Genomic DNA, 128,155 nt, shown 5'->3' with positions numbered 1-128,155 from the left:
GGGATGCTTTATTGGCCCTCGAAGAGGATGAGCAGACCCATTACCCCACCATGAAACTGGCGCTCATCAGAAAGTTTGGACTAACACCTGAAAAGTACAGACAGAAGTTCAGGGGTAGTCACAAGCTGGGCACACAGAATTGGGTGGACTTCCTGGACTATGCAAAGAAGGCACTGGAAGGTTGGATTCAGGGCAGTGAAGTAAGGAACTACGAGGAGCTGTTTGACCTAGTACTGAAGGAACACCTACTCGAGAAATGTTTCCCTGAACTGCGGCAACACCTGGTGGATAGCAAGCTGACCAGCCCCCGGAAGCTTGCTGAGGAGGCGGACATTTGGGCTAGTACCCGGGTGTCCACAAGGGGGACTGGAGGGGATACTCAAAAGGCCGGACAGGGCGCCCCCCAGAAGAAAGAAGGAGGGGAAAAGAAAAAGGAGTTCTCCAAAGGCCCCCAAAATAACTTCCAAGGGAAGGGAACAGGATTCACCTCTAAGGCTAACCCACCCAGAAACCCTAATCCTGGCCAGAGTCAGCAGCCAAGGGTTGTCCATTGCTACGAGTGCGGTGGCGTTGGACACTATAAAGGAGATCCGAAGTGTCAGAAACGATCACCCCCTCCCACTGGAGGAAAGCCCCCCGGAGTAGCTAGTGTAGTGCTCGGGGAGGAGATGCCCTTAACTAAGGGAAGGGAGTGGGCGGGTGTCACTTTAGTGTCCCTGGGAGAACGGGAGATGGTTCCTAAGATCCAGGTGCCCGCAAATACCGCAAAGTATGGGCAGTGGATCACCATCAACGGCCAAAGAGGGGAGGCTCTGAGAGACACAGGAGCCAGTATGACTATGGTGCGTAGTCAGCTGGTGTCTCCAGAGCAGGTAATTCCCGATGTACTCCACCCAGCCGCGATGGCTGACGGCAGAACCGGTCACTATCCAGTGGCCGAGGTTCCCTTTGAATGGGGGGGGGTTGCAGGGTCACTTCGAGTTGCCGTAAGCCCTGCCGTGCCAGTCGATTGTCTGCTGGGCAATGACATGGAGCACAACGCTTGGAAGGAGGTGGAATACCGGACTCACACCGAGATGCTGGGTACACCTGACTGGGCCTGTGTTAGCACAAGGTCCGAGACTACCCGAAGAGGGAGTTCATTCCGGCTGGAGCCTGGAACAAAGGCCCAGCCAGCTGCCAGTCAAGGGAAGAACCGAGGACAGGAGGAGCCTGCCTCGGCGTCTCCACCCCGTAGGACGGATAGGCCACCGGAGGTGGTGGGCCAGGAGTCTGCGGAGGGGGACGTTACCAACCTGGAGGACTTACCCATCCCGGCCGAGTGGCACGTGGAGGGAGGCCCGTCCAGGGAGGAATTCTGCCAGGGCCAGAGGGAGTGCCCTACCCTTGAGGGGCTGAGGCGACAGGCCGAAGCCCAGGCAGCAGGGAACGTTGAAGGGAACTACAGTGTTTACTGGGAGGATGGCCTCCTCTACAGTGAACCCAAGGCACCCCTACATGGATCGTCACGAGCCTTGGTAGTTCCTCAACGTTATCGAGCCTTCCTTTTGGAGTTGGCTCACGAGATACCATTGGCAGGACACCTGGGGCAAGACAAGACCTTCGCCCGTCTTGTCCCACACTTTTATTGGCCTCAGATGAAAGTGTCGTCCGATACCTACTGCCGGACATGTGTGTCTTGCCAAGCCAGTGGGAAAACAGGGGTGAAGCTGAAAGCTCCCCTGGAACCACTTCCTGTCGTTAGCACCCCCTTTGAAAGGGTGGGCATCGACATTGTGGGTCCATTAGATCCGCCGACTACAGCTGGTCACAGGTTTATCCTGGTTCTGGTGGATCATGCCACACGGTACCCAGAGGCAATACCTCTGAGGACCATAACAGCACCTGTTGTGGCTAGGGCCCTGATGGGAATCTTTACCCGAGTGGGTTTTCTCAAGGAAGTTGTGTCCGACAGGGGGACCAACTTCATGTCAGCATATATGCGGGCAATGTGGAAGGAGTGTGGAGTGACCTACCGGTTCACAACTCCTTACCACCCCCAGACCAATGGTCTAGTGGAAAGGTTTAACAAAACCTTAAAAGGCATGATCAGAAGTCTGCCTGAAAGCCTGCGGAGGAAATGGGACGTCCTCCTACCCTGTTTACTTTTTTCCTACAGGGAAGTGCCACAGAAGGGAGTGGGCTTCAGCCCCTTCGAGCTTCTGTATGGGCACCCTGTACGTGGACCTCTTAACCTGGTGAGAGACGGATGGGAAAGAACTCCCAGAAAGCTCCCCCAGGATGTGGTGAGCTACATGCTGGCCTTCCGGAGCCAAATGGCTAAGTTGTGGAAGCAAGCTTCTGACAACCTGGAAGCCAGCCAAGCAGTGATGAAGGCGTGGTATGACCACAACGCTCACCCGGTGGAGTTGGAGCCTGGCCAGAAGGTGTGGGTGATCGAACCCGGAGAGCTTAGTGCCCTCCAGGATCGCTGGTCAGGACCCTTTGAGGTGTTGGAGAAGAAGGGTAAGGCTACCTACTTGGTGGACCTGAAGACCCCTCGTCAGCCCCTGCGGGTGCTGCATGCCAACCGCCTCAAACCCCACCACGAGAGGCCCGAAGTCATCTTGATGATGGTGACTGACGGAGGAGAGGACGTGGAAAGCGAACCTCTCCCTGATCTGTTTGCGTCTCAAGAAAAGGATGGGTCGGTGGAGGGAGTGATTCTCTCCCCATCTCTAACTCCTGAACAGCAGGAGGACTGTCGCCAGGTCCTGGGGCAGTACTCTTCGTTGTTCTCCCTTGTCCCGGGTAGGACTCACCTGTGCGTCCATGACGTGGACACAGGGGACAGCCCACCTGTGAAGTCCAAGATCTACCGGATGTCAGACAAGGTGAAGGCCAGCATTCATAGTGAAGTCACTAAGATGCTGGAGCTAGGAGTGATTGAACCTTCTAGCAGCCCCTGGTCTAGTCCGGTGGTGTTAGTACCGAAAGCTGCACCACCGGGTGCCCAACCAGAACTGAGGTTCTGTGTGGACTACCGGGGACTGAATTCAGTGACAAAGACTGATGCACATCCGATCCCCAGGGCGGATGAATTGATTGACCGGCTGGGAGCTGCCCAATATCTAAGTACCTTTGACCTTACTTCAGGGTACTGGCAGATCTCGTTGACTGATGGAGCAAGGGAAAGGTCAGCCTTCTCCACGCCCAATGGCCACTACCAGTTCTGTGTGATGCCCTTTGGGCTCAAGAACGCACCTGCCACGTTTCAGCGCCTGGTAAACCAGATCCTCACCGGAATGGAGAGTTTCTCTGCTGCTTATCTGGATGACATAGCCGTCTTCAGTAACAGCTGGGAGGATCACTTGCGTCACCTGCAAGCTGTTCTCCAGGCCCTGAGACAAGCTGGATTGACGATCAAGGCCAGCAAGTGCCAGATCGGGCAGGGGTCGGTAGTGTACCTTGGACACTTGGTGGGTAGGGGAACAGTGCAACCCCTCCAGGCGAAGATCGAGGCCATCATGGCCTGGGAACCCCCCAAGACACAGACTGAGGTCCGAGCATTTTTGGGCCTCACGGGATACTATCGCCGCTTCGTGAAGGGGTACGGTACCATCGTAGCCCCTCTCACGGAGCTCACGTCCAAGAAACAACCTCGACGGGTAGTCTGGACGGAGGCTTGTCAGCAAGCCTTTGAGAGATTGAAGAAAGCCATGTGCGAGGCCCCGGTCTTAAGGGCCCCAGACTTTTCCAAGGAGTTCATTGTCCAGACAGATGCATCAGAACATGGCATTGGGGCAGTGTTACCGCAACTCAACGAAGAGGGTCTGGATCAACCCGTGGTCTTCCTATCCAGGAGACTACTTCCCAGGGAACAGAAGTGGAGTGCAATAGAGCGTGAAGCCTTTGCAGTGGTATGGGCTCTGAAGAAGTTGCGGCCATACCTGTTTGGCTCGCACTTCCTTGTTCAGACCGACCACAGACCCCTTCGTTGGCTGATGCAAATGAAGGGGGAGAATCCCAAGTTGTTGAGGTGGTCTATTTCCCTACAGGGGATGGACTTCCAGGTGGAACATCGGCCTGGAGTGGACCACGCCAATGCAGACGGTCTCTCAAGGTATTTCCGCCTTAGTGATGAGAACTCCCAAGGGGTTGGGTAGCTCTCCCCACTTTCAGCTGGGGGGGACGCGTGTTATACCTGTCAGCCCTTTGGGTGGTCCCTCCTCATCATTATTTATTTTGTCCCACTTTTGCCTCAAACCCTGTTTGAATTTTTTCCTTTTTGGGAACCACCAGACTTTTTAGTGTTGCTGCAGATTCAGGGAGCCATTTTAGCTACCCCTGAAACTTCTGTCTGAGGGCCTGGAGCACAAAATGGTGGCCACCTGTGACATCACCAGCATCCACTGGAACCTACCAGCACCTTCCAGAACATTCCAGGAGATTCCAGAACCCTGTGACCGTTGGAGGCGGTTTAGAATGTTGGGAGGATAAGAGAGTGAGTTGGCAGTTGGAGCTGGCAGTTGGCACCTGACTGGTGAAGAGAGAGGAGCACAACAGTGAAGGAGGAAGGAGTGAAGCAGCAGGGGTGGAAACTTGTGCCTGGAGTGGGGTCCATAAACCCACCCTTGATACTTGTCCCTACTGATGGATCCCAGCCTATAGCCCTGTGTGGGAAGAAGACAGAAGAAACTTATCCTAAGGACCTGGACAGCAGGAACAGGCCTTAGAACCAAGAAAACAGCAAGATTCTGACCTGAGAACTGGTTTCCCTGGAGTCCGGCGTCGAGTAGCCTGAAGACCTGGAGCCCGAGGTGGAGAAGCGGCGCTGACTGAAGTAGCAGACGTCGTACCCGGAGCCGCCTGAGGTCGTGAGAGGGCGCCGACAGAGGTCGTGAGGAATACCAGAGGTCGAGGAGGAAGTGAACCGAGGTCGAGCGAGCGGCGTCATCGGAGGAGTGAAGTCCGCCCTCCGGAGTCGTCGGAGACCGAGGTAGAGGAGCACCGGAGGTCGGGAGTGAGGATCGCACTCCGGAGTCGCCCGGAGCCTGTGAGGAGGAGCACCGGAGGTCGGGGGTGAGGATCGCACCCCGGAGTCGCCGGAAGTCGACATCGAGGCCAGGCCGGCCGACGTCATCGGAGCCGAGGGCGCCATCGGACCGGAGCCGCCCGAAGTCGACATCGTGAAGAGACTGCCCGACGCCGTCGAATCGGAGGTCGAGATCGAACCGAGGCCACCGACATCGGGCCGGAACCGCCTGCCGGCGTCGTCAAAGAACTGACATTGTGCCGAGGCCGCCGAGACCGAACCGGAACCGCCTCACGGCGTCGACACGACTCCAGCGGCGTCGGAACATCAGAAAAAGGGCAGTAAGTGGAGTAGAGGGCGCCGAAGGCCCTGTGGAGACCTGAGAGACTGCTCTAAGGGGCTAGGGAGGTGCTGAAACCCATCTGACTGTGCCTGGGGTGAACTGGGACTAACCTAGAGAGGTTGTGTGGAGAAGGAAAGCCAGGGCATTGGTATTTCCCCCCTTTGATCTACCTCAGTTTAGGCCTCAGCCTTGTCCCAGCCAGGGAGTAGCCTCCCCCCTCAAGCCTTCCACAACCCTACAAGCTGTGCCTGGGCCAAATCAGCCCTTAAGAAGTGAAGTGTCATCTGATTATATGAGGGGTGCTGTATACTTTTAATTATTTATTGGGGATACTGTATTTATTGAATTTTTATCTATTTATTGCTGCACTATATTTATAGGTCCACAGGACTTGTTGGTGTACAATATTTATTGGTACAGTATTTATTGCCTCAAAGTATTTAATTGTCTGTATATATTGCACTTGTATTTATGCCCTGTTATTTATGATCACCCCTATTTATTTCATCAAACAGCCAATATTTATTTGACCTGCACTAATTGAAATTTGTATATTGTGATTGACCTATTTATTTTTCCAATCAGCAACTAAGAGAAAAAGATAAAGAAAGAATATTTTCATAATTTTTACGGTGTAGAGTCGTTTTTGGAACGGATGCACGCATGGTTATTGTATGGGTATATTGTATGCTTAGCACTGTGCCTGTTTCCTGACCACTCGAGCCAAGCTACCACAGTGTGTTCGAGGAGTCCACCACCACCCTGCGGAGTGGGAGTGGGCTGTTTCCAACAATGTGTGTGTGTTTATATTGAATAACGTGTCAACCCTGCTTTTTTTCACACTTCCTCTCACATAACCTTGCCACGCTCACTTTCTCCATTCTCACCCTCTTCTTACCTATTCTCTCACAAACTTCCTTGCACGGCCTCTGCCTTCTTTCCTCGCCCTTCCATTCTCCACATGACCATATCAACATTCCATACACTTCATAAAATGGTACACAGGCAATGCCCACCCGGAAGCAATGCAGCGTCTGCAAGCGCGTTTCCGGGTCAGTGGTGCTAGCGCAGTAGCTAAATTAAACAATACGTGTATCTTTCCATAGAATGCCGCGCGGCTCCGTGAACACAAGGTGCCTGCCTGCCTGCCTCTAGAGCCCGTCCTCTGGCGCCCATAAATCTTCACCTGGGACCCTGATTGTGTCTGACCCGGGCAGGTCTGCGGTGTCACAGTGAGTATCAGCAATGGCCCGGGGCCTTCTCAGAGAAAGGCTGACACCTTTCGACCTCCGCGAGCTGCTCCGTTTTCCACTATTTAGCCCCCCCCCCCCCCCCCCCCACCCACAAAATCATCAACCAACCCTAGTAAAAACCCTCCCGCCTCACTTAATGTTCAGTGAAGGCAAAGGCCCAGGGTTTGAGTGAAAAATGAAAATAAACTCATAAATAACTTTGAAAATTGGCCCCAAATCATCTAAAATGGCAATATATGTTGAGAATATTTGGAGAAAAGTCATAAATAGTACATATAGGATGGATTGCGAAGTATTTGTCCTTTTACTAACAGGGAGTTGGACATTTCCGGTTAGACTAAGAAAAGTATTTGTGAGTACATTAATTAGTACCCCTGAAGGAGTACTACACATATTGATAAATTAATGTGTAAATCAGCCCCATAATGGCTAGAGCCTGTGGATTGTTTTGTTTCTACCCCAGCCACAAAAAATGCATAGAAGTTAAAAAATATATAGGATGCTCAGTCCTAAAATATTGACAGCGTGTAGGGTGGTGGCCAACTAAAGAAAGTCACATTTTCAGTAGTGTTAATATGCACAGGTAGACACTAGGGATACAGGAAAACAAATTGTGTTTTACATATTTTTCATTAACTTTGAATATTAATTTGCTTTGGTCTTCCCCACTGAAGAAACAAAGAGTGTTGACACGAATCCTCACCATTGCCCCTAGATAATTTGAATAGTTTTACTCTCGCTTACTGTCAACCTTAGGCTTTCCATATACATATTTTGCCTTTCTCAGCACTAGTGGGTCTTTTTGGCTTCAAGGCATGTGCAGCTGGGAACTATCGTGGCCTTTTTTTCCCCATCAAATACCCTGATATATTTTATGAATTTAGCTGAATCAGTTTCCGTGGGTGCTCACAAACTTACAACCCCATGTCCTGTTGAAGACTTTAGTACTTACCAACCGGGTTGAAACATCAATTCAAAATTAATCACTCACTTACTGAACTGGACTCCGATATCTGTCTGAACATTTTCCTAACTAATGATTGTTTAGTTGCTCATTTTACATACGAGGTGCCAACAGGCATTAGAAATATTTTTTTAAACTGTATATGTGAGTTCATCTTAAAGAGTGCTGGGCCATTAATATAATTTATTCGAAATATACAGCTATGAGAAAATATAAAAAATTTCACCACGCACCGTTTGCGAGGTCTGTCTGCTGCAAGTTACTTTAGATTATAAAGTGATATTAAGAGTAGACCACTTGATTTGCACTACACATTAATTACACCTATAGTTTTTTTCGATTTCGACACAATTGTATAGTACTAGGTATCTGACATTCACGTGCCCCTATCTCTGTATACTGTATTCAACATCCAGTGTGCCAATTTCTCAGCTCCCCTGCAATTCCTCTGCTCTTTCTCATCATCATCATCCTCATACCATTGCATACTGCCCTCAGGAGTGAAACAGCTGGCCATATATTGAGGGACCAGATTGTTTGTAGCCCTCACCCACCCCTGTTTGCGCGGGGTACATTCTAGAGTGCACAGAAGGGATATTTAACCTGCTGGCTTGGCTTTCCTGGTTGGTGCCATCCGCTGAGAACAGAGGCCTATATCTAGTTTGCTGCATACTAGAGAATGCTCCTCTCTCACGCAGAGCCTGAATTCCTTCTCAACTCAGCCAGGCCATCTTCTAGAAACCAACGTCAATTCTTATGACGTCTCAGTATTTAAAAAGATCACACTACAATATGGAGCATGTTCACCATAATTGCTGTTTGAATTAGAGGTATCAGGTCCCACCTTTCTATTGGCCACTTGGCCAATTCTTTCTCTCTTCATCTTTTAAGAACCCCTTGAATCTCAAGTTCCTTTCCACCACTTTTATGACCTACTGTGTTCAGCACATTTTTGTAATCCGATGCAACCCTCAGGGACTTTGTTAGGATGTGTGAGGTGCAGTATTGTCACATACATTTCCATTCCCCCCCCCCCTTTTCCCTCTGAGGTGCCAGCCTCCCTCCTCTGATGCCAGATCAGGTACTGCATGGTCTTCACCTTTTATGGTCTCATCGGCCAAGGGCCTCATAGGTTACCTGACTGCCATAACCCACCCTGACCCTTCTTCCATATCTAGTTAGCCACAGTCTTGCTTGAATGCCCTTCACGCCTATGAGTCTGTCTTCTTCTCGGTCACTCCTTTCCTGATCCCACACAGCCTAATTTCTTGAGCCAAGGGTGCTTCCTTGTTCTCAGATACTTCCTATATCTCCCCTTGCTTTTCACTCCCCTGCTCTTCCAGGCTCCCCCCTATATCTTATTACTGCAGCAATTGACCACTCCTTCTGGACCTTACAACCTCCTTAACAATATGATCACCAAGCTTGCAGTGCTGAGCAGCACAGTGTTCTCCCATCTTCTTCCTCTATCTGGAGCACTATGCCCCCCAGACTGTATCCTGTGCTGGGCGTCTGGCATGCCCAGCCACTGTTTTCCTGTGCTGGGTGTGTGGCAGTGCCATGCACAGACACTGTTGTGGCTGGGAAGCTCCTTTCTACACATGGAGTATTGTTTGCTTACTTTGTTTTCCCCTTGAGTGCTCTTATCCCTTTGCCCTGCTCATCTGGTCCTCCATGCACTATCAATTCTTATCCCAAATGAGCTGCTTTCTGGGGCTCCCACTTTTCATGCCCCTACCACTTGCTGCTTCCGCACACTCCGGCTCATTTTTCACATTTCCCTACTCGCCGAAGCCCTCTAGGAGTGCATTTCCTATCTATCACCGCACATTACTTGCTCCCCACATCCATGGTGACGAGTACCAAGATGGCAGCACTTTGATAGCACTCTTTGGGTTAAGACCTCTAGACCTGGGGCTCTGATTAGGATCAACACCGCCATCGCTGATTTTTTTCGCAAAATGTTTGCTAGCCGTTACGAGGGACAAAACAGAGAATGACTCTTAGGGCCTGATTACGAGTTTGGTGGACAGGTTACTCTATCACAAACATGAGTTATATCCCGTTTGCCGTATTACGAGTTCCATTATATGACATTGGAAATGGTGGAACTTGTAATATGGCATACGGCATATTCGTCACGTTTGTGATGGAGTAACCCATCCGCCAAACTCGTAATCAGGCCCTTAGTGGATCCCAAATCTATTGGATCAGGCCCTTGAATTCTGCAACCTTTGGGTAACAATCTCCAACTCAGGCCAAAGGAAATGCAATGCAAAAATTTAATGGTTCCTGTCATTGAAATAGATAGGCCACCTCTTTCCGTGTCATCACGGACACCGATTCCAGTCCTGGGCTTTTAACCTACAACTCATTGCTAGCAGATGTGTAAATCAGATTAGGTAAATGGAAACACACCAAAACTACAACACCCAATCGGCACTTGGCTGTCATCTAAAAGCAAAGACTGGTAATATTAACTATACTGGCATGGGCTGGAGCGGTCACAATGCGTGTAAATGAGGCATAGAGATCAGCAGGAATGATGCGCACATTAAGAAGCTTTATAAAAAAACAAAATGAAAATTGATCGGATCAAATGAAAATGATCACTTTCTTGCAATGGGGGAATGCCGCCTTAGCCATTTGCATTTAGAAATGGAAATAACTTCCAGAACTTCATATAGCAGAACACTGCTATTGGGCGAGATGATTTTCTATGTAGCCAAAGCACAGGTAAAAAGATGTTAAATCCAGCCACATTGACTGATACCGTGATGAGGTCAAGAACTAACGACTCCTCATCTTTTCTTTTGTATCTCGTGTGAGGGAGCAGGCTGAAAGAGACTGGACATCTGATGAAGGCTGTGAACAACCAGAAGGGAATACAAAAGAACAACACTGAGCAGTTACCAGAAGAGAGACAAAGAATAATAGGCTTATTGAAAGACACATAGAAGTTGAAATCTAAAACACTGTCAGAATTAGCAGACTGTGTCTTGCGAATTAAGACCATTACCATGCCAAATAACTGATGGCGTCATAAACGATGGACCATTGATTTAGCCTGAGTAATACCTAGTGACAGATTAATTCAAGCATTCCTTCCAGTACTTCTTTGGACTCTTCATTGAGACACCCAAAGTGTGACGGGTATCCCCAGACTTGGGTCCGGAGCTCACTGTGCCTCTGGAACCACGCTGCACCTGAGTGAAGAGGCCCAATTTGGCCAACACCGGCCTTGGCTTGCCTGTATTCTAGTTCAGAGTGGTCCTGGCTTGGAGTTTGAGCTGGACTGTTCCTATTGGAGCAGGACCGAGGCTGATTTGCATATTGCTGGGTCTAATCTAAGGAGGCATGGAGGGCAAAGCAATGATGGACTGGATGCGGCCCGAATAATTACCAGTGACTGACATTAATGCAAGCGTTCCATCCATCACTTTTGTGTATTCTTTAAATAACTGATGGCAAGAGCAATGCTTAGCTCGCTTGGTCATTTCTAGCATTTATAAAACGTCTATAAACTGGTTCTTTCCTTGCCCATTTTCAAAGGCACAATCTCATCTGCCTTGACTTACAGTTCACTTAACATTCTCATATTTAGCCAAAATGCCTATGTTTTAAAAAAAATGTTTGTTTTATCCATATTGTTCTTATCTGCACTTTTTTTTGTCTTTCTTTCTGCAAAATCCAACTCAAATTTGATCTCTACGATTCAAAATTTGATTCAACTATAATACATTGGCTAGTAGGCGGAATTTCCAATTTCCTCATACTAAGCAGCACCTATATAAAGTCATCCTGCTATTGGCCTCCCTGACATATACCTGTATTTGGTGTCCCATGTAGGTGCAGTAGGAGGATTCCTTCTTTTTATTCAGTTGATATCCTGCAACAGACCTCCAAATAGGAAAGGATGAATGCGGAGGGCGGGGCCCCATGCCTTATACTTACGATACACCCGTCCCAAGGGACACCCCTGGTGGGTGCAGGAGGGGGCTCCTAAAAGGTTTGTGGTGCTTTTTTAGGGCAGGCATGGCGAGCCAGATGAGAACCACTTCTAGTGGGAAGGTCTTTTTAGGTCTCAGTGGGCTTTGGCCCAGCCTTTTACATAAAATGTGGCTGTTTATCTTGTAATTCTCATTGCTTGCTTTTAATGGCTTTCCTTCCACTACATGTGTTTATCTCTCCCCTCGAGCATAACTTCTTCATCATCCTTTGGCTAGATGACTGGTATCCTTGCACTGCTCACATTCAGGGAACTACTTTGCACTCTATGAGTATTCCTGCCTTTCATTGGTACCTTTGTCTTGTGCTGCTGTCCCCCTCCAATATCACCCCAGCCCGCGTGCTTCATATTGCCTCCTCCTCCCCTCAACCCCATCTCATCCATTGTTTTCCCGTAAATGTTTTGTACACTCTCTACCTCAGGCTCCTATATAGCTCCCCATTCCTGCATTGCTCCTCGTGCAACATTGGAATTTTTTTTAGGGAAGTCGATAGGTAGCATAGGCATATCGGCTTGGCCAGCGTTTAATATTTCAGTGTGGACACGCTTCTCGAAGGATCAAAGCAAGACATAGGTTGGTCTGATTGTTGCCCTGAGCTGCCCCTCAATTTTTTTGCCATGAGGCAATGCAACTTTGAACATTGAGCACGTCACAATTCCCCACCCAAGTAGTTTTGTTGAGGCAAATCTTTTTATCAGTAGCTGAGTCACCCTTTGCACTTCTTCAGAAATCTCCCCAATGTTCAATTCTGAAGTTTTTTAGAGCTCCAGGAAGATAAAGACATTTCTGATATTAAACCTTTTGTAATTTAAAGCTTGCATAAAGTATTTCTCAGAATCAAAGATTAAGATCGTTTCTGTGAAATTGACAAGATATATTTCTTTGCCAACAATCCATTAACAATGTTGATCTTTTTTTGGTAACATACATTGATGTAAAAATAAATGCATGTGTTGCTATATTTATAGAATCTGAGTTGGTGGGTGGAATGCAGATTTTCTTTGGGGAAATATATGTATTGTGCTGAGCCAGCAAATAGTGGTAACTCTGTCATCTAATAGTCAACTAAACGTTTTTATGGCTGCTGCACTTATTCAAAACATTACAGCTCGGAAAGGGATTTTGTACATGTCAACACTCACTTTGATACAGTACAGGGTTCTGTCAGTGAAATAACGTGAAGGGAAATAAAAGATGTTTAAGGGATTTGTAAGCAAAGGGAAAAGAAAAATGAAACATTATGGCCATTAAAGCAGGATCATTGTGGCTGAAGAAATTGGTGAGGTGATGCATAATGGAGCAACATTTAGCTGTTTCTGGCAGAAGCAGTGGGGGATAGTTGCTTATAGCTACTTCTTGCATAGTAAGAAATCACCTGTATTTCAGAATAATAAACATTTGAATAAAAACTTAACTCAAATAGTTTGTTTATGGCATACAGCTTCTATTCTAGGATATACATTTCTTAGTAAAACAAAGGCAATTAGCTAGAGTGTGAATGGCTTAAACAATGAGTGAAAACTATTCTGAAATAGCAAAATAATCAAGAGCCTTTGTTTTTCAAGAAATACATGTAAAGGATACACAAGCAAGGTAGCTGGAAAGGGGATCCTGTTGTTGGTAGGTAGATGTACCACCAAGAGATTTGTGATCATACTTTCCAAAGATGTCATGGCAACTGTTCCAATATAGTAAAATAGAATGAGGTGATCTTTGGATTTTGCGGGAGTTTGTCTGGGCATACCCGGCACACTTAGGGCGAGAAAGCAAAAGACACACAGATGATGGACAGAATGCAGAGTAAATCAAACATTCACCCCAGGCACTAGATCTGGGTTAAATTCATCGTTCTTTTGCTCACCATGCTAACCCAGTTTAGACCCATCCATATGCAAATCAGTCTTGACCCTGGTAATGATGCGTCGGGTATTCTCAGAGGTGGGTCCCGGGCTCGCTGTGCGACTGGATTCAAACAAGCCTGCCTGATGAGGGGTGATGCCCTGAAACGGATCCCAGTATGCTTGTTTCCGGTCCAGGGATGACCTGGGCTGGACTGTTCCCATGAGGACAGGGTCAAGACTGATTTGCATATGGCTGGGTCCAACCCGTGGTGGCGAAGTGAGCTAAAGAACTATGATGGATTCAGCCCAGATCTGTGATTGGGGTGAGGGTCTGAAAAGTTTCAGCACTCCGTCCATCATCCACTTGTGTTTGCTATGTTCGCCCTAAGTTGGCAGGGTGTGCCCAGACGTGGGTCCCTTGCTCACTTTGCCACTGGATTCAAGCTAGCCTGGCTGATGAGGGGTGTTACCCCAAAACCAGTCCAAGGATGCTTGTTTACGGTCCAGGGAGGACCTGGCCTGGGAGTTCGGGCTGGACTGTTTCCATGAGGGACAGGGTCAAGACTGATTTGCATATGGCTGGGTCCAAGCTGGGGTGGTAAAGTGAGCTAAAGAACAATGATGGATTCAACCCAGATCTGTGACTGGGGGTGAGTGTCTCAAAAGTTTCAGCACTCCTTCCATCATCTCCTTGTGCATGCTTTCAGAGCATACATTCATTGGGTTAGTGACACCTAAAATACAGATGGGTAAAAAAAGCAGTGAGACACTTGCACAGACCAAATTGTCTGACACATAATATATATAATGCTGTAAGTAATGTGGATTTTTGACGTGAGTAATGGAAACACTTGAAATTTAAAACTGCATTGGGGCACTTCAAAAACCCTACCTAGTTTCAATTTCATTTTTCAAAGTAAAATAAAAATAAATGAATAATGTGCATTTAGAATTAAAAAGAGATTTTTATTGTAGATGAATACAAGTATTTCATAAATATTGCAGATGTGGTACACATTTCTGAGGCTTAGCCTTGACACACTTTTACTAATCAAGATATATATTTCTGGCTTAAGTCACCACAAGAAATGGGGTGGGCCACACTGGAAGGATCTGCGATATTAGAGAATAAAGCATAGCGAAGATGCACCAGGAAATGTAGAAGGCCTCAAATGACTTCTAGCCTATAAGTTCTATGAGTATACCTAGAAAAAAACTATTAGCATACTCCATATCTGGCACTAACTTGTAAAATTAATTTCAAATGTATTGTTTGATTACTAAAAACCATAACAAAATGTTAAAACCATGTAGCTCATGTGTACACATACAAAAGTTTAAAAAGAAAGAAAAAGAGGACCCAGGTTAGTGCAAAAACAGTGCAGTAATCTTGCGATAAAAATGGGTTAAAATTAAAAGTTGTCTGAATATTTGTTTGCCTATGTAGTTCAAGGTCTTTGGATGACATAACAGTCACGGGGTAGTTTTAAGAAAGTCTAAAAAAGGGACAAATAAATGTGACAGTTAGTATTAAAAAACTGAAGACAATGTTCAGGTAGGCCATGCTTAAGGGGCCGGCGGCCGCTAACATTTTATTACAAAGAGGTGGCGAGGCCAACCGACGGAAGATTTGCTGCCTTCTCTTTCCCCAGCATTTTAGGAGTTCTGATGACAAATTTGGTGAACCGAAAGTTCAGCTTTATATAGTCTGGGTTCATAGCCCCTATTAAGTCCTGACGACATGTGCGGGCACCTAGTTTGTTCCACTCCTCTCGCAATAAAGTCCTTCTGTCGTTGAGCAGAGCTGGGCATGTGCAGGCTATATGCTCCATGCTTTCGGAGTGGTAGCTGCATTCCCTGCATTCGATATTGAGACTGGGGCGTCACCATTGTGGCACATGCTTTAAAAAAAGCCACGCGCCCTGTCTTAGGGCCATGAACTTCACCTTCCAAATGAGTGAGTATGTGCTTGATAGGTAGAATGACTCAACCCCCGGTTTGAAATCAGAGACAACAGCCCAGGCATGTTTCCTTCTGGATAGTTTTGCCCTGTCAGAGTGAAAAGACCAGAGCCCGACACTTCGCTTGATTACGATCTTCAATGCCAGTTGTGATGGATTTGTTCCCCAGTATTCCGTGACTCCGAGTAGCTGTAGGGAGTGGGCCAAGTGGTGCCGATATTTTTGTCTAGATGTGTTGGTCGATATTTCATTCCAAAGTTTGGCCTCAAGACTCCCATCCCGGAAGTTGCTCAGTCTGTTGCAGAACTTAATAAACGCGCCAGCCTCGATGCCGTTATGATCTAGCAGGCCAAGTTCTAGTCTGACTTGAGCTGGGGATTTAAAGATTCTGGTGGTTGATTTGTTTAATAGAATGTTTGTTGTGCCCATCATAATCTCGTGTCTGTATGATAAGGAGTTGGTGATCTTGGCCTTCATCACCTTGAGCCGTGGAGTTAGGCTTGGCCCTAGTAGATGTTTTGAGAGTTTTTTCCGACGCTACCTCAAGCGACAGTGCTTTAGCCTTGACGGCATCTTTTTGTTTGGTGAAGGAACCTCTGGAGTCAAGGAAGATTCCCAGGTATTTATAGTGTGGCACTGTGTTGATGCTTTTATTGTTGAAAAACCACCTACTTTTCCTCTGCTTTTGTTTGCTGAAATGAATTATTTTTGTTTTTGACAGATTCAGTTCAAATGCATTATCAAGTGTGTAGGGAAGAAGTTCGTCGAGTAGCCACTGCAGGCCTACCTTTGTGTAGCTCAGTAACACAAGGTCGTCCGCGTATAACAGGTTGCTGATGCGGGTTCCGTCCAGTTGAGGCTGGTGGGAGTTAACTTTATCAAGTGTGGAGGATAGGTCCGAGATGAACAGATTAAAAAGAAGAGGCGCCAACACGCAGCCTTGTTTAACACCGCTTCCTGTTTGGACCTTTTTTGAGACATGGGACCCATCTCACAACTTTATTCTTATCCAGGTTTGTGTGTGAAGTTGGATTATGGCTTGTAAGAGGGTGGGGGGATACCCCAGCGCTCTAATTTTTGCCATAGGTGGCAGCGTGGCACCCGGTCAAAAGCCGCCTTGAAGTCGACGGAGCAGCAGTATAGTTGGATATGACGAACGTCTGCCTTCTCCATCAAAACAGTTAATGTCAGTAGGTTGCTGGTTGTGCCTGAATTAGCTACGTAGCTGGTCTGATTAAAGGGGAGGTGCTGTGTTGATTCAGTCCAGGATGACACTTCTTCCAGTAAAATCCTGGCATAGTATTTGGATTCGATATCAAGAAGGGCAATCATTCTGTAATTTTTCGGGTAATTTCTTTTACCACTCTTGTAGATGGTATGAATGATTGCACCTCACCAAGAGTCCGGGATGTGGTTGTTGAGCCTGCAATGTAAAAACAAGGGTGCAAGGAGACCTGACCACGACGTTTCATCTGATTTGAACAAGCCCTGAGGTAGTCTATTGGGGCCAGCAGCTCCGTCTGACCTGCCTTTTCTAATTATCCTGGGCGATGGTGTTTCTTAAAACTCCTGGTGTCGTCAGCGTCTCTGGAGTTGAATAATTTTGTAGCTCCTTTCTCTATTATTGTTGCATCTGGGGCGCCTTCGACTGTGGTAGTGGACCCGGTGTTGCCTGTGCAGCGGCCTTCAGTGAGTGGTGGCCAAGATTTGGACGTCGAAAGGGGGCTGGGGTGCTCTGTCCTGCTTAAATGTTCACTGAAGTGGTTGAATATAAAGTCGGTCCAGTCGTCCGCACTTATGTTTGTGCTGCTGTGTCCTCTGCCTCCTAATGGGCCTCTATTCACGAGGGACCAGAATAACTTTGTGTTGGACTTTTTGCTGGCGTAGACTAACTTCAACCAATACTGGTCTGACACTAATTGTTTGTCTCTGTGCACGGATGCCTTGAAAGCTTTTTGAGCTTGCTGAAAGAGGTTAAATAGGATTGCGTTTTCCGGGATTTTTCTGGCCCGGCGTAGGGCAGAGTCTCTTTGAGATTTTAGCATTATTGTTGCAGGTGATATGCAAAGTTGTGGTGTGTCTTGCCAGGAGTAAGATTTGGATGGAAATTCGTTTAATAAACTGTTTACAAGGGCTTCCCAGCCATCGATGATAGGCGCATCTTTTTCGCATTGTAAACGTAGAAAAGCACCGCATTTCCCAGTGACAGTGGGGACAGCGCTGGACGTCCATTTCATCCGCTTTGGGTTCTCTGAATGACTGTCTGATATCGTGTGAGCGAGTGCTTGATGGTGAGGCGTGTTGAGAGATAATGTTATTATTTGGGGTCGACGGTCACTCTCCCCCTGTGCTGCGATGTAGTGTTACTCGATTAAGGTGAGCATTTCACTGTTTCCTAATGTAAAGTCCAGAAATGGGTTCGGCAGTTGGTTCTTGCCCAGGCCGGGGGGGTATCTGTGGATGAGCGACCGTTTATTACTATATAACCTATTCTGCTGAATTGGAGGACTGCGTATTCGCCCAATTTAGACGGTCTGAGTCCTGATGGTAATGTTTGTGTGGCGGGATGTGAGGGGACCGCTGGAAGGATGATCCCTAGGTTCTCAAACTGGTTGTGGAAGAGGTTGGTATTAAAATCTCCAGAGATTAAACAGGGTGTACTGCCATATATGCTTAAGATGTTGCATAATATTTTGGTCAGGCAGTCCAGTTTGGATTTTTTCTCACTGGTGCAAGGAGAAATGTAGACATGTATCAGTAGCAGCTTGCTCTCTGATGTGAAATTTTCAACCACAATGCCAGCGACCCAGTCAACTTCAAATTTTAGCTGTTTGATGTGTGCAGACATTCTAGTTGATGCATAGATTGAAAGTCCACCGCACAGTCTGCCGAACTTGCTCTGTCTTGTGGGGGGCGATGTGAAATCCAGGTACCCTTCAATTGGGTTGCTGGTTGATAGCCAGGTTTCCTGGAGAAGAGTAATGTAGTGTTTTTTTAAGAGTCCGAGTGTGTCTAGAGATTGCAATTTCGACAAAAGACCATTGATATTCCAGGAGAAAATTATTAAACCATGTTCCAAGTTATTTCAATTGATCCTACTTTGGGATAGGTCTGCTAGCACCCATGACCAGTCTGCACTTCTGGTGGCTTGCTGTACTTCACTGCACTGGCCATTGCTGACTGGAGAGCGGCTTCTGGCTGACTTTAAAATGGAAAAAGGGACGGGGCTTATACTTGAAGCTGGGGCCTGGCTGGGTACAAGTATCGAGGGAAACTCGGGGCATTGCTATGATTATTCCCCAGTTTTTTAATTGGTCAGCTTTAGATTGAACCAGTTCCCTTGTGACTTTAGATGCTAATGTAATTAGGACGATTCTCCTGCTTGGGAGCCGTTACTGGGTTTGAATTCGATGGCGAGTATGTCTTTTGATATCAGCTTACACAGGTCCGGGTTCGATTTAAAAAGCCGGATTATGTTAACAGTAATTTGGTCTCATTGGTATCTGTGGCTGGGTTGTGAATTTCAGTGGGTAAGGACTTAGTTGGCTTAAGATTTAATTCTGATGTTCGTTGAGGGATTGATATACTGTACAAGAAGGGGGCTTGCTCACTGACTTGGTTGGTTGATGCAGAGGTAAAAACTGTTTTGCACATACATGCCACAGGAAGTTGGCTGGATGGGGTTGCCAAATACTGATGGTCCAGTCCTTTGCTGGGATTAGCTGAGCAATGTAAGCCTGGACTGTTGCTCGTCAGTTGAGGTGGGGAAAAGGGTTCAGTGGTTGGTGAATGCTTTTGTGGGGACGTTATTGTGGCTGACATGTTGACAATTATTAGCTCTTCTTTGGTTTGTAATTGCCTGTTTCCAGTTTTTCGAATTTCATCCTGAGATATTAGATGTGGGGAAATGCCTTGAAGCTTGAGGTCACTCCGTTTTTGTTGAACTTTTTACTTTTAAGGGTCCTTTTGGGACGTTGGGGACTGGGCTGCTTGCAACTGACTGGTGGGGAAGGTAAGCACTGTGTTCGAAGCTTGTGCTGTCGCAGTGAGGATAGAGAGTCAACGATGGGAGAGCAGCAACATACTGATTGAACTAGTTGCACTTGAGATTGAGCTTTATTATCAGTGAATTGAGAGCCTCCAGTTTTTGATCAATTCCAACGGTGTACGCAGCAAGAGTGTTTAATAGATCCACCTGTTGATCCATTTTGTCTGAGTGGTAGTTCAATGCTGACACTGTAGATTGAAGGGTTTAGAGGAGCTGTGACCAGAGCTCGTTTAGGTAAGAAGATGAAGGGCTGACGGTCGATCTGTTGGATTCTTTGGTACAAAAGGATAAGTCGAACTGGGTATTGGGCATGGTGTTATGGCCCCAGCCTGTATTGATCTTTTGTTGACAACTGTTGGCAGTTGATGATGAAAGGGTTGGAGATGACGTTGTGGGGTTGCTTAGATGTTCGTTTGCCAGGGTTGCAACTTGCAGGGTGAAAACTTTAGTAGTCACTATTGAATGAGCCTTGAGGGCTTGGGACTTGTTTGCTAAGGCAGAAAACTGACTAGGAATCCAAACAGAATGATGGTTTGGCGAGGTCATCTTGTATCCAATGAAGGGTGAAGGGGAAACAGAAGCCAATACGTGAGAGTTGTCATCTTGTGAGTCAAAGGAGGACTGGTCGAGAGCCTGGACGAGAACCCGAAGTGATGAAGGTGCCTAGGAAGCTTCTTTTATTTGGGGATCGGCACTTGTTGGAAGGCCTGGGCGCGATGAACTGAGGCCTTTGTCGCCGGCATACACATGGATCATGGGCTGGACCAGTTTTTGGTGCAAGGCTGGGGCTAGGGCTGGGGGTGAGGCAGTTGAAGCAGGAGTCAAGGGTATGTCAAGTGAGCTTGATCTGGACTTCGAAGCGGTTGCAGAAGTCCCTCAAAGACATTTTTTTCGATGAAGAAACTGCGATAGCTGAAGGTCTCGAGTGCGTGTCTTTCCAGTTTTGATTTTCCTTGAGCACACCGACTCCACCAGCTCTGCTTGTTATTTGTTGGACGAGGGGAGGCTGAACTTGAGGTGAAGGCTGATAAGGTTGTAACTCGGTGCTGTATCCGAGGCAATACCCGGTTATAACTGTGGGTTCGACGATTTTGCCAGGTTTACAAGTGGGGATTGGTCCGCTGCTGCATCGTCAGAAACCCTCTTCTTGATGCCTTTTTTTGAAGGATTGGGTGGGGCTTTCCTGGTTTTCCCAGATCTTATCGCTGGAAGACATAGGGGGTAGAGGGTAGAGGGTGGCCCCTCACACACCCCCACTGACCGAGCTGCTTAGGCTGCTCAGAGTGTTCAAACGCCCAGAAAGCTCACCCGGGGGACCGTGGCTCAACGATGCCGTGCAGGCTGTAAACAATTGGTTGATTTCCTCCCTTGATGCAGGTGAAGCAGTGGCTGCGGTGGCAACAATGGCTACAATGGCTGCGGTAGCGGTGGCTTGTAGTGATTGCTAAGTGGCTGGGGTGGCTGGAGGCTGGGGTGACTGGAGGGAGCGGCGGGCCACTGAGGTGGCAGCACCTCGGGTTCCTTGGTCGCCGTGTTATCGGCAATGATAGCGGCAGCGATGGTAACTATGGCGGTAGCCATGGCTAGGGAGACGGCAGTGGCTGGGAGTGAAGAGAAGTGAGGAGCAGCTGGTGATGGTGGCGGGAGCAGGCGAACCAGGAGCGTGCAGGAAGCAGATAGCGGGCAGTAGGCAAACAGATGACGGGGAAGGGCAAGTGGGGCACGCTAGGCATGCTAGGCAGAATCGCAGGCTATACCCGATCTAATCGTGCCGCCTCCGCGATCTGCCAAGGGCACGCACTCACTGCGGCCGCCGGGTAATGGTGGCAACGCTTACCGCAGGAGCTCTGGCTCTAACCCCGGCTCTGGCTCCGGTTCCGGACGATCTGCCGATAATCTGCCGCACTCTCCGCGACCCGGGGGGTCTCCAAGGTACCGTAAGGAGTCGCTAACGCTGGACGCTCTGCCGCTGCACGGCCTCTCCGCTCCACAGGACACAGACACAGGTCAGACACGCCCCTTCCATCGGAGCCGCAAACTCAGGGATGTTCTTGTGAAAAATGATAATTGGGTAAAATAGTCCTTAAGTATAAACAAAATGTATCATGAATGATTGAGTAATAAGGGTACCCAGTGCCTGAAAAGTAGTGAAATAGCCCTTACAAATAGAATCCATATAGGGTTTTCTAGGATTTCTGGCTAACAACTTTGATGTTAACTAAATAATTAAAGCAATTAAGTGAAATAGGAATATTCGTAAAAAATGAAAAGTTCAAAAGGAGTAGGCCTCTGACTGCCATTTAGCTTTACAAAACCTTGATTATAAAATGGGGTTGATTACTTACCATGGTCAGTACAGATGCAGAGGCACTGTTTAGATAGTGGAGTAGGGCTTGCTTTGGTGGTGCTGAGGAGGACAGTATAAGATGGGGAAAATTGATACGTTGGCATTATATGAAAGCACCAGAGCCAAAAAATAGTAAATTGTATGTTAAATTTCTAGGTTGCAAAAGCATGGAACAACAAAAAAAGGGTCCAGTCTCTCTTTTTTGCTTAATTCTTGGCACTGGTAACCCGAAAGTAAAAAAAAAAAGAAATACTTTAAAATGTAAGCAGATAACATATCATTTCAATGTGTAACTCACTTTATACCTACATCATACAATTCACTTCTTAAGAGATCATAGTTGATGGTGGTTACAAATTCCCATAACTCCCTTGGCATGACCTGAATGTAGATGACAAGCAAAGAGCCAAGCATGGAGTGAGAAGCACTGCCAGATCACATTCATTGCATGCCAGTCTCTTAGCCGAACGCTAGGCTCAGGTTGTAGTTGGAGGAAAATAAATAAATTTTGCGGGAGAGGAGGGCATCATTAGATCTCACCTAAGGCAGCATGCATGTGCTGTCACTTGCAAGAGATATTGAATGCTAGAAGGGCTTGGAGCCTACCCATTCCTTAACATTTGTTGACTTTATTGTCACTCTTTTTTTGCTGCCTCATAATTGGCCAGTGTGTGCAGGCTTCACTTCCTATTCTTTCGTGTGGAGCATGGACCAAGTATTGATTTTTCATCTTGATTAGGGACTTTCACTGATTGCACTGTGATTGAGGTACTATTTTTATTTCTTATTCCCCTGTCTTCCATGTTCACATTACTTCTTCCCCCTCCAACCCTCTGTTGTCCATGTTGCTTCTTCCCTTCCCACAGTCCCTTATTTATGTTGCTATTTCCCCCTCCCTTGTCCTTATTGCTTCTTCCGTCCCCACCCTCCCGCTTGCCAGGTTGCTTCTTCCCTCTCACCCCACCCTCCTGTTGTCTTTGTTGCCCCCTACCCACCATGAGAAAAATAATTTGCATGACATGGCCAGCACTGGACATGTCATATCGCTTTGTTTACCGTCCCGTTGCCTTTTTCCTACCACTTTCCCTCCCTTTGTCCGTTTTGCCCACATCCACCTGCCATAAGAAAAAAAAGCACTATGACACGGCCAATGCTGGCCGCGTCATAGCATTTGTTTTCTAACTTTTATCCATTCCACACAGCAGTACCCTGCTCTACAACATGGCTAAAAGACATTGGAAAATCCGATAGCTCTTGCACAGGCGAGACCTATTGGCTTTGCTAATGCTGGGTTTTCCTTGTGTCGCTAAGTTTCTTTCATTCACGAAAAGTAACATGCTTAATTGAATTTGAAGTTCTTCGTTTATACAGTGCATCAACACAGTACCTGTAGAGCAAGACCATGCACCGGTCCAAAGAAAGAAAATAATAAAAAAACAAATGTAAATAAATCACAAGGAAACTACATCAACATAGGCAAAAAAAAAAATGCTTGTAAATATAACAAACAGTCGAACCCAAAAAAAAAAAAATACATACGAGCCCCCCCTTAAGAATAAATGTGGGCAGCTACTTTTGCCAGTACTGTGATACCAGAGGTATTGTATATTTGGGTTTTTTCGGAGTCACAGTTGAAAAATGTTGATAACAGCTGCTTACGCCCATCTATCAACAATAACAATGGCGTATTTTTCGGTCCTCTCCTTTGCTATTTACAGTACACAGGTCGTCGAGTTCTTTGAGAGGGAGAGAACAAGACAAAAAAACAGGCACGCGACTTGGTTCCCATTTGACTTGTTTTAGGAAGTTTGATGAATATAAAAGGTTCAAAAGCGAGCGCAAAAATTACAGGACCGAGGCTGTCGCAGGTTTAGAACATTTTGTTTCAGCTGTAAGCGTTGGGGCCCTGATCCTGTCCAGAGACGAGCAAGGACTTTTAATTGCAGCGTTTAGCAAAGGTAACTTTACTCATCTTGTCGAACTGGTAAAGTGACATGGCTCGGAGTTAAATGTCCAGAAAACCCTTCATGACAGTTTTTACACTAGGGCCATCATTATGTGTGGCTCGGATTTAGGGACCGATAATGCCGCACCTGTCATTACTGATAGAGAGGCACAGGGCAGGACTGGGAACCCAAAGCAGCCCTGGCAATTTTGAGGGATCAGCCCCCCTGCTGCTTTTGTTACTGGGGGCCGATATGGCAACAGCGATGTAAAACTGGCCCTGGTAACAAAAACGTCCCCCACTGCTGCAAAATTGGGCCCACCCTTCCAGACCCCGGGAAACGCTCAATGCCCAGTACGCCAGTCCGGCCCTGGAGGTATTTCCTGGGAAATCCAGTGGAGCTCCTATGCCTCTTTATGGAATGAGGAATACCACACGGAATTGTTTTTGCACCCACCCCTACAAGTAAACCACAACTCATTGCATTTTACTGAGGGAGAAGTCTTCCAGGTATGACCTGTGGGATTTGTGTGCTGCACAAATGCGGTGTTACTGCACCCGGTAGTATCAGGTGTTGTAAACTCTCACCTCTTGAATTGCCGATGTGGCTGGCAACCCATATTGCATACTCCATGGGGAATACGGTGCTTCTTATAATGTGGGCCTAAGTGTTGAGACTTGTTGGTTGTTGCAGTGCCTCAGAAGATCCTTCATTTGGGAACAAAGTCTTTTTCCACCCAGCTCTATTTAACTGGAAATATGTATATTGGTGGCTGGTATCTTGTAAAGGTATAAAAGTAGAGATTTTTTTTTTTAATGCAATTTTACTAAATATGTAACAAGCTTGGAGATGGAGAATTTGGTATACAAAAGATTTGAAAAATGAAATTCAGGGCCTCCACAGTTGTGGTGGGGGTCCCGCAGTCATGGGGGAGTCTCCACACTCAATGACTGTGGAGCCCCCGCCATGAGTGCGAAGGGCCTTTGTGAATCACACCCTCGGTCCGCCTTTCCTCAGGGAAGGCAGCCATTTAGTTTTTTTGTTTGGATAACTGGCACTCCAATTTACTAGCCCTATTTTCTCCGTATGTGGCTGGATTCTTAGTTCAATCAATCACAATACTTTATTCGATATAATAAAATACCATAAAAGTACAAATAAAATACATCATAGTATAAAAACAAAACAGTTCAACAGCTTAAAATAATACATATTCAGTTCATCCGTGATTAAGAACCCCTCCCCTCGTCAAATTCATTCATACTTGAGGCCATTAAAAAACTGACGTCACGGGCCACATTTGTTCACCCAATGCCCCTTGTTGTTCTAAGCCTGACCGCTGCCCTTAGAAAATTTACAGTGCAAAAAAGAGTTAATGCGTCCAGGGGCAATTTTAAAAATAACAGGGCCAACCTTGCATGTTTGAATCTAGCTTTCTTTAAAATACATTTTAAAAAGAAGCTCCTAGGTTGTGAGTAAAAAGGACATAATAAGACGAAGAGTATCCTGTGGAGACCGATGGTCGCAGCCACACGGACCCTTCAACTCTATAGACGGAGTATATCCTGCCGGGTCAGCTAGTATATGGTGCAAAAGATTAAGCCTAAACCGTGTCATTATAAATCTATCTTGGGCATTATGAAAGTAAGATAAGTAAGGCTCAATACCCACGCAAGTTTTGGTCAACAGATGTTCTCTCACTGTCGGCTTAATCAGGTCCCTATCTTCCCTAAGTGTTGTGACATGCTTGAGAAACCGGTCCTTGACCATGGCCTTATCCTGCATAGATATTTTTGCAGGATTGATAAAGAGATCTGCACATCCTATTCCTTCTAAGGTCTCCTTCACGTACTTGAGCCATGGGATATTCAGCCCCCGGTCGCGGGCGAGGTAGTCTGCTAAGACCTGCCTACTGAATGTGGCCTCCGTGTTTGCCCAGATTTTAGCCCAGCAGACTAAGGGTTTGACTCCCAACCTATCCCTGATGTACCGGACGGCAAGTTCTTTGTGGACGATGTAGGAAGGTATACTCTGAGGCACTTTCAGTAAGTGCCGAAGGTACTTATTTTCATCTATTTGTAAATGCTGCGTATCAATGAATCTCCATACCTCGCTTCCATAGAGGACTTTGGCACAACACATGGCGCTGTATAATTTCAAAATTTGCTCCGGTGACCAACGGCCTAGCCTTTGTGCAAAATTCATGATCGACCCAGAGCAACTAGCTAAAATGCGACATTTCTCCTCCAATAGATTTTTTTTAATTTAGACGCCCATCAAATAAAATCCCCAGGTACGAGAAAGAGTGGACCTTTCCCAGGCGATGGGATCTAATCATATAAACGTACTTTATGCTTGGTTTTTTTCCCGCTTCCATTGTGTATGACTTGGATAGGTTAGGGGACATATCTAGGTTCTCCATAAAGGAAACAAAGCCATCTATCAGAGCCTGCAGCCCTTTGGGCGTGTGGGCAAGGAGGACCGCGTCATCCACATAAAGCAGGACAGGAATCCCTCTTGAACCAATCCTCGGTGTATCAACTTTTAAGGTGCTAAGTGCCTGATCCAAACTATTGATGTACAATGTAAACAGAAATGGGGCCAGGATGCAGCCCTGTCTGACCCCACATAAGCATGGGAAAGGGTCGGTAATGCTTCCCTCCTGATTATATCTGACTGAGGCGGAGGTGTTCTGATGCAGAGATTTTAAAATGTTAATGAGTCCGGGATCCACGCCCAGTCCACCCATGATTGCCCATAATTATCTTCGGTTAACATGGTCAAAAGCCGCCGTCAAGTCCATGAATGCCAGGTACACAGTTTCTTGGCTGGCAATAGTGTACTTGGCTACAAGTAGATATAAATTAAGGCATTGATCGGTGGTTGACTTTCCTGTCCTAAAGCCATATTGGGTGTCAGTTATGATATGCTGATCCTCAGCCCAGTCTATTAGCCGGCTGAGGATAACCCATCCTAAAACTTTTGCTGACACGTCAATTAGGGAAATTGGTCGGTAACAAAGTGGACTATCCTTGTTACCTTTTTTGAAAATGGGAACAATCGTGGCTGTGGACCAGGATGGCGGCATGACTGTATCTACTGCTGCATTAATAACTCTTGTTAAGATGGGTGCCCAAAGATCTACTTCACTCAAAAAAAGGTCAGGTGGGATCCCGTCAGGACCCGGGGCCTTGTTTCGGGTCAGGCCTTCAATCCCTACCTTGATCTCATCCAGAGAGAAAATTGTCGGGGTGATATTCTGTTCCACCCATCATCCTCCGACTGAGCCTCAACCAAGCAGTGATTATAGAGCCCATAAAAGTGCTCATGCCATTGCCCCGGCAGGATGTTATTAGCTACCCTGGGTTTATCCTCTGCCTTTGAATGTGGGGTGTACCATTTTGTCCTTCCCAACTTCAACCAGATCCATGGTTTGTGTAAGGGCATGAATGTTTCGTAACTTACATAGTGCCCTTCCCTTCTTTGTATGTTCCATATGCGGGCCCTCTTCCATGGTACACGATGACCAGTCCCCACCATTAATTCAAGTTCGAACACAGGTAGTAATTGAAGTCACCAGCTAAGACCAAATGAGGCATCAACGCCCCTTGCTCCTGTGTGTGGGTGAGCCTACTGTCCAGCTCATCCACTCTTGCAGTACTCTGACCCGGTAAGGTCGCATTATAAAAATTAATAAAAATTAGCTTGTGACCCTTATTATAGAACCTAAGCCCCTGCATGGAGTCAGAATTCCAATCCAAATCGGTCCAACTGCCCTGTATCCTGAGATCGACATATATAATCAATCCTTCCCTTGCTCTCCCTGACACTGCCTTGCGTAGGTTTTATAACCCTCATGGTGGAAGGTACTACTCTCTACTTCCCATGTTTCCTGTAAACAGATAATTTGGAATTTCCTAATATAAATTAGCCAGTCTCCATTTTTGAATTTGGCAGACAAACCAGCTATGTTCCAGGAAACTATTTTAAAATCTCTCTGATAATGTCTATCTAGACTGTCTAATGTATGGTGGGATTGAGCTCCATGGAGTTCCATGTTTGGGTGATTAAGCTCTTGCATACAGGGTGCCAAGTGCTCTAAGTGGGTTGGATTTACATCTTCCTCATTTAAACTCGCCATAACTGTCCCTCCCAAGTCTGTGGTAATAACATTATTTCCATGTCTATGAGCACCCTTAACTGCCCCCGGCAAGCCCAGTCAGTCGATGTCATTTAGATCCGTTTCATTGCTGAGGGGGGCATACCGATTATATACTGGGACTGTGAGGCCTCCCCCATACGTTCCGACCACATGGCCCCCTTTGTTCATGATGGTTTTTCGGGTTCATCATGTGTCTATAAAAGAACCCCAAAGAGAGCATTTTAATACGTGGGCCACCCTCATCTTGATAAAACCCCTTACTCTGGGCGAGCAGCTTGTGTACGAGCTCAGAGTGCCTTAGGTTCACAATCACGCAGTCCCCTGGGAAAACTTTCCTGGAAATGCCAATCCAGGACACCCTTCTAGCCATCAGAATGTGCCTGTGATTGGTGATGTTAAATCCTACATTCCTACACATCCAGTGCGCTGCCTTGTTAATCAACATTAGGGGTGATTCTTCTCCATTGCTCATGCAGGTCGGGACGCCTGTCAGGACCTCTGTGTATGGACATGATGTGGGTGGTAGGTCTAGAACCGGCAGGTCTGGGGTACCCAGGGTACTGCGAACTGATATCTCCACAGAGTGTTGGTTTGTGGTGGTTCTACCTCCTATATTAGTGGGGGCAAGTTGTTGGACTGTGATATTACCTGCGGTCCCTGCCCTCAAGTCCCTGTGACCCCTGAGGGTAATACTTATGTTATTTAAGTTTCCTTCCAGAGGAGCTGGGGGTGGCACTCTGCTTTTCCCATCCTGTATGCCCAAGGACTGTTCATTAACGTTGTTTTCCCCTCCTTCCCCTCTGCTCTGATGGGTAAGACTGGTGAATTGGGACCCTCCTGTGCCCCACAGCGGCTAGATACACACTGGCTAGCCTCATTACCTGGAGCATTATTCTGCACCAAAAATAGCGACAATTTTTCCTCTATTGACCGTAGTTTGGCTAGTAAGGGCCCCAAAAGAGCAGTTAGCATCGTTTCCGCCCTTTTCCAATGCTCGGTGAAGTAGTTACATTACTTGAGGTCGGTGTAGTCAGTGCAATAGCCCCACCCCCCTGCCCCAGCAATGAACCAGAATCAGTATCCCTTGCAATATTCTGTAAGAGGCCACTGTCAACAGACTGAATCTCTATAGGATCTTGCAACAGGGGAGATGACAGCAGAGGCAGAACAATAGAGGTGGCTCTTTCTACGTTATTACTACCTTCCGGCATGGCTAGACACAAATGATCCCCGTCATTGGGGGATTTAGTCATAGCTAAACTGCCCATGGATGAGCGTTTTTGAGCCACAATAGTGTCCAGGGAAAGGTTTTTCTCCGTGAGCTGGATTTGATGAACCAGTAGTGATTCTGCTCTAGTTAAAAAGGCATCTAAAGTCCCTGTGACCCCACCACCCGCCAAGGAGCCCATGGCCTTATGCTTACTCATTCTGCAAGCAGAGTACACTTGAACACGAGATGCCAAAGACAGTACCTTTTTGTCCTTGCTTGACTGCCCTTGGATCCACTCTGCGGTTATATAGTGTATCTTAGTACCTGGATGTCAGGGGGGTGGCCCAGCCCTGCCTCGTCCTGTCACGGACGGCGCAAACGGGCCCGCCCTTGGTCCTGGCTGCTTCCCGCGCCGCCGGATGGGGAGAGGCTGCGCTATAGGCGCGTTGGCTATGCCTCCCCCTCACTCGCGGCAGCTGCGGGATGGAGCGATGCACTCTGGGGGTTGTGGTCCTCCCCAGAGTGTGTAAAGCAATGGGGGTAACGCTGGATTGGCGGCATAGCCCCTGGGACCCTCGTCCCACCAGGGGGTCTGTAAAGGGCAGTTGCGGCGTTGCAGGCAGCTAGTGGACACAGCGAACAGGTAGCAAGATCTCTTAGTTTCCAAACATGAATGCGCCCGGACATCGTTCCTGTATACTATGTTATTTTCACCATAGCAGCCATAGTGGCAAATGTCTCCCCACAAGCGATGGATTGCTCTCAGCTAGTCACTAGCCTTTTCCTTTTGCCTCCTTTACATTGTCTAATAACATAGCTCTCTCAGCCTACTCGAAGTCTGGAACATGTTTATTAACAAAAACAAAGAAGTTGGTAATCTTGAAATGAACCTGGGGGCTCCTCCATTTGAGTGGGTGCCCTGTTCTTCACACTCACTGTTCTTCTTCCTTAATTAGAGATGAGCATTCAGCTTCCTTTTGATGGTGAAGCCTCAACCAGCTCTTCTATTGGCCACTCCCAGCTGGTGGCACATCTGCCAGAGCCCCACAAGCACCAAAGCAGAAAAATAAAATGCTAATAAAGTTTATTACCATTTTATTTTTCAATAATCTGTGACCCGGCCCGAACTTAGTGTCAGAACGGGGCCAGTGCTGCTGAGTGGCAGCAGCAGGGAGCTGTGTGCTTTAAAATGGCGAACACCCATTACAACGATGTACTCACTTCGCGGTGCCATGACAACGCAATTTTCACATTGCGGGAAACTTTACATCGTACGGCTGAACAACGCAAGTTCTTGCATCGCAGTGTCCTTCACATAGCATGCTATTACTACTCAAGTTTGGGTAAGTAATAGTTTCTTTGTTTTACATTAATAGCGTACTACGCAAGTCTGTCCAAATAAATAATATTACATACAATAATAATATTAATATACAAAGATTGTTATACAAATATATATATATAGCTATAAAAAAAATATACAGAAAATTATAGTATTATTATTAGTACTTATCTTTTTCCCACGCGTTATCATTGGGTGCAATGGGTGACATTGTCCTTTTTTTATTCTCACACACAACGATTACTACCAAAGGTTTCAAGTTCCCTATGCAAGTATGGGTAAGTAATAGAGTAACAAAATATTGATTAATTAATAACATTAATATAGGAAGATTGTTATAAAAATATATATATAGAGAGGAAAGTATTATTAGTGGTACTTATCTTCTGGCCAATTAAATAAGATTATTATTAAACAATATTGATATAAATATATATATATGCATTAATTACTAATATTTATATAGAAAGATTCTTATGAAAATATATATATAGCTATAAAAAAATATATATAAAGAAAATTAAAGTATTATTAGTAGTGCTTATCTTTTTCCCACACGTTAACATTGGTTGCAATGGGTGACATTGTCCTTTTTTTAGTTTCACACACAGCGGTGAGGTTTGGTGACGTGACGTATTGTGACGTCAGCGTACATGCGTACATTGCGTCATTCCTTCGGTCGTCGCGAGCCTGAGAAGCTGGCTGGGAGAGGTCCGTTAAGGTAGGACACTTTTTACATCCAATTGAAGACATATATTTTGAACAAGGTACATCTTAACTGAAGAGGGGGAGGTAATTATAAAGATTTATGGTTGGTTAATAACAAAAAAGCAGGCCCGGAGAGGTACATTGTGTTAATAATGCTAATGGTGTTAATAGTGGCACTAATGCTATATATTGATATATAAAGATATAGAATGGTATTATTTGGGCCTGATATAGAGCACATGACATTGAATGCTTTTTTTACTTTTTACAGTTGGGGTTGACACTGACACGCATATGGACCTGACGCCAGTCCGGGACTCTTCGCAAAAAAACAACAGCAGGTGGAACGGAGAGCTACGACAAGGTAAAGGACTACAACTTAATTCATATTATTTAATGTGCACGGGAATGGTAATATGCCACGTCTTGCTCTCTTTATTCTACGCCAATAATAATGACAAGCTTGATTTACAAGGAATTGTACTTTCTTACAAGTATTTATTATGAATGCTTTATTTACATGTTGATTAGACTACACAGTTTTAACATCGGTGTGATGCAAAAAAAAAACCTTGACATCCAGTGCAATCGCAAATTTACATTTAGCATTTTCAACATATCGAGTCCAATACCGGAGTACTTTTAGCCATAATTGTAAATGCAAATTGTAATGTAAATGTACCGCTATTACAAGACAACCCCACCACACAAAAAGCCCTGGTTTAGCTGCAGCCTAATTCCAGGGAGTTTACGAGCCAAAAAGCGAAAACATTACGCGTTGTAATGGCGTGCGATATTTCTGTATGCGTCCTAATGGATTGTGCTATAGGGTAAACGGTTCAGTGACTGAATATCGAGGGACATAATATAGAATGCCCAAAATATCGACGCCAAAATATAGAAGGACAGAATATAGACTCCCTATCTACAAACAGGTAAGTAATAAAATATCGATTCCAAAATATAGAATGTCAAAATATAGTTAGCTAAAATATCGAATTTTTTAAATGTTTTAAAAATAATATAAAGGTAATTAAATATTAAAAAATAATTAAATAAAACATACATAATATAATATTAAAAAGTTTAAAATGTAAAAATAATAAAAGTAATGTAAAAAAAGTTGAGATTTTGTTGGATAGTGAGAGCGTAAAAATTACTATTCCCACTCCAGTGAGTGCAACAGTAGGGAAAACGTAGGATAGCGTAGGGGTAAAAATTACTATTCCCACTCCAGTGAGTGCAACAGTAGGGAAAATGTTGGATAGCGTAGGGGTAAAAATTACTATTCCCACTCCAAAGAGTGCAACAGTAGGGAAAGCATTGGATAGCAGGAGAGTAAATATTACTATTCCCACTCCAGAGAGTGTGCAACAGTAGGGAAAGCGTTGGATAGCGGGAAGGGAAACATTACTTTTCCCACTCCAGTGACTCCAACAGTAGGGAAAGCATTGGATAGCGTAGGGGTAAAAATTACTATTCCCACTCCAGAGAGTGCAACAGTACGGAAAGCATTGGATAGCAGGAAGAGAAAAATTACTATTCCCACTCCAATGAGTGCAACAGTAGGGAAAGCGTTGGATAGCGTAGGGGTAAAAATTACTATTCCCACTCCAGTGAGTGCAACAGTAGAGAAAACGTTGGATAGCGTAGGGGTAAAAATTACTATTCCCACTCCAAAGCGAGCAACAGTAGGGAAAGCGTTGGATAGCGGGAGGGTAAAAATTACTATTCCCTCTACAGAGAGTGCAACAGTAGGGAAAGCGTTGGATAGCGGGAAGGGAAAAATTACTATTCCCACTCCAGTGAGTACAACAGTAGGGAAAGCGTTGGATAGCGTAAGGGTAAAAATTACTATTCCCCCTCCAGTGAATGCAAGAGTAGGGAAAACATTGGATAGTGTAGGGGTAAAAATTACTATTCCCACTCCAAAGAGTGTAACAGTAGGGAAAGTGTTGGATAAAGAGGGTAAAAATTACTATTCCCACTCCAGTGAGTGCAACAGTAGGGAAAGCGTTGGATAGCGGGAGGGTAAAAATTACTATTCCCACTCCAGTGAGTGCAACCGTAGGGAAAGCGTTGGATAGCGAGAGGGTAAAAGTTACTATTCCCACTCCAGAGAGTGCAACAGTAGGGAACGCATTGGATAGCGGGAAGGTAAAAATTACTATTCTCACTCCAGTGAGTGCAACAGTAGGGAAAGAGTTGGATAGCGGGAGGGTAAAAATTACTATTCCCACTCCAGTGAGTGCAACAGTAGGGAAAATGTTGGATAGTGTAGGGGTAAAAATTACTATTCCCACTCCAAAGAGTGTAACAGTAGGGAAAGTGTTGGATAGTGGGAGGGTAAAAATTACTATTCCCGCTCCAGTGAGTGCAACAGTAGGGAAAGCTTTGGATAGCGGGAGGGTAAAAATTACTCTTCCCACTCCAGTGAGTGCAACAGTAGGGAAAGCGTTGGATAGCGGGAGGGTAAAAGTTACTATTCCCATTCCAGGGAGTGCAACAGTAGGGAAAGCATTGGATAGCGGGAAGGTAAAAATTACTATTTTCACTCCAGTGAGTGCAACAGTAGGGAAAGAGTTGGATAGCGGGAGGGTAAAAATTACTATTACCACTCCAGTGAGTGCAACAGTAGGAAAAGAGTTGGATAGCGGGAGGGTAAAAAATACTATTCCCACTCCTGAGAGTGCAACAGTAGGGAAAGTAATGATTTAATATTAAAATAAGATTACATTAATTATCAATACCAATAAAAAGTTAATTAAAAATAATTACCAATTAATAAAAATGAATTACCATTGGAAAAAATGAATTACCAATTAATAAAAATGAATTACCAATTAATAATTAATTACCAATTATTTATCAATACATATGAATAAAAATTAATATTTACTTTATTACAATTAAATTACTTCCCACCCAATTCCCCTATAAACCCACAATCCGCTCCTAATAATAAAAAATACAATTAACATAATTATCAATTAATCAATTAATATAAATTAATATAAATTAATTACCAATTAACAATTAATTATCAATCAATTAATTATCAAAACATATAAATATAATAATTATTTAATTTACCATAATTAAATTACTTCCCACCCTATTCCCCTATAAACCCACAACCCGCTACGGAATTAAATTACGCAAAAATTAAATTACATAACATTCGTTTAAAAAAATTAAACATACATTACAAAAATAATACATAATTTTAACACATATACTACCATACATAACACAATTTTTTTTCTCGATATTATGGAAATCTATATTTTTAAATTCGATATTATGGAAATCTATATTTTTAAATTCTATATTATGGAAATCGATATTTCATACCCCAGTTTCGATATTCTGACCTATCTATATTTTGATAATTCGATATTCTCTCCTATCTATATTTCAGAGTCGATACTCTGTCCTGTCTATATTTTGGATTCTATATTTTGGTCGTTCACCAGGGTAAACACCTTTGGCGTTGAAACGCCACGCGGTGGAAAATTGTGCGGAGTAAAAGTCTTTGCGATGTGGAAACTGCGTGCTAAAAGCACACGTTGTAATGGTTTGCGATGTACTATCATACAGCCTTTAAAATGGGCATGTCTCTTTGGCTGCCCGTCTTGGGACAGCCAGCCAGACATGCACATTTTAAAGTTCTCTAACCTAGCTGTCTTAGACAGCTGGGTTAGAGAAAGCGCAGGTCTCCAGTGATCTTAGGAGCGCTCACAGAGCCTGCTCTAGCCAATCCTGGTGCTGCTGTCTTGTTGTGAGAGCAGCACCTGGATTGGGTAGTGCAGTTTGCTGGTTCAGAGCTTCTAGGATGAGAGTAGATGCCCGAGGGAGGACGACGTCGAGCAGCAAGTTAGAAAGGTGTGTACATTTATTTTTTTATTTGTTTTCCGCGCCTCCCGCCACCAGCCGACACTGGAAGCAAACCCATATAACTTTGCTCTACCAAAGTTATTGAGCTTATATTGCAAATATATCTTGGGATTTCATTTTTTGTATACACTTTCTTCACATAGCCAAAGAAAAAAATCACATGACAAAAAGTGAAATTGCAGATAATAGGGGCTGGAACAGGTGCCTCGCCTACTCACAAGGAAGCTGTGAAGAGATCTTAAAACAGAGAGACACGGCAGAAGCTTCTCTGCTGAGCTAAGAATCTAACTTTCTCGCCTACGAGCTCCACAGTGAAAAAGAGGTTCAGTCCCTCCTAGGTAAGATGACCTGCTCATCTTGATACAACATAGGAGTATATTGGAAATAGGGATTTAAAATAACATGGATGGTGCCAAAGCAGCGTTCTAATAAATGTAAAATTATTCGTACATTTACAGCATGACGCCTGCAATATCCCAATTACCCTTCCAACAACACCCCTGCATGGTGAGCAAAATGTAAATATTGATGCCTTTGCAACAGTGGATGAAGCTGTACTATGTTATCAAATTGTGCCCGAGGTGAAGCTTGCTTCCTCAAGTCACAACGGGTCTGTTTTGGGTGAGGCTATCGGTGACTTCTTGCAGCCAGTTGTCCCATGAGGGATGAGTAGAACTTGCAGCTGCAGGAGATCATTTGGTGCATGGACATAGCAGAGACACTGCTGCTGAGCTGGTGTGATTAATCCACTGCAGCTAAGCACTGCATGTGACCAGCTGTTCCTTGAAGTCACTTCACCCAGGCAGTAGGACTTCCTTGAGTGGGAAATTACAGGGTGTGGCGGTGGTTTACCATCTCGCAACCATGGCCCGAAGCTGCTGCGGATCGTGTTCCAACTATGCTGTAGGCTTGTTTAAAGCTGGTAATTTGTTCTCCCTTTTTGAACAAAAGTTGCAAGCTTCAATATTTGAGAAGCTTGCAAAGTTTAAAAAAACACACAGTTGAAAGACAACATGGAGCTTCACAACCCTCCTATTATACATTCACCACACTGTAAAAGGCCTCTTAATGGAAAGTTTACTTGTGCTGCCCCCTTCCAGCCTTACCCCAGTAACATCAGCATGGTTGAATGTTCATCTACACATGAAACAGTTTGTCTTGCATGCTCACACCTACACTTGGCTATGCTAAGTCTGTATAGGATCCCGATGCCCCGAATACCATGCAATAATGGAGGCAGCATAAATCCTGCGATTATGCTTATTTCAGAGGGCCAACAACAGTGTATCTGAATGTCACACAAAAAGGCACATCATCAAAACTAATCTTCAATACAAGGAGCTGTAAAAACACCACCTCATACCAGGTTTGCATTATCACTTTACTCCTGCAATTCAGAAAGGGGCAGGTCTTTGTCAGCCATTCCTTTGCCCCACGCAGAGCCTCCCTCCTTGTTCCCAGGCCACTGGCTCTGCTTCATTTCCTCCCTACCCTACTCTGTATTTTCACACCATCACTGATCTATCTCGTGGTGCTAGTTCCCCATCTGTGTTGTACAACACTCGTAGATTTACATTGTTGGACTACCCATACATACAGTGCAGCAACACCATCTTGGGTACTCCTTAAGTGCCAAAAGGAGGACACACTATTGGAAGATGTAGCTATTCCAATAAAACCAGCATTAGCAAAGCCAATAGTTTTGACGCTTGCATTACAGCGCTGACCAAAGCAATAATTAATGCCTTCTGTAGTGCAATACCATTACACGATTGCCTAATGTGTACAATGCATGGATGAGATAAAACATTAAAGGTGTGATGCTTTTCAGATGTTAAACAGTCCTTTATGCATTCGAGTGGAGGAGGAAGGAAACGTCTAAAGAGCTAATAGAGAAACTAAAATACTCCAGTAGGAGATTGAAAAATGCTGTGTAAAACTGCATGTGTTTCATAATGCCCCAAGTCAAAGGCTGAAGGTTCCTGAGCCAAATAACCTAATGGCTGTAGGAGGCTGAACCAAAGCCCCTTAGAGTATATATGGAATAGGTTATGTTTGCCATGAATGAATGAAGCAACATAACACTGCAAATCTAAACAAGCATTTACAATGCAATGGTCTCGGCATTGGTAAAGTTAGAGCTATTGGCATTGCTCATGACATTATTTTTGTTTAAGTCAAGTTAGCGCTATATAGAAACTGCCAAAAAAAGTGACGCTTCAGCAGCTGCTGCTCTCAGAACGACTCACCTCGGATGAAGATTCTAAACCGCCATTTTCAGCGTTCCACTGAAATCTAGAAGCTTCCGGGTTCACAGACGGCTGATGATCACGCGCAAGGTTTAGCTGGACAGGGCGCTTACAAGGGCGGAGGTTCACCGCAATAAGGAATCGTAAGCTGCGTATCAGAGGAGCAGGGACCCTTCCCATTTTCGCGGGTTGCTGGGCAACTGCTACGTGGGCGAGATGTGTGTCGACTTCCCGGTCTGTGGAAAGCCGATGCGTGCAGGTCGGTGCACAGTGGACGAGTTTAGCTAAAAGTAGCTACTTAGGAGGTGGTTTCAAAACCCATCTAACCCCCCGCTGCGCGTTTAAGCCTCGTCTTACCCTTAGTAGACACAGGATCCTGGGTGGACACGCACAATACCGCGACCAGAAACCGGAACAAAGTCCACAGTGGGCTTCGGCTCGATCAACTGTGCGCCCGTCCTGTGACCGAGGGAGCCACCGTGAGAACAGTACCAAAGCACTCCCTGCCAACTAAAGGACACGAATAGCGTTCTCCAAAGCCACCATTTTTTTTTTGTGCATGTTTATATAGCGCGAACTCGACCCGAAGGATCAACAAGCGCAGCCTTCGGTAGCCGAGACCTAATAAACACGAGAACGTCCCTGTAAAAAAAAAAAACCACGCCCACCAGTGTAAAAGGGACGGGGCTTAAAAAAGAGAAAGAAGCGAAAAAACACACCCCCGAATACGAAAAAGATGGGGCTTGAATTAACAGACAAAGCTCTTCTCCAATGGCTGACCAGCATTTAAGAGGCCAGCCAATGGAGAAGAGGGGTGGGTTCAAGCCCCACTACTAGAATACATAAAATCTCGCGACCGAGACTGCGCAAGCGCAGCCTTCGTTTGCCGAAATCTAAAAAACATGAGGATTCCGGTATCAAAATTGCATTCAGTTCTAAGATCCTCATGAGACAGCGGATACCAATGTGAAGAGTTTGTTTGTGTTTCGGCATGAAGGGGACCTTTGATGACTGTTTTGTCTGGACTGTTCCAAAGCAGATTAATCCTGATCTATGCAAGCCTAGCCTGTGTCTGGAGTGACATAGTGGGCAAAAAAATGATGCACTCGAATGCTGCTTGGGTAATTACCAGTGGCTGAGACTAATACAATCATTTCACACAACACTAGTTTTGTTTTCCTCAATCAAGCTGGAAGCACAAGAATACACGGTTGCCTAGTTTAATATTTCATCCTTTACTCACCAGGAAATCTTCATTGAAGCTTGCATGCCCATGCAGGTAAAATCATCATTACTCAGTGGCCTGCCATGTCACCCTCCTCCTGATGCAGGTATTTAATGACACTGCCGGTCCACAGGCCAGTCAAGTAGCTGTGTAGGCTTCAGCACCTATGGGTGCATTATTTGGGTCAGTTCTTGCAACGAAGAGGCCAAAAGGCATGCTATGGTTTTCAGTTGCGTCACCTTCCATGTTGCAGATAAACCTATAGTTTGGATGCAGTACTTTCATGTCTGAAGCATGTGAACTGTGCAGCAGGGCCAGGGTCTCAGCTTTGCTAGATGGTTGGTGTTCCTCCATCATCATTTTGCCAGTCTTCAGGAGCAGGTCCTCACCTTCGTGAGCACTGTCATCTGTAGTCACTCTGCATCTGCACCCTCTTAAGCACCATGGCAACCTCATGGGCATCTAAGGTGCTTGACAGGTACCCAATATCACATGCGAGGACTGCTTCCAGTACATTCGGTTGCAAGAGAGACACTTTTTGAACCTTGCATAGAGAGTCCTCAGGATGGCCCAGGGTAGTGCGGAAAAGTGGGGAGTGGGTAGTCCTTACCTGACCTGTTCATTATGGTACACTGTGCCTATGGAAATGTATAAGTGGCATATCTGACGTCTGAAACTGATGTGGTTTGCACCTCTCCATATTGACTCGCTAACCGTGCCTTTAATTCTGTACACATGGATGTATACTGAGCAACTGTTCAATAAAAAGATGAATAAATTAAAAAAATGTTAAGCTTTGCCGTAATTGGTACCATGTTGCCTTCAAGTGAACACTGCACTCGTATCACATTAGAGGGGTTGCAAATATTTGCAATGACAATTCAGACTTGAGGCAACTGCTGCCTCTGGTTTCCCAATAGTAAAAGTGTGGTGTTGGGGTTGGAGAAATTCTCGTGTTGGGGAAAGATAGGGCCCTCTGGTCTGAACAGTGGTGGCCTGACAGATTCAAAAAAGGCAGTAAAAAGTTTAGGGTTCTTGATTGACAGTGAGCTGTCATTTGATGTTCAATCCAAGGCCTTAGCAGGATCTTGTTTTGGACTCCTCAGAGGGCTGAGACCTTTACTGGGCTATTTTGCACCTAAGATTCGCCAAACTATTCTTCAGGCCACAATCTTATCGAGGCTGGACTACGGTAATTCGCTATATTTAGGCGCCAACAAATCCTGCATTGTTCGCCTCCAAAGAATCCAGAATGCAGAAGCTCGTGCCTTGCTAGCACTTCCCAAATCATGTTCGGTTGCGAACCTCCTCCCCAAGCTCCACTGGCTGCCGATAGAGAAAAGAATTCATTTTAAGTCTCTGTGTGTGGCCCATAAAATCCTGTCAGGAGAAGGACCCCCTATTCTAGCAGATCTTCTGGCTTACTACGTGCCAAATCGCCCCTTGCGCTCGGCTAGCTCTGGTCTGGTTTGTATTCCCCGTTTTCAGAGAACTAGAGCGGGCGGTCGTTCTTTCAGGGTTAAGGCAGCGCACCTTTGGAACTCCATTCCAACCTCAATTAGAGGACTTCAGAACCATTTGGCGTTCCGAAAGGCATTAAAGACCTGGCTTTTCCCAGCGTAGGTCTGAGTGGTTCACTAGCTTGTGCTTAGGTAGCGCTGGGGCACTGGGGCACCTATGCGCTTTATAAATCCGAATAATAATAATAATATGCTCTGACAGCACACATTGACATGCTACTGAAAGACGCCATCCTTTTTTTAGTGCACCCAAAAGCCATTTCCATTATGGGTCTTATAACCCTCAGTCCAGCATTTCTCAAATCAATTGTGTGACAGATAATTCTGATTAATATATAATGTGTGCTCAGCGTCATAAATGTTTTACATTAAAACGATTTGACTGTGTTCTACAGAACTATAGTTTCCTGGGTTCAGCCAGACTATTCCCAAACTAGGCCTTAATCCTTTTTGAATCTCACCATGACCATGTTTTCATTTCTTACCTCATCGCACGTAACAAAATGTGCGCTAAAATGAACTTCCGGGGAAGATTTAATTCCAAATGTAACTGTTCAAGGGTTTTCCTATTTAATGTTCACTAGGTCTGCTCAGCCTATCAGTCTGCCATTGTTTTGTGTGTAACTAGATCTGTACTGTAACAGCCGATGGCATTAGGCCAAGAGGGACTCATTATTATTCATTTAGGGACGGTGTTTGGTAGTGTTGCAATAAATTCTGTGTTGTGATTGGCTGAGCCTTTCAACGTTTTTTCTCTTAATACTCAGTGGTTTACATTGTATATTTATTATAAAAGGGGTCATTTTGGAGGTTATCCATGAATCATCTCTTGATTTGTAGAGAGCAGACACATTGTCAGTCTAACTCATGCTTACGATTAGAATAATTGTAATATTCCTTCTGAGGGAGCGTTGACTTTATATCAGATCTCCTGTTGCATTTGACTAAGCCTTATGCTAATTCCCAATGCATTTCTGACTGATTTAGAGCGAAATATATTTAGCTTTTTTGTAATGGTTTCTAACTTATACCTTGTCTCAAGAAGGCTTATTTAATTGACTATGCTACTTGTTTTATTGACAACTTTGTTAGGGCCACAGTACCTCAAACATTTTTGAGGCTGTCCCCACTAGACCCTACGAAGGCGCTTCACCTTATATTTTATCAGATTATCAAAGATAGCGTCAACCACAGTCAACACAAAGTTAGCCATTATACCTCTTAGTTCCTCATTCATATATTTCAGTCTAACTGCTTAACAAAGTCTTCTGGCAGGCTTGATGTTCCAGCTTCAATGTCACTAATCAGACCTCCAAATGTTTTGCAGTTAATAACAGGTCCCCAGATCCCTGCTTTGTTGTTGTCTCAGATTATATGAGGTTGCAACATTTACAATTTTAAGGCAGACAGGGAAAGCCGGCTAGATTAAGATGTAGGACCCCCCCCCCAATCTGGCCCTACTCAGGAGCGCAGCTACAAATAGTACAGCACGTGGAGCGACACCGGGACACCGGGGCCCAGACCCTTCAGATGCCCATTAAACCCTGATGATTGCTGTATTTTACTACACCAGCAGCAATAAAAAATGTTTTCCCTTGCTTGTACTAGGACCGTTGGCATTCTTGCTTCACTACTGCCCCTTCTGGAAAGCTATAGCATTGTAAAGGTAGGAAATAATGGGGGTCTGGGCGTGCAGTGGTGTTTATATTGCTTAGGAAAATTCACAAGTGTAAAACACAACATATGAAAAAAATGTAATTGAATATGCAATCTAGCCTTCTGCCTTTGTGATGGTAATTGCAGTGTACTGGCTTCCTGCTAGCCCCAGTGTATGTGAACTGGAACATATGCCAGCTTTCACTTCCACCCACAGTGACATAATTGTAGTGTGTGGTTTCAGTCTGTGGTATGGTGATTCCATGCAGCTAAGGCCCTGATTACAGCCTCTCCACAAGCTACACGTGCTGCAGAATACTGACACGAGGGTGGCTACAGAAACATCCCTGCTTGTCCATATTTCTATGGTTTTCAGAAAGTTACAGCGACTTCCTGAAAAAAACATTTAGATGGAAGCACTGTTACTCTACATATCATCATTTATAAGTCTGGTGTCGAACACCACAGTCCTTCAGTCTTCCCTAGATACACATTGGCAGGTTAAACCTGCTGAAAGGTACCCAGAGAAAAATGCCTGCTAATACCAGGACATGTGGATTTTGGTGTGGTAAGTCGTAATGTTATGTTAATACATTTTTAAGGTGCTTGTATATCCTGGGGTGTCTTGGCGCTGACTCAGCAGAAAACATAGGAGAGACTGCAAGAATGCTAGTTTTAAAAAGGCCAGGTTTTCAGGAGTTTTCGGAATACCAGCAAAGAGGGAGCAGACCTGATGTTTATTACTAATCTGCATATTATTACCAATTATCAGAGACAAACTCTTAATTGAGTGTTATTTATTGCAACCTGTAAATTTCGACCCAGTGGAGTGGGGTTTTATTAGGTCCGATAAATAAGGGCCCAAAAACCTGCCCACTCCTACTGAGGGCCTAAAGGTGTTACCTAGAGAGTGTCAGTAAAGGGGCATCAAGAGAAATCTGATGGATGCCCTGTTCTTCACCCTCACAATTCTTCCAGCTTCCTTTTAATGGTGAAGCCTCAACCAACTCTTCTATTGGACACTCCCAGCTGGTGGCACATCTGCCAGAGGCCCACTGGCTGTGCAGCATCAGAAAGCTCGGCCCACTTAGGGCGGGAGTTCCAACTTCGGGGTCCCATCCCTACTAGTCCTGGGTGGAGACCCCCCACAACTAGACAATTGTGGGGAGTTCTCACCAAAAGTGAGCACTTTTAGCGAAACTATGCCTGCCAATCACACAATGCCATTCTGGATCACAGACCAGTTGGCATATTTTTTAAACCCCCGCTCCCAAAGCCAGAATTTGCATTAGAAAAACAAAAGAGATTGCCCATGATGTGTATTTATTGGGACCCTAATGCCAGTTTAGAATAAGACAAAAGAGCATTGGAAGGCCTGCATTAAGAAGCATCGGCTTTCTGATACTTACAAGGCGGCAGCTTGCGGCGAATCGGCTGCTGGCAAGGGGTTTCCAAACGTGGATCCAGCTGAGGCTCCACCGTCAGAATCCAAGTGGTTCTGTCACTTCCAGGTAGGTTGGATGAAAGATTGGAATGGGGATCTGTGGGCTTTTTTTCTGGTAGATGCCCCATTACTTACCGCTACACTCAAGTACCCGCCCAACACTATATTTGTCATCTATAACACGTCTACCTAATGGAAAATCTTTTTATAAAATTGTCAGTTTCAAAATGGACAGACTACAAAGCAGATTATTTGAAACCATTTTAATTTTGACCCTAACCACAGTTTATTAATTTTCACGCACTTTTCATGAAATTAGATTTAATATGTGTTTGTTGTGTAATATCACAAGCACTTTAGGTGGTGTATAAGAAACAGCATGAGCAACAATTACTACTTGAAATTGGGTTAGGAGGTCTAAAATGCTTGAGAGATGATATATGGGTGGCCACCAGTGACGTCTGTGTTATGCATAATAAGGTGATGGAGAGGTGTGGCCTAACGTCGATAATCTCAAATCTGGGGAACCAGGTTCGCGTTTCGGCAATGACGCTCAATAGCTTGTGATTCTGGGCAAATCACTTAATAATATCCCTGTAATGAATGTGTCCTTGTGTAACGCAACTGGTACTCCTGTAAAGGGCTCTGATACCTTCGGGTCAAGTTTGTGCTATATAATACACCGGGGCAGTGCTTGAAATGGAAAAATATAAGTGCAGGTACTCTGTATCAGAGTACCTACTTGTTTCTGAGACAGTACCGTCCCAAGCACTGCACCAGAAAAAAAAAAAGTCATTCATTTTTGGGTGCTGCCAAAAGAACATGGAAGTTTATTGGGTTTTCTGAACATTATGTGGAGTTATTGAGTCTGTCTCAGTGTTTCATAATTCTCTTTTTATGTGCTGGCAAGTGTGAACTGTCTTGATAAATTAGGGTCAGTGTTAAGAAATCCTGAAGCGAATCATGAAGGGTTCCCATGCTCAATCGCTAAGGGGGTACAGTTAGAGTTTGGTGAATGGGAAGAACTGATGTAAATCTGCAGTTCTCTCTTCCTGTCAAAGCTACAGTTCTCTCCAACTCATTAAGGACCAGATATACAAAGCTTTTTGATATGTACCAACATCAAATTGCGATTCAGTAACACGTTACCGAATCAAAATTTGTGTTTTCTACTAAATACCAATTTGGTATTTGGAAGGGGTGTCCCTTCCAAATACCAAATCGGACAATATGTAATAATGATTTGCAACTGAATTACAGTCACAGGACAATAATACTTTAATGCCAATTCAGAATGGGTGGTACCCCATTCACAAATAAGAAGGTGGCCCCTTCCCCTTTGATAATGCTAAACAAAATATTTTTTAAGAGCAGGTGGTTGTCTCACGGACCACTGCCTACTTTGAAAAAATGATACTTAAACGTTTCATTTTCTTTTTTGAAATGCATCCAGTTTCCTTTTAAGGAAAACAGGCTGCATTTAAAAACAAAAAAGAGATTGAGTTATTAAAAGCAATCACGGACATAGTGGTCTGCTGACCCGAGCAGGCCACCATCCCTGTGATGGCTGCGATTCCTAGTGGGTCTCAAATTGCAACCTGCCTCATAAATATATAATTTGCAAATTGCAATTCCTAATGTCGATACATCTGGCCTTCAGAGTCGGTAGAAATGCTGCATCTCCACTGTTGGAGACTCAACAAGCACTGCTAGAGGAAATCCATGAACCTGTGATTGGTCTGCCAACAAACCACCTGGTCAGAGTGGCATGTCCACTTCTCTATTTAAAGTACAGTGACCAGTAATTTTCCATGCCTGGATCTGCCATGCAAGGCATGGTGGTCCGAGGCAGTGAAACCGAAAATGGCCCTGAAACATAGGAAGAAAACTTCATTTGCATCAGGGCCATTCATTTTTTATTTTTCAGAAACAAACTCCTACATGTTTACAAAAACAAAAAAGAATGCCAGGCGGATCTAAACAAATATGACAGCCGCTAGGCATGCTCCTCTTTTTTCACTTCATCCACCGCACTGGTGAATTCACCAAAGATCCCCTCTAGACAGGTGTGAATCTCTAACTATGGTGGGTGTTCCTCTGCAATGATGGCAGTGGCCAGAGCGCCCACTGATGTTGCAGGCTGGTGGGCTGTCTGCCAAAAGACAAAGGAGGCTGAAATGGTAGATGGTGGATGCAAGTCATCTTCTAAAATAGGACATATGTCACCCCCCCACCCCCAAAATCGTGGTTCCCTAATCCGATTTAGAGGTGGGAGAACAGCAGAGTTTACACAGACCGAGCATGAGCACGCTCTTCCTGTAGAATTCCTTGACCTGGAGACCAATCACTACTCGGCCTCCAGAAGACATTGGGTGTGACCTTGCCCTAGTTAGGTTAGGACAGAATGGACCAGGACAGTGAAAACAATGATTGACCCTGATGCTCAGGGAGAAAACTCCCTGCAGGTCAGGCATATTGATTTCTATATTTTACAAAACACAGCCGCAGCCCGTGCATGTAAGAGTGGTGGGGCGATGGGGCGGGTGGGGGGATTTCGACAGGCGATGACGAGGGAAATTAAATAAATAATTTTCCCTCATCGTCGTCTGTCGAAATCCCCCCCCACCTGGCCCCACCGCCCACCTCTCTTACCAGCATGGGCCGTGGCTGCAAAATCATGCTCCCCTCCCACTTTGAGGGTGTGTTATAGTATAACAAAACATTCCTACTTATGGAGGGGCTTCCCTGCCAGGGAAGCAGAGGTCAGAGACTCCACTGACCTGGTGGGCAGGAGCCTACCTTCCAAAGGTTTCATTATCCCCTAAATCTACTATGTTTTTAGCCTTACTGAGCTTACTCTCCGAGCAGCATGACTCTTTCCTGCATTGAGTTAAATGTGTTCCCCTCCAGGCAGTTGGAACTCTAGGACTACTGCCAGAAGCAAACCTTGAAAATGCCAGCTCTTTCGATCTATAATAAAATTAATTATCCAAATGAATTTCTAACTTCTGGTTGCGAGAATCTTTCTTTAGTTCCAAAAGCTTTGTAAAATGTTATCTGGCAGTTTGTTCTGAAGACACCTGGCTGTTCGAAGGAGCAGGTCCTATTTGTCACACCTGGTGAAATTCGACACCATAGGGTTCAATATTTATCAGGTGTGATAAATAGCATCTATTCCACATTTTTGAGGAATAATATGCAGCTTTTGGTACTTACAGCACCAAAGTTGGCATGTTATGGTAAATGCCATACTGTTTTCCCCTCTTAAATTTCGGCCTAAATTTAACGATGGCTGAGGTATTTAAAGCGTTTGGTATTACCTGGTGCAGTAAATACCATGCGACTCAGAATTCCAATCCTTGCACAAACAGGAATTTGCTGAAGATCAGAAAACACTCTTGAACCAGAATCAGTGTGTCAGATGGAAAACAGAGAGAAGAAAATACGAATAAGAAACGGGAGCGGCCCGTTCAGGTGAGTGTGGTGGGGCCGGGTTGGGGAGAATTTGACAGACGACCAGGAGGGAAAATTAAATAAAGAATTAATTTTCCCTCGTCGTCTGTTGAAATCCCCCCCCACCCAGCCCCACCATCCTACTGCTGTTACCTGCACCCGCCGCTCATGATAAGAAAACTGGCACAAACAAATAATCATTATCAAAACCCATTGATGTCTGTACTTTCAGAAAAGCTCTCCAGGTCTGATTATATATATGATGACGTCCAAATCTTTTCCAAGAGATGTCTATAGATACCAGTGAATTCATGCTATCCTGTTTAGAAAAATGTTTAGATTCCCATAATACGTTAATACATATTTTTGAAACAAGCAAGACTTCATGCGAGACATCAGCTGATTGCTGATGAAACAGTGACCACAGCTGCAAATGTCCAAGTGAAACATGACTAACAAAACCCTTAGCCAAAACATCTACAACAAAAGTAAACCATTCAGAAATATTATTCCAGAATTGTTGAACAACATGCTCACATACACAAAATGCCTTGTCTTTGTGAAGACCATAAGACAACATCTTGACAGTAGAACACCTCTTTCCAAAAAGCATCTTATGCTGTCAGAAATTTCAGTCGCTCGTTAGTGCTGGACTTACATTTACTAGATAAAATCAGGGCCACCTCTCCTCTCTCAGGTTAGTATTCAATTTCCATAGACCACTGATCTCACAGCACATAGTGATCCACACCCTATCACAATCTACATGAGTTTTTATCTATATGGGACTCATGGCTGTCGAGTCAACAAAATATTAGGTGTGCAGAAGGGTCTGAACAGCACATTTTCTTAACCTCATGGGTATTTTTATGTCATTTCTTTTTGTTTTGCTTTTTGTGCAGTACAACTCCTAACATTCGTTCCAGTAAGACACACATCCTGGAAGTGCTATTTTTTATTGAATAATGCTTGCACGTAAAACAGAACTTTAATTACACCCTTCTTAATGGACAAGAAAGGAAAAATAAAAGATGGTGAGATCGGATCCAGAAATGAGGTTGCATCCCAAAATCTCTGATGGACTTGAAGTTGGTGGCTGGTCCCATGGTTTTTAAAATCGCACATCCAATTCACGTGTTAACTCAGCGGCTATAGTTTAATGTTTGCTTGCAGTGTTTTGTGAGGAGTGAATGTGTTGTATCGAGCTATGTGTGTACAGTCTGATGCCATAGAGTTCCAATGTGGTCGGAACCCAGCGGCGGCCGGCACAGGTAAACGCGGTAGGACGGTGAGGCGGGCAGGGCTGGGTGGGAGGGGGGAAGTTGACAGACGACGGAATAGGTATAATTAAATAATAGCTCTTCCGTCGTCTGTTGGCTTCCCCCCCTCCCGTGCCCTGCCCCACCCGACCGCACGTACCTGTGCCAGCCACCGCTGATGGAACCTACTTTGTGTAACATTCCAAACTGGCAGTTGTTGCCTGGCCCAGTAGTCACAGGAGGGGCTCTGCAAGGCATGTTAATAAAGCCACACCTTACGTCAATTTTGTCTTGCAACCATTCACAAAGCACAGTGCACCAATATCCTCTTGGTCATTTCAGTAATAGCCACAGCAATGGAAGGCTTTTAATGTATCATACATGTGCCACAAAACATTATGCTACAATTCTAAGTGGTGAAATGAGTCTTTATGTTTCAGAGGAATTATATTGTCAAATTGATGTAGCTTACCAAACAAAAATCAATCTTAGGCAGGGCTACTCAAGATGGCCGAGTGGATGTGATTCACGCGAGCTCTGCTGCAACATTGCAGAAAGTCAAGGTCCCAGAGCCCCCACCGGCCTGACCGAACCCACCGAACACCATCTATCATGTCTGGGGAGCACAATGGGGGTCGCTAAATAGCCCCCTAGCGCACAGACTAACGAAGATCCTGGCCTGCTGGGGGCTTGTGGCAAGGGGATGAGTGCATTGGAGAGTTCCTTGCCTCAAGGGACAAGGCACTACCTTCAATCCGGAGTCTTTGGCGCAGCTACAGAAGCCTGAAATAAGGGGATGACCCGTGGAGAGTTGTGATTCCCTGGGCTGTGATTGCCCTGCTGCCAGACACAGCGGCGCATTACCAGAAAAGCCGCAGTACCACCCGGAGGCCTCAATTCACTGTGAGAGTGACGCCCGATGGGGGACAATACGGATGCGGCAGGGTGCATTTCCGGTGGCATGGCCCTGCTCTTTTGGGCAGTTCTCTGGAGGAAGCACTCTGTGGCGAAGAGAAGGCCTTCACCGGCCTGCGCCGGGCAGAGGCTCTGGGAGAGTGCCCTGCCTAACCCCGAGATGACAGCCCTGTCGTTCCCCAGGCGATGATCACTCGGTGAGCTTATCAGGCCTCCTTGTCATCCTTAAGCAGGTGTGGAGTGAGATACATGATTGTTGGTTGCTGCTCCTTAGTGTCCGTAGTGCCCAGCCTGGTTCTGTGGTTCTTATGTGCAATTAAAGTTTTTGCCAGCCGCTTGACTCTAACATGGCGAGCCCACCATGTGGCACATGAAGATGATCCAGTTGGCAGTCTTCAACTCAAGAGAATGCCCAGTGGAGCCCAGTGGGTTTGATAGAATGGTTGCCGACACAGCTCGGCGCTACTGATCCCCCCTACTTGCGATGTAGTTGCTGCAGCCCCACTGGCTCCCGGCCTTTAGCAGATGGTTTGGGGCCATTGAGGATTGATCAGTGTGGATGGACCTGGTGGCGCCAGAAAGGTGGGAACCGGTGGTGGCACCCAGACAGCGGTGACCTTATCCAGTATAGGGGGAGACAAATCTCAAATCGACCCCAGATAGGACTATCTAGAAGCCACCCCCCTCCCCAGAGTCTCTGAACAGAAGAACAGTACTTTGTGTTCTGCTCCGCTTTCCCCACCTGCTGAGTTACAGACACCCTGCCAAACACACTACCCTAGGATAAAGATACCTGAGTGACGTGTACATTGGTCGGAGCTTGTGCCGTGGGTTGCCGGTACCTCCTGGTCAGCCACGCTGATTCTGCTCTCTGTCTTTATGCCTTTGTAGAGAGCCCAGGACAAATAGGTGTCTAGCTATTTTACGCCGGCCGAGGCACAGGATCCACTATGGCCTCCACTATGGAAGACGCCATGGTGCTTACAAAAAACAATTACCTTTTTATCTTCCCTACAAGATTTTAAGCATGAACTCCGGGAGGAGCTGAAGGCCAACCTTGCCTTATTGCTCGAAGCCCTCAAAGCAGACCTAAATAGTAAACTTACATCACTACAACACGACGTGGACTCAGTCTGCACTAAGGTAGAGGGCCTGGAGCGACGCACTGGACAGTTTTAGTACTGAACCAAACTCCTGCATGCACAACTTCAGGCCTCAATCTTAAAATGTGAAGATCTTAAAAAATGATCACACTGTGATAACATTTGCATCCGAAACTTGGAGGAGGGGGCGGAGGCCCAGATCTGGAGGCTTTTGTGTCAGGACTGTTTGCTGAACTGCTAGGAGAGACCAAAGTAAAGACCAAAATTGACAGAATTCATAGGGTGGGCTCACAAGACGCCGGAAGATAACCATGAGACCTCTTGGCAAAATTGCAATCCTTTAAAGCAAAAAGCGCTGTCCTTGTAGCTGCACGAAAGCACGAAAGTCATAAGAAATCCCATTCCAGGGGGCAACATGCTCTCTTTTTCAAGATATTGCCCCAGCAACGTTAGCCCATCGGCAACAGTTTGGCCCAGCCACATATAGACTGAGACAAGATCATATAAAATACCGCTGGACCTATCCATTTGGGCTAGCCTTAGATATTCAGAATAAGGCGCATCACTTCACTGAGCTAGCAGAGGAGGCGGCCCTACTAGGAATACCGCTCCCAGACACTCAGCTAGCTGGAGATAGAGTGGAAGACATGAGTGGAAGCTCCCAGAGAAACACGGACAAGAGACACTGGCTTTCGCAGAGGCGACAGCCAAGAAAAGTTCGAACTCTTTAAATTACCTTTTTCCCTCGTTAGGCTCGCTACTAAGAACGCTATCTAACCAGAAGCTACACAGGTACTGGCACACTCTGGAGGGGGTAATAACTATGATTTACCACCCATCCTTTTGGCCTCCTTTTTTTTGGGGGGGGGATACTAGACAAGGCATCTTCCTTAAGACTACAACATGGTAAGCTCAGAATTATGAGACTCCTTCCAGGTAATCATACTGGCCTTGACAATAATAGGCTTCAATAATACTGCAATAGCGGTTAATAACCACCATGCCTTACAGTATGTACTTTTCGATTAATAATGTATTTTGTTGGGGCTGCACGGTGCCCTTTGTTTATCTTCTGGGGTTCAGGTTGGTTTCTTTGTTGGTACAAGATGAGGATCACTGGGTGGCATAGGTCGGAGGATGGAAACGAAGATGACAGCCGTTAAAGCAATGTGACCCCTTTTTCCGTTGTAGAAGAGGGAAGGGGAGGGAGAAGCCAAGGGGGTGATGTTCAGCAACTAGCTTTATGCCCCTAATAAAAATCAGGTCTCATTTATATATACACTTCTATCCCGGATTGGGGGTTTTGCAGAAGGCAAGATCTTCCTGATGGGCAATTTTAACCTCACATGGGAATGGATAGCGCACACACTCACAGGTCCCACATGGGGAGTTTCCCCAAAACCCTGAAATGAGCAGTGCATTTCATAGGACTAAAACCACGCCTGGCGGATCCTCCATCCAACGACAGGCGAATATACATTCTTCTCACTCTCGCAGCATACATACTCATGCCTAGATTACGTATTTATTAGCAAATCACTTGCCCAGGCCCTAATGACAGCAGCAATCCATCCTATCACAATCTCTGCTCATGTCCCAACAGGGTTAACATTACAATGGGACGCTCTACCGCCCAAATTCTGTAATTCCCTCACTAGGAATTGCCTTCTAAGGTACGATCTTCGTAAAGCTATCAAAGAATACTTCCAACTGAATAGCCCACAAGATACTCCTCCATCCAATAACTGGGATACATTTAAGGAACTATAGGGAAATTCATCGCTCTGGTTTCAGCACTTCACAAACAATGGGTACAAGGCAGACTGTCACCCGAGGCAGAACTACTTATGACAGAACAGACACACAAAGAACACCCAACAGCTTTACAACGGAAAGTCACTGCCTTGAGAGGTAAACCTTATGATATATATATTCTTATAGCGCTGAATATACCCTTCTATGTCTTAAACTCACAATCTGTGAGCACAGCAATAAAGGTGGGTCATAATTGGCACGACAGCTAAGAGTCCAGCGTAAAAGTGAATACATTGGGGAAATAAATTGGGAGTTGGTGGACCCATGGTCTCAAACTTCGAGGAAGCTCAAACCTTCGGCAGCTTTTAAGAACATCTATACACCTCTTCACCCACAGATGAGCACCCCCAACTCACCGATATTGATGGATTGGATACCTCCTTCAAGTGACAGCTGCCCAAAACGAAATTTTGGGGGTCCAATTAGTGAGGACGAAGTCAGGGTGGCCATCACAACCCTAAAACTCCACAAATCAGCGGGACCAGATGGGCTGACCACCCAATTTATCTAAAAATGTAGCGCTGACTTGATACCCCACCTAACGTCCCTTTTCAATGCCATGGCAGAAAATAGTGCAGCCACAATGTTCATGAGCTCGATCATCCGAAAAACGGGTATAGACCTGTGCTCCTTTGCCTCGTATGAACCTATAGCACTGCTCAATCTGGATGCCATGCTATACTCGAAGATATTGGCCAGCAAACTTGATGACCTGATGCTGGATTTGATCCACCTGGATCAGTTTGGCTTTATCATCAGGAAAGACATGATACTTTGAGAAAGGTGGTCCACCTGGTCGAAAAAGCATATAAGAAAAATAAATCAGCAGTTTTGCTGACCCTCAATGCAGAGAAAGCTTCTGACCAGGTGGACTGGCCCTTTTTATTTAATATAAACACGGGAAGAGTTGGGGACCAGGAGAAACGTTAGGAGGTAGGAGGTCCAGTACCCAGGCTCCCAAGAAATCAGTATTTAAACTACGGGGTAACTGTTCCTCAGATTGAAATAACGAGACCAGGTGGGTGAGAGTAGCTCACACGCAAGTTAAGTTAGTGTGAGTAGTAGAGGAATTTCTCCTATAGTTTGCAGTGCCCTCACACACCCTAGCGGGTGTCATGCTTCATCATTGGGCGATGCTCCTCGTGGGGGTGGTGCTACAGTCCCTCACGGGTCCCGCAAGAGGGCTCTTTAACGGAGATCTTTTTAAAGGAGTCGCCGCAGTTGTGCATGGGTGTGTGTGGGCTTCTGAAAGGGATGAGTGTGTTAAAATTACTAGATGGAACCCAGAACCAAGGTTTTTATTCACGGGTCCAGTCTGTAAGTTAAAATGAAGTGGATCCTGGAGTACCTCTTTGGAAAAGAATCTAGAGGGCAGGTGTATGACTAGCTGCTGCTCACAGGATAAGTGTAATAGTGTTAAGCAATCATAATGGGGTCAACATGTTTCGCGCTCAATGATGGTCCATAAGGGATCCGTTGGCGCTTCGTCAGGACCAGTGAAAAGAAGTAAAAGTAATGTGATTGAAAAAACAATAGGATTCCAGGAGGAGCCTGTGAATCTATGATACCTAGTAATTAAAGGAAGATGCGTCCATGCGCTGCTAGGTACTCTTATTAAAAGAACCTGCGTCCAACCTGGAAAAGATAAATAAAGAGAAAGAAGAAGAAACACAAACGTATATAGTAACTATTTCAGCTAGTTAGACACTGATGGTGGGCATGTCCTGTTAAACGATCAGTGAACAAAGCTCACAAAACATGCACGTATCAGTGGTGACCTGTAAGTAGGTTCTCATGCTGGTATAGTAACCTATAAAATGTAAATAGGAGTACTCAGATATGTAGTCAAAAGGCATATGGAGTGCACAAACCCAGTGACTAAATCATACAGGTTAATCTGACAATAGCAAAGTCTTTAACTGAATGAGGAGGTCTGTATGGGTAGAAAGTTAGTCTGACAGGGCCTGTGGAGGGAAGGAAAAATAGGACTAATGTGAGGGTGGGTACGAACCCGAGGATGCCTAGCACGATCCATTCACATTTAATTAACCCGGCGTGTGTCCAAGCTAAATATGCATTTTGTAAAAAGAATTTGTGAGACAATGTAAAATACGCGGGGTGTTGTTTAAAAATAGACTGACAAAAGTAACTACTAAGAGGCGTGGGAGGTGCATGCAACAACAAGAGTAATGCCTACCCCTCCAATCGAAGAGCGGGCTTCATCGGCACCGTTAGTGTAATCGGGCTGAGAAACTAAGACGGAAAAGGAGCGGCACAATGAAGCATCACAACGCAGGTCGTATCCATAACCAGAGGATACTCATCATAGTTTTGTGCGCTGCGCTAGCTACAACTTACTTGTGCTCGCCTGATTTTGGGATGTGGAACCTACCCCACCGTCGCGTGTGCCGGGAAAGTGAAGGCAGGGGGGGCAGGAGTCTTTATTTATCTGGTGTAGATAAGCAGCTGCCGTAATGGGTAGGCAAGTACTTCCTGTAGTGACGTCATCGCGAGGCAGAGCGTCGAGGCTGACAGCGCGAACGCGTATGTGACGCGCGTATAGTAGGAAATGAATGAGGGGGTTGAACACTGATGGGGCGGCCATCTTAGACTCGTCTTAAGGTACTAAAAGGTATTGTATGAAAACAGAGTGGAGAGCGCTAAGTGCATAACAAAGAGCCTTGCCAACAGAGAATAAAAATAATAAATACCCCAGAGTAGTGTGGGCAAATAGGTAAAGAAAATAGGGCTTACAGTGATCCTGTTAAAAATTGGGGATTACAGCGATCATATTAAAAATAGGATTAGACTAACTGTAGTAGCGGGTGAATGTCAAGTAGCTAGGACAAAAACAAAGATACAGCTATAGTAAGGAAAAGAGCTGGCCGTTAGAACTGGTGTAAGGAGGTGAGCGACAGACTCGAAAGTATATGTTCAGGTTTACTAAGACAACTAGGGAATACCACGATGCAGAGTTAGAAAATTAATTCTACCCATGGGATTTCGTCATTAAGCCCTGCTGTATCACATTTAAGTTTATGGACCCATCGTTGTTCTTGCCTGAACAGAGTTTTTTTGGTCCAGTTCGGGTCGATAATTGTCCACCTAATGCTGTTAGCTGGGTGTTTGTGCTCTACAAAATGGTTCAGTAGTTTGGTGTTTGTTTTGCCCGTCTGATCGTGCTTTTATGTTCGCCAATCCTTATTTTCACTGGTCTCGTTGTCATGCCAATGTACCTCTTGTTACAGGGGCAAAGGATGGTATCAACACAATTATTGGTATTACAATTGGTGTGTCTCGTTTGGCGCCAGGGTGTAGTCAGGCCCAAATCAATTTGTTTGGAAATAGTGGTTTCGGTGCATACGGTGCAAGAGCCGCAAGGATAGTGGCCCACTACAGGCGGTAAGGTCCATAGTGTGGGTTGACGTGTGAGTTGAGGTTTAGGTCTGGTGTGAAAAAGGTAATCCCTCAAATTCTGAGTATGTCTAAATGCAAATAGTGGTGGTGGTCCTGGTTGGAAAGTGCCTGTCTTGAGAATGTCCGAATGCTTCCTGATGACTTTCTGTACTGTGTTGGCACACACGCGTTCGCGCTGTCAGCCTCGGCCCTCCGCCTCGCGATGACGTCACTACAGGAAGTACTTGCCTACCCATTACGGCAGCCGCTTATCTACACCAGATAAATAAAGACTCCTGCCCCCCCTGCCTTCACTTTCCCGGCACACGCGACGGTGGGGTAGATTCCACATCCCACAATCAGGCGAGCACAAGTAAGTTGTAGCTAGCGCAGCGCACAAAACTATGATGAGTATTCTCTGGTTATGGATACGACCTGCGTTGTGATGCTTCATTGTGCCGCTCCTTTTCCGTCTTAGTTTCTCAGCCCGATTACACTGACGGTGCAGATGAAGCCTGCTCTTCGATTGGAGGGCTAGGCATTACTCTTGTTGTTGCATGCGCATCCCACGCCTCTTAGTAGATACTTTTGTCAGTCTATTTTTAAACAACACCCACGTATCTCTATTTTACATTGTCTCACGAATTCTTTTTACAAATTGCATATTTAGCTTGGACACGCGCCGGGTTAATTGAATGTGATTGGATTGTGTTAGGCATCCTCGGGTTCGTACTCACCCTCACATTAGTCCTATTTTTCCTTCCCTCGAGGAGCCCTGTCAGACTAACTTTCTACCCATACAGAGCTTCTCATTCGGTTAAAGACTTCGCTATTGTCAGATTAACCTCTATGATTTAGTCACTGGGTTTGTGCACTCCATATGCCGTTTGCCTACATATCCGAGTACTCCTTTTTACATTTTATAGGTTACTACACCAGCATGAGAACCTACTTACAGGTCACCATTGATACGTGCATGTTTTGTGAGCTTTGTTCACTGATCATTTAACAGGACATGCCCACCATCAGTGTCTAACTAGCTGAAGTAGTTACTATATATGTTTGTGTTTCTTCTTCTTTTTCTTTATTTATCTTTTCCAGGTTGGACGCAGGTTCTTTTAATAAGAGTACCTAGCAGCGCATGGACGCATCTTCCTTTAATTACAAGGTATCATAGATTCACAGGCTCCTCCTGGAATCCTATTATTTTTTCAATCCCATTACTTTTACTTCTTTTCACCGGTCCTGACGAAGCGCCAACGGATCCCTTATGGACCATCATTTAGCGCGAAACATGTTGACCCCATTATGATTGCTTAACACTATTACTCTTATCTAGCAGCAGCTAGTTATACACCTGCCCTCTAGATTCTTTTCCAAAGAGGTACTCCAGGATCCACTTCATTTTAACTTACAGACTGGACCTGTGAATAAAAACCTCGGTTCTGGGTTCCATCTAGTAATTTTAACACACTCATCCCTTTCAGAAGCCCACACACACCCCTGCACAACTGCGGCAACTCCTTAAAAAAAATCTCCGTTAAAGAGCCGTCTTGCGGGACCTGTGAGGGACTGCAGTGCCACCCCCACGAGGAGCATCGCCCTATGATGAAGCATGACACCGGCTAGGGTGTGTGAGGGCACTACAAACTATAGGAGAAATTCCTCTACTACTCACACTAACTTAACTTGCGTGTAAGCTACTCTCACCCACCTGGTCTCGTTCTTTCAATCTGAGGAACGGTTACCCTGTAGTTTAAATCCTTTTTATTCAATACCTTCAGGTGCTTTGGCTTTTGTGACCAAATCATAGCTATGATCCAGGCCAACTGTGCTTCCCCTCGTTCACGCATCTTAGTCAGCGGGGTGGATTCTGAGCTTTTTCCATTAGGGAGAGGGATACTAAGGGGTGTCCCCACTCCCCATTTCTCTTTGCCTTTATTATTTAACCCCTAGCAGCAAAACTATATAAAACTCCCCCCTCCCCCCAAAAAACTATGATTGTCACCCACCATTCAAGTGCTTACCTTTGGGTCAATTGACAATTAAATCTCCTATTCACAGACGATGTACTGCTGACACTCGCAAACCCCCAATAGTCACTAGCAGCTCTACAAGTGGAACTGCGCCTCTACGAAGAGGTAGCAGGCTTCCATATTGATTTACATAAATCTTTCTTGCTTAACCTAACCCTGCCTACTTCTAACATGGAAGCCTTGGTGGCCTCCCTTCCTTTCAAGTGTCAAAAAAAAGACATCACTTACCTGGGGATCAAACTCACCCCTAGAATATCAGACTTATAATGCGCTAACTGCCCACCACTTCTACAGCAACTAAAAGCGGACCTCAAACGATGGGCACCCATGTATATCTCTTGACTAGGACGCATACACGCCATCAAAATGAGTGCTACTCAAGCTCCTAACCTTTTTCAGGGCCTACCCATAGAATAGGAGCATGGATTCCTACTGACCCTCCGCTCACTAGTGGCATGTTTCATATGGAAGAACCGCAGAGCCAGCCTCCCTTACAAAATGTTAAGATTTTCGAAGGACTCTGGGGTTCTGGCACTCCCAGACTTCCAGTTGTATTTAAAGGTGCACAGTTGCAGGTAGTTTCAGAGTGGTCCCTATGCGAATCTGATAAACATTGGCTCCACATGGCAGGGCAGTAGTGGGGAGATGTATATAGGATGTGTTATGGAAACTAAAGAATGAGTGCCCCCCCATGCATATCTGAGTTCCCCCACCAAATCAACGCTTAAGGTCTGGGATGAAGTGAACAGATCGATGGAATAGACAACCTTCCCTTCTCCTTTCACACCAATTCACTCTAACACATCATTTCCTACATCTCTGCAACCCAGCCACTTTGATTTATAGAGGGAATGGGAATGCCTCACCATCTCAGACCTTTTCCATAACTGGGATATTCTCACCTTCGAGCACTGTCAGAGGGACTTTCACCTTGCAGACTCAGCACACTAGCACTACACACAATTTTGCCATTGGGTACTCCACCCTGAAATCAGGTCGGCTGCCACTAGAGATCTTACCCATATTGAGCAGTTTGCTAGGCGGGCAGTAAACTCCAGGGATTGCATCTCTTTTTTATATCCCCTACTACTCACCACAACACATACCCCACAGCCACACCACGCCACGTTGCCTTTTGGAAGCACATTTTTGAGTGGATATCCCGGACGCTAAATGGAGTAATCTCTGGAGAGATATTCCCCAATTCAGTCATTCCATAAGGATGAGGGAGGCACACTATAAAGTACTTTTTGACTGGTATCTATATCCCATTAAACTACACAAGATTTTTCCCCCGCTACATCAGGCTTTTGCTGGAGGGGATGTGGATTGCTGGAGGATTTCCTCCACATATAGTGGGACTACCCCACCATTCAACAATTCTGGACTGATATTCTAATGCATATCAAAGTTATCCTGGGCTATCTGATCCGGAAGACCCCAGACGCCGCATTGTTTGAATTGAGGGAGGACACCCTTAAACATCAAAGTAGGGGTGACAAGGCAATAATGTGGTTGTGTTTGGGTGCTGCGAAGCTGGCACTGGCATCAGCTTGGAAGGAAAGGGAAGCGCCATCACTGTCACAATGGCACGCTACACATTGGCAGGCGATTACAATGGAAAAAATGGCAGACATTTTCTTAGATGACTACAAAAAGGTTGCATGCACTTAGGGCCCCTTGGTGACATATCTCTCTAGAGACCTACTGCTATGATCATGCCTGATGCATACATGAGCGCTTCACCAAGTTTAGTCGCGTTGTTCACTTTTGATTCAGTGAGGGGCTGGGGCCTCCCTTACTCCACATCATACTCCAGCCCACCTTCCTAGCCACCTATCATTAGTTTCACAGTGAGACTTTAATCCACCCATGTACCCCAGTTATTGGGGTGTTTTGTGTGGGGGGAGGATTTTGGAAGGAATGATTGTTCTGGATACCACCGACTGGACAGCAGCAGAAGAAAAACTGTATTGATTTGTTGGAATTCCATTGTATATTAGAACCTGATACTTACAATTGATTCTTAGTGCTGTGATATTGGAATTTGTAATGCATAACCTACTGTTAACCTATATATGCAAAACACTAATACAGAAAGTTTTGACAAAAATCAATCCTATATCCCAAGCGGTGTATGAAACATAACTGTTCACTGGAATGTTGAGATCAGGAGAGCAAATTTGGCTGAGTCACTTGCAACACAGAAATAGCATTACTGGCCCATGGAAAAAACTCTTTCATAGCAAATATTTTGCAGGGGGAATTCTTGGGGGGGAGGGGGGGTGAAAACATTAGCACACCCATGAGGTAAGCAATTGAATCAATGGCAGTGGAGCCGGTCAATAATTCTATTGTCCCTTACTTCCCATAATTGTCCTCTCCTGCATCTTGGGCCGTAACTAGCATTATTGGCCGGCTCTACAGTCAATAATTCAGCAATACAAAATGACAGAATTCAGTTGTCTATGAGTTATCACTGCTAATTGACTTAGGTTTATCAATACATAAAAGGGCTCTATGGAATCCCTTGCATTTGCTTTGTCTTTGTCAAGATTAATGACCTCTCTTCATATACTGAGGTCATGAGCCAATATATTTGACCAAACCCTCTACTATACCTCACTCTGACATTCATCCCGGAGGATATGCATCTTGCATTTGTAAAATATTTCACATTAAGGCCTGCTTCTATAATCTCCAACAGCATACTTTTTGCTCCACTTCAGAAGCCAACCCATGTGTTTCCTTGCATCTTATACCAGTCAAGTGGCATCCTAATACCTCCACTAAAAACCTGCTCCATGATGCAGCATTAATAGTTGCCCTCACGTTAGCCTAAGAAGGGCAGAGATTCCCTTCTTCTTCACACATCAAAGCTGAGGAGCAGACCCAGTTTATCAATTCTATAATTTGCTGATGAGTGTAGGATTCAGAACACCTCTTTTGGAAAAGATTTACATCCCTCCACAGAAACCCCATTTTTTCCATCTTGATTACTCAAAGATTGGGTTAGAAAAAATTAGTCCTCACATGCTCTGCCACAAGAAGGGTAGAATTAGAAATCAGACAGAGGTTCTCGTGCATATGTGCAACCTAGGAAAATATCTAGGGCACTAAGATAAGTAAGGTGCCAAATTCAAATAGCTACATCTAATGAATAACGTGAATAAATTGTGCACACAATACAAAACTCAAATAAAATGAAAAACATTTCAAGATGAAGAAGTGTGCACAGAAAATGCTTGCGTTCATTGAGATCTCTTACAGGGTAATGAGAGCTCTTCCATTAACACATCAAGACAAAACGATTTGGGGCCAGATGTATCAAGGGGTTTTACCCATTCTGTGTTTATGGGAAAATGTGTTCTTACATATGGCCCTTGGTGTTATAATAAAATAGCATTATTTATGTAGTGGTACCACCTCCAGGTATGAAATCACTGACAGTGTTTGCAGTTCCTTGGTCTTTGGTCTAGGGGTGAAGGCAGGCCTTGTATGGGAGGGTTTGTGTTGTGTCTCAGGTGTAGCATCCGGTCCTCTGCTCGCGGATATGGAGTGCGCGTGCCTGGGCTGTGATCCAAAGAAGGAGAACGATCACAAGGCCAGACTAGGACCAGGTCCAGGTCGGCTGCTGGGGAGCTCCTTTGTGAAAGAGTGAATTTAATAAACATATCATTAAAACTAAAATATTCAATGACTGTTTTTGCTTGTTTAAGCTTCACAGGCAAAGGATGTTTGCTCACTGCACCTGCTGATACCTTTAGCTAAGTGACTCATTAACATCCTGAAACCAATATTTTAATTCCTATCTCCACTATTTGAAAGTCTTTTCACATGAATCATCAAACTAAGACTAACATTTTGTTCTTAAATGTCCTTCTTTTCATTGCCTAACAACCTTTAACATATATTTCTAGTGTCCCAAGTCCTTGCCCATCTGCACCCATAGTTCTGCCCATAAGCCACCTGCCACCTGTTCACCAACACTCCTATCCTTGTCCATCCTACCTTACTCCACCACCACAAACATCCCCTTTCTCATCCGACCTCCCAACCCTACTCACCCATTTCTACCCCTACGAACTAAACAATCTAACTTCAAAGGATACCCAATCTACACACCCAACCAAAAAAGACCCACTTCAGGGCACCAGTCCTTTCCACCAACTCTTAGCCATCGCTCCGTGTTAAGGTGGTCTCCGATATAAGCAAGTAGAGGCGGTTAAAGTAGGAACACTCTTTATTAGTTGAAATGCAGGAACAGGTGAGAAGGCTAGTGGGCTCCCACAACCTCAGCCTCCATGCACGGAAATCCGTGAAGTGTAACCTCATCCAACCAACCTTCCACATTGTAGATACATAACACATTCTACATTCCTACCTTTAACATGAAACCAACTCAACACATCCCTCCTCTTTGAAACAAAAGAAATAGCAATTCTAAAAATAGCACGGGAACCTACCCCCTCCCCCCCTAAAACTGAAAGGGGAGATAAAAGACAAAGCAAAAAGAAAGAAATTAATAAATACAACATACCCATTAGTCTATTACAAATTCTTTTGACTACCCTGGCAACACCCTTTGTCGCCTAGTTTTGTCAGATGCTGCATGCGAAGTGCTGTCACCTTCAGGAGCTTGGGACAAAAATACAACTCTCTCCCTTGGGAAATTTACCAGGTTTCTTCACCCTCACCCAATCTCCAACTTCCACCTGAACTTCTTTCACTCCATGTACTTTACATAAAAATCTTTGCTTTTATCATGTGCCACATTTAACCTTCCTCTAACAGCTTCAAGCGACCACTACTCCATAGCTCAATTCTATAACCAAGACGGAGTAAACTTGCATTGCGGTTTCCTGCCTCTAATGGTGGTAAAAGGAGGTAACCCAGTGGAATCATGAACAGTCTATAGGCCCAGACAGCTTTCCTTGAATAACACCCTTCAAAACTCGATTAAACCACTCCACAGTGCCATTACCACTGGGATTATAAAGTGCAGTGGTTCTGTGCTTAACACCAACCCTTTCAAAATAGCTTCTAGCCGCAATAGAGGTGAACTGTATACCATTATCGCTCAAAATGACAGCAGGCATACCCTCAGAAACAAAAGTTCTGTCCGCAAACTTCAAAACCGTTGAGGTATCCATTTTGTCCACAATTTCTACTACCGGGCACTTAGAAAATAAATCAATTAACACATCCACGTACTCCAAAGAATCTCCCACAGGCCCCATTAAATCCACATCCACACACTCCCATGGTAGTTCAGGGAATAAACCTTCACTCATGGTTTGTAAGGATTTGTCTGCGGACGAACAAACTGAACACATCCTCACACATCTTTCTGCTGCTTTGTCCACACCAGGCCACCAGAATACGTTCTTAACCGCTGCTTTAGTCCTCACCACTCCAAAGTGTACTTCATGACAGAGGCGAAATATTCTCTCTCAAACCATCCGGTGGCACAATTCTGTCTCCCCTCAAAATGATATCCTTTTCTACAGACAATTCCATTCTCACTTGCCAAAATGGCTTTAAAGTAGCAATAACATGTTCTTTCCTGGTTCAACCTTTCACAATAAACTCTGCCACTAACTGTAACACTGCATCTTTCTTCCATTCTTCCATCCATTCAGTTTTCTTGATAGCAGATTCACCTGAGTCCTGCACCAAAGCAATTTTGAAATCCTCCAATGGATCATCATTACATTCCTCCATGGGAGCAGGCATTCTGGATAGACAGTTCGCCACCAAATTTTCTCTTCCTGGCACATACACGATTTTGTTTACATAATCTTTCATTCTCCTGGAAAGTCTGGCTAACCTTGCAGAAGCGGACACACTACCCTCGGTAGTCAACAATTTTACCAAAGGTCTATGATCTGTACGAATGGTTATTGTTTTCCCCCATTTGAAAGCTCGAAAAGGATCCAACGCCCAGGCACACGCCAAGCTTCCTTTTCAATTATGGGGTACATTTCCTATGCTGGTGATAATGATCTAAAAGCAAACAAGATAATATTTTCTCTGCCATGAGGGTCTCTTTGAGACAGTACTGCTCCCAATCCCTTATTACTGGTATCAGTCGTGAGATAACACTCCAAGTCTGGGTCAAAACTGCTTAAGGCAGACCCTTTGATTAAATTCACTCTCCTACTGTGGACTCCATTCAAACTTAGCTTTTTCTTTTGTAATTGACATACATTGTGCACTTTGCTGACAAAATTGCAAATAAACTTTGCGTCATATTCTGCCATTCCTAAGAATGATCTCACTTCATCCTTATTCTGCGGAGTGGAACAACTCAAAAGGGCACTCACCAAACCTGGTGGGTTTCACCCCCTCCTCACTGATGATATGACCCAGATATGCACCACTCCTTTCAGCAAACTTGCACTTGCTGAGTTCCATTGTTAATTCCACACTCTCTAAGGTGCTCAAAACTTTTTTTAGGATAACATTGTGATGCTCTCTGTTGGGTGCAAAAATTAGAATGTCATCCTGGAAGAATTTCACTCCTGCCATATTGCCAAACAATCTATGCATCAACCGCTGAAAAACAGCAGCGGCTGAAGCTAAACCGAAAGGCATTCACTTGAACTGATAACACCCAAAGGGTGTACTAAAAGCTGTTATCTTCCTTGACTCTGGCTAGAGAACTACTTGATGGTACGCCTTAGAGAGGTCAATGGTAGAAAACCACGTGGCCCACTTGAAAGATGCAACCATTTTGTTACTTTTGGGTAAGGGAAACTGTTCCACTACAATATTATTGTTTACATGGCGCAAGTCAATGCATAGACGAATTTTACCATTGCTTTTGCGCGCAACAATCACTGGATAAATCCATTCTGAACTCTCCACCTCCTCAATTACCTCCTTTTTTTTATAAAACTCTAATTCTTTCTGTACCTCATCCCTAACTATTATGGGAATGGGCCTCACCTTATGCATTTTAGGAACAGCTCCTTCTTGAGCACAATGGTGTGCTCAAATCCTTTTAACTCTCCTAGGCATTCTTTGAAAACACCTGGTAATTAATGTACCACCACTGTACCCAAACGGCTGCACTCATCCACGATTAATACCTTCTCGGCACTGTTCGGGTCAAGAATGATATACAGATTCTTTTGGTCAGCCCACCCCAAAACTGATGGACCCTGTTTTGCCACATACAACTTCCCTCTGTCTTTGAATGAAAACACAAGCCATCCAAATCTTAGCATGTCAATCTTCTCTCCAGTGAAACTTTCTGGATTGATGTTCGAGGGTGACAAATGAGTGCCAATTTTGTTCACAAATTTCTTCCTCCACACATGCTCATTCACAATAGTTACAGGTGATACTGAGTCTGCATAAATTCTCACTGGTACTCCACCTATCATCATGTTGCATATAGGTTTATCTTTTACACTGTTATCTGTAATATTCAACAAAAAATTACCCTGTACACTCTTGACGCCATCTAATTTCAATGCTTCCACCTCCACCTCACTGTCACCAGGGCTGTCTTCTTCTATGGCACACTTGACTTTGTTGTTCTTTCTCCTGCAGACTTTCGAGAAATGGCCAATTTTGCTGCAATTACTACACCTCTGCTTTGCAGCCAAACAGTACCTGCTAAATGCCAAGTGATCTCTACTGTCCCAACGACAACATCTACATTCTTCTGTATTGCCAGTTGTAGATTTCTGCACCTTATTTTGTGCTCTAAAGTTACCACCTTGTGGCCCACTACTCTGTAACTTGCAGATGCTCGTTATATCCTTCTCTGAATCTTTGAGTTCTGTTGCACATCTTCCTGACATCTCCGCTTTACGCACTATCGCCAATACCTCTTCAAGTGGCGCATCACCATTAATCCATAAACGTTCTTGGATCGCCGGGTTCTTAGCATGCATAAACAACTGATCTCCAATAAATTCATCATGTAGGTTACCAAGCTTGCAATCAATAGCTAACTTTTTCAAATCTGCAACATACTCATCTGCCGTCTTTCCTTTACTTTGTTTGCGCTGAAAAAACTTGTAGTGTATAATACCCATGCATGCCTTTGGCGCAAAATAATTGTCCAGATTCTTTAGAGCGGCGTCAAAAACATTAGCATCTCCACGTACCATTGCCATAGGCATGCATGCTCAATTCTTCAACCCCACTGGGCCCAGGGAGTGTAATAAAATCCTCTTCATTTGTTCACTTTTCATCTTCCCTGCTTCATCCACTGACCTGATATAATTTACGAAGTAGTCCTTCCACTCCACCCATTTCATGGCAGGTTCTGATCCAGCTACCCAGATCGCATGTGGAGGACTAATAGTAAAACTTTACTGAGCCATGGTGTGTAGTACTTTTGCTTGTGTCTATATTACTTGTGTAAGAAAAAATGTACGAGTAATTTTAAGGAGAGTACTTTGACCCAAGCAATAAAGTATGCACTAGGAGTCACCCCAACAACTCCTCATCTGTTTCCTGCAGTCTTCTTGAAAAACTAATCAAAATTTGATTGAATGTAGAAAAGTTTGGCTTCATAAACTTCATCAAGTAGAAATGAGACTTTTCGTGAACCTGACGCAGTTGTTTTGTAAGCTCCGATAACACCGGGCTGGTTGCTAAGCAACTGTAAGCTTATAAGTTGAAGTCAGCAAGAGAAAACAAAAAGAAAATGGCCGCCAAACGAGGTCACGCTGCGTGACCCCCACACACGTAGTGTATTGTACGTGCTTCTCAAAATGTAAGACACGTCAGTGTCCACGCATCCACAGTGCCTACTTGGAACGCTGCCACAGTTCAAGAAATAACATTAACAGTCAGTGTAGCGGTTGACCAAAGAGCTCCTGCTCAAATAATGAACAAGGTAGATCTTACCATTTTGATGCCAGGGCGTGCAGAGCATGTAACCAACATAACACTCGGCCACCTCAACTTTGACAGCACCTGATCCTGCCACTCCACCTTCTCAATTCCATTCCTGTCCCAAAATGTAGCTGTTTCTCATCCTACACCCTCCCGGCTGCTCATAAGAAAAGGAAATCACACCTCACGAGCTTTGCAGAAACTTTCTTGGAGTGATCAGGATTCATATATTTCTGTTTTGTTGGCTAGGCCCGCTGTTTCTGCCCTCCACTCTGAAATCCTGGGTGTAACAAAGTAGGATTCAACGTGAGACGCAAAATAGGAACCAAAATTCAATGCGGTCCTCTCAGAATTAAAACCTAGAATTCAGGGAAAAAAACCTCTGTCAGGTGCCAAGAATTCTGAAGATCAGTGGGAGCTAGAACACAGCTGGATGTGAGAGAAGCAATAAACCATAAAGGATCAAGAGTGAGCAACAACTGATTAGACTTCAAGCGTTGTCACATGCACTTAATGCCTTAGTTGGGCATCTCCTATAGTCCTAGATATAACTGACCTTGAAGGAAAAATATTTTGACTACAGGAAGTTTAAAAGACCAAAATTGAAATGGTCCCCCAAAGTAAAAGGTGGAACTGTTTTTTGGAGAAGTTCATGAAGGTACTGGTAGGGACTCTTCCCTCGTTGCAAAATTGCAGAATGCAGCAGTGAGTGTCAGAAGGTAGCATGAATAAGGTGAGGTAATAAAGGCGTGCCTAAGTTTCTTCAAGGAGGTTATACTGCAGGACTTTTTTTATGAAAGGTAATGCCTTTTTAAACTTTGCTTGCATCAGGCTTGCATGCTTGGGTGGAAACTTCCTGTCAGGGCTTAAATAGAGCAGGTGGTTGCGGTCGGGCTCACCAGCACTCATTCATTGAGACCGACACTTATTTTTCCTGAACAGACTTTGGATCCATAGCAAGAGAGGGAAACAGAAAAGGTGGAATGAACAGGGAAGAAAAAAAGATGGTAAAAAGTTATAAATGAAGAAAGCAGGGATAGAAAAGAACCAACAAGGTTGATATAAAGACACAGGCAGTTCCTGGTAGTAGATGAAAGATGCATGAGGTGGAATCAAGGCTGCACCATCTTGGTATCCAGCACAACAGCACTCAGTAGCTCCAGCTGTTGGATTCTGAGCCAGCTGCGTAGCGTGGGTTGCCAGCACCCTGGGCAGGCAAGTATCCTTCCTCTTTTCTTTTAAACATTTGCGCCCCTAAGAATGCCCCTAAGAATTTTGTGCCTAGGCAACCGCCCCTCTGCCCCTCCCCCTCCCCCCCAGGCTAAGCCACTGTTCTGAGCCAAACGTGGCCCTCAGCATTTATCCTTTGACTAACTAAGCACTGCTTCTTACCACCACCTGAAGGAGCTGCACAAGTGTGGCATCCCCACTGCCACAGTCCATGAAAAACATGCCAAGTAAGCCCGGGCTACAAGCACCATCTCCATGGAAAACTGCATAGCTGCTCAACCAGGCTTCTCGCATACCGCCGCATCAGCGAGGCACTGCCGTATAGACCGCAAGGAGCAAGCACTTCATATAAGAAAGTAGGTGACACTGTCGCTAGCACAACAAATGTGGTGCTGCAGGGAAACTGAGGAACCTCCAGGCGCACTAAGGAGTAAGCAGCACAACCTTGGGAATTCTGGCACCGCAGGAGTATAAGGTAATTGAGCCACTGGAAATTCCATGTGACAGAAGCTCTCAGTATGGTACCTGTAACGCAAATTAGGAATATCCCCACCAAACAAGTCAACCAAGCTCAACCATCAACAGTACCAAGACCCATTGGCCTCCTCTTCCCATTGCCTACACCCTTTTCAACCAGTGCCAATCAGCAATGCCTTCCCTAAATACTTTCCTGTAGCTTCCATCAATCCATGGCAGCTCTTTCCACATCAAGTGTCCCTGCCTAACCAACTGAAGCAAGAGTACTCCATGAAGGGAGAACAGGGCACAACCATGAGGATATGGGTTAAGGTGCCAGGAACCTGGAGACCTCCGTGACAAAGAATCTGTTCATTATACATTTCATCATCTTCCAAAAAACAATCGTTATGGGGATGAATAAAATAAATAGAAAAAGCAGGTCCTTTGTAATTCGATTAAGACAGTGTGTGAGTTAAAGCCATACTTTTGTTTTCTTCTATAAATTGATACACTTGCACAGACTTTGAAATCTAGGTTTAGAGGGCCCTCAATGAATCCATCAAATTCTGGCGAGGATAGTGGGCAGGTGGGCGGGGTAGAGAATGGCCACAGGTGGATCAATTAGGGATCACAATATCTGGCAGCACGTCATCGCTGGTGTGGCTCTCGGACGTTTGACCAGGCTTCAATAAGATTTGCTACCTAGTACATCAAGGCAAAATAAGTTGAGGAAACCTCAGATTATAAGTAGGAAAATAACAATATTTAGCATCATAAACCTTTATCACAACCAAAGATTTATTTGCTTGATGTCAAAGAGCAAATCCGAATATTAAAAGCTGGGCACTTACTGACATTAATCAACAAGCCAACAGGATGGCAGAGGTCCTCAAAGGAAGTCAGGTGAGCTAAAATATTTATACAATTCTAAATAAGAGGACAGCAGCACTGGCAGATACAAATTGGCCCATAGACACATTGAAACATCTTGTGGCATATTTGCTAACACTTGACAAGAGTACAGAACATTTATAAATAACTTGAAGAGTGGCACCTCCATCAGTCCTGCATTTAATCCTAGTTCTATGCAAGTAACAAATAATTTTGAGCAACTTTTACAATTAAATGCTGCTTTAAGATGTAACAAAACCGGAACTAATGTGCCCTTGTAAACCATTATATATTTGGAAACAAGGAGACTTCGGGCCTTATTATGGCTACGACGGTAGCCATAGTGGCGGTGCAGGCACCGCCACACTGGCGGTCCGACCACCCCGTTACAACTTGGGTAATCAGACAGCATTGACACCACTGCAACCGTCAGGGATCAGGGATCTCTGGCGGTGTTGCGGTGGTCTTGAGCCCACAATATACAGCCCCGCCAAGCATTTTACGCATTTCCTCTCTGCCACAGTTTTCTTGGCGGTGAGCCAGCCTTGAAAAGTGTAGCAGAGAGGAAACAAAGGGGGCCCTAGAGGACCCCCTGTTGCCTCTGCGCCAGGGGGTGCATCCAGGGGAGCACATAGTGTGCCCTCCTGTCTGGATGCAGTCCCAATTCCTGCAGGGCATGGACTTGACTATCCATGCCCTGCAGGAACCTGCAATGGCGTTCCCATTGCGGTGCCTGTTACGACTCTCCTATGAGCCTTTAAAAAGGCACTGACATGGGCCAGCCGCGGCAGGACTGCCCGACCTGGATTCGAGTTGTAATCCGGCAGACGGTCTAAATATGGCTATGGCCGTGCGGGAGCGGAGCTCCGGCGTGTCAGCCCGCTCCTGTACCTCCAAAGTCAAAATAAGGCCCGTAGTCTAATTAACTGACCCAGAGTTTCAGTACTTATATAAAACCCGCATAGAATCGTCGAGAATATAGAAATCTTCAGTCATGTCAAAATTTTATCCTTACATACAGAGTATAATAAAGAAATTGTCCACAAATTCACAGGCATAATTCCACATCTCAATTTTGCATTAGAACACTATCTGCTCCACTCCACCAAGATGGAATTTGGCCCACTCTGAAGACATGAAACAACAAAAAGATTCTCCAAGATTAATTGACCATGTTTTATAAATCGGCAGGAATGAAGTTTCTGCCGGGAGTGTTGCCCGGTCTCAGTGAGTTTAATGCTCAGTAACCTTCAGAGAGATCAAAATATAGAACTTGGTATGGCTGATCTAAATATCCTTTTAAAAAATGCGGTGAAAAGAGTCATTGGCAGGATACGAAATAGAGAAATGGTGGGTCTACCATTCAGATGAAATGTTTATTCTTGGAGTATTTCTAAAGTTACAAAAAACCCAGGTGACTACAGCAAAACCACCTAAAATCCTCTAGCATAACTACAGGTTGGATTGCTGCTCATATTGGTGCATAACGAGCTTTAAAAAAAATATATTTTATCAGACTCACATGGGGAGTCCAACCACAGGACGCTGGCCACAGATCAGCACACACTACTCTGTACTAACAACCTGCCTATGACCTCCTGCCCATCCTTCGTAGAGTATCTCGCATGCTAACATTATTTAATACATTAATAACCACCTTGCCACATAAGCATGGAAGATTCCAGCTAAGCTACAAACTGTATGCAGATGATATGCAAATTCCAAGCTATTTGTAGGAGACGTTGCCCCGTGCAAATATGAACGTAGGTGATATTGAGCTGGTTGTGACACTACTTATTCCCAGTGAACCCTTCAGCTATCCTGTTTACCTGTCCATGCTCCTTGGGCACCCTTCTACCTGTAGAGAATGCTCACAATCTGGAATTGTGTCCTCCTAATAGAACCTCAAGTCGACCATGCTCACAGGTGTTGGAAATGTTGACTGATAAAGTCGAAGGGTGTGTGTAACATGTGTTGACTTCATCAAATATGTAGTTTTTGCATTTTCTTGGACTGTCATTTTGCTCTCCCATGTAGCTTCTTTTCTGGTTATTTCGTTTGGTATACAAATGAATGTTTTTGTGATTTGACTCCACACCTTGGAAATAAAAATGAAATAAAAAATGTTTAGTGTGCATCTAGTTATTCGTCGTAGCTTCCTTTATTTTTCCATTCATCATCTGTTTTTAGTTGTTCCTTAACTCTTTTCTCTCATCTTTTACTGTCTTTAAGCCACATAGAAGGATTGACTTTTGCTGTTGTTGCGGCACAATTATTTTTTTAATCAAAAATTACACCCATTTCTTATTATTACCATCGCAAGTTTCTTGTATAACAATCTCCCTTCTCATGGTTCTTCACCTGATCTATTTCCACTTAATATTTCTTTGGCTGTGGGCTTTGCTCTTTCTTGAGTATGCTGATGTAAAAAGCTATAGAAATAGCACACCAAAAACAACATTACAACAATTCAATTGTGAAGAGAGCCTTCTACTTTCTAAGCGTTCTGACCCTATTCTTCCTCAGGCCTGGTTCTAGATTGAGAGCCAGGTGAGCAAAGTTTTGCCATAGGGACACATGTCCCACCCAATGTAATTCAGAACTAGACAGCCACAATTGTTCTTGTTATGGTCTGGCTTGACAGCGCAGTTATGAGCATCACCAGGAGAGGGCTTCTGCTCCACCCACATGTTGGGAGCGATGAGTACATGTTTTTATTGGGAAGAGGTTGTGCGCTTCCACAAAAAAAGTGCTTGCATCCACGAGCTGTGATCATTTTGTTTTGAGCCTGACCTTTCAGGGGCACACACATGACATTGTAATGCCAAAAAACTGCCCAACATACTTTATGTTGGGTTTTTCTGGCAGCAGCAAAGATAAGGGGAGGGCAGTCATGGAGTTTCAGGTCTGGCTTGCAGCCACGGCTCCTGCAGGTAAGCGCGGTGGGGTGGGGTGGGGTGGGGCCAGTGCGTGGCGCAGGGGGAAGTTGACAGACGACGGACTAGGGTAAATTAAATAAATAAATCCTATTCCGTTGTCTGGTGACTTCCTCCCCCCGCCACACTGCGCTTACCTGCAGGAGCCGCAACTGCTGGCTTGTTAATGCAACTGGAACCTGACCTTTTACCCTACACCAATATTTTTCCGAAGTTCTTTGCTTCCACACATATTAGCATTACTTTAAAGTGAGACCTATTGGCATTGCTATGCTTGTTTGTATAGCTTCATTTGAGGCCTGCAATCAGCTTTCTCTACATAGTTAACTTTCATGTAAAGCAGGCAACGACTGGCCCTTGTTGAAGGTGGGAAATCAGCAGGGGTGAAAGCTGCTGATTTTATGCGCAGATGAACAACAGTAGTAGTACACTCCTACTGTGTCTGAATACAGTGCAAGCTATTCTTACACGGTACTTAAAGGACAAAACCACCGACAAGACAGAAAGTAAATAAAAGTGCACATACATATATAACATATGTAACTTAGTGGTGGCTTGGTTTATGTTCTTCTTGCTTTCAGGCAATTCCTATTTTTGCTGCACAGTACTAAAAATAAGTTAAAGAAATAATAGCATGTTTTTACGTCGAGCCTGGGCAGTGCATGCGCTGCTCTGCGGCATGCTGTATTGGAGTATGAAATAGAAGCCCCGCACACTCTCTGCCCATATTGTCATTGGCTTGTGTCATTGTCCTTTGTAAATGCTGGCTTCAGATTCGTTAATAGGCTTGTTAGTCCCTCCTTAGTACCGCCTTGTCTTCTTTTGTAACCTCTATAGAGGACTGGCCCTTTTACTTCGGTTGATACACGGAACGTCTTTTTTAGTCTGTAAGCACTATTTTCTTTAATGAGTTTCTCCTACTGCAGGCACGACATGCTTTCCTGCAACATTCAGTGCACCATGCGTGCTTTCACTTTCTGAGCAGTCGGTACAATGGCGGCCGCTTCTTAGAATAGGTCTTGCATTTACAAGAGTTTGAGATATTGGCACTGTAAATGACAATGCCTTTTAGTCGTGTGTTAATTAGCAAAACAGATCAATAAAAGGCATTGCCATTTACAATCCCAATAGCTTAAACTCTCTCAAATGTGAGACCTATTGCATTGCAAATGCTTGTTTTACATGTAGCCATAAACACCACACTTTGGCTATTTTTACAGCAAATAGAAAAGCCTAATGTTACTACTGCCAAATGTGCACCACTCCATTTACTAACTCTGGAACGAAGAAAGACTCAGACTCTCTAAACAAACAATGAATAAAATAAATTATGCATTTTGACATCAAGTAAAAGTCAGTCCATTCTAGCAATCATTCCGCTTAAATCATATGATCTCTCTGTGTTTGTAGATGGGTATATGTACATGGTCGTAATTGCCAACATTGTGCCAACTGCTGTGATAAGTATATCATTTGCAGGACGCTGGCTCAAATCACAGCAGTGCCATTTCAGACTTTCATCCTTTTGTGATCGATAATATAGGTAACTCTCAATTAACAATTAGAAACCCTTGTCATTTATATTATTACCAAATAGCAACTGTTAAAAATGGGGTTTCTGGTTGGCTAAGGTGTATACCCAAGCCAGGCAGAACCCACCGCTCTAGTCAGGGTAAGCTAGCTACACACCTAGGATAACCTGTGCTCATCCTCTGATAGCTTGGTGCAGAGCAGGCAGGCTTATCAAAAGAGGCAGTGTGTAAATTTTTTGTGCAACACACACATACCCTCTCTCTATCTCTACCTCTCTCTCTCTATTAACAATGAATACACCACAAAAAGAATCCACACGAGTTTAGAGAAAATAACTTACTATATTATCAACAAAATAAGACCAGAACTATAAAAATTTAATAAATACTTTTCAAGATAAGCGGGTTCAAGGTATCACATTAAATGCATCGATTCTTGCAGTTAATGCACAAACTAATTACAGTGATTAAATGGTACTTGCGATCATAAGGATAATTGGTGTTACTGTATGACTGGGGAATAAAACAGCCCCAAGTTGGTCAAGAGAAGATCAGTAGCTGTTCCCGTGTCATGTCAGGGAATAAACAGGCTTCACGAAGCACTTGGAGAAAGTTTTGTGCTGGTCCTGGGGACCGGGTTGTAAAAAGAATCCCAGCTGCTCAGGACAGTGCAGGGTTTCTATAGGGAACCCGCGGGTCCGAGTCTACCACCACAGTACCTCCTCTCTGAGGCAGTGGGGTGGCTCAGTGATCCAGCTCCCTAAGAACCTCAGCAGCGTCGGTGAGCACTGTGTGAGCTCATATAGATGGGCTACGCTTGACACGTCTTCACTGGAAGATTGTCATTGCCACAGCAACAGAGGGGCTGCGCTGGGAGGGAGTCCCTGGACACTTTGGCATCCTACCTCGTAGCTGATTACATAAAGTTTCCAAAACAACACAGGAAGGTGCACAATCTCTTTCCCAATCAGGGGCATGAAATAGCACCAACCCACAGTATGGCTCAGAATGAAGCACAGGAAGGCATCCAGCTTCCCTCCTACTCAAGTTCTCAATACTGTTTAGTACAAGCGGGCACGGTAGATTGGGGATAACTGGAAGCTGCTGGACTCCCGATGGCAGAGTCCCACGACAGTTCAGAGAAAGTGAAGTATTTGATGGCCCTGAGACTTCAAGAACAGGGGCCAAGCCAAAATGCCCTGAGAGAACACTCAAAGTCAAACAAAGGTAAAAGGCAGGTGGCCAACACAGCAGAGTAGTAAGCAGAGTGGCAGTCCCTCCTGGCAACAGAGCAGTTCCTTCTGACAATGTGCAGATGTAGAGTCACTGATGTCTGGTTACAGGTCAAAAAAGTGTCTGATTTTTGGGGGTCAGATACCCAGTATTTATACCCAAAATTGCCTTTGATGTAGGAGAACTTTAAAGGAACTCTCTGAAGTGCACACAGATCCCTTTCAACCCAATCCTGTCTGAAAGGATAACCCTGGGGAGTAAATCAGTGCTTCGTGTGTGGACAGGACACTACCTATGGAAGTGCAAATGTCAGCCCCTCTCATTCTTCCCTGCTCAGGAAGACCCATCAGAATGCAGGTGAATGCAGGTGAAGATAGACAGTTCCCAGGATGGAGATGAGCCTTAACTTCCTGTGTTTGTGGCTGTCTAGAGGGAATGCACAAAGTGCAGCTGTCACCCAACACAGACGTGTATTGGAGACAGGCTGTCAGGCACAAAGAGCAGTTAGTACAGAGAAATGACAACTTTCTAAAAGTGGTATTTCTAAATCCGTAATATTAAATCCAACTTCACCAATAAGAAGGATTTATCATTACCAAACCAAACGTATGAAACACGAAAAAGACACTCCCCTCTGATCAATAATTGCAGCTTAAAAGCGCATTTAGGAATTCTCAATGCTGGCTTATGAGAGGGGTAGGCTTCACAGTAGTGAAAAAATAATGTAGCTATTTGTCACTGCCAGGCCACGTAAAACTTAAAAGTACAGTTCCTGCCTTTTACTTACACAGCACCTCGCCCTTAGGGCTACATATACCATCACTTAGGGGTGACCTATATGTAATAAAAGGGGAGTTTAAGGTTTGGAAACTGGTTTTAAATGCCAAGTCGAAATGGAAGTAAAATGCACACACAGGCCTTGCAATTACTGGCCTGAGACAGGTTTGAAATGCTACTAGTGTGCGTGGCACAATCAGGGCTTCAGGCCCACTAGTAGCATTTAGATGACAGGCCCAGAGAATATGGTATACTGATTTATAAGAGACTTATAGGTAAACTAAATATGCCAATCAGGTATAAACGAATTATACCATGTTTAGTGAAAAGGGCACATGCACCTTAGCACTGGTTAGCAGTGATAAAGTGCTCAGAGTCATAAAGCTAACTAAAGAGGATCAATAAAAGAGGAGGAGGAAGGCAAACGTTTGGGGGTAACCCTGCAAAAAGGGCCATTTCCAACAGCAACATACACCGAACCAAGCATCAAAATACAAGGTAAATATTTATGAAATGAAAAACAAAAAAGATATTCATGAGAGTCAAAGTTATAATGGTGTAGGCTCCAACATATAAAAACAAGTCTGAAAAGTAATGACAGGTGTCATGTAATGAGCATGTTATGCTGAGTTATGTAATACATCTACCATCTCCAGGGACCCTCTACCATGGGAGACTTAAATGTACAGACATGGTTGGGTGTAGTGTGTCTGGTGTATTTATGATCTTGTGGTTGTGTGGGTATGGTGTATTATATTGATGTTTTTAGTTACACAGTAGGGTGCTGTTCACTGTGAAGATAGACAGTGTTGAGTTTGGTTTGTACTTGTCTGACCCATGTTGAGGATTGCGTAGTATAGTGCTGTTGGTTTAATGAGAATACATTTAGGGTTGTCTTGATATGGTAGTGGATGGTATGTTGTGGAGGGTGTTATTGTGAGTTTTATGTTTCAGGTAGTGGTTGAGTGGTGTACTGCATGATGTGATAGTCTGATATGTTGTTGTTCATGTCAGTTGATGTTGTACAATATGTTTCATTAAGGAGAATGTTATGATATGTATAGAAGGATACATTGAAACTGTTATTGTATGCATGCATTTAGATGCTTCGTGAGGTGTGATGAAATGTGACACTTTGTTGGTGGCGCTTTGTTTGGTGTCTCCAGCAGGTGAGTTGGGTGTTTGTGGTTTGCTGTCCGTGTGTCATTGTACATTCAGTGCAGGGCCATTGAAAGTGACTGTCTATGAATGGGTTGATTTCAATGTGTATGAAGGGTGGACAGGTATGTGCTTGTTCTGTTTCAGTGTGAATGGAATCTGCAGTCTGGCATCTGTCTGTTCAACAGAGAAGAAAACCAGGACTCGACCATCTTCAAGAAAGATAAATGGTTATGTACGGTGCAAAGGTGTAAGGTGAAAGCAGTCAGTGATATGGCGCCAGTTGTCTGTTTGGGTCAGTTCAACAGAGGTTTTATCTTTAGGACTTGTTTCTGTCAATTTGAATGATTATAGAGGTATTTTTTGTGTTTGTCTTGGGTGAATTCAAGGACTTTGTTATGTTCCATTTCTGATGCATCAGTGGACTGACTGAGCAAGCTTTGCCAAAGGATAGGAACATCAGTTAAGAGGTATTTCTTTAATTCAGGAAATGATTTGTGTGCCATTGGTATGGGTCAAAGGAGCCAATAAGAGTGGTCAAAGAAGCATTTTACAGTGTGGAAGAGAAGGTTGAGCCTTAAGAGGGAATCCTTTGAATCAACAATTTGAGGAAGGGGGCTAGTAATCCAAAATTCAAGAGATCCAAGATTTGGAATGCACCAGGGAGGAAGTGTTTTATCAGAGTATTCAGTGCTCATTCACTTTGTCTGTAGAGGGGAAGACAGAATAGCATTTAACCACTGAGGGCCAGATGTATCAAGCGTTTTTCCCGTTCGGAAACGGGCCAATTCGCAGAATTGCCCCGTTTCTGAACGGGAAAAAGCCTTTTGGGATGTATCATCCCAAAAGGCATTCGCAAAATAGGGAATCACAAAAATTGTGATTCCCTATTTTGCGTATGTATTTAAGGAATCGCATTTTGTGATTCCTTAAATGAAATGCAGAAAGCCACAAAAAAATTGCGACCTTCCTTTAAGGATTCGCAAATTACTACCAAATTCAAGTTGGTGGTAATATGCGAATTCCATGAAAAATGCACTTTTTTGCATTTTACAAGGTGCCATGTGGAGTGAATACATGCCGTTAGGGCATGTATGTGCGCCACATGTGCACACATGCATATTCCAGGGGTGCAACAGGGTGTTCATTTAGCACCCTTGAAATTGCATGCGCAATTTGCAAGTACCTATTGGTTACTCACAAATTGCGCTTGCAATTCCCATTCATTCCTATGTGCCTCTAGGCTCATAGGAATGAATGGGAAGCCATTCCTTATTTGCGACTCGCAATTTGCAAGTCGCAAATAAGGAATATGTAGGAATCACAATTATTGCGAAACCTACATACATTGCATTTTTCGATTCCATAATAGCGAATCGGTAAAATCCGCTATTATGGAATTGAAAAATCCAATATTGATACATCTGGCCCTTAAAGAAGATTTCTGATCAGCCCAGCGACCCAACAACGCAATAGTTCTAACAATATTGATCGTTGATAGGGGCGCTATTGGAGCAAGACTATTTTAGAGCCAACAACATGGTTATATGAATCCGGCAATAATTCTCAAAAGTAAAAATAATTTTACTTTGTGAAAGACATCTTGGCAGTAAAATAATCTTGTAGTTACTGAAAGCAATATTTGAAAGATAGAGAGAAGCCCTTTGGAATCATTACTGACCTTAGAATCTGGTATGTTTAAAATCTGTGAACTTTGTGAATCACTGACAACCTAAATAGATGTCTTTTGTGTTCAGGTTCCATGTTGCTGGCACTTTTCGATCAGGTCCATACATCAGGCCCAGTGGTGGAAATGGAAAGAGGCTAAGATCAGTCAGCCCTGCTCTGTAAGATTTGCTGGACTGACAGTCGATAATAATTAAACCCCTTTTCCTAAACTAAAAATGCAGAATTCAATTTTCAGCGAAATTTTCACCGGGGCATCTGGGAAACTCCCCAGCAACAGCTGCATCGAGGAATTCTGAACGATCCTAAATGGGAGGATCGGCTCAGGATGAAGTGGTTGTGATTTCTGAGTTTTAAATCCTATTGCTCTGAAATGTGTACCGCTATTATAGGCAGGGCCAGTGGAATTGAGTACATTATGCGGCAAGAAATGACAAATAATAATGTGGCTCATTTTTTGATTGTTTTACTTAATTATTTTGCCACTTTGACACAATGTAATACTGTCCGAGCAAAGATTTCACCACATAGTACCAGTTTAACACCCAGTTATAGAAATAAACAACTCAAACCTGACCGGTTAACATTTGTGACCCGGAAAAGTAACCCCTGCACTGGAAACACATGTTGCAACGTTTTTAGGTACTTTTGGTCCATTTTTTTTGTTAAACTCTGCAGAATGTGCAGCAGATGATGGATTATATGGCAAGAGTGGCAAGTTCACAATTATGTGGAAAAAAAGCTGTGGACGCAGAATTGTATAATTACGGTGCCCTGATTATAAGGGTGAATGCAGGAATCAGAAATATTGTCACTCCCGCACCTGTGCATTATTCACTTAAGACTCTACACAAGCCCACTGAACAGCTCCTAAATCAGTACTCATGCTCAGTGGGTTTGCCAACCAACTGCTAGCATTCTGTCTCCAAAGCGTTACCTTAACGAGACACTGGAGGTCTGTCAAGAGGCCTCCACAGTTAACCAGCGCCATCCCTTCGTGTGCACACTCACTGCACATGAGGATCTTCCCCACTTATGCTTTGCCTGCGTCATCACAAAATATAAAATGATGGACAGAGTGTTAAAAAACTTTTCAAACCCCAGACACAGATCTGGGTTCAATCCATCGTTATTTTGCTCGACACAACAGTTTGGACCCATCCATACTGCAAATCAGTTTTGACCCTGTTCCTCATGGGAACAGTCCAGCCCAAACTGCCAAGCCAGGTTCTCCCTGGACCGGAAACAAGCATCCTGGGACCGGTTTTTGGGGTATCACCCCTCATCAGCCAGGCTAGCTTGAATCTAGTGGTGCAGCAAGCAAGGGACACACGTCTGGGCATACCCTTAGATACTTAGGGTGCACATAGCAACATGACAAAATAAAATGATGGACTGAGTGGTGAAACGTTTAAAACATTCACCCCCTTTCACAGATCTGGGTTTAATCCATCGTTATTTTGCTCACCATGTCACCCCAGTTTGGTCCCACCCATATGCAAATCAATCTTGACCCTGCTCCCCATGGGAAAAGTCCAGCCCGAACTGCCAAACCAGGTCCTTCAAGGACCGGAAACACACATGCTTTGCTTGTGTGCAATGTCTCTTGATATTCTAAAAATATGAACACTTATACTATACAGGTTTCACCCAATATACATGCTCATGTTTTCAGCACCCAGCAGTTAACAAGCCTCTCCTTTGATCCTAGACACCTATTACTGTATGGTATTTAATTGTATTCTTTTTTATTGTAGTTGCATCGGTTTTATTGTAGCTGGATTGCAGTTGTATTGTATCATAGTTGTGTTTATAGCGTGTCACATTCCTGATGAGGCTCCAAAGTGCTTTCAATGGACAGGAAGCTTGCTGCTCCTTGGGCTGTGATTGGTTGTAGTTTGGGTTTTGTTGAAGAAGCTTTGGCATTGTATCTCATGACCAGAGGTGGTCACAGGTTGCTGCGCTTTAGCATGGAGTGAAGGGAAGAGAAGAAACAGAGTCGCTTACTACACACTCTGATCAGTCGCCACAGCCTCTACTGACCTTTTGCTAAAAGACTCAGCACAAGAGACTTTATTGTCTACTTCCCAGCCTCCTAATACAATGACATTAAAATAAGTACATAACAATGTTATTGTGTGGAACTTCCTAAGAGTAAAATCAAATTGCATAGATGTTATAAGAATAGTTCCTTTTAATACTCTTCCCCCTTCTTCATTGTTAGTTGTTCATGCAATGGTATGAAGGTTGGTATTTTTCTGTAAATATTACTTTCATCAAATTGCCTTGCACATGTTTCATGAATTACATACAAGCAGTATGATAATTCTGTTAGTAACACCACTGGCTTTGATGTTCCACTTGTATCTTTTAACTTTGCAAGTGTTAATTCTTGTGCAGACTTCATGACTGCCTCTGGCACATAAACAAATATTAAAATCTCAAACACATGTGGAAAGCAGGAAGAGTCTATCTCACATGGCGGTCCTCTTTGTGTCATTGCATTTTACGATTTGACATGTCGCATCGCTGACATTTTCCTGCTCTTATTGTCATATTTTTCCTTTGATTTGCAGAGCAATAAAGTTGTCTGTTTCATCGTTATTTTAATTTTGGGAAAGGAACAAAGAGCATCATAATACTTTACAATGAGACAAATCAACCACCAAGTGGAGCAGGGGGGACCACCGAGCGGAGTTCACGATGGGAGTTCACAAGGGCCTTGGTCATGTCACACATAGGGCAACAATGTCTTTGACAACAGTCTCCATGAAAAACTCATCTGTGTGCTGGAAGGACTGCAAAACCAAGCACCCTGGAGATGCCGACACTGAAAAAGCATGATACAAACATGCTATTGGCTCTCTGTAGAATCCACAATCAAATTCAAAGTAATGCGCATATGGCCTTCAGGTGCAAGGGCACACTGGATCTTCAACTGCTAACTCCCCACTTCTCAGCAGCCAGGAACTTCTAATAGAAAAACACAAATATAGTCAATGAATCAATATTCAAGCATAGAAAGCAGACGGGTACCTTTGAGCAAAGGACCACAGGTTTCTGAGTGCTATAAAACCCAGAGTGCTGACCCACACCATTTGTTCATGAAAGAATATCAGAAAAATGCCGTTATTTGAAGTTTCGCAGGAAACCGGTCACCAGCCTGTCAACAGAGGTCATGGCTAGTGGTGGGCAGAACTTGCTGAGTTTCACTCTGAAGTTACATAAAAAATCTAGAGCTTGTTCCGTGCTGTAAAATCAAGGCAAGCGGCACCACGCAGCGTACCAGAGGGCGCTGCTTCTTTGTGCCGCTAGAGTACATTTTATACTTGAGTGTCAGCTTTCTCAACACGAACGGTTGTGCCTTACTGTCTGCGTTGAGGAAATCTCGCTGGGTGGTGTTCTAGAGCCCGAAAATTGCGCAAGGGGATGCAAATTCTCGATTGTGCTCGCCAACTTGACATTGGCGAGCTGCACGCTAGAAAAAACTCAGCAGATCGGCAGTTGGTGGAGTTTTGCTGGAACTCCACATTACAAGCGTAACACAGAGTGGGTAGGAATCTGCAAACTCCACAGGTGAAGCGGAGTTTATTGGTCACCCCTTTTTAAGGCCTTTGCTACCCTGAAAGGGGAATGTCTGTCACATTTAGAGCTCCACATCTGCCTCCAGGAGATCTTTGTGCCATTGGTGGACCTTTCCTATGGAAATGCCACTGAAGGAACTGATCCTGAGGAGGGGGCTCCATGTATGATGAGCCCGCTTGTAAAAATATTTTTTGCTGCAAGAATAAACTTTTAAAGTTAACGTTTGCTCCTGCAGACTACAGTAACAATGGTCCAACACATGGTCGGTTTTCTCCCTAAGGGTAATTGCAGGATTTTCCGACCCGTGCTGCCATGTCTCGCATGGCTTACCCGGGTAGGCAAAATGAGTTAGTTGCCCCCCCTCTAGTGAATAAATGAGAGTTGAAGACCAGGGTGTAAATTTGTGCTGGTTTTCTGAATTCTTGAGCATGAATCCAATGGTGAGTTCATAATATAATATTCCTGATAGGTGTTTTTCAGTATCGTCTTGTAGAGAGAGCTGCTATCTCTTCTTGATTGCTTGGACGCTAATGAAGGAGGTTGTAAACCATCCATCAGCCAATCCAGAGATTACACAGCTGCTGGGCCAATGGATCTGTAACATGGATGGCAAGATGGTGGTTTCTACAGCCCAGAAGCCTGGAGGAGTACATCATCAGTGGAGAACATTAGCAAATCAAAAGCTTTTGGGTGATGTGAAAAGGAGGTGGCTCTGCTTTCCTGCCAGAAAGAGGATTTTGAATCACAATCGGTACTGTCATGATCAAGGCCCAGTTCTTCAATGTTTTGTATCCACAATAGGACCCCCACAGTCCATTCAGTTACCCCCCCCTCCATTGCAATTCCTCCTTTAGAACCTTGCAAGCATGGCCCAATGTCACCTTCAGGTCCACACTCACCACACCTCCCTAATACGGGCCTTCCAGTCAGCCCTGCATTGATCCATTCACCAGGAGAACCTTCCACCAAGCAAAGGTGAATCTGCCATACCCAGCAGAAGGCCCGCCATGGTCAGCTGCTCCAAGCCACAACCCTCTAACAGGTGCCGACTCATCCTGCTTCGACGACCCCCCCACTCTCAGGACGCAGCAGACCCAAGTCATCCTTTGCACGGCAGTGGCCTCCCTCTGCGGTTAGAACTCCATGCGTATTGCCCGCCACCTTGGCGTGGATACCAGTTTTTTCGAAGCCACACCGTCCTGCCTTGTTTTTTCAAAGAGGTCTCTGAGAGGCCACATATACCCTATCTGTAGCGGTGACTGCTCCCTCCTCAGTCAGCCCAAGGCACAAACAGGCACAGCTGGGGCCCTAGGGAGAGTGGATTCCAGATGCTTAGATCTGAAGCGAGTCAGCCTAGCCTTGGACACCACAGAGCACTCCTCAATCCATCAGCTCCCTTACACCCCCCACTTACATATATTGTTGGTGGAAGAAAAGACTGAGGGGCCCAAAACATGCATCATATTCTGTGGTACTCAACTGGATTTAGGGGCAATGGTTTCATGATTTCTAACAGATAAAAACTGACACGACTGCGAGAAATACTGGAACACACCATTAGCAGAAATAAGTGTGATTTAGGTTTCATGCAACAGGGTTCTTAACTTAGCTTGCATCGGAGTGGCACCAAGACGAGGGTTCTGCAGGGAGTTAGCCTTTGCAGTGACTGGGGCATTAAAACCCCATCACAGGATCAGAATAACAAAGGGGTCTGTTCAAAAAGTGAAACTGACATGCGTTAATTACTCTTATGTAAATCTGCGCCCAAATGTAAATAACTTTTGTATTATTCACCATTTCAGAGTGTAGACTTAAATCTAAGTATAAACTTACATGTTTCCACCCCCCTCAGTTCAGTGTGGAGCCATCTAAGAGTGTAAAGTTACTACTATCATCTTTTCAAACATAAGTGGAGATCATTACCATGGCCTGTGGGAAAGTATAGTGGAATTATTAAAGTTTAATATTCTTTTTTTTTTTTAAAGTACAATATTTTAAAATATTTTTTATAAAATCTAAAATATTTGTTATTAACATAGACCTAAAAAATGTTAAATCAATGTAAGTGCCAGGAAGCCAGAAGTGACAAACAGGGCAAGAAAGGTAGTGAATAGAGAACTATTCAGATTGTGTAAGACTAAAGTCACAGATTTGGTGAGGAAAGGCAGACATTGTGTATGATTACCTGGTGCACCTATCCTTATTGGGAAACAGGATCTATCTGGAGAAAGTGATGCAGGTTCTAGATGTTTGGCAGTCAAGACAAGGGTAAGAAAACAGGTGAGAGGGTTCTTCTGATGGCAGTGTGAGGGCACTAACCAAGAGATTAGGGTCAACGGTAAAGAGAACAGGGTAAAATGTAGGGGAAGAGAGAAAGAACTGGAAGGTAGGCCCGCTCCAATATCTCATGGGCCAGGTAAAGATAAAGAAGTATGGGTACCAAGTGAAAGCGTTTACGGGCTTGAAGACAATACATTAAACAAGAATTCACAAATGTTACAGAGGAAGAGTGCGTGATTTATGGGTGGGAATTGTTTAGGAGTGGGGGTAGTTGATAGTTATTTACTCATAGATCATTGTAAGTGCATGTTAGTGAGCAGCAAAGCTTAAGGTTGGGTTTTGTAGGACCATCTTGCTCTCAAAGAAAGAAACCTTTTAAACATCATTGATTAAACCCTGGTCTATTTTCCCCCAAGCAACTGTTTGAATGTTATTGCATTGATTAGTTTGGTCTATTTTGTGTGGCTCTATGATTTCTGATGGGAGCAGGTGAACAAAGGGGAGTAGCATCCATTGATGCAGCAGGTACAATGTCACTGGGACCCAGAGGCCTTAGGGGCCCACTGAACCCTGATTGTTTTATTATATAATTCAAACAGCAGCCAGGGGGCTCATTTCCTTCCATGCACTAGAGTACATGACACACTGCCTAGGCTACTGGTTGAAGACAAAGTTTTCTGGCAATCACAGCTTAGAAACATTGAGAGATTGATTGGGGCATTTTTATTCCATGCTTTTACCCATAGGTGGGATTGATGGGATCACAACATGACCAGTGGATTTGGTCTCAGAGCCATCTGCGATGGACCCTACAGTGCCTGGTGGTTTGCGGGGTGCGCAAGTGACAGGGGGAGGATTGGGTGCGTCGGAACTTACCTTCTACCATGAGGTTGTCAACAGTTGTTACTCAAAAGGTTATTTCTGGTGGTATTACCTGCATATGGAATGATTGAGCTGTTTTGCAGTGATTAATCATTTGACTCACAGAAATGTATCCTTGCTCCACCAACAACTGCCATATTACTGGATTGTAAATAATAGAAACTGTTTGTTGTTAAATTTGAAATATGTGAAAATGCAACCCAAGTTCAAGCCAATAAGAAGTGTGCAGTTTTCTGTCATTGACTCGTGGGAGAGGTGGTCCGTACTGTGCACATTCTCAGTCTCTGACTCCAATTACGGGTGGCAAGAGCTCAATTTGAGCCGGCGGTGGCCCCCCCAGCACTCATTTTCGGGGCCAGCACTTAATTTTTTAAATTTTTTTTAAACATATTTTATTTATCAAGAAGCACTTAATTTTAATCATCAAATATTTACCAAGAGCAAAAGAGTGAAAAACACACAAAGGGGTAAGGAGGAGGTAAAGAAAGACTGACAAAATGTCACAAAGGGAGAAAGTAGCAACCTGCAAGAGTGTGATAACGGGGCAGGGAGTGTCTGGTAGTGGATTAAAGAGACATGAGTGGATTCAAGACTGCACAGCCTTGATATTCTGCGTGCTGACATTTAATAGCGTCGGCCACAGCCATCTGAGTGGAGCTTTGGGCACCAGCACTCATTCTTTTACAAACTAAGCACTGCGTGCAGCCCAGTTTATTGTGATAAATACCAACAGGTCCACCCCGCCGATATTTATTGGAGAAAACTCATGGGAGGAAAATTTTCATTACTGAGGTTCCACCATGAGTGCAGTGACTCTGCCACCAGTGCGAAACCTCGGACGCGACTGCGGAGGCTCTTTATGAATTAGACCCCTGTTATTTACCAGAACATGTGGATTTTGGTGCACTAAAAAAAAAAATCTGCATATTATTCCCCCAAAAGTATTCACAGGCTGCCTGATACCGCACCCGATAAATTCCAACTCGTCTCATGCAAATTTTATCAATTTTACCAAGTGCGATAAATATACCATTTGCCGGGCCACTGATAATGAGTGCTTATGTGTCTGTTGCGTAAGGGAGTAATGGGGTTTTGGGCACTGAACCAGGAGCCAGTCCTTTTAACCATGTTTCCTTTCAAATTATTATAATTCTTTCATATGTACTGGCATATGTATTGTATATATTTTCATTACTTCTATTTGTTACCTTATTAGTGGTAGGATTCTCAGTAATGCCTACTCAATCCGTGTTTTATGGGCTACAGATTGCACCTGACAGGATAGTTGCCTCTGGTCCAGGATAAACCTCTTTTTACTGCTTTATAAGGTAAACATTTCTACTGCACAGCCTTGTAGCTCAAAAAGAGAGTGGTATGCGATACATTAAGCTGCAAAACTCAAATAAAACAAGGTAGCCAGGGATTACAGTGGCTGGTTGCTTCAATTTTTATAGAAAAAAAACATTTTTAATATATTAGCTTCATTTAATTTGACATATTTACAGAAATATCTTATGTCCACTTACGTCCAGAGCCTTGGATATTACATTACTGGTAATTTAAAATTCCTTATAATGCGACTTTCTTTATTCTTAATTCTTTATAATAAAAAAATGCTCTTTATAATAAAAAAATGCACTTAGTGCAATGAAATAAATTGGAGCGTTGTAAGCACCACAAGGGGTATGAAAAGCGATATATAAATATCTATTCTAAATGAGTCATTGTGACATACAGCTCTGCCACTACACTAAAGATTGCGATGCAGAAAAAGAGTTGAGACGCGTTAGAGGGGAAGGGTTTATTTTTATTTTTTTAAAGACTTGGGTTAGTATATTTTTGCCAAATAACCGTAGATTTTTTATTCAGCACCGAGTATATTCCCAGAGTTACATTGGGACACCCTCTCCAATCTTTCTGGTGCGTACATTTTGTCAGAATGGCTCCGGGATTTCAGAATGTTCATTCGTGAAAGTCAATTCTGGTGAATAATAAACAACCATAAGCTTAAGAGTCTGTCCTATTTTTTTTTTCATTATGTACTGTTGTGCACGTTTTCTTTTTTCCACTTCACCGTCACAGGCAGTGTGAGACCCCACCCGCCCCCCACCTCCGCCTCTTGATGGTCTTTGTTTATGCTCTTCTTTTCTCCCGCCACGCCCATGTTTAACAAAAACTCCTTATCTGAGCCTCTGATTAGATATTCCAACTGTATGGTGGGGATGAGCCAGAACAGGTTTGTACTCAACAGCACAGCAGCTGGGAGTGCGTAATCGCCTTCCTGCTTCCGACACGTCATCGCGGTCTGAAGAACTTGCTTCAAGAATGCAGGGGTGCCCACCTGCGGGACAGGACAGTTAATCACCCCTAGGTCTATGAAAATGAAACACCCTGGCCTCTTTTCTGATTACAGGAGTATATAATGCAGGGATGTTGGTACAGTAGGCGTAATACAGGCAGTGGTTGGAATGGGTGGGGTCTAGAGGTTCCCAATCTTTCTTTCATTTTACACTAACAATTCCCATACTTCTTGTTGTCCTGCCCCCAAATTCACTGATCCCGCCCCATTACACCCATAATAGTTCCCATAGTTTCTATGCACTTCAACCTCAGAATAGAGAAGGTCACCAAAAATTGTGTCCATCCATTCCCTGTGAAACGTAGGCTTGGAGATGGTTTGTATACATTTTGCACTGTTGAATAAATTAAGCAAATGCCCCTTTGCACAGTGTTTTTGCTTGATTCATAGGAAATTGAGCAAATGTGGCCTGTATTCAAGGGTGTAACCAGGGCCACTGGAATTATGAAATTCTGCGCCTGCTGCTTTTTTCTCATAATTATCGATTTGCCACATTTGCCATATAATCCATTATCTGATGGATAATTTGAGGATTTCAACAAAAAACAATTGTTTTTAACTCAAACAGATCAAAATGTACTAAAAAAGCGGCGTCGTGATTGCGCTCAGTGGAAGGCCCTTAGCAAAGGTTAACTGGTCATCTTGCAGTTGCTTATTTCTCTATTTGGTTGTTAAACTGGTACTAATAATGTGAAATCTTTCCCAGACTGTAATACTATATGTAATAATTACAAAATAATGATGTAAAACTGTAAAACAAAGGGCTGCATTATGCCGCATAATTTGCTTTTTCTTGCCACATAATTTAGATGTCCCTGCAACATAATTTGGCACTTCAGTGCTGCATAGTTTCAGTGGCCCTGGGCGTAACACGACTCCCTGCAGCCCATGTGGTGAACAAGGGCACCACACCATCAGGGACCCCTCAACCCTTCAGAGGGCCACATTCAATCCAACGTTAATAACTATCTGTGTAATATGGAAGACACAGGGTCCCCTCATCCCATTCTGCACGGGAGAGGGCATCATTTTGCGTGATGCCACTGTTTATAATGATTTAAGGGGAAAGAACCTCATAGACAAAATCAATAAAGGGTCCTAGATGTCGGCAAGATGTGACGTAGCTGCAGGCCTTAGTGTGGTCGGCTTGGGAATGACATCAGTGTATTATAAAGAATAAATCTTTCAATGTGTTTGTTTTTGGCTTTCCTCATTTAACCACAGGACTCTTGTGATACAGGGTTCATGCTGTCTGTGCACTGCTGGGAGGGAGCTCACACTAAGAAAGGAATCTATACATGGAACTTATGCATAGTTCATTCAGTGGAGTGGTGTGGCTCACTGGTTAGAGGCGGCAGACCCGGAAGCAGAGGTCGGTCCGGGACCAGGGTTCGATTCCCGACGCGGCAGGGTCTTGGGCCAAGGTCAGCGGACTCGATAATTCTCGCCTCGGTGCCTACTCTAACCATGGATCACACTCAGCAACTCTGGGCAATAGCTTGCTTAATCTCCACTTACGGCCCCATCAGCGCCGGGGATGTTTGGTCTTCACCTTGGAGATGCCCAGTAAGGGACCATCTCACAGGGAAAGCCAGGATGGGTTCCCCAGCGGTATACAGCGCCGGGACGCCCCTTTGCTGGGGCAGCTGTGCGCTTTACAAGTATACAACATTTAACATTGTAGTAGATGCTTTAATACATTTATGTATTTGTGAGGAAAATATTTTACATAAATCAGAGCAGTAAGTGCATTATCACACTGATTTTATTCAAAGGAATCAGACCTAGTGACCTGCAGGTTACAAACAAATCTCTCAGCAAGTACCTTTCTCAGAGTTTTCTGGCTGATGTTAAACCATGTGCCTGTCACACTGCACAGAAACCTCTGTAGTGTGTGCATTAATTCACAGAAGGATTGCAACCAGTGCTCACCAAACTACAAATAAAACTGTCGCAGATACATCAAACCCATCTGGCACCCATCTCACATTTTAAAGTGCAACTGACAGGCCCATTTATATGCCGTTTTTTTCTTTATATTTTTATTCCTGTCTGTTTTTCTCTGCCTCTCATTTCAGCTCTGACTTATTTTTGTTCTGCCATTTATCCTTTCATCTACTTTCCCCATGTATTTTTTTGCTGATTTATCTTTAATTTCTTTTTGCGCTAGTTTTTTTTCTAGTCCGCTTGTGAGTTTCCATTCCTATTATTTTGCATTTTTTGAATGAAGTTTTCTTTGGGGTTGTGTGCTTTTTTGGTAGTTTCTGCCCTTGTTTGCTCTTTTTTCTTTCTCTGTTATATTAACCCTTCCTTTACAGTCCCTTCCTCTTTTTTTCTCCATCCCTCTTTCATGGGGACTCGTGAAGTGGCAAGCGCTGCGGAGCTATCTTCATAGAACAGCTCATTTTGAAATATTAACGTGAAATGTACGTGGTCACGCAGAAGCACGGGTCAGTAAAGAGATAAATACAAGTAATCGACTGGTCTTGACGCCTTCATTGTCCAGTGGCGGCAAAGAACAAAGCAAGTTGAATTTCTCCACTTTTACAATGTGAAATATGCTTCACAATTTACCGCAAAATCAATTAGCCTGTTTCTTCTTGTGCATGCAGCATAATTAATGTGTAAGCTCTATTCCTATTACACAAGCCTCACAAGTACTTTTAGAAGCATTCACTTCATTTATGCAACAGCCTAAAGATTTTGTAATCTGTCAAAAAATGATATATTCTGCCCGTGAGTATACGATGGAGAGAGGAGTGGCCTACATGAGACATTTAAATGAGCCAAAGTGTTATAGAGAGTTCAAGAATGTTAAATATTTTTAACGAAAAATTGAACCATGGCCTGGATAAAAAGCTCATAATACGATGTAGTCGGTGTCAGGGAATTATGGGTCAATAGAGGATGAAGTCATGTGTCGTGGCTGACTAAATTATGTGGTTTAAAAAGGCAAATTATTCAGCCTAATGTGACATAATGTGCCACATTCTGTAATAATATTTCAGTATTTTAATACAGTTAAATACTGTACGACAGAAGTTTCAACTCAATAGTACCAGCGATAAACCAATCAGCAACTGAAAGTTGATTAGGTGAACTTTGCAAAGTGCCTGCCACTGTACGGCACCCCGTGTGACAATATTTTCCCCACTAACTTTGGATCCATGTAAGTTAGAAACTTTTTTGTTGAAATCTGCAGACGGTGGATTATGTCGGAAGTGTGACTAACCCATACATTTTCATATAACACCAGTGTAACAGAATCACATCCCAGAATCCCATCATTCCAGCGGTCCTAGATGTAGTCATGAGTAAGCAAGTGAGGTTGGATTTCTGAAAAAGGTGATGTCAGCATGAATAGACTATGGACATGAATGGTGCAGGTAAGGCTCAAATGGCGTACTGATTGGCTCACAGGTCATCAGAGTGGACTAGTGAGTGAAAAGACCAGCCAGCACTGCTGGACATGGTGGAGATGAACGTCCTGGGAATGTGTTTAATTTGGTTTTTCTCTACTCAGTAAGATGAAAGAGTCTGCCAGGATGGGAATAGAACAAGTACCCAAGACACACAAATGGTGGATGGAATGCGGAACAAATCCAACATTCACCCCCAGTCAAGAGATCTGGGCTAAATCCATTGTTCTTTAGCTCACCATGCCATCCCAGTTTAGACCCAGCCATATGCAAATCAGTCTTGACCATGCTCCTCATGGGAACAGTCCAGCCCGAACTGCCAAGCCAGGTCCTCCCTGCATTTTCATTTAGAACTTGTACCCAGAATGTCATACACAGATGACAGTAAGAAGCACTTACCTCATTGATTCCCCTTGCTTTACTCGCTTGACTCTGTGCATTACCTCTTCTGTGAACCACTGAAGCTGAGATACTCAGTATCAGGTCATTTAAACAACTCATTCCTGGCATACATTAACAACACAATTGTAGCACTAGTGTGAACTTGTGGAGAAACCCTTAATAGTAGCAGACAAAGGGGAGGACGGTATTGGCACATCCACCATTTCTGTGGTTTCCACCTGAGCCATTAAAAGCTGGGTGAACTGCTAGGTTTCCAACGGTGGAGCCTCTTCCGATTCTGCAATAGGAAATACCCTGCGTATGGGCCAGCAGTGGTAGAACAGCCAGCCCACGTTACCAGAAGTACCGCCCTATTTAGGTAGGGCATCCTACGTTATTTTTTACCTAGCCAGGACATTGTTGCAAGGCACTGAAATCCAGGGCAGGAAAAAGAAAACAATGTCCACTGCATTCTGGGAGAAAACTCCAAGCGTATTGGGGACATTGATTTTCTTTTTATTAAAAATATATATATATATATATATTCTTTGGGGGTTTGTTTTTGAAAAACTAAAAACAAATGCCAACCAACCCTCCTTGCCACTGCGTCCAGCTGACTGGCCTGAATCAGCCATTTTCACTAAAATTGCTCATATCATGTCTACAGAATCACTATCAATGAAAACCCCCCACTAATCCCACAGTCATCTTTACTTATGGTGTGGTCACTCTAAGGCAGGCAGCAGCGGGGCCTTCTCTGCCCCAGCGGGGCAGCCCAACCTCAACGTCTAAATGAGGCACTAATCCATGTCCACCTTAATATGAACTCGAGCAAAATAAAAATAATAATAATGGACGGTTGAGCCATCTCAAACCTGACATAAAAGTGCGGGAAGCAACGTAACAACCCTCATTTGAAACTGCAGCGTTAAAAGGGGATTTTCAGGAAGTCCGGACAGACCTGTTTCCTGAAATCACCCTTTTACGAATGGATGGTTGGATCAGACCATAAGAAATATGTCCTAAATTATTAATACCAACATCACAGCCTTAGATACAGGGCTGTGCACAGTAGACGGATGTGTTGTTTTGATGTGAAGCTTCAGAAAAAAGATTACAACGAATATTACTCTATTGTCTTGGATTTAAAGGCAAAATATAGCTAGAAATAGTAATCCTAAATCACAGAGGCCAGTTGTAGCACTTTTGTACTGTTTAAGCAACCATTGGGTGACCTCCACATTGTGTACCTGACTCTGCAATCCAATTAATGAAGAAATAGGTTTGATTTTATACAATATCATGACATAGCAACTTCGCAGATATTCTTGTACTTGTCCAGATGCGCTCAGTGGCAAAATCATAACTCCCTGAAGAGGTTTACCCCTCACTATCAGGTCATCAGGTCATGTCATGGTAAATTATGTTATGTTTTATTAGAACATTGGATTGTTGAGAGATCCATTAAAGACAATGGCATAGCTCTGGCGGGGAACAGCCATTACAACGCGGTTTTTACCAAGCGCAGCTTTTACATCGCATGCGTTACAACGCATGCGATGTTACAACGCAATGCCATTACAACGCAAGTCTTTACATCGACTTGCGCTAGATGGCGTGCTAACATTACAAATAGTGTAGTTTACTATCCCAACACCCTCCCTACTGTTAAGTGGACTGGAGTTGGAATAGTAAATTACACTTTTCTAATGTTCGCACGCCATCTAGCGCAAGTCGATGTAAAGACTTGCGTTGTAATGGCATAGCGTTGTAACATCACATGCGTTGTAACGCATGCGATGTAACTGCACGCGTTGTAATTGCACACGTTGTAATGTCATACATCCAGCTCTGGCTTATAATAGCTGGTAGAATCCTTCTGCATCAAGTTTCCAATGTTTGTTTTTCTGTTTCTCCTTTTTAAAGTAAGAACCTTCTACCCTCAGTGGGTGGAATGTTCTAATATCCTTATAGCCCTTCTGTTTTGGGCTACACTGGTTGTTAAAGGCCCTCACTCAGGTTCAGGGCCTTTACCAACCAGTAAAGCCCTTAGCAGCGGGCTACAAGGCTATATTGTGTTATGTCGTAGTTTAAGTTATACTTCTGTGCTGTTGCGCTGTTCTATCTATCCTCTGTATGCATCAGGAGTCCTCCAAATGAAAGGTCAGAAAATTGGGCTTTTTTGCACAGTGCACATTATGTCACCTCTAGGTGAAGGAAAAAGTCAGTGAACCTTACTGTTATTGTTACAGATGCTTTGTACCATTTCTAGAACAGTCACAAAGACCATGTTCACTGGTTATATTCAAGGGCGGCTCCTCCGTTGGAGCGGAGGAGCATCGCCCCACTTAAATGCCCCCGATATGAAAAATAAAATGGGAATGAATTACCATCCTATTTTTCATCCCCGTCCCTAACAGAGCGTCAGGACGGGGACTGGGCCGTTGCTAAGTGACAGCAGCAGGATGGAGGGTGGACTGTGTATGCATTGTTTAAAACTGCACATGTCTTTTTGGCCGGCCGTCTTGTGACGACCAGCCACACATATACGCACTTTAAACATTGGTAACCCAGCTGCCTTAAGACAGCTGGGTTAGAGCAAGTGCATGCCTCCAGAGTGCTGTGGAGCACCCAGTGAGGCCACTCCCTCCAAATAGGGCCCTGCTCTCATGCTGGTGCGAGCAGCGCCCTTATTGGTCAGGGCCCAGGGAGTTTCCTTTTGGCCAGGCTACAGTAGCAACAACAACGTCTGGAGCGAGGACTTCCTGCCGAGTAAGGTAAGTGTTTTTATTTTTTTATTTTATATGCGTGCACGTGTGCTCACCCCCCTTCCTGCAGATGCCAAACGCCACTGGTCATATTCACCCCATCCTTACTCTGTACATGAAGGGTTAAAAGACACAGCTGAAGATTAGAGTCAGTGGTGCTGCGGCCGGCAGGGTAATGGGAGGACACATTAGCCCTGGCTGGTGTAGACCGATTATGAAAACAAACCTATGCAGAAATGTGTTTAGTTATCTTGATTAATAGATTGAAATAACAAGATGGGTCCTGATTAATGAGCCCGTTACCATTAACTGTTACCATTAACCACAGACTCCAATGAGGAAGAGAAACACAGCATCTGATGAGAGATAAGGGGCATCATTGCCCACTACTACTGATGCTACCTATATAGCTCCCATATGCCAGCCATTTTACAGTTTAATTACTCTTGCTCCCTCCACCAGTGTACATGGGTGATGGCTCTTGTCACTCACCCTTCTGCTTGCTACTGTATAAACCACTATATCCTTCTGCCTCCCCTCACAGAACTTCAGTTTTTACCCCTGGACCTTGGTTGATAGACACTCTCTGTTCTCTCTAGGTCCTGACTTTACTCCGCAGAACTGGTCACAATGCAACAAACATCAGCCATCCAATGATATGGACTCTTGGTATAGTAATGCACAACTTTCTGCTAGCTATACCTCTCCCGATGCACCCTAGTTTTCCTATGGCTCTCCTTGCTAGCAGGTCTCATTTTTAGAAACTGTAAGATCATTTACCCTGACAACCGCAAGTCACCTCTACCCTGCCATTTCTTTGGCATTGTTTAAATTATTTTGCATTATTCCAAGTATTCACATTCCTTAATTCAGCGCTTAGTGCCTTTTTTAATAGGCCTGAGTTCTCAGATTTCTGAATGTTCCAGTTCAAGCTCACTTTACCAGCCTAACTAGGGCTGGGCTTTAAGACCAGCAGAATTTTAAAATCCTGTTGAACAAGTATACAGATAATTTCCACTGAATTTCAGTGTATGCAAATTCCTCTCATAAATATTCTTTGTGGACATCCCCAAAGTGAAATCAAAAACACACGAGCTCCACACTGTGTGGAGGAGGGAACAAGAGGCGCTGGGTTTTAGGAGCTAGCAGCCTCCAACTATGAATGTTTAACCACAAAAGAGCTGCTCCTAAAGTGATAACCACTATAAGGTTTGAGTTATATTGTGAGTGAGGACATCTCACAAAAAGTGACGGACTGGTCTCACACACCACCTGGTGTCATGCTTCATCATTGACCAGTCCTTGCCCTCTAAAACCTTGGTTTGATAGAGGGCGGGCATACACCTGACGACAGGGATGCACTTCTAAACTAAGTGGGGGCCCGTGTATAAGTGAGTGAGATTAAAAATCATTATAGTTATCCTCATTATGTTTTTTTAATGTGAGAGGTAACTATATGATGTTTTAAAAGCAGGTGACGGTATGTGGGGGAATTAGTGTCCCCTAACCGTTGTGTTTAGAGGTCGACATGTTTCTGGCCCAGGAGGGTCCAGGGAATTTAGCTTTGTCAGTATTTATTTATTTTATTTTATATAGCGTGAACATGACCCAAGAGGGTATCAGAGCTCTTTACAAATGATCAAGGTGGCAGTATTTAACTGACCAGAAGTTATCTTTTTATACTAGAGGGAAAAGGTGTCTCTTCAGCTTTTATTTCATTATGTATGGTCAGGGGTGTAAACAATATATAAATCCATTTACAATTATGTCATAATTTATTTATTTTTACGTTTTATGACGCATTGGTGTACTCTTTCGGTTATTTGTCAGCGTTAATGGTTTGGTGCTTCCTCCTATTTGGATGAAAGCAGTGCTTTAAATGGGCCGGTACTATCCGGTACGGAGTACTGGCACTTTTTTCTTTGAGAGGGAGAGTACTGGCCCTTCTCAAGACAGACATAATGCTTTTAATTGGAGAGTACCGGCACTTCTCAGAAACAAGAAGGTACTCTGGCACGGAGTACCCGCACTTCTATTTTCCCATTTCAAGCACTGGATGAGACTTACGTTCGATCTTTTTCTGACACAAAGAGAAACCGCTCTACCATGGTGGAAACACGTGTAAAAAAAAAATGAGAATCGGTGATAAAGAAATGCGGCAAAATTGTCCTTAAATCTCTAATGCTTTAAATCTTCTCGCAATTGCCGGCAGCATCCTATCACATCCATGTGTGTACAAGACGTACACAAATTTGTTAAATATGGCCATTTTCGGTCGAGGGAACTTTACTGGTGTGCAAATTATTCCTTTTCGTTTGGTTCTTCGAACCGAAAAGCTCTTTCACCAACTTTCCGAGGCATTTAATGGAGGAGCAGGCTTTGCCTGTCCTGTGACCCCGTGACACGCCGATAATCACTTCGATCTATAATGGTGGGAGAGGCTGGGTCAGAGGTGGCCTCCCAACCCTCATCCAGCGTTATGCCCGAGGCATGAAATGGACACCAAGCCGAAGCAACATCGCCATAACGATAATGATGTTTGTGTCTTCTCAAACTGCTGTCTGTTTGACTCCTCCTCCTGGGCTGGTCGGGTTCCTTCCTTCCTTCCTGTTCCCGTTTGACGGTCAATCCCTAGAACAGAGAGAGCTGTCCCCTTAAAAACATGGCCGACCGATAACTGCCGCCTCGCGCGCCGCGGGCGTTCCATTAAGAATTCAGCCTGTAAAAATCTAATAATTGGCAAGCAATGGGGAACGGAGGTGGCTGGCTGTTCCTGATTCATCTCACTGATGTCTTACTTCAAAGGACAGGCCACCGTCTCCACGGAAAACAAGCAGTCAACAGCAGCGTGTTTCTTAAACTGTCTCATCGCACCTCCGGAGTCCTGTTCCCACGCATTCGACGTTTGAAGAATCAAGAATAATATATATATTTTTTTAAACGAGCTGATAGACCTGTCGGGGCTGGGGGGTGAAATATGTGGGTTTTTAAAAATGTTTACTCGTTCAAGAAAAGTGTCTCAAGGTTACTATCCAGGCCCTACTGTGTCTGAAAGGTGAAAGAGTTTCCTGTTAGCATAACCGGATCATACCGTTTAATTATATTTATTATTGATTCCGTCGGTTAACTATGCTGTTCATTGTGTCGAAGACTAGCTACTAAATATGGGATTGCCTTACTGATGCATATTCTTGAGCACCTGACAAAACTCTCTTATCAATGATTGTTTGGAGAGCATCTTCTTTTTTTGTATTATGCTAAAAAACAATTAAACTTATTGAACAAAAAAAAATGCAATCCTTCTAATAAATGTTTCAGTTTATCCCTACTGTAGAAGCTAGGCCTAGTTTATTTAATGTGATGGAGGGTAGGGTGAAAAGTGTTCTTTTAAAGTAAGTGTTACAGCTGACCACAAGTATGGTATGAGCAGGGCTTTAAGTGAGAAGAAAAAAGGGTGTGGGTGGAGGAGCTCCCTTAAAGGGGCGTGGCTTAAACATGTGTGCTGCATGGAACAGGGGAACGCACAATCCGCTGGTCGGCCTTCTGGAGGAGAAGGAGAGACATCACTGCTGCAACAGCGCACAGTGAAATGCAGGCATATACTACGGGTACCATTCAGGACTTCCCTTGAGCGGTGCATCCCCTTTTATTTATCACCACGACCGCGCCCTGCTAAGGTGGTGCGTGCTGACACCAGTAGAGGCAAGTTGGCTCAGTACAACAATTAAACTAAAATTCTTTGGTTCCTATAGTGTGCTGATAGAGATCAGGGTGTGTATAATATTCCCACTACCACGGATAGAGTAATCTCACAGTTACACGCACATGCATACATCATACGCTAGGGCCCATTTCACTAACATACGCTCAAATACTCTACCAGCAATAAACCTGTGGAAAGAAAAACTCCTAATCACCCTGCATCTATATCGAGGTCGATAAGACCTGGTTTTTGTGACTGTCCTTAAACATAATCTATACAACATATACAGCAATAATTAAAATGTAAACCCAATAATTGACAAGAAAGAATATCCAACACCATGTTTAAAATTATATTGCTTTATCTAAAATTAGTCAAAAGAAATCAATCAGAGTAAATCATTTTCTCATAGTTACCTATTCTAGCTAAATGTCAGAACGGGTCAGGACAAGTCTCTCGGTAAATGTCTCTCAAGACGAAGTCCCTTCAGCATCAATCCTCAGCAACGCAGATTCGGTACGCGGCAAAGGCAAAATGGCAAGTGGCAAATGCCCTCTCTAGGCTAACATTTCTTATAGTTTCTAAAACAATAGAAAGATACATTGGAAACATAGAAAAAACTGTAATGTCCGCCGGACCTGCTGAGCAGAGCGAGAAGGAAAGGATGTAACATCGCTACATTTGAAAATCTCCGCTCAGGAAAAGTTCACATAATAAAGACTACGGAACAGGAACCAAGAAATAAAACATGTATCATATTAGTTCTACTTCTCCTCGACAATCGAGCCACAGTTCAGAGTTTTTCTCTAAGGCTCCTTTGTTTCCCAAGGCTGCCAAGGACATTTTCATTTCACTTGGAGATCTCCCAAAACTGCTGCTGTCCTCATGGAAAGTTTTTCAAACAAGCAAGCAAGGACCATGGTCAGTTAGCTTCAGGACCATTTCCAGCAGGGGTCTCCCTCGTCCAGGCTCACAAATCGGCCATCTTTTCTAGGCCATCATAAGCCTCAATAGACCATCTTAATTAAAAGAAACAAAAACAACGTTACCACAGCATAGTGATTAAACAGTGTTAACCCCACTAATACCCTTATGTGTATGCATCTATCTAGCACTTGCAACATAGAAAAGCATTAATTCGGAAAGCATTTTGTGCTCAAAAATAAACAGCACATAGCAACGTTTAAACATGAAAACACGCACGTTATTTTTAAACAGCACATTTATGCGCACCCACGTGTAACTCTCTCTTGTTAAAACAAACGGATTGATTAATATAAACGCACTTGCACAAGACAAATAATTATTAATTATTAATAAATTAGTACAACGAATAGACATGCCAGAGCTTCAAAAGCCACTGAATTTTCAAACTGAAAACTCTGCTCCAGCAATCCCCCCTTTGGTGATTTTATCACCAAATAAACCCAAAAAAAAAAATTAGTGAGAATTTAGTCCCATTTTAGGAGAAATCGGAAATGTCTTTTCCCCTTACACAACATTACACACCAGTCACTCTTTCATCATCCCTTTTTGTCTCCAAGTAAACACTCTCCCTCAATTCTTCTAATTCAATTTCTTGCGGTTCTCTTTTCAACCTTTTGTTTTTCTTTTCTTTATTCAAATTCTTCCTCCCTCCCCTGTTTTTACAACACACACACACCAATCTTATTATCAATAAAGCAACAATTATACAAGTTAAGGGAAACAATATTCTACCTATAATAGTACTACCTATTTTTGCAATAAAATCCTTAACAGCTATCATTTTATTAGCTATTTTAGTCCATAAATTCTCAGCTTCAAGTGGTACTAATTCTTAATGCAAATCAGTAATATTTTTGATATAGACCTTCAGGTCTTTGCTTTCGTCTGGAATGTAAGTGCAACAATGTTGAACTTTCAGCATTCCACAGACTCCACCCTCCTTGGCCAATAGAATATCAAGGGCAAGTCGATTTTGCATAGACATGGCACGTACGGCACTTAATTCCGTATTCACCAAAAGAAACCCTCCAGCGGTATTTGTCGATAAGCGATCAACCACTGTGGACAGTTTCCGAATTCCATAAGCATTCAAAGAAATTCCCACTGCTGGAATCAAAACCCCAAAAATGTCACCCACTATTTCAGACCAAGTTTCTCTCTTAAAACGCATTAGTAAGTTAATATGTTCTACATCTGTTATTTTATCTATATGAAAAATCTTTGGAAAAACTAGGCCCACATAACACGTGCCATACCAATGGTCAGGCAACTTGTAATAAGCCTTATTCCCACAAACATAATATACTCCTGGAAAAATTGTATCTTCTCCACCTCTGAAACCCCAACCTGTTGCAATGAAGTATGTATCATGGCACTCACTAGTCCCAACAAAATACGTATCATATTGGGATTTCCTTCTTGTAATACAAAGTTTACCCTTCTGTGGTGCATCCAAAGCTAAAGTTGGACTAGCCCCATTCTTCAACTCCTTTCCCATCTCAATGTCCCAAATTGTCTCACTCACTTTATATTTTCCTGCTTTCTCATGCATGTTCAATCTCCTTTCTTCTACCATATCCAGGAAAGCTTTCTCCTCTCCTTTCAAACTGCAAGTTAAATTATTCTTAAAAATGTAATCTAATGTTAATCCTTTTTCTTCAATAAAAATCTCACCAAAAGTGTTAGCTTCTTTAGCTGGATTCAGCTCTTTGTTCATTGGCAAATGTCCAAAAATACTATCTCTGTTAGACATCTTATAATCTACTTTCCCTAACAAATAAAAAACACTACTTAAAATACTACAGGAAATACCATATGTAGCTGGTAAATGATGATAAGTAACACCCTCTGAAACGGATGCAGGTAATTGCATACAGATGTAGCAATCCCTTACTTCCATTGTTTTCACATATTCATATAACAGTTTTGAAAAAACATTACTAGAAAAGTTATTAATTGACCTATCTTTGTGTATGTAAGTATTACTAATTCTAATTGGAACTACTTTTTGCGAATTTTTCTCTACATTTGTCACATTCTCTGTATGCATCTCAAACTCTACTTTAAAAGTAACTAATAAAACTAAAACACCCCATAGAAGCATTAATAATCCAGTACAGCAGCAGCACATCCTACACCACCTTTTAAAGAAGGCACATCTATTTCTATTATCTTCTATGTTAGCCATTTTACTACTTTAGTTTAGCCTCTACTACTCCACTACTGTTGGAACTTCTTCAATTCTTCAGCAATTCTTCAGCTTTCAGTTTTTCCAAATGATCTTTTCGTTCACTTAATCCAAGTGAATCCTTCCTTTATTCAGTTTGGATACTTGTCATTCTTCACTTCAATTTCTCCAACATCAAATTGTATTAGATCTCCAACATCAAAATCCTCAGTACTCGACTCTTCTCCAATGTCAGTCAAGAGTACTTTCAAAATTTCACCAGTATCTTCCTCAACCACTTCTCTCAAGATCTCTTCCGGATTATCTCGAGTCACTGTTTCTTCTTTTCCTCCTTCAGACAGTGCCACATAAGACCATTCCGGTGATCTGTATTTTTGGTTGGGTCTTCTTACTCTTTTTATTTCCACTGGTTCGTTTGACTCCTTTGATTCTTCTCCTTCAGCTTTTGAACTTTGACTCGAAACTTCATTCACTTGTTCAGCTTTCGATGTACTTGCTCTTATTATTCTGTATCTCAGCCTCTTAACTCTGTTGTTAGGCCAACGATCTCCTCTTAACACCTTTTTCGGCTTTATTTCTTTATTACTTCTTTCTCCAATCCAAGTTCTCTTTCTCAGAACTCGACCCTCTGTTTGTTCATCCTCATCATCTGTTTCAAGTGCCTCTTGTTTCCGTTTTCCAGCAGCTTTCTTCTTTTCCACAGATTTTTTCACCACTGTTTGAGACTTCCCTACTTCTGTCCCTCCTCGGGTCTCCGACACGCAATCTTCTTGCTGTCTACTTGTCCCTTCACCTGGCTCATCAAGAATGTTCCCTACACCTCCTCGGGGGTCTTCCGCAATCTGTCCCTCTCTATCTTCTTCTGACCCTACTTCTTCAAGTATAATCTCAAGTGGTTCTTCAATCTCCTCCTCTTCTGATTCAGGAGTAGTCTCTGCGTGATTTCTCTTTTCTTTTCTTTTCCCTTCACTGCTGTTTGAAACTTCAGGCTCTCTTACAGAATCTGATCTCTTCTCTGATACTCGCAGTGGTTCATTCGAAGCTTTTCCTACTTCTTTCCCCACTGATTCTGTATCTTCATCATCACTGGAATCTGACTCTTCAAAATACTCTTTACCAGTCCCTTCTTTTGGGTTTGGAACTCTCAGAGTATGACTTGCATGTACCCAACGTTTTACTCCAGCACACTTCACTGCAGTCGTCGTAGTCAGAATAACTTGTCTCGGCCTTCCCCACCTTGGAATCAAGCAATTTCTTCTTCTGTGAACTTTTATCCTCACCCAGTCTCCTGGACTCAGATCATGGGCTTGCTTCTTCTCAAGTGTGGTAGCTTCTTCTCCAACCTGGTGAAACACAGAATGAACTGCGTCAGCCAGGCCTTTACAGTAATCCAAAATCATGTCATCAGTTATTGTCACCAACTTATTGACAGGCACGAATGCATGGCGCATTGCACGTCCCATGATTATTTCGTGCGGACTCAAACCAGTAGTTCTATCTGGAGTAGATCTCATAGTCATCAGAACTAGAGGTAAAACATCTGGCCATTTCATGCCAGTGGCTAAGCACATTTTTCCAATCCTATTCTTGATTGTGCCATTAATCTGCTCAACCACACCAGAAGCCTCTGGTCGGTATGCACAATGTAGCTTCTGCTGTATTTTCAATGCTTCACAAATCAAACTCATAAGCTCATTTTGAAAGTGTCCACCTCTATCAGACTCAACTGTTACTGGAAACCCGTACCTAGGAATCAACTCCCTTAACAGTAACTTTGCCACTGTTAATCCATCATTTCTTCTAGTCGGGTAAGCTTCCACCCACCTTGAAAACAAACAGACTACCACTAAAACATACCTCAGTCTGTTTACTTGGGGCATTTCAATGAAATCAATCTGCATTCTTGTAAAAGGACCTCCTTCTCTGCCTATTGTTCCCAGACTCACCACTGTCTTTTTCCCAGTGTTAAATTGCTGACAAACTAAACACCTCTGACAGATGCTTTCTGCAATTGTCCTGAACTTTGCATTGTACCAGGTTTGCTTGAACGACCTAACCATCGCGTCCCTCCCCAAATGTCCCTGGCCATGATACATCCTTGCCATTGACGACAAGATGGAGTTGGGCATTACTGGTCTGCCATCTCTGTAGACCCAAACATGGTCTGTTTCTCTTGGAGCACATCCTGCCTTAATCCAATCTTTTTTCTCTTCCTCTCCTGCCTCATCTTGCAACTGTTTCACTTCATCCCAGGTTTCTAAGACATTAGTAAACATCACAGAGAGTAAAGACATTTCCCCTTCTCTGTCCCTGTTGATGGACTGATTTGTTTTGGCACAGTATTGCGCAACATCGTTGGCATAACGGTTTCCGACCGTTATAAAATCCTCCCCTTGTCCATGGGCAGCACATTTTACAACTGCTAACTCCTTAGGCAGCTGTATCGCCTCAAGCAATTTACCAATCATTTCAGCATTCTTTATCGGAGTTCCACTCGATGTCAAGAAACCTCTTTGTAGCCAAAGTTGGCCAAAATCATGCACCACTCCAAATCCATACTGACTATCAGTCATTACAGTTGTCCTCAAATCTTTCCCAATTTCGCAAGCTTTTGTCAATGCCACCAATTCAGCAACTTGCGCAGATTTCACTCCTTTCAATGGTGATGCTTCCATGACCTCTGAAACTTTGCATACCGCATATGCTGCACATAGCACACCATCATCATTTCTCAGACATGATCCATCCACAAACAACACATGATCACTCTCGTTCAAGGGTAGATCCCTTATGTCTGGTCTCGGTTTTGTACAGTACTCAAGCACATCCAAACAATCATGATCATCTTCCATTTTCACACTCACATTTTCAATATCTGGCAAAAGTGTCGCTGGATTCACATTTACACATCTCTCAAGAGTCACATTTGATGCTCCCAGAATCACTTTTTCATATTTAGTCAACCGACTATGTGACATGTACTGAGTTCTGCTTCTTGTCAAAAGAATTGCCACATTGTGAGGTACGAATACCCTTACAGGATATCCCATTATGATTCCCTCACTCTGTTCCAGGCTTCTGCATGTTGCTGCCACAGATTTCAGACAACCTGGTAAACCCACAGCTACAGGGTCAAGTGTCGATGAGAAGTACGCAATAGGCCTTCTCAGTAATCCATGCTTCTGAATTAACACTGAAAGTGCACATCCATTTCTTTCACTGCAGTACAGCTCAAATTCTTTTTCATAGTCAGGCATACCCAAAGCTGGAGCCTCACACATTTTACTCTTGAGCTCTTCAAATGCTGCCATTTGTTCTGCATCTAGATCCAATGGATCTGTCATTTCACTTTTTGTCAGTTTAATCAGTGGCTTTGCTATCAAGGAAAAATTAATTATCCACTGACGACAATAACCCACCATACCCAGGAACATTCTCACTTCTCTCTGGGTTTTTGGAGCTTTCATTTCTCTGATTATTCTGATCCTGTCATCAGTCACTTTTCTCAGACCCTTTTCAATATTGTGTCCAAGATAATGCACCTCTTTCTTACAAAATTGCAATTTGGCTGGAGATACCTTTAACCCTCCATCTGCCAGATGATTCAGTAAAGCTATGGTATCTACTTCACAAGCTTCACGTGTCTTTGATGCCACCAGTAGGTCATCAATATACTGCACTAGCACTGAACTCTCGGGCATGATCAAACTCTCCAACGATTTCTTCAATAACTGATTGAATATCGAAGGACTCTCCGTATACCCCTGTGGGATTCGACACCATGCTAAGATACGCTGGCCAAACCTAAATGCAAAAATCGGCTGGCTATCATGATGCAATGGAATTGAAAAGAACGCATGACACAAATCAATCACTGTATACCACTCAGCATCATGTGGAATTTGATACAGGATCACTGATGGATTTGGCACAATAGGACAACATGCCACCACAATTTGATTAACTTTTCTCAAATCCTGTACGATCCTAAATTTCCCATTGGGCTTTTTTAGTCCCATTATCGGTGAATTACACGGACTACTCAGTAGTTCTCTCAGGACTCCTTGCTGAATCATTTTCTCAATTATAGGAGTTATTCCTTCAATTATTTCTGGTGTCATTTTGTACTGAGGAATGTTAGGATATGTAATTCCCTCTTTCACTGCAATTTTCACTGGATCTACATTATTCATCAATCCCACATCCTCTCCAGTAAAATCCCAAACTGTCCTTTTCACTGTGTCTCTCAGCTCTCGAGGCAAATCCTCCGGATTAAACACAGCAAATGCACCAATTAACTCACTTTCTCTATTCTCTAGAGTCACTCGGTACAAAACATCTTCATCTGGTGTCTCAAAGGCTATTCCATCCGGTGTACAAAAAATTGTGCAGTTCATCTTGCACAACAAGTCCCTACCCAACAGGTTCACTGGACTCGTGTCACAGACAATGAATCTGTGCATGTCTGAAAATTTCCCTATCTGTACCCTTACAGGTTCAGTAAGACGTGTTCTGATTTGCGTATTGGCTACACCAACTACTTGGATTGCTTCATCCGAGAGAGGAAGATTTCTAACATCTGTTGACCTGACAGTTGATCTTGTCGCACCTGTGTCTACCAAAAAAGTTACACTCTCCTCATTTATTTTCCCATCCACAAATGGTCCTGCCTGGTCTATTTCTAGAGTTGCACCAAGTATGCACTCTTCTTCCTCTCCTCGGCACCGTCAATAATCACCCTCAGACTCACTCCCTTCACTCTTTAACAAGTACTGTTGTACTTTGTTAGAACGTCTTGGTTTGTTTACCTGCTCATCATTGTAGAATCCTGAATCCTGATTATACTTTTGTAACCCTCTATTCTGTGGCAAGGGCGGTTTTGGCTCTTGACTCTGCTGTCTCACAACTTTCTGTTGTTGCTGCTGTTGATTATTTCCTTCGTTCTGCACCTGTTGATTTAAGGATTTATTTTCATTACTCACTAATGGTGGATTAGGACACTCCGATCTCCAATGCCCCAATTGGCCACAGTTGTGACAAGGAAACTTTTTCTTCGCTTCCTCAAGACTTCCTTTCCCTTTCCCTGCATATCTAGGTCTATTCCCTGCATTATTTCCTGGATTATTTGCCTGTTCCACTAACTGTGCTTCCTGTCTTTCCGCAACTTTCACTTGTGCCCACATTGCTTTCTCTTTCAGCTTTCTTTGTTTTGCTTCAATTTCATCACTGAAGTATTTTGCATGTCTCAGGATCTCATCTACTTTTTTACTCTGCCAATCCACTGTGTGCTCACGAATTCTCTCACCAATTTCAGGTCTAAGGCCATATACAAATCTGTATACAAAATGACTCAAATCTTTGTCACCCAGGTGTTCATCTCCACTGAATTGTTTAAATGCCAGTAACAGCCTCTCGTAAAAAGCATGAACTGATTCTTTCGCTTCCTGTTGTGTTCGATCTATCTTTACCCAGTCTGTCTCTTTTGCAGGTACTTTACTCTTCAGGTATACCATTACCTGATCATACTTTCTCATTACCTCTGGATCTGGTGCCCCTGTTCTTGGGTCTCTTGGATATTCCTCAGTAGGCCAACTCACAACTATTTTACACTCAGTCCACAAGTCTGCTGGAACAATTATATCAAACAGACTATTCAGGTCAACCCACAGCACTTTTGACAATTTCACAAACCTATCTACCTGCCTATACCACTCGACGGGCTTTTCTCTCAATCGAGGGAAATCATTCGTGAATGATAAAATATCCTGTCTGGTCCATGGAACATGTACATATCCTCCTCCAGGTATTTCTCTCATAGGATAATTATCCACTGGTTTCTCCTTTTCTCTCACTGGAAATGCTGAATAAGTTGTTCTATCTTCAGCCTCATCTCTTTTCTTGTACCACCTATCCTTCCACTTTTCTACATCACCCCATCTTCGCAATAATGCTACCATTTCCTTAATCTGTCCTGTTCTACCAGTAGCATTCAAATTTTCAATATCCTTCTCTGTAAAATCCATCCTGTAAGTTCTTTGTAAAGCTTTCACTTTATCAATGTCAACTCCCTGTTCATTTGCTATTGCTCTTAGCCTGTCATGTGTATTTCTTGCTCTCCAGGTGATATTCTTGCACATAAACATTAGTTCACCATCATGATGACTCTTCAAAATTTCTGTTGGAACTGTTCCTGTAACAAGCTCTTCTAGTTCTACACGTAACCTAGCTACATCAATTACTTGTGAATCTTTATCCTTTTTCTGTAGAACCTTCATCCAATCATTCAAATCATCAACTGTTATTTCAGCAGTTTTTCTCACTGGAACCACTCTCTTTTGCGGTTCTAAAATTGGCATCCCTGAACAACTAGCTTCACTAGCATCCAATATTTCACTACATGTGTCATGTCTTGATTGTCTCAGGTCACTTCTTTCTGCTGTTTTGCCTGAATCTCCTGAAGGACCAACTGAATTTGTCAGATTATTCCCAACATATGGAATCACCAGTCCATTCTCACCTGTCCTCTGTTTATCAAACACAGGCATAACCGGACCTATTGTTACAGGCACCGTAACAGCTTCTAGATTCTTCGTTAACTCCCTAATCTTCTCTGTCAACTCTGTTGTAGTTCTGGCTAATTGTCTGGCATTCTCATCAAGGTAATGATCACTTCTTACCTCAGGTGTCTCATTTTCCGTCTCACTAACACACACTGTATCTCTTATCGGAGAAACAACTGGTGTACTTTTATCCGGTTCTGGTCTATATGGAGGTGGTCTCTTGTAAATCATGTCATTCAAGACCTCATCCTCATACTCATTAACTCCATATTTTCTCATTTCTGACTCAAGAACCCTTTCTGCTCCTCCTTCAACTGTTCTCATCGGATATAATCCCTCTGACATACTAACATCTCGCCACCTTTTCATTCGATCATGATGAGTCTCACGATCATGTCTCCTCCCAAACATATACCTATAGTACCCTCCAGATCTCTGTTTTTCTCTCTCATGTACTTCCTCTTCCCATTCCACTAAAGCCTCGAACTGTGTAGGTCTCGGTTTCGGGTCAAGACATAACATCTTTTCCCGTAAATTTCTCAACACGGCCAGATTAAATGAACCATGTTCCGGAAATGCTAGAACACCATCTTCTTTAGTATACCTAACCCAATTCTCCAACCATATACAGGTATGAAACCCATGTCTTGCAGCCATGAAGGATGCAGGTGTTTTCGGTGGAGGTAACAACTCACCCTCTCTTGTTTTAACATCTTTATCCTTGCTAAACCACTTTTTAATTTTACCAAAAAATGTTTTCTTCTTTTTCTCTTCTTGGTAATACATTTTAGCGTTTACCAAAACTCTCTACTCTTTCCGTATTATAAATATACAATACGAATTTTTCAACCAATTGCAGCGCGACTCACACTAACGCACCAATCCTGGAACGTCTACGTCACTAAATAGCCCTTCCAATCCCTGCGCGACTCACACTAACGCACCAATCCTAGCGCGAGCACTATTCTGATCTACCATCCAATCAGAGCGCGGTCTTTCTGACGTCAACAGTCGCTGCAGTCGCTTGTCTCCTGTCTTCTGTCACTCGTCTACCCCTCCTTTACAAAATCTTTTCAGTAGACTTTGTGTCAAAATTTCTACAAAATCTATTAGTTACAACATAAAAAACATCTCCATTGTCTGCTTCGCTAACCACAGAATAGTAAAAGAGAGTCTATTTCATAAGAGACCTTTCATTGACACAGTAGCACTTCCTCTACTCTGCCCTACTAACATACATTCATTAACTGTTTCCTCTAGGACTTGTCCAAAGAGTCTTACAATCAACTAAATGTACAAACATTCACGCACATTCATACAAGGAAATATAGTACATACGCACAGAATCCTGCTTCCCGAGAACATACAATCTGCTCCACTACAGAATTATAACATACATCAACTAAGCAAGCTTTCTTTGCCCAGTTCTTCAAACAAGCTCAGAGAATACCTATTACTCCTCCCGCGATAAGCTTTAACGGAAATCCTTACGGATCCCTGAGACTTAAGACCAGAGTTTCACAGATAACCTTCACTATCATACACACTCCTTATATACCAGAAATATATTCTAATAGTAACATACGACGATGTCACTGATTCCGAACCCAGACAATGTGACGCGCAACTTCAATTGTCACACGTTATTCCTCACAATTCCGTCTTTCCCGAGAGCAGCATATACTTCCCTCTGCCCTACTACAGAACTGCTACAGCTTCCAAGTTCCAGAAGCACTACATATAACTCAACATTACGACTCCAACATATAGTATTAGTACATATACCAACATAAACCAATAATCAATAATCAATACAATCTTATCAGATCAAGACAATCATCAAAAACCATCCTCTGCTACCAGGAAATTGATAGAGATCAGGGTGTGTATAATATTCCCACTACCACGGATAGAGTAATCTCACAGTTACACGCACATGCATACATCATACGCTAGGGCCCATTTCACTAACATACGCTCAAATACTCTACCAGCAATAAACCTGTGGAAAGAAAAACTCCTAATCACCCTGCATCTATATCGAGGTCGATAAGACCTGGTTTTTGTGACTGTCCTTAAACATAATCTATACAACATATACAGCAATAATTAAAATGTAAACCCAATAATTGACAAGAAAGAATATCCAACACCATGTTTAAAATTATATTGCTTTATCTAAAATTAGTCAAAAGAAATCAATCAGAGTAAATCATTTTCTCATAGTTACCTATTCTAGCTAAATGTCAGAACGGGTCAGGACAAGTCTCTCGGTAAATGTCTCTCAAGACGAAGTCCCTTCAGCATCAATCCTCAGCAACGCAGATTCGGTACGCGGCAAAGGCAAAATGGCAAGTGGCAAATGCCCTCTCTAGGCTAACATTTCTTATAGTTTCTAAAACAATAGAAAGATACATTGGAAACATAGAAAAAACTGTAATGTCCGCCGGACCTGCTGAGCAGAGCGAGAAGGAAAGGATGTAACATCGCTACATTTGAAAATCTCCGTTCAGGAAAAGTTCACATAATAAAGACTACGGAACAGGAACCAAGAAATAAAACATGTATCATATTAGTTCTACTTCTCCTCGGCAATCGAGCCACAGTTCAGAGTTTTTCTCTAAGGCTCCTTTGTTTCCCAAGGCTGCCAAGGACATTTTCATTTCACTTGGAGATCTCCCAAAACTGCTGCTGTCCTCATGGAAAGTTTTTCAAACAAGCAAGCAAGGACCATGGTCAGTTAGCTTCAGGACCATTTCCAGCAGGGGTCTCCCTCGTCCAGGCTCACAAATCGGCCATCTTTTCTAGGCCATCATAAGCCTCAATAGACCATCTTAATTAAAAGAAACAAAAACAACGTTACCACAGCATAGTGATTAAACAGTGTTAACCCCACTAATACCCTTATGTGTATGCATCTATCTAGCACTTGCAACATAGAAAAGCATTAATTCGGAAAGCATTTTGTGCTCAAAAATAAACAGCACATAGCAACGTTTAAACATGAAAACACGCACGTTATTTTTAAACAGCACATTTATGCGCACCCACGTGTAACTCTCTCTTGTTAAAACAAACGGATTGATTAATATAAACGCACTTGCACAAGACAAATAATTAATTATTAATTATTAATAAATTAGTACAACGAATAGACATGCCAGAGCTTCAAAAGCCACTGAATTTTCAAACTGAAAACTCTGCTCCAGCATGCTACCCTACAAGTATTTTGGTTCCTCAGAGCTTTCTGTTATTGCACCCAGATATATAACGCAACAACTAATTTGCACCTAAATCCAGCCTGGACTATTGGCTTTGTAAATGGGTGTCAGCTGTTTAAGATAAATGAGTAACAAAAATTACTTTGTTGTAAATAATATTGAAAGTGTTTCAATACTGAAATTGTGTGACTGTGGAAGAGGTACTGTTAGATTCACTTAATGTTGGACATGTACGCCCTTCTCCCCCATATGCAACTATTACACCTCATCTCTTTCCTCCTCAGCACCCTCTTTTCACTCTCTGATGAATGCACTTCTCATCTCTTTCAATTCCTCACCCTCCAATCACACAACGCAGCCACTCACCTGTAAGCACTGCATTTTCTTTTACTTTCCCCTTGTCAATATTTTGACAATTGCCTACCCTCTTCACGCATATTTGCACAGAATCATAAGTGCATCTGGAATACATGACCATTGCTCTTGAATTCTGCACAAATGCCAAGGATTGGATGGCCATGTAGTCTGAACAGATTTTTGATCCACTGACAGGCACTCTGAGAACCTCTCATTGCCTTCAACCTCAATTCCAGAGCCTCCAAGTTGCGGCCCAATATAAACACCTGTAGCCGACTCAGTTCAAAGTATGAACTACACAAGAGTAATATACTGCACAAAAAAAACACAGAAACACAACATCCTGAAGACAGCTAACACTCTTAGGGAAGGCAAGATTACCTAAAAGAAATACAAGAGCTAAATCGCCGACGTGGAGTACCTTAATATTTTTTACATTCATTGTCCAGAAATCGATCAGCGTTATTTGCCAGTACAGGTACGGACATGAATATATAGCCCGACAGCGGCCCCTTTCAATCCCCTTTTTAAATTACTACCGAGTTAGAAATGGAGGGACCCAGCCTACTTAAAGCCCTAAGCGTAAGCAACTCTATCGCTAATTTTGGGTGTTCATCTTTCCATTATCACTTCATAGGACGCTTTGGACGCATAAACACACATTGCACGCACAGATACACTTTGCACGGGCTGAGACATCAGAAGGCGTTAGGCTAGGAAGCGAAGGACTGCGAGTTGCAATGCAAATGTTTGAGTTTCATTCTAAAACCCCTCCTCTAAATGAAACTACCTTGAAATATATAACTCAGCTATAGATTGAGCTTACCCAATGCAATTACTAGTCATGCTGTATTAAAGTTTGAACCCTTTTCCGCCTGTTGAAGTTGACCTGGACTGCTCACTATTCATCCTTTGAGAGGCAGGTTTAGAATATGAGCCACTGTGGTATCCAAATGGAATGAAATAGTCTTAAGCTTTAAAGCACCAAAGGTAAGTATCAGTATTAACCAGGTATACTGCCCATTAACCACGTACTGCCAGAAGACCTGATCCAGGGGGTGCGTTTTGGCCTTGTACCAGAATACTTGACATCCAATCCCACCTTCACCACTTCATCTAAAATGCATAAAATAAACACTGTTTTATAAATCTCCCTGTCCTTGCCGCGATAATTATTCCCACTGCACTTGTGGACTATTGGGCTAGCTGGAAACATAGAGCCAGGAGAAACGGTTTTTAATCCTGGCCTCAACTGGCTATGTTGGGTGCTCTTGAGCATTCATTTTTAGGTCGCAACCTAAAGACATCTTGGGGACATTCAGAAAGCTGACCTAGGAATGCTTTCTGCCCATTGCTTACCATTGGTTTTGTAACTCACATTTTATAGCTTTCTTTTTACTGTCTTTATTTGCTTTTGGCTGTCCAGCACGATTTCATCTCTCCCATTGACCAAACCTTGTTTATTGTATTCTTCCACACACCCCCTTTCTGTAAACCACCAAATCTACCCCACTCCACTGCAACCTATTTTACCCACTACACTCCACTCCACTCCAATCTACCCCATTCAACTCCACTCTTCCCTAACCGATCTCACTCTACTCCAATCTCAACTGCACTCCAATCTATCCAACTTCAGCCCAATTCAATCTACCCCACTCCACTCTATCCCAATCTACGGTACTCCATCCTACCCACTCCAAACCACCCAATCTACCCCACTCCACTGTACCCAAAACTACCGCACTCCTTCCCCTCTACCCAATCTACCCCACGCCACTTCACTCCAATCTACCACATGGTACCAATATCTACCCCATTCCAGTCCAATCTAGCTCACTCCACCCCAATGCACCCCACTCCATTTCACTCCAATCTACCCTACCCCATTCCACCCCAAACAACCCTACTCCAATTTATCCCATCCAATCCGCCCCACTCCAATCTACCACAATTCAATCAACCCCAATCTACTCTACTCCAGTCTACTCCACTCCAATCCACCCCACTCTAACCCAATCTACCCCACTCCAATCTACCCCACCCCTTCCCAATCTACCCCACACCACTCCAAACTACCCCACTCCTATCTATCCCAATCCAATCTACTCCATTCCACTCCAATCTACCCTAACATAATCCTCCCAATCTAGCCTACTCTCATCTATTCAGCTTCTCTCCACCCCACTCCACCTTAATCTGTACCACTTCACTCCAGTCTACTCCTCTGCATTCCTATCTAACCCACTAGACTCAAATCTAACCCCTCCAATCTACCCCACCCCACTTCAATCTACCCCAATCCACTGCACTCTACTCTTCTCCAAACTATCCCACTCCACTCCAGTCTACCCCACTCCATTTCAATCTACTCCATTTCACACCAATTCAATCAACCCCACTCCAATCTATCCCACTGCATTCTACCCCACTCCAATCTACCCCAATCTACTCCACTCCAATCTACCCCAACCTACCACACTCCACCACACTCCAATCTACCCCACCCCATCTCAATCTACCCCACACAACTTTAATCTACCCCTCTTCCCCACTCTACCCACCGTGTCCAATCTACAGCACTCCAAACTACCCCAATATACCCAAACACAATGCCATTCTACCTTTCTATAATCCAACCAGTCTACCCCACTCTAATCTATCCCTGTCCACTCCAGTCTACCTGACTCCACTCCAGTCTACCCCAATCCACTCCACTCTTCCCCAATCTAACCCACTCCACTCTTCCCAAATATATCCTATGCCACGCTACCCCAATCTACCCAGAGCTGCCCCACTCCAATCTACTCCACGCTATTCTACCCCACTCCACCCCAATCTACCCCACTCCACCCCAATCTACCCCAATTCAATATACCCCACTCCAGTGTACCACACTAATCTATCCAACTCTCATACTCCAATCTACCACACTCCACCCCACTCCAATCTACCTCAATACACCTCACTCCATTCTACCCCACTCTACCCCACTCCACGCCAATCAACCCCAATCCACCCCACTGCATTCTACTCCCACTCCACTCTATGCCAATCTACACCATTCCACTCTACCCCTATCTAACCCATTCCCCTTTACCCCAATATACCCCACTCCAATCTATCCCATCTCACTCCAGGCCTCTAACCTTTAGCCATGCTGAGCTGCAGTCACACTGGTGTACCTAATGGCTAAAACACATTGCAAAAGCCAATGGCTCTCTCATAGGCAATACCAATTGACTTAGCCAATGTTTGTTTAACGTATTCCTCTGCTCTCTATTTGGCAATATTGGACGTCTTTAGGTTATTGGGTGTATTTAGGTTATTGGGTGCCTTTAGGTGTATTAGGTTTTGGGAGTCTATAGGTTATTGGGTGTCTTTAGGTTTAAAGATGCTACCTGAGGGAGGGGAGAGGTGTCCTGTCTCATGGTATATTCACCAAAGAGAAATATGGTGATATATGTACTGCCTGTGCAGAAAGTAGATGGCTGTGCAGTCTAGGGTCTACTATTTTAACACACTGTTTTATTCTGGGTAAACCATACTCTCCAAGTGCCTCTGTCCACTGATCTGACAATATGTCAGCCTTCTGAAACAGGTGTAATGGGGAAAGGGGGAAATAAACACTAAAGGAACGCTCCAAAGACAAGTCTCATCATGGTATTCTTTAACACCTTCAGGGCAGTTTATCAGCAAGTGGCTGGATTCGCAACCGTGTAGCTGAACATGTTCCTGCATTTCCATTGGGCAGGAAACTTACCGTGCTGCAGCTCTTCCCACCCAATCACTGATAGGTACCTCTTTCAAAGTTATTAACCCCGTCCCCGCTCATGACGGAACCGCTCCGTCATGAGCCACGGTTGCCGTGTGCTCATGACGGAGCGGTTCCGTCATGCCACGACTGTTGGCAGCCACTCCGCCCACGCGGCGCTGTTTCCCCGCCTGTGCGGGGGGACAACGCAACTGGGCAGAGTCATGACGGAACCGCTCCGTCATGAGCACAGCTCAACCGTGGCTCATGACGGAGTGGCTCCGTCATGAGCACAACGCCACCGCGCTGCCCCCCCGCACCCCCCAGCGCTGCGGCGGAATTCCCGCCGCAGCGAAAGGGTTAAAAGGCTGCTAGAGTGAGATATGCTTGCCCTTCTGAGACGGTTGAGAGTTTGTGGAAACCTAATGCAGAACAATGGGCGTCCTGCAGTGCCTCTGTGTGGGCAGTGAGACAGGAGCAATGATTATAGGACAAACCTTCAAAATGACTGACAGCTGATCACTAGGGTTTCATTCCACTCCATGATAAGATGCAGTAATGCGTTTCGTAATATTTTGTGCTACAATGGTCCCTAGGGAGGTAGGGATAGGAAATAACAAATGAATACAGACACAATCAGTGCTGTATTGGTTAACTTATCCAGCCGGTCAGAGGTTCAATATTTAATTTATCAGCAAGTTTTTTGGATATAAACAAACACAAATACTGAAAAGTGGGACACCTACTACACAAACATACAAACATAAAATAGGGAGAACATTTAAGCGAGGCTCAGGCAACGCTTACGGTTTGTTTTGACAGGTAGTATGAATTTTAAGGAACAAATCGCAAGTAACGTCTCTACACAGTTAATAATGACATCACATTTAGTGCATGAGGCGTTTTAAGGTATCGACGACGTTTTGATCCAAGTGAGCAATGCGTGGATCATCTTCGGGACATTATATTAGCATGCCTGTATATAAGTGACTAAGATACTTGGGGGAGTCCGAAGGGCCTACCACGAGACTGTAGGTGTGACAACACCGGATGCGGGAACGTCCGGGCTCGGAAGGGGCTCTGGCCATCGCAGATATGCGGTTCTGGCAGGTCGAGGATCAAGGGGCACTTCAGGGAGCACTTCAGGAAGGGCTGCGTGTAATACAACTTCGCGATGGCATCAAGTAAAGAATTTGGAGTGATTCACGGGAGTGGAGCCACAGGCGTGTGCTCGGACGGCGTAATGACCAATAATCAATGAATGCGCCGTGCTGCTCAGGGGGTCAGCATCCGGGATAGCTCCTGTTCACCAGAGGGCACGACTAATTTTGCTCGAACATCGGGTGATGATCTGACTGAATCTAATGGGACGATGGGTGTCTCCCCCCTCCCCCATGTCCCCTGCTGTGGGTGAGTTGCCTCAGGAGCTTTAAGGCTGCATCTTGAATTGGGACGGTGGGTAGTTGGGAGACAAGAAGCACATCCCCCCTCCTTTTTAAAAACATATTTTTTAGCCCTCCTGCTGGTGTTGGGTTCTCCATAACGAACGGCTGTGGTCACAGCAACCATTCTAAGGGACTATGGGGGATATTCTCAAGAACGTGCGATGATCATTGCCAAAATAATAACGCAATTTTTTATATCGCCGTCTATCACGGGAAAATAACTCGGTGTTAACGTCATATTCTCAACACGGCGGTAACATGCAATAGTTTCCCAATAACGCGCCAAATGTACGCGATAAAATTACCAGGACAGCGATAAAATTCAAAACCAGAACCTGAAAAAAATTGCGATAAGCCCAACTGCGATAAAAAATTCAGCGATAAGCAGCGCCAGGCCTGCAAGTCCCACAAGTCAGATGGGAAAAATCACTATAAAAGCGGCAACAAAAACACAAACAACTGCAAAGCACCATGGAGGTAGCCGCAGCAAGTACAGAGGACAACCAGACCCCACAAGCCTCACAGAGGACCAGCCTGGGACCTCGGGGTCAGGGAAGGGCAAGGAGAAGAAGAAGAGGAACTGTGTACAATTGTGTGGCTCAGGGACCATGCCGTTCTCGGAAATTCAGCTGTCTTGTTCTGCGCTGCCTCGGTGGTAGTCCGTGGGGAGGGCCTGGGGGTGGTGGCGGTGAGTGTAGTGGCCCTCTTGGGTTTCCGAGCTGCATGATCAGTACCTTCTTGACATGTGTTGGTCTTCAGGTGTGGCTCTGGGCTGGGCTCCATTTCATACTGCAGGTTGTCATCCTGCTTAACACCAGTAAAAGGAAGGTGTTAAATCCCTGCTGCTAATGCGCCTTATCGCCTGTTTTTGGATCATCATAATCCATATAAAATATATATTTGTCAAACTCTGTATTAGTTTTTCCTTCAAATGTAAACTCATTTGCAGGGTTTGCCTGGCTAGTACTTGTGCCACTTTGGGTCACCTTTCCTTTTTTTTTTTTTTTTTTAATTATTATTTTTTTTGTAAATAAATTTTATTTTTATTACAAGGAACAGGCACAAATCACAAAATAAAACACATTGTCTTGGTGGCGACCCTACCGGGCACCAAGACATCAACAATCCAATATAGTTAGTTGACAGGCGGGTAAGAATAATAACCCACAACATCCCACAATATGCCCTATCTTACAGACTCTTCAATCCATTCTGTGATTGGCCTCCAAATTTTTAAACCCCTTATGCTCTTTCTAAGTCCCTTTGTTTTGTAAATTGCAGATTCCATATTAAACATTGCCAAAAGTCTGGCCCTCCAAGCACAAAATGACGGAGGGTCAGAAGAGATCCAATCTTTCGTAATTCAAGCGCGAAAAATCGCCATTCAGATAAACAGAAAGGAAGTTATAGATTTCGATCTTCCTTGCGCTTCAGCATCTGATTTAATTCCTAATAATTCCATTTCCCCAGTAATATACACTGGTGATCCCAGTACCACAACCGAAAAAGATTGAATTGAAGATAAAAGATCCCCCAGTTTTGGGCATGAGTAAAACATATGGATAGCGTCTGCAGCTAAAGTACCACACATATTGCACTTGGTTCCTGGTCCTGTTCCCCATTTCGAAATCTTGCACGGTGTGTTGTATAAATCATAGATAGCCATATAATGTTGTGCACGCATCCTACCTGTCATTAAAATTTCGTTTGCCAAGGTAATAGAGGTGTCTAACGCAATTGTCTCTATATTTAACTTCCTTTTCCATCTTTCCTGGCAATACTGCAAGTCATCGGGCATTCAATTTATAAAAGTCGAATAGAAGAAACCTATGGGCATATTTTCCCCCAACTGTTCTATTACGGGGAACTTTCTAAATTGGTGCATACCATCTGAAGCTACTGTATTACAGAAGCTTCGGATTTGTAAATATTAAAAAAAATCATGTTTTGATAATCCACATTGTAATTTAAGCTCTGTAAAAGATAGAAATTGTCCATCTGGACAGAGATCTCCAATACGAGAGATCCCTTTCTGCATCCATCTATTAATAATATAGTCTAGAAAAATAGGTGGAAGCACCCCTAAAGCATCAAGAGGGATATAGGCATTTATTTTCGGAAGAGCTAGAAGCCGTTTAACTCTCCTCCAGATCGCAAAGGCTGCCTTATAAATTTTAAACTTTGATTTTTATAGTAGCTGGGTTCCGTGAATTTTACTAGACAGGAATTTGCCTTTTCCCCTAATCCGAATTCATAAATTGAAGGGCTGTGGCAGGGCAACAGCTTAGCCCTATCTCCCACTACCAGTGGAGACATAAATTTTATTGCTGCCGCCCAATAATAAAACAAAAAATACGGGATCCCCCAGCCTCCCACGGTTCTAGGTAGCACCATCTTTTTGTATGCCCTTCTATGCCTTTTATGGTCCCATAAAAATCAGGAACTAATATTCTCAAGTCTTTTGAAATAAATCGATGGGAATTCCAGTGGTATAGTTCTAAACAGGTATAACAGTTTGGGGAGCACCAACATCTTTAAAACATTTGACCTTCCATGCAGCGACAAATGAAGATTGTTTATTCTGTCTATGGTAGCATTAATCCTATCTAATACTCGGTTCAGGTTAATTTCAGGGATTTTATTAACAGGAGAGCATAGCTTGATTCCCAAATAAGTAGCTTCTGAGAGAGTAGATATACCGTCCGGAGGGTTAACCCCCACACATAGAATCTGAGTTTTACTCAGGTTTAATTTATAGCCGGACATTAAACCATACTGCAAAGCAAGATGTTCAATCGTTGAAAGAGCAGTAGGAATATCGGTGGTGAGAATAACAATATCATCTGCGTATGCAAATGCTGTATACTTAATGTCACCCACTTCAACAGGTTTAATCTCTTTAGATTGATTTAATTTAACAAAAAAAAAATCTATATATAAGGCAAATAATAAAGGTGAGCTGGGACAACCTTGCCGCGTGCCCCGGCTTATAGTGAAAGATTCTGACTCTCTACCCGAGAGACGTATACACGCATTAGGTGACTGATACAGTGACTTAATGGCTTGAAGTATACCTGGCCCAAAATCCTTCAGCTGCATTACTTCCCAAAGGAAAGGCCAGGACACCCTGTCGAATGCCTTCTCGGCATCCAACAGGATGATTCCAATAGGGGTTTTTGTAGCTTCTGCCCAGTCCATTAATGCTATCAAACGACGCACGTGATCAGTCGTATCACGGCCAGGGATAAACCCGTGCTGAAGTGGGGAGACAAGGGTGGCGATAATACTCGATAGACGAGCAGCTAGAACTTTGGAATAAATTTTACTATCAGCATTAATCAATGAGATAGGTCTATATGAGGCAGGCGACACCGGAGATTTATCTTTTCTAAGAAATACTGTGATTATTGATTTCTGCCAAGACAGAGGGGGTGAGCCCTTCTGAGTATCTAGAAACGTAGCCAAGAGTTCATTTTTTAGAAGTGAAAAAAAGGTTCTAAAGAATTCCAGAGGAATCCCATCTTGACCAAACGCCTTACCTACCGCAAGGGATAACATTGCTGCCTCTATTTCCTTAATAGAGATATCGGCCTCTAGCCCTTCTTTTTGTTCCGGAGTTAGTTTTAAAATCTCATTATTTCCCCAAAACCTCACAAAATTGCCTTCTATATCAGTAAGATCTTCATATGAGTACAACTGAGTATAAAAATTATTGAAGATCTCCAAGATTTTTATGGGATCCGAATGCATTTGCCCAGCTTCATCCTGAATTAATTCCACCCTCCTAGCGACCTCTTTCTGCTTTAATCTTTTTGCAAGTAAGCGACCCGAGTTTTCACCTACCTCATATAGATCTGACCGATGAACTGCGATTTGGGCCGCTACAGCAGTAGCAAAGTTTTGATACGCCTTCATTTTCTGAACGGCCAGGTCTTTTGCTATCTGCTCGTAATTCTGAGTAGTAGTAAGGGCCGTCATAAACTTAACTTCTAAAGCTCTCAATTTGTTCAACTGCTCGTCTTGTTCTATCTTTATTCTACGTTGTTTGTTAATCGAATAACTAAGGGTCTCCCCCCGCACCCCAGCCTTAAAGGCATCCCAAATCATACCACTTGAAGCAGATTTGCGATTAAATTCGAAAAACTCAGCTATCCACTTAGACATTTGATCCTGATAGAGAGGGTCAAGCGATAACCGTCGCTCAAATGTCCAGGTTTTTTTTAAAAAGGTCTATACATTGTCTCTACCTCTAATTCCATAATAATAGGGTTATGGTCAGATATTATTTTGGTTGGATGTTGATCTGAGCATTAGACAATAATTCTAAAGAAGTAAAAAAATAATCCAGTCGGACATGTTTCTGATGAGGGGCAGAAAAAAAAGTGTAACTGGGGTAATTAGGTCTTTTCAACCACCAGACATCAACTAAACCAAAATCATTAAGAAGACCCTTGGTGGCCTTGAAAACCTTTGTCTTTTTCCCTTTATATTTCATGTTGCTACTAATTTTCTCATCTCCTTTCAAATGTAAGTTAAAGTCTCCGCACAGGATTATAGGAGAGGGCCATAAAGCCAGTTCAATACTGATGTCATTCAACATATCAGGATCGTCAGCGTTAGGCCCATATATCGAGCACAGAGTTAAAAGAAGATCATCTATCATCATCTCAGTAATGGCCCACCGACCGAATTGATCAGTTTTAATACGGTTACACTCACCCCATCCATATTTTTTAAAAATTGCAACACCCCTTGTGTTCGACCCTTGCCGAGTACAACAAACTAGCTCTAAGCCAAGATCTTTAAGACAGGCCCTATTATTCCATGCTATATGCGTTTCCTGAATACATAGGACTTCTACCCTCATTGTTTTCAGTATCTGAGCTATCATCTCTCTTTTATTCCTGTTATTCAGCCCACATACATTCCATGAACAGATAGCAAATTTACCCATCTTTAATCAAATCTAGCTTTATCAGGGTTGTCAAACCAATTGGATATCGACTCCAAGTAATAACATGCTTGAGACTTGCTTTCACCAGAGACTCTCCCCAAAAAGTTATTCCTAAGAACAGCTTACCAAACCAAAACATGCCTTGTGCCTTTACTGGTCCCACCATCGTGCCGCTATATTGCCCATGTTCCTTGTCCCATACCCTCCCCCCCACCCCCCTTCCCCACTGCAACCCCTGCCCCCCCCACTCCCCCATGAACCCACCCAAAAAGGACCAAAGGACTGAATAGTCCCTATTTATGATGGAAAGAGAGGATAAAGCACTCTCCCGCTCCCCTACCCCCATCTAACTGCGAAAGTATAGAGCTACTCTAGCTAAACTCACTGACCATTACAGTGTCCCCAAAAATTCTTTCGCAGCTAGATCAGAGGTGAAAAATGACGTTTTATCCTTAACTATGACTTTAAGCTTAGCAGGGTTTAGTAGATAAGCCTGTGCCCCTTTCGCTTGCAGAGGTGGAATTAATTGGCGCAAATGCCATCTAAGCTGTACTGTTGCCTGACAATAGTCAGGAGTCATGAAAAACTCACACCCTTTAGCTCTCCGCTTACGGTTGGGGCGAGCTAGGTCGTATAGACGCTCACGAAGTAAAAAATTATTAAGACAGATCAAGATTGCCCTGGGCTTAGTCGCTACCCCTCTAGAACCTGCCCTTATCTGAAAGGGGAATCTATGAACCCTCTGTAGCTCAAGCGCCCATTTCCAATTAGTTAAATCAGGAAAAGCCTCAGTTAGTAGTTCGATCATAAATTGCCGAATGTCATTCCCTTCCAACCCCTCAGGGACGCCAAGTACACGCAGGTTATTTCTTCTTGACCTGTTTTCAATGTCAGTTAGCTTCCAGTTTATGTCATTATGTGTTGATTGAAGGGCTGACACATCAGCCTTCTGGACTACCATCACATCCTCTAATGAAGAGATTCTACATTCAGCTTCTCCTATTCTGGCTGATAGCTCGGAGCAGGATTTAGCCATGCGCCTCACTGTATTTTGTAGTTTGCGTACTGCCCCCTGGACCCGGAGGCTCTCATCCTTTGTCTCCTCTCTATGTGACATAATGGCATAATATATTGTCGATAGTGTCACAGCATTATCAGATTCTTCCAAGATAGAGTTTGGATCTACCGTGGTGTTACTTGGTAGCATGGCTTGTCGTGCTAAATGGGGGTCAGTATAAGATTCTAAACTTGGTGATCCATTGTTTTGCCCTAGCAAGAGATCAGTAGGGCGAGACAAGTCTTGCACCTTTCGCACCGTGCCTCCCCCTTCTTGTAGTGATGTATTCAACTCCTCCTTGACTGGGGCGGAGCTCGTACCGCTTCTGTCATCCGCCCAATCAAGATCCAAACTTTCCCCTTCTGACACAACTGAAACATCTGACATAGAGTAGAATTTGGCCCCAGAGCCACAGGAGTCCACCTCTATGGCGGTTTCTGCTATAATGGGATGATTATTCGCAGCCAGGTCACCAGTTTCTACAGCCGTTAGACCAGCGAAGTCATGGGACTTATTAAACAGTGGCTCGACATTATTTCCTACCCTAGGATTTGTAGGATCGCTAAGCGAGGATGAAGAAGGGAGAGTCCCTATGCCACTTGCTGCCATTTTTGCTGTGTTTAGCATACTAACTGGTGTTCCCTTGCCCTGGCTCTTGCTCATCGGTGTCAGCAGGGTCTGACTTTGATTCCCATTTATATTAATACTGGAGACCTGCTTATTTTTCTTAAAAATCCCTGCCACTGCAATTCTTGAGCCTGATCCAGTCACCACCACCGGCCCCTGATTGGACAGGGCGTCGGGTAGCCAAATCCTGATTGAGAGTTATTTGTTCTTTATTTGAAGTAGTAATCACGGTTACTGCAGCGGCTGAGCGCGTCTTTGGTCCTTTAGGAGCACTGGAATTAGCATTTTTGTGCCTCATAGTCAAGGATTCGTTACTCCTGTCCCGGGCTTCCCTAGCCCAGAGACGCCTCAGCGTGCACCTAGTCTCTTCTCCAGGGGACCGGAGGCCAGTCTAGAGGCCAGTGCTGTGCCTAACGCCAACGCCAAGATGGAGGAAGCCGACACCAGCAAAAAATAACCCAGCTCGGCGTCTAAGGGGAGAAGTATCAAGCAGCTGCACCAGCCACAACATAACCCCCTCCCCCAGTCCCCGCTACCGACCACGGTGATCGATAGGTGCCGCAGGATTGCCAGCGGTCCTGCAGCCCCCCCAGTCTCTGCTCCCAGTTTCACTCACATTTCGCTTCAATCCGCTACGCTCCGCTCCGACTCTGACTTCACCGCTTCACCACTTCACCGCTGTAGATCAGAACAAGCAACAGGTAAGCCAGAGCTCTACTCCATCCATAGCGTTTTTGTTTGCCATCATAGCCGCTCACGCCATACCACCTTCTTCCCGACCGGATCACTAACACGGTCGGAAAGACAGCAGGTAAACAGAACTGAGTCGCAGCTCCGGGCCGCTTCAACTCCGTACACGGTTTTCACGAGCTGCTTCGCTTCAATCAGCTTTGCTTCTTCCGTGGCAGTGTCTTTGCCGTTTTTCGCCACCCTCACCGAACAACCCTGCTTCCGACATCACGACCATCCTGAGACAGGCGGCAGGCGGCAAGTATGCCGGGCCATCCGCGTTTCATCCGCGTTTCACAGGGAGGGAGGGAGTCTCGGAGAGCGCTGCAATCCGTCTCAATCGGACACAGCCGCGTCCACCATCTTGGTCCTCTGATCGAGTCACCTTTCCTTGTGAGCCGCTTTTTGCGAGAACATTTGTCCCCTGGTCCCTTATTTGAGGCACCTTCCTCCTCACACATGGACCAATATTTGTCTTCTTCATTAATATTGCCATTTCCCTTCCTAATGTTAAACGCAGTCCTAACTGTCTCCTTAATATTCTCTATTAACTCTCTGCTTATTAAATTCCTCACTCTCTCTTCCTGCAAATCCTTCCCAGACTGATCCTCAGATACATTTAAAATAATTCTCTCTAATCTGCCTATTTCACTTAATTGCATCAAGCTGTGATCGTCTTCCCACAATGTAACTACCTGAATGGTAAAAAGAGAAAAAAATTGATCTAACTTTCATTGCAGCCTTCAAAACATTCCAAAACTACCTAATGATGCTGATAGGCTCTATAAGCCACATAGGAGAAGTTGTCTCCACTACCATCTATTCTCCTGTATATATGATGAATTAGATAAAATCAGGTTTATCACCACTTTCAATAACCAAGCCCATGAGTTACGCAAGGGCCTAAACAAATTTTGGCCAGTGTTACATACTGACAAAGATATATCAAGCAATGTTGAGACTTTCCCACAAATCACTTTCAGGAAAGCTGCATCATTGAAAGACACACTTTGCAAAGCAATTGAATCTACACGAGCTAACACTTTAGGAATACAAGGTTTCTATACATGTAGAAAATGTAAAGCTTGCAAATACAGTAAAAACTGTAAAGAATGTGTGCTCTCACCTCTTGAAAAACCTTACAAAATTCTTAAGCACACCACATGTAACACCGACTTTGCGGTCTATGCTCTGTCCTGTCCTTGCCAAAAAATGTACATTGGAAGTACAATCCACAAAGCAAGGATTAGAATCCTTGAACATCTACGCGCCATTAAGCATGGCGACAAACAATATCCAATGGCACGCCATTTTGTGAGTCACCACAATCAGAATAGTAATCTTTTAAGTTTTTGTGTTCTGGATTCAGTTAAAGCAAATGAAAGAGGGGGGAATAGAGTCCAAGATTTGAGACGTCTGGAATCTAAACTTATCATCCAATATGGAACTCTAATACCCACTGGACATAATTGTGACGAGGAATTAGCTGTACACTTAGGGTAATCACATATAAACAACACATTCCAGCATTTCTGAGAGTTCATTGAGTCCTACAGAGGACCAGCTGCTTTGTATTCATATTTTAAGTAATTAAAGTTCAGCATTAGTTTTTGGTGTGTTTGAGTCAGGAAGTATATACTTTGTAGTGTGTTAAATTATGTTCCAATTGACATCTCTGTCTTTCTTTTTTTCCTTTTCTGATTACAGAATTAAAAGAAGTATGGCTAAGCTTGAAAGAAATGCAAAAGACTAAAGTATCTTTTCAAGGGAATATCCTTTTTTGATCATAATATTGCCGCAATGGCAATTTTTTCCAGTAAATGCCCACTTGGGCTTTAGACAAAAAGGTTTTTGGATATCACATTTTATGTATTTTTTGCCACATTGTACTTCTTAAGTAACACGACATCTGTTATCAGTTGATATTTCGAAATGTACATTTGATTTCTTTCTGAATATTGGCCTACTAGGGCACGAAGTGAATGAACACATGAAAAACATCGTTTTATTTAGTATATTGTTACATTTGTGACTTTCAATGTGTCTTCTGACATCCAAATGTGAAGAATGTCATCTAAAAGTGTATAGTCATTCAGTTGTATATACACCGGAATCCCGCCCACTGGGGCGGTTCAAGTATATGAATTAATTAATTTCGCCATTATGCGAACTGTCAATTCGTTTACCTACCGTAAATGTGCCAATTGCAGTGACCAATCACCCGTTTGTTAAGGCAGTACACTTTTCTATTATTATTGTGAAATGTAAAGTTTTTGTTGAAAAACAGAGTGATGCCTCAAATCACTACAAAGTATTTTCTCACTTTCAATGAAATTGTAAACCACGTGGTTTTTGTTGTTTGAAATACTTCCTGTTCTCAGCACACTTCACTCGTGAGCAAGGGATTTTCATCCCGAAACGCGTTGAGTCGGTCGTTTTGGCAATTGCTCCCAATAAAAGAACTGTGGTGAAGCTCAAGAGTGTTCGTGGTTGCTGTGTTTGTCCAGGTACGGAGTACGGAGGGATAACGGCGTATATGTGATTTCTGAGGATTGCCACCTCGCCACGAACCGCCATCAGAAGTGAGTGAGGGGGAGGCTAACAACAGCAGATGCTGTTTTTTGCGGTTTTAATATTAATGAAAATCCCCTCACCCGCGCATTGTCGGCAGTCTTTAAAGTTTTCGAAAAAGAAGATAAAGAGTTACTGGAACGTGTATTGTTCGGTTCTCAGAAATCTTCTCATGAAAACAGCAACAGTGCCTTCATTTTGTGCGCAGATGGATGATAATTTCAGGAGAATTCCCAGGTGAACTTAGGAGCAACCCACAGTCACGTTCAAACAACGTTAAATTACTTGGAGGAGCTAAATATGGCCACGACTAGAAATGTAAAACGAGCAGAAGCAGCTGGAAGAATGTTCGACAATGTGGACACAGTTGGAATGGTGGAAAAATTGCCCTCAACTAACAACGTCACATTAACCCCTGGCAAACGACAATTATGGGATCAGTTATGGAAAGCACTCAAAACGGAACAAAATAAATGGTGGGAAGCCACAACCCTACAAAAATACATCGATGTAGGCAGAATACCGAGAGGCTTACGCATTTTCATAACTCCCACATTCAATGACCCGGATCCCGAATTAGTCACAGATTGGGCCAGTAACAGTCACAATTGCTCAACCAATATGTTGACACTATTGGTCAAATATGCCAATAAAGATTGTGAGAGACTGAGTACCATCATTGACACACTGATGGAGCAACTTAAAGCCCTGTGTGAACAGGAAGAATTCAAAAAGGAAATGGAGAAAATAGAAAGAAGCTTGGAAAGAATTGAAGATGATATAAAAATAAAAAAACAAAGAAAATTTCAAAGAGATCTGGTCGACTACCAAAAGGGACAAATCCTAACTTTCTCGAAAAAATACGACCAACTCAGAAAAAATTCCACAACAACCATAGCTCCAACTGATAACATCAAGAAGACAGTGAGCAACCTACAAGAAAATCCGACTGAGATTGAAATCAGCACCGATGAAAGTGCCACAACTAGCAGTGAAGTCTCCAACATCTCGGAATTCAACGGTGTAAAAACCAGTATTTTAACAGAGTTCAATCTAATGGCAAAAGGGAGACATACAAACAACAAACAAGGGAACACACGAGGTCGTGGAAGAGGAACCAGAGGCGCAAGAGGAGGAAACAAATCGAGACAAAGAGAATCGGAGAGCCCAGTGGGAAGTCGTACAAGGGGCCAAAGCAAAATGAAATAATGGATAAAAAAACAGTCATTAATCTTTCAGATCGTGTGTTAAATGACTCCGAGTTGGAACTACTTTCCCTAGGATTAACTTTTTGTCCATCAAATAACTTTAATTACACGCAAAGTCGCATCGATCTTTTCTATTTCACAAGAAAATTGCGTATCAAGAAATGGTATGCGACAAAAATTAGATCTGAAGTACAAACTGAAAGGGAGACACCCAGCGCTGTAAGTATTAACGATCTAGAACTATTACACACCGCTAATGTATTAGCAGGAGTGTCAACAGACGATGACAATCCATTTTCAGATGCATGTATTGATAATATTGCCCTGAATTTGAATGCTAACAATCCTTTCAAACATAAATCCATTTTCTTGCCACAGATAAAAAATGATGCTATTGAGGTATTTGAAAGAGGAGTCACACAAGAGCTTATGAAGCTTTCCAAGAGAAAGTGGAGTGGATGGAATAACATCACAAATGTACAAAGAGAAGCAATAGCCTAAAAAATGACAATACCATCGTCATTAAAAAGTCAGACAAGGGAGGAAATGTCATTGTGCAATCCCGGCACAACTACATTAAGGAAGGTATGCAACAACTCTCCGATCCTGATAAATACCAATGCAGTAACAGGATGGAGTACGAACACGCAATAAAACTATTCCAGTCAAGCCTTTTTAAATGGAAAACAGAGGGCTTATTGGAACACAATGAATATGAGTTTTTATTGTGTAGACATCCCAAACTACCAGCGTTATACCTGCTCCCTAAAATTCATAAAAATCCAGCAGCACCCCCAGGAAGACCAATTGTGTCGTCTAAAGGTAGCTACATGGAGAATACTTCAAAATATGTAGATTACTTCCTACAGACTTTTGTGACTAAACTGCCATCTTACATTAAAGATACAGGCCATTTCTTGAGAGAATTGGAAAAACTTGAATGGAAGAAAGAATTCTCTCTTCTCTCATTAGATGTAACAAGCCTTTATACTTGCATACCGCATGATTTAGGTCTTGCAGCTTGTAAACATTTTCTTAAGGAAAGATCCATTTCATATCTCCACCACACTGGAATGTTGGTCGAAATGATGACTTTTTGTTTAAAACAATTTTTTTTTATCTTTGATGGAAAAATCTACAAACAATCTCTCGGTACTTCAATGGGGACCTGCTTTGCTCCTTGCTTTGCGGGTCTCTATTTGGGGTACTGGGAGGAGAAAGTAGTAAACAAACATGAGGCAT

The 128,155-nt window shown here is 43.7% G+C and overlaps 1 protein-coding gene across 1 annotated transcript; it reads left to right on the top strand.

The window, feature by feature from the left end:
* Nucleotides 1-31,040: 31,040 nt before the first annotated feature.
* Nucleotides 31,041-126,944, top strand: LOC146812270 (uncharacterized). The gene is made up of 3 exons (XM_085619276.1): nucleotides 31,041-31,162; nucleotides 31,421-31,513; nucleotides 124,842-126,944. The coding sequence occupies exon 3, from the start codon at nucleotides 126,006-126,008 to the stop codon at nucleotides 126,912-126,914; it is 909 nt and encodes a 302-aa protein (XP_085475402.1). The 5' UTR covers nucleotides 31,041-31,162; nucleotides 31,421-31,513; nucleotides 124,842-126,005; the 3' UTR covers nucleotides 126,915-126,944.
* The last annotated feature ends 1,211 nt before the right edge of the window (nucleotides 126,945-128,155 follow it).

This window comes from Triturus cristatus, chromosome 7, assembly GCF_964204655.1.
Source record: "Triturus cristatus chromosome 7, aTriCri1.1, whole genome shotgun sequence".
NCBI lineage: Eukaryota > Metazoa > Chordata > Amphibia > Caudata > Salamandridae > Triturus > Triturus cristatus.
This window is presented reverse-complemented; position numbering and strand designations above follow the sequence as displayed.

Coding starts and splice junctions, on each gene's coding strand:
- LOC146812270 (XM_085619276.1), top strand. CDS start 126,006: ATGGCCACGACTAGAAATGTAAAACGAGCAGAAGCAGCTGGAAGAATG.